Source organism: Narcine bancroftii, chromosome 13 (genome assembly GCF_036971445.1).
Source record: "Narcine bancroftii isolate sNarBan1 chromosome 13, sNarBan1.hap1, whole genome shotgun sequence".
Classification (NCBI taxonomy): Eukaryota; Metazoa; Chordata; class Chondrichthyes; order Torpediniformes; family Narcinidae; genus Narcine; species Narcine bancroftii.
The window spans coordinates 57728239-57872417 of NC_091481.1; the positions used below are offsets into that span (position 1 = coordinate 57728239).

Sequence of the window (144179 nt, forward strand, 5' to 3'; positions counted from 1 at the left end):
GTGGTAAAAACACAGAAATGCTGGAGGAGATCGACCAGTCTCACAGCGTCCAGAGGGAGTAAAGACAATATTGCTGACATTTCAGCCCTGACCCCTTCTTTAAGGGATAAGCAAAGAATAGGAAGGCATCAGAATAAAGGCTGAAGACCAGCCAGGGGAGGAGTCCAGACCCACAAAAGGTGTTAATTGGATGTGATAAGAGGAGAGGTGAGAACTGATTTTGGTTCTGTGAAAGGAGACAGAGAGGAAAGGGAAGAGAAAGAGGGAGAGGGAGAGAGAGCTGGGAAAAAGGCGATGGGGAAAGGAGGAGGGTGTTTTAATGGAAACCAGAGAAATCGATGTTAATGCCATCCGGTTGGAGGGTGCCCCAACGAAAGATGAAATGCTGTTCCTCCAATTTGTGGGTAATGTGACGGAGTATATAGAGGTGTTTGGGAGATAAATTGAGAGGTTTGTTAGAGCAGGTCACACACAAACACTGGAAAACAGAATTTTTGCAGGAGCTTTTGCAAGAGACTCATCATGGACTGTTATTTGCAAAAGGCAACAATGCAGCAATATACAGCAGCAGTTTGTCTGGAAAACAGGTTGCTGCCTGGAAGAGCATGTGATCTTTGCAGGCAAGAACAGAACAAGCTTTGCTCTCAGTGTGGGAGGGAGTGAGAGAGAGGAGAGACACAGACTCCGGTTCCAGGGGGACAAGCTGGCAAGCTTTGGAAGACGACCTGGTCAAAGGAGAGGACTGGCTGTCCGGGGTTTCCCTTGGGATAGGGGAAACAGAAAGGAACTCTATGGTGACCTGAAAGAAAGAGGTTATCATCTCCAGAACCCTGAAAGGGGGCAAGTTTCATCAGCGAGGCACTGGAGTGGCTATTCTGGAACAAGAAAACTCTCTCTCTGAAAACCAACAAGAAACTTCCTGAGTGGTAACCATTTACCTGTTAAACACCAAAGCCTGGTGAACTTTATTAATGCTAACATCTGGGCAGAGTACAAGAACTGCAACCAGTGAGATTGGACTGTGAGCCAAAGAACTTTTCTACACATTACACACACGAATCAGAGGGGGGTTAAGTAGATTAAGTAAGTCAATAGAGATAAGTTCAAGTTTGATTCTGTTTTCATCTTTAAAGATAATTAAAAACAACTTTTGTTTAAGTAACTACTTGTTGGGGTGAATATCTAGTGCTGCTGGGGTTTGGGGTTCTTTGGGCTCGTAACAGTGGTCTCAGTCTGGCTTTCTAAGGATGCTACAAAACTGGCTGAGTTCCTCCAGCATTTTTATCCAGTGTTGTGGCTCGAAATGTTCAAGTAAAGATCGTTCACTCGACTGGAAGGAATAGAGTAACTGGAAGCTCAGGAAACTACTCTTTCAAAGCGAAGGCAAGCTCGTTGAGTTGTCAGAGCACCATGTCAGATGTCAAGCAGCCAGCAGAGCGAGAGACAAGTGGAATTCCGTCAATGTTTCCTCTTGGAGATACGGCAGACTTTGTAAGCTGATGAAGAAAGGGTTCTGAAGTGCTCTGAAATAAAGCTATCCCACACCGATTATGCTGCAAAACCTCCCTTCTATTTCCATCACCTTTGACAAGGACTTAGTCATTCTTTGATGGAGAGGTATTTCCCTTCATTGTTCCCAGGCCTTCGCTCTTCAGCTTCTCCCAGAAAGCCGCACGTCTTCAGGGGCTCCAGCCAAAGTGGGCGGGCCAGGAAATGCTCATCTCTTTTGGTGTCCCATTCCCCAGTGCTTTGGACATAATATAACCCAAATTTCTGCTCCCAATTTCAGAATCAGAATTTATTGACATGAACAAGTCACAAAAAGGTGTGGTTTTGCAGCAGGATCTCACTGTGCAAACTTTCACATAACCCACCTTACAAAAATAAATAAAAATTGGTGCATGAAAAGTTAAAGTGAGGCAGTGCCTGTGGTTCATTGATCATTCAGGAATCTGATGGCAGCAGGGAAGAAGCTGTCCTTGTGCGGCTGAGTGCTCGTCTTTAAGCTCCTGTACCTCCTTCCCGATGGTAGCAGAGAGAAGAGGGCACAGCCTGGGGGAGGGGTGGGGGCCTTCAGGATAGAGGCTGCTTTCTTAAAGTTTTTTTAAAATTTAAATTTAGATCTACAGCACTGTGACAGATCAGTTCAAGTCCGTGGTCCCCCAATTTACACCCCATGAACCTACACCCCGGTACTTTTTTGAAGGGTGGGAGAAAACCGGAACCCCTGGAGAAAACCCACACAGACACAGGGAGAACGTGCAAATTCCTTATGGACAGCGCAGGATTCGAACCCAAGTCCAGTTCCGATCGCTGGTGCAGTAAAGGCGTTGCGCTAAACCGTGCTGCCATAAGAAGCCGCCTCTTGTAGATGACCTCAATGGAGTGAAGACTGGTGCCCGTGATATCACAGGCTGAGTTAATAACCCTCTAGGAATTTCTTCCTGTCCTGGGAGTTGGCACCTCTGTACCCTCCCCGCTTCCAACCATCGGAGCTCCAAATGAAGGGAGAGGGTTCCAGAATTCCAATCGATGAACTGTGTTTAATTGTACTCACAGTATGAGTGGTGAATTATTAAGGTGTGCAGGTCAGGGGACATGGCTGAATGACTGGCTTGGCAATGTCAAGTCGTCACCTTTATTTGTTGTTCATGCCATAACTACTAATGCAATGCATAGTAAAGACGAGATAGCCTTTCTCCAGGACCGTGGAGGAGATTTATATAAATGAGTTAAATATTAGTCGTAATACAATAAAAATCCTTTATATGCTACTACACATATGTTCGAGGAATTGAGAAGCCTGATGGCCTGGGGTTAAAACTGTTGCACAATCTGAACGTGTGGGACCGAACGTATTGGTGCTTCCTCCCAGATGGCAGAAGGGAGAAAAGTTTACGTGTATGGAGTTCTTCACAATATTATTTGCCTTCTGCGTACATCGAGTGTTGTAGATGTCTGTCATGATCGGAAAACACCCCGATCATCTTCTCCACTGACTCCACAGGATCTAACAGCCCAAACCATAGATGCAGGTGCCCTAGATGCTCTCGATATATCCTGAGGATGGAGAGGTGGGAGATGAACTTTCCTCAGCCTTCGCAGGCAGTGGAGATGTTGCTGGGGTTTCTTGGCTATGGAGCTGGTGTTGAGGGACCAGATGAGATTCTCCGCAAAGTGCACACCAAGTACTCTTGACGACCGTCCATGGTCAGCGGAGAGTGACCCCCCCCCCCCAACTGAACTCGACAACCATTTCTTTTGTTTTATTAACATTCAGGTCCAGGTTACATCCAGAACTGCTGCCATTAGACAGTAAAACCCTTAGTATCCAGAATTCAAATAGCTGGCAAACTCAAGCAACCAGAAAAAAATTGCAGGAAACAAAAAGGTAAAAAATACGGACGTTTAAAAATCGGCGCTCTTCGCCATTAGTTCGCCGATCACTCAGCAGGTGTCTATGCATTTACCAATCCCCATAGGTGCCAGACACCAGGGGTTTTACTGTACAAAGCTTCATCTGATCTTGCCTTGTGTTATGCCTATGTTGGTGACCCGTGAGGAGGAAGTTTTGTCGACAACCCACGCTCATTGGGGTCTTCAGTTTGGTTGCAGCAAGGAAGAACTTCATGACTCTAATCACTCATCCTCATTTCACCCTATCGTCGAAATCTCCAGATCCTGATCATCAGAGATGAGATTAGGATCAGGGAATTTCTCCAATAGGGTGAAATAATGATGAGATAAAATTCAGTTAAAGATTAGCTTGACTCCAAAATCAGAATCAAAATTTATTGTCATGAACAAGTCATGAAATTTGGTGTTTTATGGCAGTATCATATTGCAAACATTACTATATAAAAAAAAATAATAATGTATGAAAAGTAAGGCAGTGTCTTTGGTTCACTGATCATTCAGAAATCTGATGGCAGCGGGAAAGAAGCTATCCTTGTGCCGCTGAGTGCTTGACTTTCGGCTCCGGTACCTTTTCCCCAATGGTAGCAGTGAAGAGGGCCCGGCCTGGGTGATGGGGGGGGGGGGGGTCTTTGAGGATCGAGGCTGCTTTTTTAAGACACCGCCTCATTTCGATGTCCTAGATGATGTGAGGTCTGGTACCTGTGATGTCTGGAGTTTATTCTTGTCCTGAGAGTTGGCACCTCCGAATTAGGCAGAGAAGCCACCAGCCAGAATGCTCTCCGTGGTCCACCTGTAGAAGTTTACAAGAGTCTTCGGTGACGAACCGAATCTCCTCAGCCACCTCACAAAATATAGCTGTTGGTGAGCCTTCTTTGTGATTGCATCAGCGTAGAGGTTCCAGGACAGATCCTCAGAGATGTTGATACCCAGGAATTTGAAGTTCTTGACCCTCTCCACTTCTGAACCCTCGATGAGGTAGAGAGGGAGGAGGTGCATGTGTCGCACTTCTTACGGACACTGGGGCAGGTACTGAGGGGGCGATTGTAGGGAAGGGATTTGCGGAGGGAGATGTCCCTTTGGAAAGCAGAGATGGGTAAAATGTGACCTGTGTAACTGATGTGTAGTATGTGACATGGCCAGTGGGCAAGATTTATAACATTACACAGGCCATACAACTCCAGCAAGCATTCCCCACGGAAAGAAACTTAACCCCATTTTTAACTTTTCATAATTCTTTATATACTCTGGGTCCAAGGGTAAACTGCAGTATGAAACACCAGTAAGAACCAGTTGGTGATTGGGTGTAAAACCTGTCCTGGAAATGGGGACATGGAGTATATGAATTTGTTGGTGGTCCCTGAAAACAGGAGGGAGCTAGATCAGTCCGTTGAGTGGTACCACACATGCAGGGTTGCATGTGATGTCATGTATGTACTCTGCCAATAAATCTGATCTTTGAACCGGGATAGACTGGAAACATTACTCATGAACATAAGTTTCCCATTCTACTTAATGGTGAGTAGATAATCCCCAGCCAAAGCTTGGTGTATCTAACCCACCATAGGCGCGATCCACTAGGATAATGAATGTGGCCTCAACAGGGGGAAACATCGACTGCTCGGTCCTGTACAATCCTCAGCACAAAGACCCCTCAGAGATTGACCAGGGACAAAGACTCACCATTCATGGGGATGGACGGCCAATTGATTTCAAGGGCTTAGAGAATGTGACCGAAAGCATTGAGTCCATCCTGCCTGTGCTAGCCCTTTGGAAGTCATCTCCTTTTCCACCAAAGTCTCCTATTTTCTTTATTCATAAACGGAAAGATCCATTTTATTTTACAGCGACAAATTATCGACTCTAAATCCTGACCCTGGGACTCCTGGCTGATACAGAACTACCACTGAATTTTTGTAATGATGACTGGGAATTTAGCCATCAGGGAGACTTCTCCTGCGTCCTGTTAACTGGTTGCCATGGAGATGCAGACGGCTTTCTCTTGTTCTCTCCAGATCGCTCAAGCCTGAACGCAGTGGATTCCAACTGATTAATGTTGTCCCATGAGGTAGAAAACCATCCCACACTTGAGAACAGGATGAGTGATTGATTCATCGAGTAATAAAGATTGACGCAAATCCAAGGTTTTATTGCAATTCTGCATTCTATTCTCAAAAGTCCCAGTGTGTTCCCACTTTGGTCCCTCCTCTGCTCCAAAGTACCATGTCTCAGACAAGCATTCCTGCAAATGCCACATTAAAATTACCTAGGGTGTTCCAGTCATAAACCTGCCAGGCAAAGCAACGGTTCAGCACAAACCATCCAACATAGGGAATACTCTGTTTCGCTAAGTCGAGCACCTTGCCTCTGCCCGCCGCCATAGAATGGATCTCCCACTGGCCGCCCATTTCAATTTCCCGCCCCCTTCCCTTGCTGAAATGTTTCCCCGTGGTCTCATGCACTGCCGGACTGAAACCACCTGCAAATTGGAAGAAAAACGCCTCAACATCCGCTTGGGCTCACGCCAAATGGATGGCATTAACAATGACTTCTCCGGTCTCCATTGAACACTGCCCGCCTATCCCCCAGCTCTGTCTCTCTCCCTCTCTTTCTCTTCCCTTTCCCTCTGTCTCCTTTCACAGAGCCAAAATCAATTCTCACCTCTCCTCTTATCATATCCAATTAACACCTTCCCCTGCCAGTCCTCAGTCTTTATTCTGACCCCTTCTAGGTCTTCACTTATATCTTGAAGGGCTGAAGCCCAAAATGTCAGCCACATATCTTCACTCCTATGACCAGCTGAGTTCCTCCAGCATTCTGGGTGCCTTTACATATTCTGTCTATCACCTCCTTAGAGTCAGTGGCATAGCGAAAGGGGAAGCAGGGGACTCCCCCTGAACAAATTCTTCAAAAGTGGCGCCTTGCCCCTCCTCCCCCCATCCAACATTGCCAACACCAAAAGACCATTCAAAAGACGTGAATGCCAATATAAAGAGGGAACATTGTCAGATTCCAACCGGGGATGAAATTACAAGTGAGATGGTTGGTGCAAAGTTTTTCACTAAATTGGATGCATCCCTAGGCTTCTGAAAAAATAAAACTGCATGAACAAAATACTGTGCATTTAATTTTAAATTTTGACAGTGACAGGCTATCTTGGCCCACAAGTATGTGCCAGCCAATTTACACCCCATTAACCTACATCCCTGATGCATAATGGTGGGAGGAAACTGGAACCCCTGGTAAAAAAAAAAATCCCATGCAGACACAGGGAGAACATACAAACTCCTTACAGATAGTGTGGGGACTCGAACCCCGGTCCGGTCCCGATCGATGTCGCTGTAAAGGCGTTGCACTAACCGTTATGCCAAGCATGCTGCTCAGTTGAATACACTGTTTGTCCAATGACAAGTCAGCAAGAAGCTTAGGGCCACTGGCCCAACTTGACACCATGTGACTCAGAGATTCCAACACTTGGGACCAAAAGTAAATCCAAGAAGTAAATCTAAGATCCTCCACTGTCAGAACAGAGGATGGTCAAATACTGAGGAGGAATCTAAAGAGCCTGCTGAAAATGCAAAAAACACTGTGGGAACAGACAAATGTAGAAGATCCAGGCTGCACAGCAGCAGAGGAAATACCACCCATGCTTGACAGTCATGGACCAGCAGAACCGACATGAGCACCTGTGTTAAAAAGATCCACACACGTTATCAAAACACCTGACAGACTGAATCTCTAAAAGAAAAATAACTGCACACTTAAAAAGTTTGTGCTGCTGATGTTGTGTTTCCGTTTGTGTTGAAATTAGAATTGAAATAAATACTACATTACTGTGTCATTTGTTAGATGAAACATCACAAGGAAAGAGGGTGTAATGAAAGAGTGCTAGTCATAATCCTGACCACTAGAGGGAGTCAGAGATGAGTTGTTGCAGCTAAGAGTAGATTCAAAATGGATGCCTCCATGAGGTTGTGAGTACTGCAGCTAATATAGTTGTTATAAAAGAACCCGTTTCTTTATTACATTAAAATAAACATCACAGTATCCAAAAAGAATGTAATGTGATGTTGATGATCCCAAGTTCTGTTGTCCCATGCAATCGTCCTTCCATGGGAAGAGTTCTCTGAGTTTGCCAAGAGCTCCAATTTGATCAGCATTTTATGTGGTATTTTCTGCCTGATGATGCCTTCTGAATAAACCAACATATTCAGCAAAGAATAGAGTTGATGGATGAACTCAGCAGGTCAGGAAACATCCATGGAGGACATGGTCAGTCAACATTTCAGATCTGAGAGTGAAGGGGGATGATATTACTTACATGAAGGGGAAAGAAGCTGAGGGAGGGGCGCAGAGGTAATAGGGTATAGGATTGAAAGGGGTGAAAGATGGCGAGACAGGTGGCGGGAAAGATATCATGAGGATGGTGGAGGGGAATTAGAGAGAGGGGGGAAATAGGGCCAGCAGTGGGTAAAGAAGAGATGGAATCTGATGGGGGTCAGGTGGGTGGCAGGGGTTACTGAAATGGCATTCATGCTGTCAGGTTTAAGGCTGTCCAGGAGGAAGATAATGCATTGTTCCTCAAGTTTATATTTGACCTCACCCAGACAATGGATGAGGCTGGGACATGTTGTTGAAGGAGTGATTGGGGGAGTTGGCTGCAAGAAGCTCGTTTAGAGCAAACGGTGTTGCTCTCAATTGAAATATTAACACTCTCTCTCTCTCTCTCTCTCTCTCTCTCTCTCTCTCTCACCACAATGCTGTTTGACCCACAGGGATGAGGGTACAAGTTGGAAGGGTTTAAAGAGTGACAGTCTTGGGCACGTGTGAATACTGAACCATAAACTATTTACTGGCAGGAGGAATACACACCAGGAGACACATGCAAACCAGTAATGTAAAAATCATGGACACCGGATACAAATTCATGAATAATAATCGTAGCACAACACACTGGTTAATAATTCTAGCTACAATATACACCGAGCGAAATAGACAGTCTCTCCCGAGTGGATGCCACAAAATAGCCCCCAGCCTTTACCGGCGCACACCTTACAATTAGTCCTCCAGCATCACCCACGGCTCGCGTACTGGAGTGGAACTCAGGAATGGTCTCAAGGGGAGAAGAGAGTGAACGTGTCCACATGCTGGGTTTTTAACCCACAGCCAAGTAAGGGGGCCGGCCGAAGGTAGGTACAGTTGCCATAGCGGTTAGCCCAATGCTGTTCCAGCTCCAACAATTGGGGCCGGGGTTCGAATTCTGCGCTGTTTGTCAGGAATTTGTACGTTGTCCCCATTGTCTGCATGGGTTTTCCCCAGGGGCCCCAGTTTCCTCCCGCCCTTCAAAAGCGTACCGGGGTTGTAAATCAATTGGGTGTAATTGTGCGGCACAGGATCGCGGGCCAAAAGGGCCTGTTACCAGGGCTGTATGTCTAAATTTTAATTTTAATTTAAGTAACCTTAGCAGGGGACCATTTGGATGGTGACTTTACCTGTGGGTAGGCCTGACCTTGATTGACATGGGAAAATTACTTTTGACCTGCCTCCTGCCTGGGAGGTCAGATAACCAACCCTCCAGTTGCCAGCATATGGACATTCTTTGTTCCGGCCGACCTCATGTCCCACCTGTGGAATAATCTTCTGGGTTACATGGGTTAGGGAGATGGATTGGGTGCAAGGGGTAACATTAGGGGGAACTTCTTCATGCAGAGAGTGGTAGGGGTGGTGAGAGCTGCCAGTTGAAGTGGTGAACACGGGCTCAATTTTCATATTTAAGAAGAATTTGGTAAGGGTGGGAAGGGTAAGGAGGGCTATGTCAGTGGGACTAGTTTGGCACAGACTAGAAGGGCTGTGCTGTAAAGTTTTATGATTGCACCTGCTAAGAGTTTTCTGTTTTTATTTCAGATTTTCAGCATCTGCAGTTTATTTTTATTTTCCAATTTGTCCTGCTGCCTATTTATGAGCTCATTGTGTAGCAGGCCTGCTCTTTCAACTTAAAAACAATCGATTTAACTTGAAAAGAACATATGGAGGAGGGGGTAGGGAAGAATGTTGTCTCCCATTTAATCTGCTTGGTACGATTAAGAAGAGGACTAAACTCCTGATAATCGATCTCGTTCTGCTTCCAACAAATTTGGAAATCAGACTTTTGTCAGAGGCAGACCCTGCTCAGATGCGACACCTAACTCGCCTCGGCTGCACAGATTCAGCGCTTGGGTCTCTTGCGTTCTTGACGTGAAAATGTAAAACGAACCTTAGCACTGTCAGTCTGAGCAATGCTGGCAGTGTGAGGGAACGGGGGGAAATGGCACAGTTGGCAAAGGTGGCACAGTTGGAGTAGGTGGCGTAGTCGGTGTAGTGGTCAGCGCAATGTCTTAACAGCGCCAACAATTGGGACCAGGGTTCAAATCCCGCGCCGTCTGCAAGAGGTTTGTACGTTCTCCCTATGTATGCGTGGGTTTCCCCCAGTGGCTCCAGTTTCCTCCCACCATTCGAAACGTAGGTTAATGGGGTGTATATTGGGCGGCATGGGCTCATGGGCCGAAATGGCCTGTATGTCTAAATTTAAATATTTTTTTTTAAATCTCTCTCTCTCTCTCTCTCTCTCTCTCTCTGCTCTCAGTCGGGTCCTGTCAAACTGTCAGAGGCAGATTTCTTGCTCAGGCACTTTGAAGCCGGGGCTCAGGTGTTTGGTGGAATCTAACAAGCCGCAGGTACACAGCAGAGACCAAAAGGTTCCCAAAGGGTCGACGTCGAAACTGCATAAGGACACAGTAAGATTGGAGTGTCACTGACTGGAATCAAAGCTGATTTAACAACACGAGAAAAGAAAACAATTTAATTATAAAAGGAGATGATGTTATCAAGTGAATTTTGACAGTACAACAATGGTACCATACTGCTGCCAATCTACATTACTTAGACACAACGCTCCAATTTTGTGCCATTATTATGATTATTCTGTCTTTATTCCTCTCGAGAAACCTCCGTAAATATAACTAGAACCCCGGTGTGATATTGGCAGCGCTACATATGGCTCAGAAGACGTGGGTTGTTGGAAAAAGAGGAATTTTAATTGGCTGCAATTCAACACGAGTGGAACCTGAAACATGGAAGTGGGGGGGGGGGGTGGGGGTCAAGGCGCAGCAACAGTGGGGTCAAGGCTGAAATGTGTCACTGAGACAAAGGAAAGAGAGATTCATGGTTGCACTCTCCTTTAACAAGCAGTGCGGGCAGATTAAGAGGGAGAGAGACAAACAGGAGGACTGGCAATGAGCACCTCCTCTACACTACTAACTGTAGTGGAGAGCATCAAGTTTCTTAGAGTTCACTTAACTTGTGGACACTCAATTTGTCAGGAAAGAGCCCAGAATTCAGAATCAGAATTTATTGTCATGAACAGGTCATAAAATTCATTGTTTTGTGGCAGCGTCAGTGCAGAAATTCATATTATAACCATCTTGCACTTTACTATCAGTAAATTTAAAATAATCGTGCACGAAAAGTAAGGCAGGGTCTTTGGTTCATTGATCATTCAGGAATCTGATGACAGCCGCTGAGCGCTCGTCTTTAGGCTCCTGTACCTTTTTCCCGATGGTAACAGTGGTGAAGAGAGCGTGGCCTAGGTGGTGGAGGCTGCCTTCTTAAGACCCCGCCTCGTGTAGATGTCCTTGATGGAGTGAAGTCTGGTGCTTGTGATGTCACAGGCCGAGTTAACAACCCTCTGGAGTTTATTCTTGTCCTGAGAGTTGGCGCCTTCCTTCCAGGCAGTGATGCAACCAGCCTGAATACTCTCCACAGTACACCGGTAGAAATTTACGAGAGTCAATGACATAATGAACCTCCTCAGACACCTCACAAAGTATAGCCGCTGGCGAGCCTTCTTTGTGATTGCATCAACTTGGATTGAGAGCATCCTGGCCTGCTGCATCGTCACTGTGGGGTACGGTCGCTGCAGATAAATGGATCAGAGGTCAATCCACAGGACCATAAGAGTGGCAGAGATGATCAGTGGAGTTTCTCTCCCCTCCCATCGACGTGATCTACTGGGAACATTGTCTGAAGAAGGTGTGGAAAATAATGGATGACCCCTTCCACCCCGCACACAGCATCTTTCAGCTGCTGCCATCGGGGAAGAGATACAGGAGGATCAGAGCCAGCTCCACCAGACTGAGGAATAGCTTCTTCCCACTGGCAGTAAGAATGCTGAACGACCAAAGGAACTACTCACACTGACCGTCCGAGACTCTCATACTCATGAAACAAAATCTATGTATTTGTTTATTTGTATATATGAATACTTGTCCTACATATATATCCTCATCTGAATGTGTTGTGTGTCTGTGTGTTTTGCACCAAGGACCGGAGAACAGGTTGTAGTTGTGCAATCAGAAGACAATAAACTTGACTTGGCTTCATTTGTTTACAGGTAATCCCCGACTTACCACCTACTTGATTCACGTACACCCAAACTATTTTTTAAATAAAGAAAAAAATATAAAAATTCCATGTTTACGGGTGAAAGTCCAGCCTATCTATGGAAAATAACACCTCTTGCTTTGATGGCCACCATGTTGTAGTTGACGAATAACACAGGTACAGTACATTTCCGACATACGTCCATTTCAAGATACGACTGGTCGGCCAGAACTGAACATGGACGTAATTTGAGAACTACCTGTATAACCAATTCTGTTCCTACCCTGCAAACGAGACTGCCAAGGATAAAGGTACAAAACCCTCCCTTGACCACAAACTGCTATCTTGAACTATCTTAACCACAAACTGCTCTGTGACCTGCCTCCTCAATTGAGACCACTGTAACTGAATATTTATTAGAGATAGGCATTCTATGAAGAAGGAGGTAAAAGAGCATCAAAGTCAGGACTGCCAGGCCGTGAGATTAACAGGCGGCGCGGTTGGTGTTACAGTTAGAGTAACGCCTTTACAGCGCCAGCAATCGTGACCAGGATTCGAGTTGGCACTGTCTGTAAGAAGTTTGTAGGTTCTCCCCGTGTCTGTGTGGGTTTTACCCAGAGGCTCCGGTTTCCACCCGCCGTTCGAAATATACCGAGGGGGGTGTAGATTAATTGAGTGTAAATTGGGCGGCGCAGCCGAAATGGCTTATTACCGTGCTGTATGTCTAAATTTTTTTTAATTAAATTTCAAATTTAAAACTGTATCCTGTAACTGATTAAATCATCCCACGTAGTTATATTTAGTTATTTTTATATTATATGCGATGTAGAGGATCGGAGAGACTTGTCGCGGATGGGTGATCGGTTTGCTGACCAGCCGCAGACTCGGAGATCGCTTCGCTCTGCACCTCCTCTCTGTCCGCAACAACAGTGGCCTCCCGGTAGCCAACCACTTCAATTCTGAGTCGCACTCCCACACTCCCAAAGCCTGATGTACTATCCTACCCAGACCACCAGCAAACTGGAGGAACAACACATTTTCATCTGGGCCCCTTCCAGCCAGATGGCATTAACATTGACTTTTCTGCTTTCTACTAAACATTTGCTTTTTCTTTCCTCCCCTCCCTTCCCCCCCTTACTCACCCACCATTCCCCTTCCCCTCATTGCTGCTGTCCCCCTCCCTCCTTCCTCCACCTCCTGCCTTTTCCACCCCCTCCCCCATTCTCTTTTGTTCGGACGCCTGTCAACATTCTCTCATTCTGTGAAGTTGGGCTCAAGCCCATAGCATTGGTTCTGTATTTTTACCTCTGCTTTATCAAGGACACTGTTTGACCTGCTGAGTTTCTCCAACATTGTGTGTTTTTACTTCAACCACGGTGTCTACAGATTTTCTTACGAGTAATGTTCAGTGGTGTTCTGTGTATAAGCAGCTGGCCCGCCCACTGGTGACTCGATCCCCTGTAACCCCTTCCCCCTGTAATCTGGCTATAAAGATCAACCACCCTACCATTCATTCGAGCACATGGAGTCGGGCCTGCTGAAATCTAATGTGCATTAAAGCCTATCATTCCTCACTCAGCCTTTACAGTCATTGATAGTGCGGATCAATTTAATACACATTAATTTTCCCAATGGGATGGACAAGCTTCTGAGGCCTGACCGCCTCGAAATCAATCCACGGACGCCGGAGCTACTGAACGGTACAAGTAGTCATCAGTTGGTGGGCCAGTCACTTATATGCAAAAACAGCACAGAACAGTATGTACATAGCACCACAGCAGGTGCCTGAACAAGTAATCCTTTACAGAGTTTAATTCTGCATCTAACCTGTGTTCTGACCAACCTAGAGTTACTGTCGAGAAAACTTTAACTTGCATCTGGTCTTGCCTAACCTCCTTTTCTGGATAATTAGCAGGAAGTCAATGGGATCAATAGAGAAGTCTAGGATCAGGTACAACTGTCTATTGCCTTTTACCTCGATCAGTGGTTTTCAAACTTTTTCTTTCCACTCACACACCTCCTTAAGCAATCCCTTACAGAGCACTGATGGCAAAGGGATCTATGCCTTGGTTTGTCCTTCCAAAATGCAACACCTCTCACTTGTCTGCATTAAGGTGGGATGTGAGTGGAAAGGAAAAGTTTGAAGATCCCTGTTTTAATTGTCCCTTATTGACTCGTTATGTGCACGGTTTCAGAACTCCAAAGGAAATGGGCCAATGACAATTTTTCTCAGGCAAAATATTTCAGTAACAATTTGGTCTAGAGCAGTGATTCTCAACCTTCCCTTCCCACCCACATCCCACCTTAAACAATCCCTTACTAATCACAGAGCCCTGATGGCATAGAGATTACTTAAAGTAGGATGTGAGTGGAAAGAAAAAGTTTGAAAACCACTGGTCTAGATTAACAATGATTTTTATGGCCAGTTTTGTAGCTTTTTATATGTAGTTAGTATTGAAAATATTGAACACTAAAGCAAACTAATTATGTTTAATCTTAATAAATCTCTGAGCCTTGTAAGTGAGACGATGCCACAGTTCTGCATGCTACTTGGCCAGGGATTTGATTTCCTCTGGAACATTGTGTCCACACTAAGAATCATAGAACATTGCATCACAGAGTACAGGCTCTTCGGCCCATCTAGTCTATGCAGAACTATTATTTGGCCTAGTCCCACTGATTCTTGGTTCTTGGTTCACTAACCAGCACCCATAGCTCTCCCTACCTCTTCCATCCATGTACCTGACCAAATTTTTCTTAAATGTTAAAATCGAGCCCGCATTCACTACTTCAGCTGGCAGTTTGTTCCACACTCCCACCACTTTCCATGCGAAGAAGTCCTTCTTAATGTTCCCCTTTCACTCTTAGCCCACGTCCTCTGGTTTGTATCTCACACCCTCAGAGGAAAAAGTTGTCTTGCATTTATTCTGTCTATACCCCTCATAATTCTAAATCCCTCTATCAAATCTCCCTTCATTCTTCTACGCTCCAAGGAATAAAATCCTAACCAGTTTAACCTTGCCCTGTAACTCAGTTCCTGAAGTCCAGGCTCTTCTCTGCACTCTTTCTGTCTTATTGCAATCTTTCGCTTCGTAACGTCATCAAAACTGCACACAATACTCCAAATATGGCCTCATCAATGTCTTAAACATCTTTACCATAATATCTGAACTCCTGCACTCAATATTTTGATTTATGAAGACAAGATGCCAAAAGTTCTCTTGACAACCTTGTCTACCTGTGATGCCACTTTCAGGGAATTATATATCTGTATTCCCTGATTCCTCTGTTCTACCGCAATCTGCAGTGCCTGACCATTTACTGTGTATGCCCTACCTTGGTTTGTCCTTCCAAAGTGCAACACCTCATACTTGTCTGCATTAAATTCCATCTACCATTTTTCCAATTCCAAGGCTTTGGGGTGAGCGTTGAAGAGAATGAATTAAATTATCCCACGGAAATGGGATTTTTGGGGAATGGAGGCAGAAATGAATTTCAGCAAGAAACCAATGGGCTTGTATTGATAGTTTGATCCAGTCCATGGACTGAATTATAATGTCAAGGAACCAGCACGGTCGCAATGGTGATATTAAGTGTTCATAGGTTCACACAATCGTACAGCAATGAAACAGGCCATTCAGCTCATCTTGCCCGTGTTGACCTGCCGTCACCCATCATTTGATCCATTGCCCTCTTTGCCTAAGTGATTCAAGTGTCCATTTGACATATAGAGTTCTAAAGCTCAGAAAGAGGACCTTCAGCCCATCTTATCCCTGCAAACCAAGCCAGTAGCTCTATTATGTCCATAATCCTCTGCACATTTCCTACCCATGCACCTGTCTGAATGTGCTTTGAATGTTACAATTGGTCTCGCTCTTTCCACTTACTCAGGCAGTTCGCTTCATGTATTCACCATCCTCAGTATGAAGAAGGTATCTGTCAGGGCCCTTTTAAATCTGTTCCCTCTTACTTAATTCCATGGCTTCCAGCTTGAGATTCCCCTTTCTCGGGAAAGACGTGATGACTATTTACCTCATCCAAGCCCCCTCATGAATTCACGCACCTTTGTAAGATCACCCCCGAGCCTCCTACACTCCCTGGAGAAAGGTCCCGCCCTATCCAACCTCTCATAATTCCAGCCCTTCAGCCCTGGTAACGTTCTCATAAATCTTTCCTGAGTCCTTAACAATATCTTTCCAACAGCTACGTAAACAAACTGCACTAGATATTCCTAGGACCATCTCACCACCATCGTGTACAGTTGTATGATGCCCCTGTTCCCATCCTAAGTTCTCTGACCAATGAAGGCAAGCATGGCAAACGCCCTCTCCAACACCTTGTCTACCTGTGTCACCATTTTCATGGACCTCTTCACCTTTATCCCCCGCTCGCCTTGTTCTATCACATGTGTCAGGGCCCCACCAGTCACCATGCAAGTCCTACCCTGTTTTAACTTACCAAAGTGCAAAACCTCACTACTGTCCGAGTTAAGTTCCATCTGTCATTCTTAGGTCCATTGCACCAGTTCATCTTCACCATCCACTAAGCCACAAACCGGCCCCCATCCTGACCTCTTTTTACAGGAGCTCAATTATCTGGTTGCATCACTGTGTGGGACGGGAGCTCCAAAATATTGGACTGGACATCAATACAGAGGGTCATCAAAATGGCCGAGAAGATCAGTGGGGTCTCCCTTTCTCCTAATGTCAACATTCACTGGGAGTGTGGCTTAAATAGGGCTCAAAGAATTATTGAGGACCCTTTCCATCCAAGCCCACGGGATCTTTGACCCACGACCATCAGGAAGGAGGTACAGGATCATCAAAATCAGGATGGCCAGGATGGGGAATCACTTCTGAGATTGATGAATGGTATAATGTAATTGATAAATTATTCCAAAATATTTATTTATATTTAATTCAAATTAGGTCCTCATGTATATTTGTGATTATGCACTGTGTATTGTGTGTGTATGTGTTTGCACCCTGGTCTGGAGAAACGCTGTTTCATCCCATTGTACAGTCAGATTCAGATTTCAGATTTATCATCAGGTACATACATGACATCACATACATCCCAGAGATTCTTTTACTTGTGGGTAGTGCAAAAATAAACTGGTAACAGCGTAAAACATGCAAACAAAGAACTAAACAGATAATGAATGTAAAACCAACTGACTGTGAAATACAGAGAGAACAAAGAAAATCAATAAAGTTCACAATAAAGAGTACTTAAATAAATCTCCGACTGAGTTTGTGGTTGAGTTTGTCTGATGGTGGAGGGGGAGCAGCTGTTCCTGAACCTGGTGGTGAGAGTCTTGTGGCACCTGTACCTCTTTCCTGACGGCAGCAGCGAGAACAGAGTGTGTGCCGGGTGGTGTGGGTCTTTGATGATCGCTGCTGCTCTCCGACTGCAGCGTTCCCAACCTTTTTCTTTCCACTCACATACCACTTTAAGTATTCCCTGTGTCATAGGTGCTCTGTGATTAGTAAGGGATTGCTTAAGGTGGGATGTGGGTGGAAAGAGAAAATTTGAAAACCACTGTTTTAATCGTCCCTCATTGACTCGTTATGTGCACAGTTTCAGAACTCCAAAGGAAATGGGCCAATGACAATTTTTCTCAAGCAAATTATTCATTAACAATTGGGTCTAGAGCAGTGGTTCTCCACCTTCCTTTTAAGTAATCCCTATCCCATCGGTGCTCTGTGATTAGTAAGGATCGCTTAAGGTGGTATGTGAATGGAAAAAGAAAGTCTGAGAACCCCTGTGGTAGATGTACTCAATAGTGGGGAGGGTTTTGCCTATGCTGTCCTGGGCTGTGTCCACTCCCTTTTTCAGGGCTTTACGTGGAAGGGTGTCCCCATATCAGACCATGGTGCAGCCGGTCAGCACACTTTCCACCACACCTCCGGGTGGGGGAAATTTTGAACGTTTTTTAATTTCTTACCTATTTATTTTCCATGATTCTTTTGCCGATTGCTTGAATTTCACAATAAGAGGGATCTTACTGTAGTTTGCTACACCGTCCAACATGCCACACGTGCGGAGCTCAGAGACTTGGCCTGAAGGTGCCTAATTCCAAGGAGATAGCAACAGGATCGGCCATGGAGTGTTGATGAAGGATCAGATCAATATCTGCCCTCTCCAGGTGATGGGGCAGTGTCCGTTTTCTCCGTCATTCCAAAACTCTTCTGTGCTTGGAAGGATACGGTTTGTTTATATTTAGTCCCCTCTGAGAGCAACAATAAGTACCAGAGATGGGAAGTGAAAATGGAATGTCACAAGTGATCTGACTAAAGCGTCCCAGAGGGCAGGAGAGCCTGATTAAAGATGACAACCTGAGTGAACTGAGCTCCATAAAGCAGCCCACGGCTCTCCCAGTCTCAGCGATGGGAGGATTGGAGCGGGCGGCCCCAAATTAAGGTGGGGATGCGCTCAGCAATCACCAGAAGGTGCTACATACAAACCCCTCTCCACTCCTTTGTCACTGATCCACCCTCCCACCACCGCATGCTGGGTTCCTCTGTCCACCAACGCTCCCCAACGTCCTCGGCCCCAACAGTGTTCCCCTTCCTCATGAGCGGGCTCAGCCCTATCCTACCTCCTCTCAACCAATTTCCCTCTGCCATTCTCCAATCGGAGGTCCTCCTTGTCACTTTCCCTGCCCCTCACCCTTGCCAAAATTGTTGGATACCCAACCTGGGTTTTCCGCGCAGATCTGGATCATGTGGTCAGTTCAAGTCAAGTTGAGCCAAGTTTATTGTCATCTGATTGTACTAGTACAACCCGACAAAACAGCATTCTCCGGTCCTCAGTGTAACACAACCAGACATAACACACATACAAATAAATTAATAAATATTGTTTCATGAATATGAGAGGGTCAATGCGAGCAGTTCCTTAGGTCGTTCAACATTCTCCCTAACCGTAGGAAGAAGCTGTTCCTCAGCCTTGTGGTGCTGGCTCTGATCCTCCTGTATCTCTTCCCCGACGGGAGCAGCTGAAAGATGCTGTATGCTGGGTGAAAGGGGCCTTCAGTGATTCTGCGCGCCCTCTTCACACAACAATCATGGTAGATTACGTCAATGGAGGGAGGAAAAATCTAGTGATATTCTCTGCCACTCTTATGACCCTGTGGATTGACCTCTGAATCATTTTCTCTGCAGCAACCATACCCACACTGAGATGCACCCGGCCAGGTCGCCCACGATGGAGCTCCTGTAGAAGGTTGATGTAATGGTGGCCAGTAGCCTTGCCCGCTTCAGTGTTCTCAGGCGTGCAATCACGAGGAGATGTGTGTCCAATAAGACTATGAGACGATGGCTCCATCCAAGGTAGGTTCCCATCCCATCGTAGAACGAGAGCGATGCTCCCAGTACACAGCTAAGGGAGTGCGTCAATCTCAGTGGCACCATCTCTGCAATGAGGCATTAAACTGAGACCCCTCTCACTCCATGTGGATGGTGCTTCTTAGAGGTGCAGCAGGAAGTTCTCAATGAGGGGTCTCAGCCAATACTGACCCTTCAATCAACACTTCGGCAGTTCATGGCTTGGTCATGGGAGTTTAAGAACATCAGAAGTTGGCTATTCAGCCCATTGAGCCTGCTCCTCCATTCAATGAGATCATGGCTGATCTGATGATCTCCACCTACCTGCCTTTTCCCCATATCCCTTAATCCCCTGGAGTTTACAGAGGTTTGGTATGACTTTGGAAACCTTGGCCAGTTTCTACAGAGGTGTGGTGGAAAGTGGGCTGACCGGCTGCATCACGGTCTGGTTGGGGGGGGAACACCAATACACCTGAGCGTAATGCCCTGCAACAGGTAGTGGATGCAGCCCAGGTCATCACAGGCAAAACCCATCCTACCGTCGAGAACGCTGCCGTCGGAGGGCAGCAGCAATCATCAAAGACCCACACCACCTAGCACACACTCTGTTCTCGCTGCTGCCATCAGGAAAGAGGTATCGGTCCCATAAGACCCGCACCACCAGGTTCAGGAACAGCTGCTCCCCCTCCACCGTCAGACACCTCAACGACAAACTCAATCAGGGACTCATTTAAGGTCTCTTACATTTCTCATTATATATGACTGTGTTTGCACAGTCAGTTTGTTTACATTTCTTTCTTTTGAACACATTTCTTCTTCTTGAGTACAATTTACAGTTACCCACAATTAAAAATCTTGCCTTACCCACAGGAGGATGAATCTTTTGGATCTGCGTGATGTCCTGTAAATATTCTGACAAATAAATTTGAACTTGAACTTTGGACTGAAGTTGTAAAACTGGAGCAACACATAAAATAATGCTGGAGAAACTCAACGGGTCAGGGAGCTTCTGTAGAAGGCAAGAGACAGTCATTGTTTCAAGCTGAACTTCATTGGCCTTCTACAGAAGCTGCCTGAACTGTTGAGTTCCTCCAGCGTTATTTTGTGTGTTGCTCTTTAAACCCACGTTAGTACCGTGATGTTTTTGGAAGATAAATTGGTAAAATTAGCCTAGGTTACATACATACACACACTTTAAAACAGATCTTATTTGAAATACTGAGGAATTCATATTCAGTGACTTTACAGAAACTATGGAGAATGCTATGCACATTTCACAAGTAGGTGCTAATTGAAATGATGTCATGAAATGAATCAGCTATTGTCTTGGAAGAGTCAGGTTGTCTGTGTTGGACCTTTTTGCAAGGCTTTTGACCTCTCTGCAAAGTGCTCACTCAGAGGTCATTGAGAGGTTTGTTTAACTAAAACAACTGATGGGAGCAGAAGACTGACTCCTATTGTTTGCCAGAGAAGGAGGGGGGTTTTGCAAGTGGGAGAGGGAAGGACATGTGGCTCGGAGTTGGAATCTGAGAGAGAGGGAGAGACTGAACAGGGTCAGCCAGGAAAAGCTTGTTGGAACTGAAACAGAAGCTCCAGAGTGGCGGATGACTGGAAGTGCTATCTGTCTGATGTTTCTCTTGGAATAAGAAGGAACTCTGTAGTAGCCTGAAAGAAAAAGGTTATCATCTGGAGAACCCTGATGGGGCAAGTTTCATCAGCGAGACATTGAGGTGACCAATGGTGGTACCTCAGTTGTGGACACACCTCTCTCTGCAAACCCTACAAGAACCTTCCTGAGCAGTAAACATTTACCTTTCAAGCACCAAAGCCTGGTGCTTATACATGTTAAATTCTGTGCACAGTATAAGAATTGCCTGCAACCAGAGAACTTGGAAGAAGGGGAAGTGAGATTGAACTATGAACCAAAGAACTTTTCTTAAATTTACACACACATCATACACATGCGCTTAGAATTAGAAGGGGGTTAAGTTGGGTTAGTTAAGTTAATAAGTTAAAGTTTGATACTTTTTTCATGTTTAAAGATAATTAAAAACAACTTTTGTTTAAGCAACTACTTGTGGTGGTGAATATGTATTGTTGCTGAGTTTTGGGGTCCTTTGGGTTCGTAACAATACTGATGAGGGTCAGCACAGAAGCATTTAAATCTCGACCTATCACCAGAGGTGCAGGGCTGCTGGAGTTCACTGGAACGCCACCCCAGCCCCTCATGGGACCACTCCAGGCACCTCACAGGGTGGCCCCGGCACCTCCTTGTCGCCGTTTCCAGTGAGCTCTGACACATAAAAAATAAGCCCTGCGCCCCTGCCTAACACAGAAGACTCCGGAAGCTTCCTCATCGAAGCCTTGCTCCCTCGTCTTGAAGGGCAGTGGCTCCAAAGAAGCAGCAGCCACTGGGCTCTACTCTGGAGTTAACAATGCTGGGGGAGGCTGAGTCCACAACCCAGGCACCCAATGTCCAGCATGATGTCTGAGAAGGCAGGCAGGCTCCTGTCTTCTGAATCACAGTCAATGAAAAAGCAACACTCAAATTCTGCTCTTGAAGGGGAAAGGCACCATCTGCTGGTCAGAGTGAAACCTGGAAGTCTGTAGGCGCTGTGGATCATTAAAAAAAACACACAATAAATGTTGGAGGAGCTCAGGCGGAGGTGACGATATATCGCCGACGTTTTGGGCCTGAGCCCTTCTTCAAGATATTAGCCAGTGGTTCTCAACCTTTTTCTCTCCGCTCACATACCACCTTAAGTATTCCCTATACCATCGGTGCTCTGTGATTAGTAAGGGAATGAGGTATAAAAACCGGGATTCGAGTGGGCATCGAGGGCAAGAAGGGCCCAAAAGGACGTTGGGCACTGAAGGGATTCCTGATGGTATCGGAGATTTGGATCTGGAGCTCGGGTGGCCGATGAATCAAACAGGAGTCTCTGTGGCTGTGGGAGCACTGAAGGCGAATCCATGAACACTCAGTAGCCTTTTTTAAACTGCCGGATGCTCGACGAACACAAGCAAGCACTGACATCACCTGGAATAAGTGGGTCATCTATTTTAGTTTTCAAATCGCCTATGGACGCAACCTAGTTAAGTTTAACTGGGTTCCCTGACTTCCTCTGAGGTAGGTCAGGGACCCGGTTGGATTCCAACGGGGTTGACCGGGTCTGACCCTTTCTAACTGTCATGTAACTGGGTCACTAACCAGGAAAATTGCCCAGTTAACCCTGTTTTACATGGCAGTTTGAAAGGGCCTAGTGTTTCTGAAGGGATTCTCTTTTGCTTCACTTTCCCTGACAGTAAGAGTTGCTTCAGGAAATTTCTGTCTACTTTACAACAGACAAAAGGCAATTTCATGTAATATGACACTGTTTCTATTACATGGCAATAATGTGAATCTTCAATCTTGAATCTTTGACACAGTTACACTACACCCTGTAAATTTTGACACCGTAACACTGCACCCTGTAAACTTTGACACTCTAACACTACACCCTGTCAACTTTAACACAGTAACACTACACTCTGTCGTCTTTGACTCTGTAACACTACACCCTACAGATGTTTTATTATTGTCTATCTGCTCCATCAGTTGACGTGGCTGGATACCTCACAGAACAAAGATTTTCACTCTATCTCAGTAAAAGTGGCAATGAACAATTTGAGTTCCAAATTTCAGCCATTCAACTCTTTGGATGACTAATCCAGGGAAATAAACAGGGTCTGGATGTCCTCAAGCAGAGAACCAATAGGGTGAGGGTTAGACGCACCCAGAGGGGACCCACGAGCAGAACGTACAAGCTCCTTACAATTAGCGCCAGGTCTGAACCTGGGCCACTTGCACTATAACAGCACTACGCTAACCCTGCAGCTCCTTGTAAAAATAAATTCAAGTGGGGGCACAATTATATTTACATTTTTTTAAGAAAAAGTAATATCAATTTCACAAAAGAATTGATGACATATAATCAATCCAAAAGGAAACTTAATTGCACTTAGTATATTTAGCTGGAAACACCGTATCTGGATGATTGCTAAGATTAAAGTTTAAATAATTCACCAGCTAATTGACTGAGAGGTTGGGGAACAAATTAGAGATACAGTTTGAACGGGATCTTGGGTGAGTAATTAATGTGAAATCTCTAGCGACAGTGTCTAGAAATATTATTATCTTTCCCAAGCCTTGATATTTCAAGGATTCACAGTTGCTTGAGTTTTAACTCGTTCCTGGCCTTGCTTTTGCAGTCCTGTGGAGTTCAAATGAACTCGATCGACAAAAACAGAGAGCGCACAAAAACGGTTCAGTTCTCTCTACGGATGCTGCCTGACCTGCTGAGTCCCTCGTCTCTGGAGCAAGGCTCAGCACTGTATATACTTTTATGGTGTAAAATTTGAGGCCCACCCCTCTATTTTCAGCCCCGGCCGCCTACCCATCCGGCCTCCCGATGCCCTGACCCTTGATTCGCTGCCCACCCATCCACGCACCTGACACTCAAAACGCAGACTTACCACCAGGTCCCATCCAGCCAAGCTCCCAATGCCTTATATGTACCCCGGTTGAAAGAATGACCCGTGTAAAAGTCGACCCCACCCCTAAATTTCATAACATAACATAACATAACAATTACAGCACGGAAACAGGCCATTAGGCCCTTCTAGTCCGCACCGAACCAAACACCCCTTTCTAGTCCCACCTCCCTGCACAATGCCCATAACCCTCCATCTTCTTCTCATCCATATACCTGTCCAACCTTTTCTTAAATAATACAATTGACTCCGCCGCCACTATTTCTCCCGGAAGATCATTCCACACAGCTACCACTCTTTGAGTAAAGAAGTTCCCCCTCATGTTACCTCTAAACCTCTGCCCCTTAATTCTTAACTCATGTCCCCTTGTTTTAATCTTTCCTCCTCTTAACGGAAATAGTCTATCCACATCCACTCTGTCTATCCCTTTCATAATCTTAAATACTTCTATCAAATCCCCTCTCAACCTTCTACGCTCCAAAGAATAAAGACCTAATCTGTCCAATCTCTCCCTATACTCTAAATGCTTAAACCCAGGTAACATTCTGGTAAACCTTCTCTGCACTCTCTCCACTCTGTTTATATCCTTCCTATAATTAGGCGAACAGAACTGCACACAGAACTCCAAATTAGGCCACACCAACGTCTTATACAATCTCAACATCACCTCCCAACTCCTATATTCCATGCAATGATTGATAAAGGCCAGCATACTAAAAGCCTTCTTCGCCACCCTATTCACGTGAGTTTCTACCTTCAGGGAACGATGTACCGTTACTCCTAAATCTTTCTGCTCTTCTGTATTCCTCAATGCTCTCCCATTTACCACGTATGTCCTATTCTGATTCTTCTTACCAAAATGAAGCACCTCACACTTATCAGCATTAAATTCCATCTGCCATTTTTCAGCCCACTTTTCTAAGCAGCCCAAATCCCTCTGCAATCCTTGAAAACCTTCTTCATTATCCACTATTCCACCTATCTTAGTATCGTCTGCATATTTACTAATCCAATTCACCACCCCATCATCTAGATCATTAATGTATATAACGAACAACAATGGGCCCAATACAGATCCTTGAGGCACACCACTGGTCACCGGCCTCCAAACTGACAGACAATTATCCACTACCACTCTCTGGCCTCTCCCTTTCAGCCAATGTTCAATCCATTTGACTATCCTAAAATTTATACCTAAAGACTGCACCTTCCTAACTAACCTTCCATGTGGTACCTTATCGAAGGCCTTACTGAAGTCCATATAGACAACATCCACTGCGCTACCCTCATCCACATTCCTAGTCACCTCTTCAAAAAATTCAATCAGATTGGTCAAACATGACCTTCCTCCCACAAATCCATGTTGAGTGATCCTGAATTTGACTCAAAAAATTTTACTTTTGCACAAGTATATAAGTTATCCAACACAGCCATTCTCAACAGGGACCTTACGACCCTCCTGGGGGGGGGGGGGGGGGGAGGGCGCTACAGCAACATTTAAGTAATTGTCTTTTTGCGTACGGTTAGCGCACGAGTGTTACAGTGCCAGGGGTTTGAACCTGGCGCTGTCTATCAGGAGTTTGTACACTCTCCCCGTGCCCGCATTCACAAACCGCTACGCTAACCGTGCCATTCCTTTCTCACCAGTTCAAATGTAACAAATGTAAAGCTGATAGATGGAGTTAAAAATCCAGATCAGCTGCAATCTGATTGAGGTGGTAGATGGCCTCCACCTCACTAGTCACTGCCTCCACCAGTCTAATCTGCTGCAGAGTTTATCGCCACAGCTGGAAAGAAGAGATCAAATCCCATCGACATTGTGAGGACCCCTGTATTAATCGAGCATTCCAATATGTAAAATATGGATGTGCCAGATGGCTGAGAATGAATCACCAAAGTCACTGGATGTATTCTGGATGTAGCCTTCAAGTGCACAGTTGTAACCAACAAACCTGGCCCAGCATGCCACAACTCATGTCTTTTCTGCCAGCTGCTGTCTATCTGAAAAGACTGTGCACTGCTGCTCCCCTAGGTGGTGTTACTGAGGCAGGCAAAGCATTTTTTTTGGATTTTTTTTCATCTCCAAGCACCAAACCCCCAAAAATTCTCCATTGAACCCAATCCACACCGCATCAGTATCGCTCACAGGAAGGTGCACTCAACCACGCGATGCACGCAGAGACACGACTGTTCAAACTTGCCCGATAGTGTCGATGGGGCTTCAAAGCAAATCCAGAGGTGATTAATTTGATGGAGCAGCCAACCAAAGGAACAGGCTCACCAGAGAGGTGGCGCGAGCCGATGGTGTTATTTTTGCTCTCTTAATGGGGTTGGTGGAGGGGGTGGGTTTGCTCTGTTCATGGGGTTGGGAGGGGGGGAGGGGTGGGCAGACGTTACTGGCAATTTATTCTCTATTCCCAAATGTCCCTCGCCCGAGTGGGCAACTGTACATAGGACAGGGGAGTAAAACACAAAAGTCTGCAGGCCCCCCGTGATTGAACTAGAAAGTCAATGCTGGAGAAACTCAACAGGTCAAAAAGTGTACTTTATATAACATTGGTTATGAACTGTTATCGTACCTCGACTGCCTGTCTACAACTTGCTCATACATTGATGAAGGGCTCAAGCCAAAAAAAGTTGGTGATATATTGTAGGGCACTACCAGTAACCACAGAGACAAGCTGAGGAAACGATAGGCTTTAATACACAGAAGAACCTTGCTGGCCCAGATCCCAGGACAGGAATGGCGGCAAGGGAAAGGTGGCTCGACCTCTATGGTCCAGGACCACAGGGGAGGAGTCATAAGGTATGAGTCATCTGTGGGAGGGCCAGCTCCATATATACAACCAACAATGGAGGAAATATATCACCACATGTATTTTTATCTTTTGACCTCTTGAGTTTCTCCAGCATTGTGCTTCCACTAAAGAATCAGGGAATTCCTTGCCTGAAGGTCAGTAGAAATCTCCACAACATATCGGTACTTACTCCTCCCACTTTACATGATGTGAGCACATCTTGGAAGCTGGTCCTGTAACACAATACTACCGTGGACATTTTTGCTCTGTCCGCATCAGTGACAGAGATCTCCCAGTGTCCAACCATTTCAAATTCTGCACCTTACTCCCGCGCTGACCTGTCTCTCCATGGCCTCAAGTACTATCAAACCAAGACCACCCATAAATTGGAGGAGCAACACCTAATTTTCCATCTGGGCGCTCTCCAACTGGACTTCTCTGGTTTCTGCTAGCCCTTTCCCTGTCCTCCCTCTCTTCCCCATCTTTCCTCCAGCTCTCTACCCCCTTCCCTCTCCATTCACAGACCCATCCCCCTCTCCCCCTGTTTGCTGGTGTGCCCTCCCTCTCTTATCCACCTCCTGTCTGTGGGCCTGTGCTCCTCTCCCTGCCCCTTCCCCCACCACCATTTTGTTCGGGCACCTGCCAATATTTTGTTCCTACCTTGACGAAAGGCTCGAACCCGAAACGTTGGTGATATATCTTTATCTTTGCAAAATAAAGGACACAGCTTGACCTGCTGAGTTTCTCCAGCGCTGTGTTTTTACTTCAACCACGGTGTCTGCAGAATCCATTTTTTACAAAGACCACTGCTACTATGTTCACTCTTGCCTCGTCAGGCTTGGCACGGTAGGCATAGCAGTTACCACAACGCCTTTAGAGCACCAGCAACTGGGATTCGAATCCTGCACTGTCTGTAAGGAGTTTGTACGTTCTCCCCGTGTCTACATGGGTTTTCCCCAGGGGCTCCGGTTTCCTCCCACTATTCGAAACGGATCAATAATTGGGCGTAAATTGGGTGGCACGGACTCATGGGGGCGAAATGGCCTGTTACCATGTTGTATGTCTAAATTAAATTAAAAATTAAATCATCCTATGCCCTGCATCAGTCAAACTTTCACCCACTGGCCTGTGTCTCAAGCCTCCTCTCCTCCTTAAACTGCCTGTCTTCCTAGACCACTCTCAAAATGACCCTGACAATTCCTCCCCCAACACCTTCCACACACCCCTCCCCCCACACAAAACAGGTGCTTCTCAATTGAGTTCCTCAAGCAGATTATTCTTCTCCACACTCTAGCGTCTGACGTCTCTCGTGAGTCATAAAGACCAGAAGCAGAAAGAGGCCATTCAGCCCATTGAGTCTGCCCCACCATTCAATCATTAGCTGATTCATTTCCCCACTGCCCGGTCTTCTCCCTATAACCTTTGATGCCCTGGCTAATCAAGAACCTATCAATCTCTGCCTTAGACACACCCAATGATGCTGAGGGAATCCATGGCAACAAATTCCACCAATTCACCACCCTCTGGCTGAAGAAACCCCATACATCTAAGGCGAATGCCCTTCAATCCTGAAATTGTGCCCTCTTGTTCTAGACTCTCCCACCATGAGGAACAACCTCTCTACATCGACTTTTAACATTTGAAATGTTTCGATAAGATCCACCCTCATTCTCCGAAATCCCAATGAATGCAGCCGAGAGCTGTCACTAGATGACACTGCCTCTATTTTTCTCAGATAAATAACTAATAGCAGGGATGGAGGAGCATCAGATTGAGATACAGTGGGGATGGTGTGAAGCAGCCGTTCTCAATGAGGGGGTCGTGTGAGCCATAGCACATTTAAATAAAAGCCTTGATTTCTTTTCACCTTGCATAAGTCGATCAGAGGAGAAACCAAAATCTGAATCCTTCACAAGGAAGGAGGCCCATAAACTTTGAGTAGAGCCCTAAGGGGTCCATAGCCAAAAATAAATGGCTGGTGTAAAGGAGGGTTTGTGCCTTTGGATTCATTCATTCAGAAGCCTTGCTTCATCCGTCACGATCTCTGACCTTCTGAATAGCCTCACCAGTTCTGCTTCGGTGAAGGCTCCACCTTTGAGCTGAGACCATAATTGATGTTGATTATACAAGGGAAAAAAATCACTGAGATGGTTTCCCGTCGCCTCCTTCAGTTGCAGGGTCCATACTGGACGGGTCACCCTGGCAGATTCATCTGCCCGGCGTTTTTAGTTTCACAAACATGAATTCCAATTTGTAGAATCTGCTTGTAAAAACCATCCACCATCTGCAATCCATGGCTTCACGTTAGGGAAGATAAACAGGTCCTAGCCCAAAGGGTAACCTGTAGGCTATCAGACGGAAGGAGCGCCTTACACCTCCTTCCAATCAGCAATTGTGCAGATGACCACTTCGTAATCTCACCCTCAGCGGAGCTCTCCGCATCCCGTCGATCGTTTGTTTTGCCCGGGATTCAACTTCCTAAAGAAAGCCTGACCCTTATTAGCACTCTTGACCAAGGGCTCGGACCGGAACCGTTGACTGCCTGTTACTTCTTCTGGAGGCTGTAGGGCCTGCCGGGTTTCTCCATCACATGCCTGCACTGCTCTCAAAGTAACCACTTCAAGCCAGATATTTCTTTTGAGCTAATGGATATTATTTTCCAGTCACTAACAGTGATCCTTCACGTTATGGAGTGAGCCAGGTGACTTTAATAAGCAATTTCATTGAGATTTCTTCTTGTAACCTGGTGCACTCAACCTTGCAGTGGAGGATTCAGCCACAGAGTCTCTAATCGTTCCATTACCACAGAACAAACGGCACTAAAAGATCATTAATAAGGTGCAGAACCTCGTGCCACCTACCCCTGTGTCTCCCAGGTGAATAACACAAGAACGAGGCAGAGTCTCTCCATCTCAGCAATGGATGTTTCCATCATAGAATAAAGAGGGGTAAGGCGGAAAAGACAGCCAGACATCATTAGTCTCTTCAAAGTAAGGAGAGCCAAGGATCCCAATATGAATGTAAGCTTTAAAATGTTGACTGAAAGAGAAGCAGGCTGTATTCCTTTAACCATATAACCGTTTACAGCACGGAAACAGGCCATGTCGGCCCTTCAAGTCCATACTGGTTCACTTGAACAACTCCACTAGCTCCTCCGCAAACTCCTGAGGAAGTAGAGGCTTTCTTCATGATGTCATTGGTGCGCTGGTTCCAGGAAAGATCCCCGAGACAGCGACTCCCAAGAACCCACACCCGCTCATCCTCTCCACCTCTCTGTTCAGAAATCTGATGGCGGCTCTTAATATTAGCTAGATAAGGACCTCCTTATTTGGTAAGGTAGTAAAAGACTATTAAGCAGTGGTTAAGATTAACAAAATTCTAAGGAATATGTACTTATATGGAGCAGCCTTTTCAAATGTTATAGAAACCTAGGGGTCAGAATGTATAATTTTTGTTTTGGTAAGCCACGAGGCAGACTCTCTTGGGGCGAGTCTAGTTGCTTGTTAGCAGGGCTCCTTGCTATAATGGAGTTCTCACGCTTTGCAAAGTGATTAAAGGTTTGTTTTCGTGTTTGCTTCCAAGCGACCTCAGGCCTTCTGCAACATCTCACTGCAACATTTGGCACCTTCGGAAGGGCAGCGCCTCTTCAGAACTACATCCAAGAGAGCCGGCTGAGGCGTTTGCACTCCAGAATAGAAAATGACCCCAACAAAACTTTCTGGCTCCAGCCTGGTGAGCAGCAAAGGGAGGGTGTCATCGTAGCTGCGTTCTTCCCACGCAACAGGCTCCCACAGCAGACCTCACATTTGTCTTCCTCTGCTATGTGAAGAGTGGAATGATCTCAAAAAGCCAATGAATATCTATTCAAATCATACATGTTCCATAAGAATTAGAAGCAGTTGGTTCATTTAAAATACAGGATTTATTATTTTTAAGGCTGAATTACCATGCAGCGAAACCAGAACAATTTATAAATGCAAAATGGAATATTTCACTGACTGCTAAAGGATACAAAAGTAGTTTATATTGCAAACCTCTCTAAAATAGCTACTGACTCCAAGACAAGCATTGGAAATAGATTGCAGATGCTCAGGTGGTCTAAGACCAATTCATGGTGTATCTTTTAACAGGGAAAGTGAAACTCATTTTGAATTTCATTTAGATATCCAATTCAGACGTGACATTCACCTGCTTTAAGTCACTGCAGTCTCCTTTCTCCGATCAGATCAGCAGACAGTCAATGTGAAAGACATCCCATTATAAAGTCATTACTTTGGTGTCAATATTCCAAATGCTTGGCTGTTGATGGACTGCTGGAGGTAAGAGATGCTGAATATTTTAAAGGAAATATTAATACTTGATTGAAAAGAACAGGGACAGAGAAGGTGATACATGGCAGCTACTGCGGTGTGAATTCCGCCTCGGAAGATTGAACATGTAATCTAAGCTGACAGGGGAATAGCGAGGTAGTGGGGGGGGTGGTGCTGTACTGTTGAAGGGGCTTTCATTTGGTCAAGACAGTGCCCCCCCCCCAGGCAGACCCACACAGGCTGTGGGGAGTTGGCGACGTGCGGTCAAAGGACTCATGCAGGCCACTGGAGACTGGCTACACTGGGAACCGAGCATTGGAATCAGAGTTCGAGAAGGTGCTGAGTGCAAGAAGACATCCCAAAGGGCCTCGGACTCAAAAGGTCTTCCTGATCATTTGCACCTGAAGCTCAGGTTGCCGATGGTGTGACCGGAGGTGAATCCAGGGACTCAGTGACTCTGAGTGGACTCTCTTTTCCCTACTGTTATGCTCATGGCAACACTTTGTCTTGTGACAGACAGAGGTCCAAGTATGTCATGTGCATTACATTTTTATGTAACGTGTAACAATAAAAGAAATCTTGAAACATGACAAACCGACCACTTATTGACGGCCTCTTGAGAAGATTCAGCATCTGCTCTGCTCCTGATGTCGTTGATCCCTGAGTGTTGGAAATCCAGGGTTTAGTCTGAACAGCCACACTTTAAAAAGTCGGAACAATTGGAGATTTTGACATGCAGATCAGCAGATCAACGGGCAAAAAGAAAACACTGGACAACAATTTTTTTTACACCAGGTTCACTTCCTGAAAAATAAAATTGGGGACGACTTCAAGCTGAACACAAAGATAATGTCAAATTTTCTATATCACATAGGAAGCTGGAAAAACATTCAATCGACTTTTATTAAATTTAGTCTGTTTAATCGCATTACGATGTTGACACATTATGTTAGTTCAACTGACCTAAAAATGATTTGCCACTGATTTTCATTTGTACTCAGCATCTGATGCCTGTTATATCAGTGTCCAACAACAGTCGGCCGGCACTGATGGATTCCGGTTGTCGTGATACCACTTTTCCACGGTCGCAATATCCTGGTGAAACCTTTCACCTTGTTCGTCACCGATGGCACCGGGATCAGCCGGGAAGACGTCCGAGTGGAAATGCAGAAAATAAATTCTCAATGGAATGGTTTTGTCTGCTTGAAGTAGACTTAAAATATGACAGTAAATCAAAAGATAGGTTATATCTAAACAAAAAACAGAATGTGATGGGAAAATTATAAAGTTGTTTTTTGTGATCAGTTTTGTGATTCATAAAATAAAGCCAAAAGTGTTCAGGAAACAAAATTTTTGTTGTCCAGTGAAATCATAGATGCTGGAGTCAAATCAAGTTTGTTTATTATCATCTGACTGTACATACATAACCCGACCGAACAGCGTTTCTCCAGACCACATACATCATTTTAAATAAACTTTTATAAATATTTTGAGATGATTTACTCAGTTACAGGACACCGTTTATCAGTCTCACAGCTTGTAGAAAGAAGTTATTTCCCAGCCTGTCTGGGCTGATTTTGATGATCCTGTTCCTCCTCCCTGATGATCATGTGTCAAAGATCTTGTGGGGTGGATGGAAAGGGTCCTCAATAATTCTTTGAGCCCTATTTAAGCAACTCTCCAAGTGAATGTCATCAATAGAGGATAGGGAGTCCCCACTAACCTTCTCAGCTGTTTTGATGATCCTCTGTATTCCAGTCCGATGCTTTGCAGCTCCCGTCCTTATCTCTCTCTCTTACATAACATAACATAACAATTTATAAAGTATTGCCATTTTAAAAAAGGGGGGAGATATAAACAAGAGGACATGGGCTGAGAGTTGGGGGGGAAAAAGTTTAGAGGAAACATGAAGGGGGGACTTCCTCATTCAGAGAGGGGTGGGTGGGTGGAACGAGCTTCCAGACGAAGTGGCAGAGGCAGGCTCGATATTAGCACTTAAGGAGAAGTTGGATATGTATATGCATGGGAAAGGAATGGAGGGTTACGGATTGAGTGTGGAGTTAGGTGGGAGAAAGTGTTCAGCATGGACTAGAAAGGCCAAGTTGGTCTGTTTCTGTGCTGTAATTGTTATATGGTTATAAATGGTCAAGATGAGTCTGCAGCCGATCAGTAGTACGTAAGGAGGGCGGACCAGGGTTAACATTGCAAGTGGATTAGAACCAGGGGTCATAGCCTGAAGATTCCAGGGAGCAGATTTAAGACAGAAATGGTGAGGAACTGCTTCACTCAGTGAGTGGTGAATCTGTGGAATTCTCTTCCCAATGAAGCACTAACCGACTGCCTCATTAAATGTATTTAAGACTAGAAATATTTTTTAATACAGGGGCAATTGAGCATTGAGGGGAAAATTCATTTTCTGCATTCCCACTCGGACGTCTTCCCGGCTGATCCCAGTGCCATCAGTGACGAACACGGTGAAATGTTTCACCAGGACATTGCGACTGTGGAAAAGTGGTATCAGGACAACTGGAATCCATCAATTCTGGCCGACTGTTGTTGGACACTGACATGACAGGCCTCAGATGCTGAGTACAAATGAAAATTAGTGGCAAATCATTTTTAGGTCAGTTGAACTAATGTAATGTGTCAGCACCATTATGCGATTAAACACACTAAATTTTAACATTTAAGGAAAATTTGGGCACATACATGGATGGGAGGGGAATGGAGGGCTATGGACAGGATGCAGGTCAGTGGGACCAGGGCCCTAGGCAAATTAATAAAGGAACTGTTTTCTGTGCTGGTTCTATGGGGCTGTTCAAGGCCAGAACAGCTATGATCCCATTAAATGAGGATTCGACGGGCCGGAGGCAGGGGGGAGTGGGGATGGGTGGCTGACTCCTGGTACTAATTCCAATGTTCTCCTTGTCTGGAGCCATTACTGGATCTGCAGGCACCGTGGATGCGGGCATATTAGATTCCCTGAGAAAGGTGAGAACTGCAGATGCTGGAATGAAGAGTGAACGAAGAAAATTAGGAGGGACAGCATGGTAACGGGCCCTTTTGGCCCATGAATCCGTGCCGCCCAATTACACCCACTTAGCTTACAACCCTCGTAGGTTTTGAAGGGTGGGAGGAAACTGGTGCACCTGGTGGAAACCCACGCAAACGTACAAACTCCTTACAGACAGCACTAGATTTGAACCCAGGTCATGAATGCTGCAACAGTGTTGCATTGACTGCTGTGCTAACCATGCCATGTATGAACACGATCTCTAGGAACAATTCTCCCTTGGATGCTAGCATCACCTCATGTAAGAATGAAGAATGCCACTGTCAAGACTAGCGGAAACTTTCCTTTGTTCGATGACCTTTTTTTTCCAACAATGCCGCCTTTCCACAGAATGCCGCAACCAGAGACATGACAACCTGCACGGCTGACTGCACCTTACAACTAGGCTGACACCCAACCGGGACCCAGCAAGCTTGCGACTGGCAGCTCATCCCTGCCACCCAGTGGCCAACCTGCACACCATCTTATGGTGCGCAGTGAAACCTCAGCAGGCCGTCGGAAGCAGAGAATAACCAACGTTTCGGGCCTGGACATGAGATAAAGCACAGATGCCTGCAGACGCCGTGGTTGAAGCAAATGCTGGAGACACTCAGAAGGTCCAACAGTGTCCTTTATCTTTCTTTGGCTTGGCTTCGCGGACGAAGATTTATGGAGGGGGTAAAAAGTCCACGTCAGCTGCATGCTCGTTTGTGGCTGACAAGTCCGATGCGGGACAGGCAGACACGATTGCAGCGGTTGCAGGGGAAAATTGGTTGGTTGGGGTTGGGTGTTGGGGTTTTCCTCCTTTGCCTTTTGTCAGTGAGGTGGGCTCTGCGGTCTTCTTCAAAGGAGGTTGCTGCCCGCCAAACTGTGAGGCGCCAAGATGCACGGTTTGAGGCGTTATCAGCCCACTGGCGGTGGTCAATGTGGCAGGCACCAAGAGATTTCTTTAGGCAGTCCTTGTACCTTTTCTTTGGTGCACCTCTGTCACGGTGGCCAGTGGAGAGCTCGCCATATAACACGATCTTGCGAAGGCGATGGTCCTCCATTCTGGAGACGTGACCCATCCAGCGCAGCTGGATCTTCAGCAGCGTGTTCTCGATGCTGTCGACCTCTGCCATCTCGAGTACTTCGACGTTAGGGATGTAAGCGCTCCAATGGATGTTGAGGATGGAGTGGAGACAACGCTGGTGGAAGCGTTCTAGGAGCCGTAGGTGGTGCCGGTAGAGGACCCATGATTCGGAGCCGAACAGGAGTGTGGGTATGACAACGGCTCTGTATACACTTATCTTTGTGAGGTTTTTCAGTTGGTTGTTTTTCCAGACGCTTTTGTGTAGTCTTCCAAAGGCGCTATTTGCCTTGGCGAGTCTGTTGTCTATCTCATTGTCGATCCTTGCATCTGATGAAATGGTGCAGCCGAGATAGGTAAACTGGTTGACCGTTTTGAGTTTTGTGTGCCCGATGGAGATGTGGGGGGGCTGGTAGTCATGGTGGGGAGCTGGCTGATGGAGGACCTCAGTTTTCTTCAGGCTGACTTCCAGGCCAAACATTTTGGCAGTTTCCGCAAAGCAGGACGTCAAGCGCTGAAGAGCTGGCTCTGAATGGGCAACTAAAGCGGCATCGTCTGCAAAGAGTAGTTCACGGACAAGTTTCTCTTGTGTCTTGGTGTGAGCTTGCAGGCGCCTCAGATTGAAGAGACTGCCATCCGTGCGGTACCGGATGTAAACAGCTTCTTCATTGTTGGGGTCTTTCATGGCTTGGTTCAGCATCATGCTGAAGAAGATTGAAAAGAGGGTTGGTGCGAGAACACAGCCTTGCTTCACGCCATTGTTAATGGAGAAGGGTTCAGAGAGCTCATTGCTGTATCTGACCCGACCTTGTTGGTTTTCGTGCAGTTGGATAATCATGTTGAGGAACTTTGGGGGACATCCGATGCGCTCTAGTATTTGCCAAAGCCCTTTCCTGCTCACGGTGTCGAAGGCTTTGGTGAGGTCAACAAAGGTGATGTAGAGTCCTTTGTTTTGTTCTCTGCACTTTTCTTGGAGCTGTCTGAGGGCAAAGACCATGTCAGTAGTTCCTCTGTTTGCGCGAAAGCCGCACTGTGATTCTGGGAGAATATTCTCGGCGACACCAGGTATTATTCTATTTATTAGAATCCTAGCGAAGATTTTGCCTGCAATGGAGAGCAACGTGATCCCCCTGTAGTTTGAGCAGTCTGATTTCTCACCTTTGTTTTTGTACAGGGTGATGATGGTGGCATCACGAAGATCCTGAGGCAGTTTACCTTGGTCCCAACAAAGCTTGAAAAAGTCATGCAGTTTGGCATGCAGAGTTTTGCCGCCAGCCTTCCAGACTTCTGGGGGGATTCCATCCATACCTGCTGCTTTGCCACTTTTCAGTTGTTCGATTGCCTTATATGTCTCATCCAGGGTGGGAACCTTATCCAGCTCTAGCCTTAGGGGCTGTTGAGGGAGCTGGAGCAGGGCGGAATCTTGGACTGAGCGGTTGGCACTGAAAAGAGATTGGAAGTGTTCTGACCATCGGTTGAAGATGGAGATCTTGTCGCTGAGGAGGACTTTGCCCCGTCTGAGCTGCGCAGCGGGCTTTGGACTTGGGGTGAGGGGCCGTACACAGCCTTTAGAGCCTCGTAGAAACCCCTGAAGTCGCCAATGTCCGCGCTGAGCTGGGTTCGTTTGGCGAGGCTAGTCCACCACTCATTTTGGATCTCCCGGAGTTTGCGCTGAAGATGGCTGCATGCGCGACGGAAGGCTTGTTTCTTCTCTGGACTGGACGGCTTTGTAAGGTGAGCCTGGTGGGCAGCTCGCTTCTTTGCCAGCAGCTCCTGGATTTCCTGGCTGTTTTCGTCAAACCAGTCCTTGTTTTTCCTGGAGGAGAAGCCCAGTACCTCTTCAGTGGATTGCAGTATGGTAGTCTTCAACTGATCCCAGAGGGTTTCAGGGGACGGGTCCGTGAGGCGGGTTGCATCGTCGAGCTTTGCTTTGAGGTTTGCCTGGAAGTTTCCTCTCGCTTCGTCTGACTGCAGGTTTCCAACATTGAACCTCTTTCTGGGGGCTTTATTGTTCCTGGGCTTTGGCTTGAAGTGAAGGTTGAGCTTGCAGCGAACCAGCCGGTGGTCAGTGTGGCATTCCGCGCTAGGCATGACCCTGGTGTGGAGCACATCTCGTTTGTCACTTTCTCGCACCAGGATGTAGTCCAGGAGGTGCCAGTGTTTGGATCGGGGATGCATCCAGGTGGTCTTAAGGCTGTCCCTCTGCTGAAAAAGGGTGTTTGTAATGACAAGCCGCTGTTCTGCGCAGAGCTCCAACAGGAGGCGCCCATTGTCGTTGCACTTGCCGACGCCATGCTTGCCCAGGATTCCTGGCCAGGTTTCTGAGTCTTTGCCGACACGAGCGTTGAAGTCGCCCAGGATAACAACCTTGTCGGCTGTAGGGGTGCGTTGGATGAGGTTGCGCAGGTTGGTGTAGAACTTGTCCTTTTCTGCTGGTTCCGCCTGGAGGGTTGGAGCATAGACACTGATGAGGGTGATGTGACGCTTGTTTTGATGGGGAAGTCGCATGGACATGATTCGGTCCGAGAGGCCTGTCGGAAGGTTTTCGAGTTTGGAGGCAATGAAGCTCTTGACCATGAAGCCTACACCAGATAGGCGTTGTTCATCCGAAGGCTTGCCAGACCAGTAGAGTGTGTATCCCGCGCCGCGTTCTTGGAGGCTGCCTACATCTGCCAGGCGGACTTCACTGAGAGCGGCTATGTCGATGTCAAGTCTGAGGAGTTCATGTGCAATGAGGGCAGACCGACGTTCAGGTCGGTGGCTGTCAGCCTTGTCTAGCATGGTTCTGATGTTCCAGCATGCTAGCTTGAGTTTGTGAGCATCTTTTGAGGGGGAGGACGTGGAGGGGGAGGACGTGGAGGGGGAGGACGTGGACCTGTCCTCGGGCCTGCGCAAAGGAGCTTTTAGGTGGAGTGCAGTGCGCGCAGTACTGGCCCCACCCTTTACACCCATGGTTCGTGTGCCGTGGCCAAGCAAGCTGGGACGTGGCAGCGAGGTCCTTGGGTCGTAGGTTTTATATCGGAGTGGCCTTCTCCTATGCAGGTTTCTTACCCGGGCTGGAGGGGCCTGCCTCCCCTCCTAGGTCGGTCCATACTGCCCGGACCGGGGCCGAGGCCGCCGCAGCTCACCCTGTGCCTGGACTGGGGCCGCCGCCTCCCACTCTCTGCCCGGATCGGGGCCTCCGCCTGCCTCACTTGACCGAGAGTGTCCTTTATTATGCAGAGTTAAAGATACAGAATCGACTTTCCGCACTTCATTAAAGAATGGCCAAGGTGTGACCACTTTTCATGCGAGGGATGGTGTGGTGATATGTAATTACACCACTAGGTCACCAGGGGTCATCCCGGTGACCTTGTCTATAAAGCAGTCCAGAGAAACAGTGTAGCCTTCCAGGTTCGTCTTGCAGAGAGACAAGCCCTCTTAGTGCACATATTAGTTTATTAAAGCTGTCTTATACTCGCACTGCTGGTGTGGTTATTGTCAGTACAATATGATCTTAACGGGCTCAAGCCCAAAATGTTGGCTGCGTGACCTACTGAACTTCTCCAGTTATGTTCGCATCTTAGAGAACACGCCAGCGTTGTCCCTGCCGGCCTCTGCCAGCTGCAAGTTTCCCCACTGATTCAAGCAAGTCCATTATTATCACATAATCCGGTCGAAACAGCGTTCTACGTTCCTCGGTGTAAAAAAAACAGGCAGACTGTATGTTCATTTCTACTCACGGAGCGAGTCCCAGAACCAAACTCCATCGTAAGTCAGGGTCTTGTCTTTCCAAGTGATTTCGAGTCTCGGAGGGATTGTATGAGCATTTCATCAGTCATTCAGCCTTCTCACTGCCTGTGGGGGGGGGGGAAGCTGTTCCTCAGCCTGGTGGGAGAGATGATCATGAGTAGAAATGATTGTCAGCCAGGGTCTACCTATACAGGTAGGAATCTGCCTTGACCCTGCCGGGAGCCCGACGTCCCCGCTCCTCCAGCATCCCCGCTCCTGCCGGGAGCCCGAGGTGGCGCCACACAGTCTCCGTTGTGCTTTGGACCCCATGCACAAATTGCCATCGCTGCCCTTCCTCTTCAATCTCTCTCTTTCTCCTGTATCTCTTCCCCAATGGGAGCAGCTGTACTTCCTTGGAAATATATCACTGGCCCTTCTTTGTCTATGGATCGGAATCCTGGAAATCCCTCTCCACCAGCACTGTGGGTGCACCTTCACCCAGGGCTCCTTCAGCTTGGTGTCAGAGCCTCACCTCTCCAAGCGCTTACCATTTGACAGGAATGTTTCCTGCGGTTGTGAAAGCTACGTATACATGTTTCGTACGTGGGTGAAATCGAAGGGTGTTTTTTTTTCATTTACAAAGTTGGGATCAGTAGAAGTGATGCATTTTTTTGGAAACTGGCCATCCTTGCCGTGATCTGGCTCCAGCACCTCGCTTTAAAGGGGCTCTCTGATTTTTCGACATTTACAACAGGTAGAAAGGATGTGTCCATGCCAGTAAATAAATAAAGGTAAAAGTCCCTGCTATGGTCACGTAAGTGCAACATTTAGAATGTAACCTGCATGAAATTCTTTCACTTTGTCGACCCCGACACACTTCCTGGTCAGACACACATTCAAAACTCATACAAAGTTAGATGAGGGCACCTGCATTCTTCTCCGTCCATGTCCCACAGAGGTGCAGGTTACTCGGTTAATTTATAACCATATAGCCATTACAGCACGGAAGCAGGCCATCTCGGCCCTTCTAGTCCACACCGAACCAAGTCCTCTCCTCTCATCCCACCTACCTACACCCTGCCCGTAACCCTCCATTCCCCTCCCGTCCATATACCTATCCAAATTTTTCCTTCAATGACAAAATGGACCCTGCCGCCACTACTTCTATCGAAAACTCATTCCACACAGCCACCACTCTCTGAGTGGAGAAGTTCCCCTCATGTTACTTCTAAACTTTTGCCCCTTAACTAGACTAGAAGGACCGATATGGCCTGTTCCCGTTCTGAAATTGTTATATGGTTATATGACCTCTTGTTTCAATCTCTCCTACTCTCAATGGAAAAAGTCTATCCACATCAACTCTATCTATCCCCCTTATAATCTTAAATACCTCTATCAAAACCCCCCTCAACCTTCGGCACTCCAAGGAATTTGCTCAATCTTTCTTTATAATCTAAATTCTGAAACCCAGGTAACAGTTTCGTAAATTGTCTCTGCCTTCCTATAATTCGGTGACCAGAACTGCACACAGTATTCCAAATTTGGCCTCACCAATGCCTTGAACAGTCCCAACATCACCTGCCAACTCCTGTATTCTATGCTTTGATTTATAAAGGCCAGCATACCAAAAGCCTTCTTGTGTCTTGGTATGCTGTAATAATATAATTTGTGCCATTATAGTTGGTGTAACTTCTGTGGCATCTGTACATTGTTCGTATGACAATATTTTTTTTTAAATTTAGTCATACAGGCCCTTTCGACCCAATTTCACCCCAATGATCTGCAACCTGGTACATTTTTGAAGGGTGGGAGGAAACCCACGCAGACACGGGGAGGCACATACAAACTCCTTACAGACAGCGCGGGATTTGAACCCCCAAATACTGGCGCTGCCACAGCGGGGCGCTGACCGTAAACTCGCAGCTCATCCGATTGAAGGTGCCTTTTGAGTGGAGGTGAGTCGGGTGGCCAGAGAGAAGGTGATGCGAGATGAGTGACGGCCGGCAGAGATTTGGTGGGCCAAATGGCCTGTTGCTTGTCTCAATTGCCCTCTCAGGCAGGCTTGACTCACCTTCTGCATGCTCAGCTCAAATCGTCGTGCCAAGTATCTGGCCTCTGCTGAGGGAAATATATCTCTCTTCTCAACTCTGCCGAGACCTCCCAGATACTTACAGCCTCCAAAATGTTCGAACAGAATCATCGTTTACCAAGGATACAACAGCGATGAGATCAGATACTATGTATTGGTATCTAATAAAATAGAAATGTAATATTACACAAGTTTCTTTTAGTCTGCCTTCGTAAGGCATTAGCATTGCACAGCTCCTACAGTCAGAAAAAGAGATTCAAAGAGACCCCCACCCCACCCCACCCCACCCCAGAGTAATCAAGTGTCCGTGGATTTGCCCCCAGCACTCCCACAGCTCTGCAGCCGCACTGGACTCCGGCTCAGTTCGAACCATCGGCCACCCGCGTTCAGACCCAAACCTCCGACAAGATGAGAAGCCTTTAATGCCCAGGGCCCTTGGGGAACCCTCCTTGCCCTCGGCGCCCTCTCGGATTCCAGCTCCGACACTCGGCTCACACGAGCCAGTCTCCAGCGGCTCAGAGAATAATTGAGAACCCTTACTATCCAGCCCTTCGGAGACACTACCTTCAGGGAAGAGGCACAGAAGCTTAAAAACTAGGACTGCCAGGCTGGGAACCAGCTTCTTCCTGTGGGCGGTGAGACAATCCTAAAAGCCCGTAACTCATTAATATATATTTAGACATACAGCATGGTAAGAGTCTGTATTGCCCAATTTACCCCCATTAACCTACACTCTTGGACTGTTTTTGAATGGTGGGAGTTGACCCCCCCCCCCCCCCTCCCCCAGGGAAAACCCATGCAGTCACAAGGCGCTTTGCCTGGTGTTGCTTTCAGGTCCAACACGGGATTCTCCCAGCCGGAGAATATACCTGCCCAAGGAAGGTTGGGTATGTGCTCCTCCTGGCCGGGTTCTCCACCTTCAGGTGGCCACCCAACAGCCGCATTGGGGTAAAATAGACGGCTTTACAGTCGGGGATTCTGGCCACCTGAAAGCGACTCGAGCGAGAGAAGCAAAAGATAGTCCCCCACCCCTCAACGATCTTGCCAGCCCTCTTCAGGCAACGATCCGGGGGTAGATCACGCCGAGGGCAGAAGGAGGGAGACCCCAGGATCCGGGATGGAGCAGGCAAACTGCAAATTATAGACAATAGGAGCTGGAGTAGGCCCTTCGGCCCGTCGAGCCAGCACCGCCCAGATTTTAAAATTTTGGGGAGGGGGGTGGGTGACAAATGGAGAAAAGGCCTGTCAGGTTGCTTTGATCTCGGAGAGGGCGGGGAAGGAGCCCGTGGCGTCCACGGGGAGGCGGTGCCGAGCCTCTGGGCTAATATCACTTGAGGAATGCGGAAAAGAGTTGCCCCAGTCCTTTATTTCTTTGCTCCGCGCTCTACTTCCGACACTGCACCGAGCGCAAGGTGGAGGGGGTGGGCACTCCCAGAGAAGGGCGAGGGGTCCCACTGCCGGGGAGGGGGAGGGAAGGGACTGGCTCCATTCTGCAACCTGCAGCAGCAACTTCAAGGTGATGTCCGCGGAGAAGGAGAGGCTGTTCCGAGTCCTGAAGGGGGTCGTGCAGAAGCCGGGCAACGGGCTGTGCGCCGACTGCGGCTTGCCAGGTAACGTGCAACTCTCTCTACGGGCGGTGGGCGAGAGGCAAGGGCAACCCCCGCCCCCCCCTCCCCCATCCCCTCCATCCCCCAGGGCTTCGGTCCTTCGCTGTCCTGCGCGCCGTGGACCCTCCCTGCGATCTGAGGCCAGTTCAGCAGGGAACGGGGGAGGCGAGGTCCACCGCGGTGCAGAAGGGCTGAATGGCCGACAGTCATCCCCCCCCCCCCCCCCCCACACCTTCTTGCGCTGCTGTCAGTGGCGGATGAACTACCAGCCGGGCCCCTAGGCTGAGCTTTAGTGAGTTCCTCCCACCCCACCCTTCGTTGAATAGAATAAAGTGAGACGGTTACATTAAATTACATATTGGAGGGTCTCCAAAGTGGTCGAGGGTCGAAAAGTCCCGGGGGAGGGGGGAGGAGTTAAGAATTGTGGAGCGGGAGGTCTTCGCTCCCACCAAGAGCACAAGATCTCCGCTCCCGCCGGGACCCTGACCTTCCAGCTCCCTTAAGCCCACACAGCCTAATGGTTCATCCGCCACTCTTGTTGTTTATGGGAGTTTGTTGTGTGTAAATCGATTGCGGAGGGACCTTGAACGCGCAGGTATTAGCAGATAATGTTTACAGTTTCCTAAAGTTGGATGGAAAAGGTCAGGATTTCTTGTGGGATTTCCCCAGGCTCTTATCAGACATGTTTGCAGATGTGTTACCGACTGTGGGGTCCGTGACTGGCTCTTTTCATTTGTTGGTGAAGGGTTGGTGGTAACTCCAGAGTGGGCCCTTGGGGCACGTTTTAAGCAATTATATGGGTCAGTACAACATCAAGGGCTGAAGGGCCTGGACTGTGCTATATTCTAAACTGGAAAAGCTGGAAAAGGCTGCGACGTTTCCGTCTCAGTGCTACGGTGAGGGTGTCTCAAGAGGACGTCCAGACTCCTGGCACCCAAGCATCTAGGGTGGGGATTGAAACCAGGGATTTATGACTCAGAAGTCGAGGGTGGGGGTGGGAAGGGGGGCAGGTGGGGTGGAGAGGTAAGGTAAGATCCCGTTGTCCTAGGAGTTGGCGCCTCTGCAGTGATGCAACCGGCCAGAAATGCTCTCCACGGTCCCACCTGTAGGGGGAATGAAACGTGAAAGTCTATTGACGCTGTGATTGCAGTGAAAAGACAGAAATGCTGGAGGGAATCAGCCAGTCCATAGGAGGTAAAGATATGTTACCACTTTTTTGGCCCTGAGCCCTTTTTCTAGGTGTAAGTTCAAAGTAGGCAGGCACCTGAATTAGGAGGCTGGGTAAAAGGGGCAAAGGGAGGAGCACGGATCAACTGGAAAAAGGTGATCATTGGACTTGGACAGGACAGGAGAGGTAGGGTGAGAATTGATAGAGGGAGGGGGTAGCTCTGTGAATGCAGAGCTGGGGAAAATTTAAAATTTTACAATTTTAGACATCCAACACGGTAACAGGCGCCCAATTTGCACTCAATTGATGTATATCCCTGGTCAGTTTTCAACAGAAACCAGAGCCCTCCTGGGGAAAACCCATGCAGACCCGGGGAGAACGTGCAAGCTCCTTACAGACAGCGCGGGATTCAAACTCCGGTTCCAAACGCTGGTGCTGTAAAGGAGTTGCGGTGATTGCTAGACTAACCATGCCACCCCTTTTCAACACTGAGAAAACCATCTCAATTGCCATCAAAATTTCAATCAACTTATGGACAGAAGAGTCATTCGGTGAGATGCTTGTCCACTTAATTAGTGACCTATTGTGGACACACATCTCCTCACTTGTCAGGAAGGCGCAACAGCGACTGCACTTCCTGATAAGACTTGAAGCGGGCAAGGCCACCGGCCACCATTATGTCAACCTTCTACAGGAGCTCTATCGAGAGCCGAGTGCATCACAGTGGGGTATGGTTGCTGTAGAGCATCAGATCAAAAGTCAATCTACAGACCATAAGAGAGCAGCAGAGAGGAACATTGGAGTCTCCCTCCCACCTGATCAGTGTGAACTACTGGGATTGTTGTTTAAAGAGAGCTCACAAATCTTCAAGGGGCCCTTCCACCCTGCATACAGCATGTTCCAGCTACTCTGAAAGTGAGTTACAGGGAAAGGTTAAACACATTTGGACTTTATTCCCTGGACCATAGAAGAATGAGGGGAGATTTGATAGAGGTGCGCAAAATTAGGAGGGGTATAGACAGAAAAAATGCAAGTAGGTTTTTTTCCCTGAGGGTAGGTGAGATACAAACCAGAGAACATGGGTTAAGAGTGAAAGGCAAAAGGTTTAGGGGGAACATTCACACAGAGAGTGGTGGGAATGAACAACGAGCTGCCAGCTGAGGTGGTCAATGGGGGATCCATTTTCACATTTAAGAAAACTTTGGACAGGTACATGGATGGGAGGGTTATGGGGGCTTTAGGACTGGGTGAAGGTCAGTGGGACTAGGTCATCAGTGTCAGCAGGCACCGCTCCCAACAAAGTCAAGTACACGACCACGACAATCTGTCCGTGTTATGTCTGTGTGTATGTTTGCACGTTTTTGCACTGTGGGCCGGAGAACGCTGTTTCATCAGGTTGTACTGTTGCAATCAAATGAGAAATGAACGTATATCTCAGAGGTACTTAACCAAGCTGCGGTGGAACACTGTAATACCTGCATTGTACAGGTTGGCCCGCCCCCATACTGTAACTCCACCACCTCAGGATTCCTAATAAAGGCGGTGTCACCCAATCCCCTCCCTCAGTACTGCCTTGGAATCATGCCAAGAGCATGTAAGAGATGCCTTTAAGTTTATAGTGATTAAAGCCTGTTAATCTCGGCTTCTGGTCTGTCGGGTCTAACTCATAGCGGTACACAAGCATGATGTGGTTTTGTTCTAGCACTGCGCTTTTGTAGTAAAAGACAATTGTGTTCAAAATAACACCACACTCGGCTGATGGCCTCGTGGTCATATGAACGGAACAACACTGAGCTGTTAAATTTAGCTGCCATGTTTCCTGCAAGTTGAAAGGTACAAGACAGTTCAGGGCATTATTCTTGCAATAACTCCTGGTACAGACTAAAGGATCTGTTTTCTGTGCTGTAATTGTCTATGGTTCTAATTCCGTTGGGGAAAAGATACAGCAGTATTAGAACCAGGTCCATCAGGCTGAAGACTAGTTTCTTCCCACGGGCAGTTAGACAACTGAATGACTGATGAACTTTGAAAACAACTCCCTGTGACTCAACTATTTATTAATCATATGTATGTAGGACATGTTTATATAGATTTGTGTATATGTATCATTTATCTAATAATGGCACTGATTTACCACAGTTTACAAGCATGCCATGAAATCAACTTTCTTTTCATTATTCCATTACGAGGTCCCATTTTAGTAAAATGGGATTATCACTGTAAGGGATAGTATGGGCAGAAGGGACTGAATGGTCACAGTTAACATTTAACATTTCACACAAGCACAAGTCACAGCCCAGCGATAATTCGATACATTGGATGAACTGAGGGAAGGTTTCTCACAATCTGATGCAGAATTTGACTGTGATTTTGTAAAGGGGGAGCCATTCTGGCTGCTGAAGAGAAAGCAGCTTTTTGAAGCAGCTCTTGTGTCCAACCATTTTGTGGAATTCAAAGCAAAGCTAGCTCTAGGAATGACTGGGCCTTTTCGGTGGATTGACCTGTGCCGGTGGGGGGGGTCCTTTTGGGAAGCAAAATGCTTCATTTTGATTGTGTGCAAAAGTGGAGGTCACTTGGAGAGACGGCTTCATTTTAAGTGTGACTAGAGGTGAAGTCGCTCGGAGAGACAGGTGCCAGGGTCTTGAAAGCTTCGTGGAGGCCACCCAGTTCGAGTCTCGTCTACAAAAGGACCTGGAGTGTTGTGACCACAGCTCGTGTGGATGGACATTTCTTCAAAGGCAACGCAGGGAGAATTCGTGAGACTGTAGTAGCCGCAACTCCAGTCTCCCCATCAGTTCAACATTAATTCAGGGGATCAAATCTCAAAGGTCTACACTTCAACACTGAATTTAAAAGACTGAACTTTGAAGTCACTTTCTAGATTTTTGGCCTGGACTGCAGTTGGGGTATATCAATCTCTCTCTCACACACACACACACACACACACACACACACACACACACACACACACACACACACACACACACACACACACACACACACACACACACACACACACACACACACACACGTGCGCGCGACACCTGCTCATAGTTGGTGATAGGTTTAGGATAATTTAAGGATAATTTAAAAGTTAAGACTATAGCTTAAGAGAAAAAAATAAAATTAGTGTTTTAAAATTAAACACTGACTGGTTCATTGTCTATTGCTGCTTGTTATGTGCGGTTCATAACAATTCATTAGGCACAACACTGAATTCGTCCACTCCAGGAAAACCTCTCTGACTTTTTTATTGGCTCATCATCCCACGGGTGATCCTGACACTCTCACTCTCCAGCATCTGATACGTTTTTTTACGCAGCTGCTGTGTTCCGGGAAATTATCCCCAAATTCCTGGAATGCAGTCTGTGTAAAAAGATTAAAACAGAAATGAGTGATTTATCCCCATTCCGAAATGTTACCTCCGGCACCCCTGGACGTTTTTTGTGGATCGCCTCCAGTCTAAGCTGAACTACAGGCGGTCGGCAACAATGGGCTAGTGAATGGGACGATGTCGACGCTGTACGTCACCCGTAGGGTGTGCGTCAATCGACGTTGACCCCCGTCCACCCTATTTAAGTACTGCACCTACAGTAATGAGTGTAAACGGACCGATATCCGTACCCAGGTCGCCCTGTGTGAACGGCTGCACCGGAAGGTCAGTGTGAAAATTGACCGCGGAAGAATAACATTATTTATCTGTAAAAAAAAACCTGAGATTCATTACCCACAGAGTGATGATTAACACATCCATGCATGCGCACTATTACTCCCATGCGTTGTATCGCTTACGTAATCAGCGGCGGCCGGCACGCTCCAGACAGAGGTAAATAGGTGACCATGACAGTCTGTACATGTGTTATGTCTGTATGTATGTCTGCATGTTTTTGCACTGTTGTCCGGAGAAGGTTGTTTTGTCAGGTTGTACCGTTATCTTCTTTGGCTTGGCTTCGCGGACGAAGATTTATGGAGGGGGTAAAAAGTCCACGTCAGCTGCAGGCTCGTTTGTGGCTGACAAGTCCGATGCGGGACAGGCAGACACGGTTGCAGGGGAAAATTGGTTGGTTGGGGTTGGGTGTTGGGTTTTTCCTCCTTTGCCTTTTGTCAGTGAGGTGGGCTCTGCGGTCTTCTTCAAAGGAGGTTGCTGCCCGCCAAACTGTGAGGTGCCAAGATGCACGGTTTGAGGCGTTATCAGCCCACTGGCGGTGGTCAATGGGGCAGGCACCAAGAGATTTCTTTAGGCAGTCCTTGTACCTTTTCTTTGGTGCACCTCTGCCACGGTGGCCAGTGGAGAGCTCGCCATATAACACGATCTTGGGAAGGCGATGGTCCTCCATTCTGGAGACGTGACCCATCCAGCGCAGCGCTGTACCTTTATAATCGAATGGTAAATGAACGTGTATGTCTCAGAGGTACTTTAACCAAGTACTATGTTGTTTTAATTTAGCATTGCGCTTTCATAATAGAGAATTGTGTTCAAAATAACAGCACACTCGGCTGATGGCCTCGTGGTCATGTGAACGGAATGACACTGAGCTGTTAAATTTAGCTGCAATATTTCCTGCAAGTTGAAAATGCAAGACTGTTCGGGGCATTACTCGTGCAGTAATTACTGGGATCGAGATATCTCAGTCACTGCCAGTATTTAAAGCCTTAGCTGTGCCCCTCCCCTGGCCATTTCTGTGCCCAGTGTCGCGAAGAGTCCTCACGTCAGACAGCATGTTTCAGGCCTTTCTGCCCAACTCATCCATTGGCATTCTGGGCTCGTCCCATTTGCCAGCCTTTGGTTCATATCCTCCTCATCGTGAACGAACCCCATAACATCTAAAATCTTCTACCTGATTTACTAATTGAATAATGAATCCTTTCCATATTCAAACACAGCCGCTGATCATGAGTAGACATGCCAGCATCCTTTCATTGAAGCAAAATAGCTCACCTCGCCAAAAGGGATAGCAGGAATCTGAACCAGAGATAGAGAAGAATCATTCCCTCCTATTGTGCTGAGGTGGGCACAATAAATCTATGTTAAAAAGTTTTGACAAAGTTTGGAAAACCTCTCTCCGGTATTTTTCTAGATTAGGGCGGGTCCAGAACATCTGAATTAATGATGCTTCTTCAGTCTTACACTTGTCACAACAAGAGTTCATAAAGAAAGTGGTTCTCAACCCTTTTCTTTCCACTCACGCACCACCTTCAGTCAACAGAGCACATGTGAGTGGAAAGAAAAGGTTTGAACACCACTGACCTGGTGGATATTCTTGCGTAGATTCTCATTCCTACTAGCTCAATTAAGCCACCAACCAAAGATGGTGGTGGAATGAGCAACGTGCTGTTATACAGCACACAGGCTGAGACCATTCAGCCCTTCAAATTGTTCCATCACTTGGAACATGGCTGACCTGACTTCATCCCTCCAACTCAGTTCCTAATAAGTAATTCCCTTTCTTTGCAAAGATCCACTAAAGGTTGGTTTGCAGGTGCAGCCGGCTGTCAAGAGGGCAAACACAATGTTGGCCTTCATTGCTGGAGGGATTGAATTAAGGAGCAGGGAGGTTATGCTGCAACAGTACAAGGACCTGGTGAGGCCGTGTCTGGAATAAAGCATGCAGTTCTGGCCTCCTTACTTGAGGAAGGATGTATTGGCTTTAGAGGCGATGCAGAGGAGGTTCACCAGGTTGATTCCAGAGATGAAGGGATTGGCCTATGAGGAGAGAATGAGTCATCTGGAGCAGCACTCACTGGAATTTAGAAGAATGAAATAATAGACACATATAAAATTATGAAAGGCATAGATAAGACAGAGGGAGGTAAGTGGTTCCCATTGGTGGGCAAGACCAGATCTAGGGGACATGATGAGGAACTGCTTTTCCCAGAAGGTGGGAATTCGCTGCCCATTGAAGCAGTGGAGGCGACCTCAGTAAATATAATTAAGAGAAGGTTGGATAGATTTTTACATAGTCGGGGAATTCAGGATGGTGGGGGGGAGGAAAAAGGCAAAAGTAAGTAGAGATGAGCCCATCATCAAGCATCAATTAGGCAGGCATTGTGGTCAGTGCAATGACATGACAGCGCCACCGATCGGGGTTCGAATCCCGTGCTGACTGTAAGGAGTTTGCATGTTCTCCTCATGTCTGCGTGGGTTTTCCCTGGGGTCTCCGGTTTCCTCGCACCGTTCAAAATGTACCAGGAGGGGCGAGTTGTAGGTTAATTGGGTGCCAAGGCCTCATGGGGCAAAATAGCCTGTTACCGTGCTGGGCTGGTTCTCCTCTACCTACGATGAGGTTGTGTTCCCATGAACCCATCATAAGTGGAAAAATAGTGTCGAGCCATTGTAAGTAGAGGAGTAATTTTATGTATCCTTATGTCATAGATGGAGGCCATTCAGCCCCTGTGTATGCTGGCTCAAAGTACAATCCCATTTATCCCAAGCTTCCATTTATTTCCCTGCATCCTTGTCCCTCTCATGTTCCTGTTGACTCCCAGGCTAGGCATTAGGGGGAGCATTCACAAACCATGCCCCTCCCAAATGAGTTGTTGTGCCCCCCCCCCCACCACCCACAGCACTAGGGTTACTAGCGTCACGTGGTTTCATCTCCCCATGCGCGTTTTCCTTTTACGTCAGAGGGGGGGGAGTGTGATGGCAACACACAGAGGAGCTCCAAGCCTTGCTCTCCTGTCACTCCCTTGCTTGCTAGCCCACACGTCTATGGGGGAACCCCATGTTACTGAGGAGAGAATGTGCAAACACCGCACAGAACCTGGCCCTGAGGTCGGGATTGAACCTGGGTCGCTGGAGCCTTGTGGTGCTGGCTGTACAGCAGTGTGTCACTGTGCCACCCTCTGTCTTGGGAAGCTCCAGAATTTTCGCAGTTAATGACCGGAATCTACGCTGTTAGCAACCAGACTCTACACGGTTAACCACTACCTCATTAATGGCTGGACTACATAGCTAAGCTGTTTTGGCAGAGGTGAAAATTGAGGGGATTGAATGAGATGAGTAGAGACAGGGAAGTAAAAGTAGGGAGTGTCCAGCTGATGAGATTTCTAGATTCCTTTATTGTCATGTAATAAAGCAAGTGTAATATGACAGGAAATTTCTTTTAGTCTACCTAAGGCAGTCAAAGATTCGTCATCAGCAGAAATTGCCCGGCAAATCTTACATTCAGAGAAAGAGAAGCAAACGAGAATTCCCTCCAGAGTCACTGAGTGTCCGTGGATTCGTCTCCAGCGCTCCCGCCGCCGCTGAAACCACACAGTCTTCAGTCCAAGCATCAGCAGCCCGAGCGGCACATCCGAAGTTCCGAGACGATCAGGAAGCTGTGGCGCCCCCTCGCCTCCCGGTTCCCGCTGCCCGCCCTCAGTCTGCAGGCGGTTCCTCGCCTCGAGCCGCGAAGCATGCAGTGAACGCTGGAAAGTTTTGGCGGGGTGGGGGAGTTCAGTGCCACCACAGATGGATGGCCTCCCGTCAGGAGCACACAGTTCCAGCACAAATAGGAACGGCCGGTCATCTCACTCTAAATGTATTGTGGCCCAATGTAGGTTGTGTCCACAAGCCAATGCTGGGTTTTGAAGGTGTGCAGTGCTGGGATTGCCACCTTTTGACTGAAGCATTAGTGTTCAGACATAAAGATCCTGTTTCAAAGAAAAGCAGGAAGCTACTACATATCCCTGCCAGATGCTCTCACGAGCACTCTACTCTCTGAGGGAGCTTGCTGTGGGCAGAAGTGGCCAGCAGCACTTCCTTCATTGCAACAGATGCTTCGGAGATTCTACACTGGGTGTGCAGCGATGTCTGAGGTTACAGAAGTGCTAACCTTTGTTACAGTTACTTGTCTATGAATGTGTAGCCCTGAGGGATGAAATACCAGTGGTTGCTAACGTTGAATGATCTCGGCATGTGCTGGCCTGGAATGGTCCGCCTTGTCTGACTCATGGTGCCTCATGTAGCCGTCAGGCGAGGCAGTGGCGGAAGGAATCATGCCTGGACTTGGTCCTTGCACTGCTCCAAACCCTCTCCACAGACTCATCCCTCCAGAGGATTCACAGCAAATCTCACTGCAAATAAAACAAGTGTATAACAAAAGTAAAGATACATAACCAATTTTCGGGCTTGAGCCCTTCAAGGTGAGAGCAAAATGACGAACCACTGGTTATGTATCTTTATTTGTGCTGTATCAAGTACAAAGTGTCACTCATCTGAGCGCTGCTGGTACCATGTAACCCAGTATGACCTGTCGCGTGGTCGGCGGCTATACCGGCCCCCACCCCCCCCCCCCCAATCTGGGCTTGCCTGATGCGAAGGGTGGCGGTATACCCTGCAGGATGACAAACAAGACCTGTCAAAGGGCGGACGAACCCTCTCATAGGGACAATGGCCGTCTGGCGAATACGTGCCGTAAAGCGTAGAAAGGGTGCATCGAAGCTAGGTCTAGCCCAGGGTCGACAACAGAACTAATGTTACGTGGGGGCCATTAGCGTGTTATCCAGCGGGGGGAGGGGGTTGCTGGCCGGGACCCACCTATTGTTGGGGTGGGGGGGTGCTGCCTGGGGCCGACCTGTCGACAGGGGTGGGGGTTGCTACCTGGGACCTACCTGTCATTAACATAACCCGCCCCTACAGCTTAGGAGACGCCCCTTTTATTGCATCAAGCATCACTAGATGCCACTGATGCTTGGTGACGCAGACGGGGGAGTGGGTGGAGAGTCACTAGCATGCATCAACCTAGATGCTAGTGACACGGAAGGGGGTGGGGGGGGGGGGGGGTCTGACGGCTAGCAATGGCTGCGACCGTATTGGGGGAGGGGGTCACAGCACCTCGTTTGGGTCTGGCCATTCACTGCAATGGAACTTCCCGCAGCCAGCGAGGACCTCTATGAGCCGCTGGATCCGGGACGGATGTTGAGAGGTATGTCAAGAGGGTGGGTCTGGACCTGTACAACTCCCTACTCATCTAAATCTCTTTCTGAGGGGTGGGGTATCCTCATATCTAACCCCACAAACTGAGTGAAATGGACCATCATCGTCCTATGGGATGGATGGCCTAATAAAGTACACTGTTTGACCGGCTGACTTTCTCTAATATTGTGCTTTTACTACAATTGCAGTGTCTGCAAACCTTTGTGTTTTACCCCATTGCAAATGTTGGCCAGGGTCTCATGTTCCCCCTAATTTTTTGTAGTCAGTACGTGCAAAAATCTTATGTTGTGCAAATTTTTTTCCTGTGACACCAGTTTGTGCACACTGAATGCAAATAAAAAGCATAATTATTAACTATTACATTACTTTAGGTAACCAGCCTTTGAGGCACTCATCAATTACCTTCATGCACTGGTGGCAAAACATGTGCATGATGCATGCGCAGAGCTTCAAGAGAATGGTAGCCAGGGCCAAGAGATTGTTGGAGAATGAAGGGTGGATTTTGCAGTGTTCATTAAGCTGAGAATGGGGGAGTGTAAAACCAAACATTGATGGGATCACGTCAGACTTTATGAGGGCAGCTAGAGTGTGGGTTAGACACACAGTAATATTCCCTCTGCCCCGTCCCATCACACACTCCCAGGCCTGGGACTGTGTGGGTTAGACACACAGTAATATTCCCTCTGCCCCGTCCCATCACAACTCCCAGGCCAGGGACTGTGTGGGTTAGACACACAGTAATATTCCCTCTGCCCCGTCCCATCACACACTCCCAGGCCTGGGACTGTGTGGGTTAGACACACAGTAATATTCCCTCTGCCCCGTCCCATCACACACTCCCAGGCCAGGGACTGTGTGGGTTAGACACACAGTAATATTCCCTCTGCCCCGTCCCATCACACATTCCCAGGCCTGGGACTGTGTGGGTTAGACACACAGTAATATTCCCTCTGCCCCGTCCAATCACACACTCCCAGGCCAGGGACTGTGTGGGTTAGACACACAGTAATATTCCCTCTGCCCCGTCCCATCACACACTCCCAGGCCTGGGACTGTGTGGGTTAGACACACAGTAATATTCCCTCTGCCCCGTCCCATCACACACTCCCAGGCCAGGGACTGTGTGGGTTAGACACACAGTAATATTCCCTCTGCCCCGTCCCATCACACACTCCCAGGCCAGGGATTGTGTGGGTTAGATAATTTTCCCTCTGCCTTTTCTCCATAGCCCTTAATTTCTCTACTATGCAAAGATCTATCTGTGTTTGAAGTATATATAATAAGGCAGCTTCTGCTACTTCCTTGGGCCAAGATTTGCACAGATTCACTCCTCTCCGGAGAAACTGTTCTTCCTCATCTCGATTCAATCAACTCCGCCAAATTTTGAGTCTGTCATCTGGGATCGATTGCCAATGGCCTCCCTGCTTCTACCTTGCCTATTCTTTCATAATTTGATGTTTCTTTTACAATCCACCACCCACCTCCTTCTAAACTCCTGCAAGTAGAGCCTCAATCTACTCAACTCCGGAATCCACCTGGTGAACCTTCTCTGCACCACCTCCAAAGTCAGTGTATCTTCTCTCAAGGGAAACACAAAAGGCTGCAGAAGCTGTGATTGTAGTAAAAACACCGAAATCCTGGAGGAACCAGTGTTTAACAAACACGTCGCCGACTTTTCGGTCCTGAGCCCTTCTTCAAGGAAAAATCAGAAAAGGCAGAAGCCGGAGATATCAGGATTCAGGCAATGGGGGAGAATCCAGACCAACAAAAGGTGCTAATGGGATGTGATAAGGGAATAGGTCTGTGTGAAAGGAGACACGTAAAGGAGATACGATGGAGGAAGCAAGGGGTTGGGGGATTTTAACGAAAGCCAGAGAAGTCAAGAGACCAGACCTGCGCCCTGGGCAGTTGCGGCAGAACCTCCCTGCCATTCGGTTCGCTTTCGCTGGCGACGGACAATGTCCTGTTACCTTCTTGATTGCCTACTGCACCTGCAAACTAAATTGATTCACGCAGAAGAGCTCCCAGGTCTTTCTCTGCAAGCTGCAACTTTTCACTCCAAAATGGATGACCCCACATTGTGCTCCATCTTGCCCACTCGCTTAACCTATCTATATCACTCTATGGACTCTCCGCATCCTCTGTATAATTTGCAATTACACCCAATTTAATCTCATCAGCAGACTTGGAGACATTACTCTTTGAGTAAAGTCTGCAGGCGCTGTGATTGGGGAAAAAAAACACATTGCTGGAGAAACACAGTTGGTCAAACTGTATTTTATATCGCAAAGATAAATAAGGTTTTGGGCTTGGGCCCTTCATCAGGGTTTGAGCAAAAGAGGAGGGGAAGGGGCGGGGAGGAGCACCGTCCCACAGGCAGGAGGTAATGCAGGGTATGCACCACTTAATGTCCATGATATGATGTATGAAACTGGACATTATGCAATGTGGACGATGTATGAACACTATATTATGTACTAAGCAAAACTACATGGGATAATGTCGTGTACCCGTAAACTTTTTATTTGTAAGTAAGGATCAGTGTGAGGATTAACATGTGATGCAGACAGAGAGCAGGGCAGTGGGATCAGTGTAGGGGCCTCCAGGGGGCTAGGGAGAAAGCGGGGCAGTGGGATCAGTGTGGGGCCCTCCAGGGGGCTAGGGAGAGAGCAGGGCAGTGGGATCAGTATGGGGGTCTACAGGGGGCTAGGGAGAGAGCGGGGCATTGGGATCAGTGTGGGGTCCTACAGGGGGCTAGGGAGAGAGTGGGGCAGTAGGATCAGTGTGTGGGCCTACAGGGGGCTAGGGAGAGAGCGGGGCAGTGGGATCAGTGTAGGGGTCGACAGGGGGCTAGGGAGAGAGTGGGGCAATGGAGTCAGTGTGGGGGTCTAAAGGGGGCTAGGGAGAGAGCAGGGCAGTAGGATCAGTATGGGGGTCTACAGGGGGCTAGGGAGAGAGCGGGGCAGTGGGATCAGTATGGGGGTTTACAGGGGGTTAGGGAGAGAGCGGGACAGTGGGATCAGTATAGGGGTCCACAGGGGGTTAGGGAGATAGCGGGGCAGTGGGATCAGTGTAGGGGCCTCCAGGGGGCTAGGGAGAAAGCGGGGCAGTGGGATCAGTGTGGGGCCCTCCAGGGGGCTAGGGAGAGAGCAGGGCAGTGGGATCAGTATGGGGGTCTACAGGGGGCTAGGGAGAGAGCGGGGCATTGGGATCAGTGTGGAGTCCTACAGGGGGCTAGGGAGAGAGCGGGACAGTGGGATCAGTATAGGGGCCTACAGGGGGCTAGGGAGAGAGTGGGGATGTGGGATCAGTGTGTGGCCAACATAGGGCTGTGGGGAAAGAGCAGGCCCGTAGGATCTGTGTGGACACCGATAATGCTGTGGGGAGAGTGCTGGGCAGTGGGATCAGTGTGGGTATACAGTATACAGCTACCATTTGTTTTTTCTAGATTGCTGTGGACCTGGTCATGGTAAATGAATGATTATGGGATGTATATGCGGTCGGATGTTGCCTGAAGGGAGGGAACCCACACCAGTAAAAAGGGGGAGGGGTGATGGCTTTGTGAATGGAGAGGAAAGGGGCTGGAGAACTGGAGGAAAGAAGACAGCGTGATGGGGAAGGGATGGAAAACATTGTGCTTGTACCTTAATGAAGGGCTGAAGCCTGAATTGTTGTGATGTATCTTTATCTTTTCTACAGAGTGTTGTGTTTTTACTGTAATTTTGTAACCTTCAAATCATTTATGAATATTGTGTTGTAAACCCAGCACCGAACCTTGCCGCAAATAACCACTGATTGCCAGCCAGAGAGATACCCAATCATCCCATCTCCTTGCCCTCTTCGACCCTCAGACAGGTATAATAAATAAATAAATGGATAAATAGATGTGCAGTTTCCATTTGCATTTATATCAGTATGTGTGGGGTCCAGGCTCCCAGAAACAACCCAAACTTTGTTACAACACCCCATTCGCCAAGTAACAAATCTGTAAATTAACCAAGCAAGCGATTACAATATCAGTGAAAAACTAAACCTTTGCTTCTGGACTGGGGATGTCAAATGGAGCTGGGTCCAAGTCTTCAGCATCGGCTGCAGCCGAACCCAACAACTCCATTCTCAACATCGGGTGCAGTGTCGTCAGCTTCGAAGAAGTCGCCTCAGGCTCCCGGGCAAGAGTGGGGACCTCGGGCTCCCTTTGCAGTAGTGTCATGGTGCAAACTCTCAACCACATTTCAAAAATAAATGAATTGGTACAAAAATAAGAAAGAGTGAGGTAGTGTCTGTGGTTCATTGTCCTTTCAGAAATCTAACAGCAGAGGGAAAAAGCTGTCCTTGTACAAATAAGAGGGTGCTGGTTTCAAGCCAAGTTCTGTAGAAAGTTCTTACAGAGCATCACCGCTCTACACATTTGTTTATCTCCAGAGAAGCAGGAGGATCACTTAAAGTTGAGGGAGATACATTTTTGTAAGATCAGGGAGTTGAGGGGTTCTGTGGAATTGACACAAAAGAGGAGGTAAGACCTGTGGCAGATCAGCCTTAATCCTGTTGAATGGTAGGGCAGCATTGAGTGACGTCCTGTCCTTCTGTTTCCTGCAGGATTTGGGTCAGAATACGATCCCTACCATTTGCTTAATGTGGTCGATTACACTGGATGACAAATTTCTCCAAAAGGTTTGCTTCCTGAATAAAACATTGGGGATTATGATATACAACTTCAAGCTGAACACAAAGATCATTTCAGATTTGTGTATCATGTAGGAAGTTGGATAAACATTAAATTAGCTTTTATTGAATTGAGCACATTTAATCGCATAATGGTGCTGACACATTGCGTTCGTTCAACTGACCTGATTTTCGTTTGCACTCAGCATCTGATGCCTCTCATGTCAGTGCCCAACAATAGTCGGCTGGCCCTGATGGATTCCAGTTGCCCTGATGCCGCTTTTCCACAGTCGCAATGTCCCGGTGAAACCTTTCACTGTGTTCGTCACTGATGGCACCAAAATCAGGCGGGAAGACGTCCAAGTGGGAATGCAGAAAATGAATTTTCCATGACTAAGGGGATCAGGGGGTATGGGGAGAAGGGTACTGAGTAGACGATCAGCCATCAAAATGAATGGTGGTGTAGGCTTGAAGGGCCAAATGGCCTCCTCCTGCACCTATTTTCTAGTTTTCTATGTTGCACTTCATGCTTGAAGCATGTTAAAAATATGATAAGAAATCATGAAAAGAGATTATATCTCAAAAACGGTACATGATAGGAAATATTTAAGGTGGTTTTCGTGATCAGCAGCCCAAAATCCATAAAACACACCCAAAAGTATTCAGGAAGCAAAATCTTCATTGTCCAGTGCCATGTCTCAAGACTTGTTGGCCCCAGGTACATGGTCAGAGATGGCGTCACTGGGCCGGATGTAACCGAGTGCCTCGGACAGTGGGCGCGAGCAGCGAGGCAGCCAAGTGCGCCATCTCATTCTGGCTGGCTCTGTGGGAAATTACTGTGACTCCATTCCTGAGAGTTTGGCTGGTTCAGGCCCAATGGAGGGAGAGGGGTTCTCTCGATGACCCGCACCGACCTCTTGTGAGTTAATGTTGCACCTCTCTTCCAGGACCCGAATGGGCTTCGACCACTCTTGGTATCTTCATTTGCCTCAACTGCTCGGGGATCCATCGGAATATTCCAGATGTGAGCATCGTCAAATCACTCCTCCTGGACCCTTGGAACGATTCCCAAATTCAGGTGAGGGACAAGAGGATGGTTTTCACCTATTAATGACACTCTCCACGTTCTAGTATTTCCCAATTTCAAAACATGTCATCTTCTGTTCCCAGACTATTTTTAAAAAATTTTATATTGCATGCATTAAGATCCAAAGTTTGCCTGGTAAAAGTACGTCCAGGTTCAACCTCAGTGGAAGTTTTGATATCCATGATGTGGTGCAATTGACTTGCCCTTTCTGACCAGCAAGAGCAGTGTCCAAACTCTTCACAAGAGACAGGCCAGCCAGGCCACTCTTCAGGAGACAAACACAATGGCTGCAAATGCTGAAATCATGACTGGGCGGAGACTCGGCAGGTCAGGCAATATCCGTGGGTAGAAATGGTCGGTCCACGAGTTGGATCTGCACCTTGACCAAAACTAAGAAAGAACAGGTCAAGATCTGCATATAAAAGGGAGGGGGGAGAAGCAGCGGGAGGGCTCCCAGATGTGATGGGGTAGGAGTTAGAGGTAGAAACCATAAGAAATGGAGAGGGTGGAAGAAAAGTTCATGAGTGTGCGAGAGAGAGAAAGTAAGGGTAGTTAATGAAAAGATGGAATCAGTCGAGGGCGGGGTTATCTAGAGTTAGAAAAACCAGTGTTCGTGCCATTAATGGTTAGCATGACGCTATCGCTGCCCCATCCTCGAAACCGGCGCTGTCCGTAAGGAGGTTGTATGCTCTCCCCATGTCTGGGTGGGTTTCTTCTGGGGGCTCCAGTTTCCTTCAAATCGAACGAGATTTGCAGGTTCGTTAGGTGTAAAAGGGTGGCACAGATTTCACTGGTCGGAATAGAATAGTAAATAAAATTTAGTTGAAGAGCAAGGCTGTCGAGGGAGATCCTGATTTTAATATCAAGTCTCCTTTTAGCTGTGCTCTGGCAATGGATGAGGGCCAATAGACCAAGCCTCAGATCAACAAGCCCACACTTCAAGTCCTTCTAACCTCACTAATCCTGATCTCTGCCTCTCCCTCTCTCATTCGCACACTCTAAAGCACTGCTTATTTCTAACCTGCTCTCTCTTACACCGTTCTATCTATCATATCCCTCCTCTCTCTCTCACTGCTTGCTGTTTTTTACACAACCTCTCTCTCTCTTTGTCTTTTTCTCTCCTCCTCTCTTCTTTTTCTGTCTTGCTCTCTCTCCGTCTCCCTCTCTCTCTTTTGTTTCTCTTTCTGTCTTGCTCTCTCACTCTCACCCTCTCTCTTGTTCTCTCTCTCTCTCTTTCTCTCTCTCTTTCTCACTTCCTTCCCCCCCCCCCCACCCACCCATTCCATCTCCACCTGGACTCCATCGCTCTGCCTCCCTGTCAGTCCACACTCTGCCCCCCCACCAACCCCATCACGAAGATCAAACTGAGAGGGGCCTTTGAGTCATCTGGTTAAATAAACCCTGCCTTCCAATTGTAGACCCGACAACCCACAATCCATGTGAGCACAGTCCCAGAGTGGTCAAGTGTTAAAAATTCAAATAGATTTTCAGATATTTTTCCTGACTAACACCACAGCATGTCATCTGAGGCGTTTGCAGTTCTGTTCACAGTGTGATTGAGTCAGGGCTCCAAGTAATCAGCATCTTCTGAGAATGTCTAATTACACCCCTCAGCATGTTCAGTTAAAGTTTGTGATCAAACTGGATCACTGCTTCTACGATGGCCTGCGCAGACTCGACATCCTCATCCTGACACAGCAAGCTGTATTATGCATCTTTTGTTTAACAAAAGTTTATTCAAAACAATCACAACGTGACAAGACACAAACCATGCACAGAACGGGCGACACGATGAGCTGCAACTGCGCCGACGACCCAGGTCCGAATCCGGTGCTGTCCGTAAGGTGTTTGTACGTTCTCCCTGTGTCTGCGTGGGTGTCCTCCAGAGTTCCGGTTTCCTCCCATGCTTCAAAATGTACCGGGGTTGTAGATTAATTGGGCGGCACAGGTTCGTGGGCTGAAAGGGCCTGTTGCCATGCTGTATGTCAATTTTTTTAAATAAAACAACCACAACAAAATGACAAGGCTCAAAACATACCCAGAACTACATCTAAAACTACCATTAACATCGTTGGAAAGTGGTAAGAAGTGGTAAATCACTACCACCTCTCTGTAATACACTACATTTTCAAATTAAAATTCCATTATAACTGTTTAAAGCCCCTTTCACTCTTGCCAGTGATCCCAGGAATTAATGGCCAATCGGCTTTTAAAGTGCAATAAATAGCCATAGCGGACAATTTTTAAGCAGAGTGGAAAAGTTGGTAGTGCTATAGAGCACAGTTTGTAAAGACCGTGAGAAACAGATGGCAGACCTGACTTCCCAGAATGCCGTGCAGCAGAGAAGCCCCCCCCCCCCTCCATGAATGCTCTGTGCATGCAGCTGTGCATACAGCCCTTTCTCCGCTGCATGGCATTCTGGGGGGGCAGATCTGCCATCGCTTTTTCCCACGGTATTTTTAAATTGTACGCGGTAATGCTACCAACTTTCCCACGCTATATAAATTGTTTGCCATAGCGCCACAAACTTTCCCACATTGTATAAATTGTGCGACCAAATTTCCCACCCTGTTTAAAAATTTTCCGCTATTGCACTTTCCCACGGTCCCTTATAAAGGTTCATATAATTCGGCACAACAACTGAGGCTGAAGGGCTCATACTTCTTTCTTTGGCTTGGCTTCGCGGACGAAGATTTTTGGAGGGGGTAAATGTCCACGTCAGCTGCAAGCTCGTTGGTGACTGACAAGTCCGATGCGGGACAGGCAGACACGGTTGCAGTGGTTGCAAGGGAAAATTGGTGGGTTGGGGTTGGGTGTTGGGTTTTTCCTCCTTTGTCTTTTGTCAGTGAGGTGGGCTCTGCGGTCTTCTTCAAAGGAGGTTGCTGCCCGCCGAACTGTGAGGCGCCAAGATGCATGGTTGGAGGTGATATCAGCCCATTGGCGGTGGTCAATGTGGCAGGCACCAAGAGATTTCTTTAAGCAGTCTTTGTACCTCTTCTTTGGTGCACCTCTGTCATGGTGGCCAGTGGAGAGCTCGCCATAGAACACGATCTTGGGAAGGCGATGGTCCTCCATTCTGGAGACGTGACCCATCCAGCACAGTTGGGTCTTCAGCAGCATGGATTCGATGCTTGCGGACTCTGCCAGCTCGAGTACTTCGATGTTGGTGATGAAGTCATTCCAATGAATGTTGAGGATGGAGCAGAGACAGCGTTGATGGAAGCGTTCTAGGAGCCATAGGTGATGCCGGTAGAGGATCTATGATTCAGAGCCGAACAGGAGCGTGGGTATGACAACGGCTCTGTACACGCTGATCTTTGTGATTTTCTTCAGGTGGTTGTTTTTCCAGATTCTTTTGTGTAGTCTTCCAAAGGCGCTATTTGCCTTGGCGAGTCTGTTGTCTATCTATTTGTCGATCCTTGCATCAGATGAAATGGTGCAGCCGAGATAGGTAAACTGGTTGACCGTTTTGAGTTCAGTGCGCCCGATGGAGATGTTGGGGGGGCTGGTGGTCATGGTGGGGAGCTGGCTGATGGAGGACCTCAGTTTTCTTCAGGCTGACTTCCAGGCCAAACATTTTGGCAGTTTCCGCAAAACAGGACATCATGCGCTGAAGAACTGGCTCTGAATGGGCAACTAAAGTGGCATCGTCTCATGCTACATAAAGCTTAATTATGTTATAATTAGACATGATTAATTTTATTCAAATATAAGATCATAATACATTGATCAGGATTTAGGGCAGGTCCACCATCGCTCAATGAGTCATGACATCACCGGTGGAAGGTAGAACAGTCCTAGCCCCGGGGATGGCTCATTGCAAGTGTGAAAGAGTTCAGTGTCCCAGTTAGGATGGTCAAGTGTGAAAAGCTAAACCCTCATTTCTATCCTGGGTCACAGTGACCAATTTAGTGGCACTCATGTGAAAGGAGCTAAAGAAGCCCTCAATATCCTGGGAGGCCCACTGTTCCTGGAACTCGGTTCACTGATGCCTCAGATACTGTGTACTCCCACTCCAACACTACACAGTCCCAGATGTAACCCCAAAAGAGGAGAAAGCAGCCAGCTCTCCCTGAACCCTTGAGTGTCTGTTGCCTCAATCCATCAATAGCCAGATTGGCCAGGCCCAGCAACAACCCCATAAGGAGATCCTCTGAGCACCCAATTTCAACCCCCCTCCCCCCCCCCCACACCAGGCGGCCATAGATCAGGAGTGTGGGGCTGAAGTGCAGCCAGAAACTGAGGAACAGCCTCTTCAGGTGGGCAAAGAGGGGCTGCAACCTCTCACACTTCATGTACACATGGTACACTATCTCCACCTGGCCACTGAAGTGACAGGTGGCCAAGTGCTATTGTGCACCTGATACACAGTGATGCACTACTGCCTCTCAGCTGTGGGGATTCAGGTTCAGTCCTCCAATGCAGTCTGCGTGGAGTTTGCACATTCCCTCTGTGACTGCATGGGTCACTTCTTTGTCTCTAATTTTCTCCCAAATCCCAAAGCCAGGATAGTTGTGGGTCAAATAGCCACTGTGAATTATCCTTGAGTGGTAGAATCCATGGGGTGTTGATGGGGAGAATTAAATGGAGTTGGTGTAGGATTAATGTAAAAATATATAAAGGGTGCAGAGTGTATAAGTTCGAATAATGACAAACACAAGCCTTTAACGGCACCAGCAACCTGGGTTCAAGCCCGGCACAGTTTTGTAAGGACATTCTCAAGGTGCCTTGTATGGGTTTTCCCAAGGTACTCCCACCCATGCAGAATGGATTGTGGAGGGTCAAGTGACCTCTGTCTGGAACCTGGGCGGAGTATGGATTGTGGAGAGTCACGTGACTTATCCGTCTGGAACCTGGGCAGAGTGTGGATTGTGGAGGGTCATGTGACTTCTGTTTGGAACCTGGGTGGAGTGTGGATTGTAGAGGGTCACATGACTTCTCCATCTGGGACCTGGTGGGAATGTGGATTGCAGAGGTCATGTGACCTTTCCGTCTGGAAAATGGGGGGAGTGTGCATTGTGGAGGATCACGTGGCCTCTCCGACTGGGAACCTCGTTGGAAGTCACAGGACCTGCCAGGTCAAGGTTAGGCTCTGCCCACCCATTGGTGCACACCTGACCATTGACCCCTTTAAGCACCTAGTGATGACAATAAAGTCCACCTCATAGATTAGCTCTTCTTTTGCTCTTTGGCCCTGAGGTGAACCCTGCCATAGACAATGCTGGAGGAGTGGCTGGTAAGGTGCGCACTACAAAGGGGTCAGGGGTGTTGTATACTGTTGTACCATCTGAGCCGTGCTCATGTTAGATAAGGAATGGAGGGTAGCATATTGTAGTCCTTGGTTGTGATAAGTCGGTGTAATCAGTTGCTGGTATCAGTAGTATTAAGTCAGATGTGACTGGGTTGTACTGTGCTTTTGAGAGCGTAATCAGTTGCTGTTATCAGTAGTATCGCCCCATGTGACAAGTCGCACTGTGTTGTGTAATTAAGGGTCCTTACGTGTGTTATAATTTAGGCATACAGCAGGGTAACAGGCCCTTACAGCCCACAAGCCCATGCTGCCCAATTACACCCAATTGACCTACAACCCTGGTACATTTTGAATGGTGGGAGGAAACCAGAACCCCCCCCCCCCCGGGGAAAACCCATGCAGAAACGGGGACAACGTATAAACTCCTTACAGACAGCGGAAGATTTGAACCCCAGTCCCGATCGCTGGCGGGGTAACAGCCGCTATACCAATCTTGTCATATTCTTGCATGTGTCTCATTAACCATTATTCTGCATTCAGATTGTCTCCAGACCTGCTTTTCGTCGAACCCACCAATCTTTTCCCTTCCCACACAACTCTCCAAAACCTACGGGGATTGATATTTTATTTTGGACATGGAGGGGTGCTTTGGGTGGTGTGGGCTCATGGAACGGAAGGGCCTATTTACTGTGCTGGGTCTCCAAGTTAAACTGATGCTGCTGTGGTCAATGTTGCTGGCTCTCCCTGGTACTCTGGTTCCAGATGTCAGGGAGACTCTACTGATTCCCGCTTTGAGTGTACCCCTCAGAAGGTTACTGCAAGTTCTGCTTTGCACCACATCATTTTTTTTAAATTTTTTTTCCTTTTTTTATTTTCGAGCTGAGCGTTTCACCAATTCAATGCGCAGGAAGCCGCCACGCGCATGCGCCCCCCCGCTGCCTGCACCACATCATTGAAGGTGTTGAGTGTTTACTACCAGGAAGGACAGTGCCATCTGCGGCTAGTCTCTTGCCAGTGGGCTGAGCTTCAATGACTCCGTCCTGCCGTCCCAGTACTGCACGGTGTGGGAATTCTGTACCCATGGAGGTGCTGCAGTGCCACAGATGGTGTCTTTGCAATAAGAGAGGCTGAGCAAATCTAAGTGTTTTGGAGTCACTATCTCGGAGGATCTTTCCTGGGCCCAAAACACCAATGGCATTGGGGGGAAAAAACACATCAGCCCCTCTACTTCCTCAAGTGTTTGCGGAGGTTCGGTATGACAACAGAAACCCTGGGAAATGTCTACAGAGGTGTGGTGGAAAGTGGTGCTGGCCGGCTGCAACACGGTCCGGGTATGGGGGTCACCAATGCCCCTGAGTGGAATGCCTAGCAAAAGGTAGTGGACACAGCCCAGGACATGACAGGCAAAACCTTCCCTGCTATCAAGAGCATTTGCCGTGGGAGGAGCAGCAGCGATCATCAAGAATCCACTCGAGAACACTTTGTTCTCGCTGCTGCCCTCAGGAAAGAGGTATCGGGCCCACAAGATTCTCACCACCAGGTTCAGGAATAGCTGCTCCCCCTCCACCATCAGGCTCCTCAATGACAAACTCAATCAGGGGCTCATTTAAGGACTCTCACTTGTGCACTTTTTCTCGATGCATTGTAGTCAGTTTGTTTACATTTATTTATTTGTTTATATGTATACGCACCTTCTTGAGTACAGTTTCTTTGCTTGACGAATAACACTGAACAATTTTTTTCAAAATGTCTGCTTCCTGAAAAAAAAATTGGCGATTTTGAAAGACGGCTTCAGATTTTCTATATTCCAAAGGAAGTTGGTGAAACTTTATTAAATTGAGCACGTTTAATTGGATAATCATGCTGACACTGCATTTTCGTTTGTGCTGCCTCTGGTGTCAGTGTCCAACAATAGTCGGCCGGCACTGACGGATTCTAGTTGCCCTGATACCGCTTTTCCTCGGTCGCAATTTCCTGGTGAAACTTTTCACCGTGTTCGTTGCCGAGATCAGCCGGGATGAAGTCTAAGTGCGAATGCAGAAAATGAATTTTCGATGTCACGTCAAACTTCATGGTTTTGTATACTTGAAGCAGATGTAAAATATGATAGGAAATCACAAAAATAGATTATATCTAAAAAATGGGTATGCAATAGGAAAATTTTTATGATCAGAAGCCCAAAATCAATAAAGTACACCCAAAAGTATTCAGGAAGCCAAATCTTCGTTGTCCAGTGGTAATTCTGCATCACCTGCAGGGAAAAGAATCTCAAGGTTTTATGTGACGCCATGTATGTACTCTCACAATAAATCTGAAATCTGATCTAAATCTTAGCCATTGAGCTGAGCAGATGTCCCCACCCTGGTCCAAGGATGGCCAGCTCACTATCCTACTTAACAAGGATTGGCTGCCAGTTTTCAACCCGGTGATCAGTCGTGAAAGGCATTCTGGTCAGTGAACTGACTGCCGAAACTGCACAGGAGACTGCAGCGACTGGAACCTGGAGTAACAAACCATCCGCTGGAGGAACTCGGCGGGTCAGAGTGAGAGGAAGGACTCTTCGTTGACACTGAATAAAGAGCTCTGGCCACAAACATCGACCGTTCTTACTCTCCCACCAATGTTGATCAGATGGCTGAGTCCCCTCCAGCACATTTGTAATTTTTGACTGTGAGAGCCTCCCCGACCCCAGCTCCAAAGACAGGTGCCGACAGAAGATTGGGGATGGGACGGGATTGAAGTCATGGAGATTTGACCCAAAGGTGTCCCAATCCTCGACCTAGCTTCTGGGTGAGATCTGTGCCCGGAATTCTCTGACCCACCAGAGCATCAAGCAAAGGGATCGCTTTGCCCATCTGGGACCTTGTTATAAATTAAAACTTTAAAATTTAGCCATACAGCACGGTAACAGGCCCTTTCAGCACTCGAGCCCATGCCAACCAATTGCACTCATTTGACCTGCAACCCTGGTACATTTTGAAGGGTGGGAGGAAACCCATGGAGACACAGGGAGAGCATACAAACCCCTTACTGACATTGCCAGATTCAAACCCAGGTTGCTGACGCTGTGACAGCGTTGTGCCCCTGTGTCACCCACGTTGGAGCCTAACGGGTTCTCTCTCTTGCAGCACATGGCCAACCTCGGAAATGAAGCAGCCAAGAACACGTACGAGGCCTTTGTTCCCACTTATTACTACATCCCGACGTACCGGGACTGCCAGTGAGTATACAACTTCTCCTGGAGATTGGACTATCAGTAGTTTAGAGGTGGGGCTCCAATTTCAAATCCCTTCACCATTCCCACATAGACCTGTCTGCCCTCAGTCCATCACCAGGGTGAGGCCAGACCAAAAATGGCGGAACAACGTATCGTATTCTTCTTGAACAGCCTCAAATCCAAAGGCATGAACATCAGATCCACCCCCCCACCCCCCATCCAGTTCCACTGTTTCCATCTCATCTTCACCTAATCCTCATTTTCTTACTCCCCAACCCCCACTTCCTCAGTAGTCTCTCCCTCCACCTTTCCCAGAACACTACAGTACAGAAACGCGGCCCTTCAGCCCATGTCGTCTGTGCCAAACTATTATTCTGCCTCGTCCCATTGACCTATACCTGGACCGCATCCCTCCAATGCCCCTCCCATCCATGTATTCCTCAGATGTCAAAATTGAGCCCACATTTGCCACTTCAGTGGGCAGCTCTTTTCCTCCCTGTGTGAAGATGTTCTTAAATCTTTCCCCTTTCAACCTTAACCCATGTCCTCTAGTTCTTGTCTCACCTAAATGTTGTTGAAAAAGCCTCCTTGCATCTTCTGATCATCATTCAGCCTCTCCCCCTCCCTCCTTTTCCTTCCACCACCTCCCCCCATATCACTTGATATCGCCCCTTTCCAACTCAATTTTTTTTAAAATCACACCCTGACTCACCGTTTCTACCCACTGACACTGCCTGACATGTTGAGACCACCTTCACTCACAGTTCCAGCACCTGCCGGTTTTGCATTTGGCCAGTTGGATTGGGGACCAATGCGAGGCATCCTCCAGGAAAGCGTCTCTCAGGGTTTCGGGGTTAAGAGGGGCAACAATTTCTCTGTGAGCGATCTGTTTGCACCCTGGGTTTCCACCCTGGGATCGCTAATGGGATGGGTTGTGGAGGGGGGTGGAGGGATGGAGGGAAAGGGCACCAGGGCTGGGGAGATGAGCAAAATTAGAGGGCAATCATTGGGTGCCACACAGTACAGTCCCTTCAGTACATCTATGCTGACCTCTCTATATACCTACCCAAACAAAAATCCTACCCCATAACCCTCTATTTTCATCCATGTACCTGTTCTAAAAGTCTCTTAAGGGCTCCTATTGTTCCACTTTCCAACTCCACCCCTGGCAAGGCAATCCAAGCATCCACAACTCTGTGTAAAAAGAACCAATGTCTCCTCTAAACTTCTCTCCCAGTATCCCATAGGCCTTCTAAGCTCTCCTATCAACCTGCGTGGCAACTTGTTAAGCACCCCTCTGTATGCTGCCTTTAAGTTTGACCTTCCCAAATGCATCACCTCACAGTTAATCCAGATTGAACTCCACCTGCCACTTTTCCACCCAACTCTGCATCCTGTCCACATCCCATTGTAGCCTACGGCAACTTTCAGTGTTGTCCACCACTCCTCTGATCCTTCATGCCATCCATAGACTTACTGACCCATTCCCCCATCCTTTGTTTAGGTCATTTATTAAAAAATCACCAAATGCACAGGTCCGGAACAAATCCCTGTGGGGCTCACTCATCCCCGACCTCCAGGCAGAATACTTTCTGTCCACTGCTACTCTCTGCTTTCTGCGAGCAAGCCAATTCTGAATCCACACAGCCAAGAATCCCATGCTTATGACAATCTCCATGAGAGACCTTGTCAAATGCCTCACTAAAATCCATATCTACTACCCTACATTCATCATTTTCTTTTGTTGTTTCCTCAAAAACTCAATTAAGCTTGTGAGGCATGACCTTACCCTCACAAAGCCATGCTGACTGGCCCTGAGAGGACTGTACCTCTTTAAATGCTCATAAATCCTGTCCTTAACTTAGAAACATAGAAATATAGGTGCAGGAGTAGGCCATTTGGCCTACTCCACCATTCGATATGATCATGGCTGATCAGTACCCGGTTCCTGCCTTCTCCCCCTACCCCCTGATCCCCTTAGCCACAAGGGCCAAATCTAACCTACTCTTAAATATTGACAAGGAACTGACCTCAACTACTTCCTGTGGCAAAGAATTCCACAGATCCACCACCCTCTGAGAGAATAAAATTTTCTTCATCTCAGTCCTAAAAATCTTCCCCCTTATCCTTAAACTCTGACCCCTGGTTTTGGTTTTCCCAGCATTGGAACCAACCTACCTGGGTCTAGTCTGTCTAAACCCTTAAGAATTTTTTGTTTTTATAAGATCCCCCCTCAATCTTATAAATTCCAATAGTTTGCCCACCACTGCTTTAGATTTAAAGCAGATCAGTTCTTGATTAGTGTCCAAGGTTACGGGAGAAGGCAGGAGAATGGGGTTGAGAGGAAAAATACATCCATGTTGATTCGAATGGCGGAGATGCTCGATGGACCGAATGAACTGATTCTGCTGCTACATCCCATCATGGAGGCCAAAATCATGAGAAAGGTGTAGCGAAGATCAAACGGGTAGGGGTGAGGAGGGGAGTGGAAAATGAAGGGGTGTAGGCCAGTGTGTAGCAGGGAGATTGAGGGCTGGCTGGAGATTTAGGGGCCAAGGGGGGAAATGTTCTCATCTGCTTTGGTGACTGCAGGGTCCTGAGGGAGCAGTGGATCCGTGCAAAATACGAACGCAAGGACTTCAGCAAAGAGAACAAGCCACTGGCTTACAACACCGGTAAGTAGGTTCCTTCGTTACTTACTATGGCCAAAGCAACTCACTGCCAATGCAGTGAAGCTGAAGTAAAGGTTGCAAGAGCTCAGCGTGTTATGCAGCGTCCTGGAGAGTTTTGCCATGAAAGTTTGCCGCGGATACACAAGCAACAGTTTGCTTCCCTTGCTTCCTTTGGGGGCCCCCAAATGGTGGGGAGGGAGGAGGTGTGGCACTCCCTGTGGTCACAGGGGAAGGTGCTGAGGGGGCGATTAATGGGAAGGGAGGTGTGGACGAGGGAGTCACGGAGGGAGCGATCCCTATGGTAAGAGGAGAGGGAAAGACACGTCTGGTGTTGGGATTGTAACAGTGATGGAAATTACAAGGGATAATGTGTTGGATGTGGTAGGGTGGTGAGGACAAGGGGAACCCTGTTTTATTTGCATCTGGGAGCCTGGTCAGTGGGAAATGGAGGAGATGCACATCAGTGACAGGGATCTCCCAGTAGGCAATCATTTCAACTGTGCCACCCCCTCCCCCCCCCCCCCCCCCCCACTTCTCCACTCCCACGCTGACATTTCTGTCTACCTGTAACTTGGAGGAGCAACACCTCCAACTGGATCAAATTCACCGGTTTCTACTCTTCTCCCCTATCCCTCTGTCTTCCTTCCTCCAGCTCTCCAATGCTTTCCATTCACAGAGCCATCCCTTCTTCCCCCTCCTCCCCGTTTGCTGGTGTGCCCTCCCTCCCTTATCCTGCCTGTGAGACCGTACTCCTCCCTCTGCCCCTTCTCCCCACCCCCTCCCCCCCCCACTATTTTGTCCAGGCACCTGCCTACATTTTGCAAATACCGCGATGAAGGGCTCAAGCCCAAAATGTGGGTGATCTTTGCTACATAAAGTATGCGGTTCGACCTGCCGAGTTTCTCCAGGGTTGCGCTTTTAATTCCCTGGAGAGTTTGATCTTTCAGATCATTGATGTTTCACATCAGACCTGGGGAACCTCGGGAGGACCCGGGAATTAAGAAGCAGGAGGAAATGTTAGTTGTTCGTAAGGGTGGAAGGCAAGTGAATTAAAAAAGGACAATGAAAATAAGGGATAGATCAGCCTAAAGGAGGTGTTGTAGCTCGCTGCTACAAGCTATGGGTCTATGCAGCAAAAGTTATAGCTGCAAGCAGGTTAGCTCAGAAAGAACACGCTATTCCCAGAAAGATCGACGTGAACCCCAGTTGAGTGTAGTTAACACTGAGCTTTATTGGGCTTGCAGCCCTGCTTTTATTCTCAAGCTGAGGGACGTGGTCAAAACTCTCTCAGCACTGATTGGGGTTTTTGTGATCCGCTTTCCCTGATAGGCCAGTTAAGCTCTTTTGGTTGTGGCCAATTGGAGGGTAGCGCTGCGGGCCTCGTGCAGCCTGCTGGATCGTTGTGTTCGTCCTTCATTTTGTGAGGCCCTGTGGGGAGTTGCGAAGGGCGGCCATGGTGTCGCCTTAAGTGGTAGGATCATTGTTGGAAGTTAACGAAGTACTGCAGAGGCAGGAAATCTGAAATGAATATTTCTGGCATTTCTGCACTTTTTTTGACAAAAGAATTTGAAGCTCTTGAAGGTTGTTGAGCCCTGAAGTTTGATTCTCATTTAGGAATGTGGAAATGCAAAACTGGAGAGAAATCACTTCTAATCTGAGGAATAAGTATGACGTATTTATGGATATTTGGCAGCCGTACCTACGACATGTCGGGACTAATCTTGAACTGTTCTCCACCCCCCCCCCCCACCAACTTTACCCCCCTCCCCTACTGATCCAGAAAAGTCAGATAATTTTTTTTAGACCTGAGAAAGTGCCTGGCAAATCTCTTCTTATTATTTCTGTTCTTTTTCTATCCTTACTCTTACACCTGTTCTTTCTTTCGTTTGTTCTCTTTTATCAAAGGGTGAGGGGGGGTGGCTATTTACAATTATAGTCAACAAGAAAGATTGTTGTTAAATGCATTGCGTTGTTGAATTTGTTTGACATGTAAATTCTATAAATAAAATATTCAAAATGAAAAGGTTGTTGAGCCCACAAGGGTGTGACAGATCCAGTCAGAAGTTGAGGTGCTGTTCCTTCACAATGTTTTTAGACCTACAGCACAGTAACAGGCCCTTCTGGCCCACAAACCCGTGCTGCCAAATTACACTCAATTGACCACAACACCCCTCCCCCACCCCGTACGTTTTGAAGAGTGGGAGGAAACCGGAAAACCCAGAGGAAGCCCACATAGACATGGGGAGAGTGTACAAACCTCTTTCAGATTTGGACCTTAGTCACTGGCGCTGTAAGAGCTTTGCGTGAACCATGCCCCCGACCCCACCCGATGCTGATCTACATAGGATGACGTAGGAGAATAGAGAGATGGGCATGTGGCGGAGAATTAAGGCGTGGAGTTCAGCTCCTGTGGAGGCCTCCCAGGCTCTGGGGCAGTCGGTTTGAGTAGGTGTGATCCCCTGGTGATGATGGAATTTGTCAAGGTCACGTGAAGGCTTCACTCTAGTCTCTGGCAGAGGTTGGGATTCGTGCACCAGTCTCTCCGTCTTTCACATTTTCATCGGAGGATATTTCCGGGGGAAGTGGCCTCTACATTCACAGCTAATGACTTGCGACTCTTTCCCCACTGCCGCCAATGAGAGGGTCAACGCTGGCCCGCCGAATGCAGGTGGGCAGGATCCTACCCGAATTTAATTCGCCTACCATCACAATCGCTCCACAGAAGACGCAATATCACTGGCTCTCCACTCAGCTCTGGATCACCTAGAAAATGGCAACACTTATATACATACAGCTGTCCGTCATCAACTACAGCTCAGCCTTCAACACTATCATTCTCTCAGTGCTGGTCAACGAGCCTCTGTATCCCCCCCCCGCAACTGGATCCTTGACCTTTTCATCAGAAGACCACAGTCAGTACGAATTGGAAACGCAGACGATCAGCACAGGCTCGTCTCAAGGGTGCGTGCTGAGCCCCACTGCTCCACTCACTCGACACCCATGAATGTGGGACCAGGCACAGTTCCAAGGCCGATGATGCCACGGTTGTCGGCGGAATCACAGACAGCAATGCCAAGGGAGATAGTTGAATGGTGTCACCACAACAACCTTGCATTCAACCAAGAGGATTGTGGACATCAGAAGAACACAAATCAGTCCTCACTGACGGCTCAGCAGTGGGGAGGGTCCAGAACTTCAAATCCCAGGGTGTCAACATCTCCGAGGATCTGTCCTGGAGCCTCCGTGTCAATGCAATCACAAAGAAGGCTCCCCAGCGCCTATGCTTCATGAGGTGTCTGAGGAGATTCAGTACATCACTGATGACTCTCGTAAACTTCTGCAGATGTACCGTGGAGAGCATTCTGCCTGGTTGCATCACTGCCTGGTACGGAGGCACCAACTCTCAGGACAAGAATAAACTCCAGAGGTTTGTTAACTTGGCCTGCGACATCATAGAGATCAGACTTCATTCCGTCGAGGACATCGACATGAGGGGGTGCCTTAACAGAGCAGCTGCTATCCTCAAAGACCACCCAGGCCAGGCCCTCTTCACTCTGCTACCATTGAGGAAAAGGTACAGGAGGCAAAAGACGAGCAATCGGTGGCACAAGGACAGCTTCTACCCCCCTGCCATCAGATTCCTGAATGATCAGTGAACCACAGACGTGGCCTCATTTTGACTTTTTCTTTTTCTTGCACTATTTTTATTTATTTTATAAAGTGGTTTATGTAAAGTTTGGACTGTGACGCTGCCGTAAATCAACAAATTTCACGACATGTTCATGACAATAAATTCTGATTCTGACCTGGCTGCCCAGGGACGCTCCTGGAGACAGCAAGCAGAGCAATTCTGGGACTATACGTGACCCCCCCATCTCCACTGTGTTATTATGTGTGGAAATAAGAACTAAGTTCCCAACATGCAATGTGTGCAGTTCAGCAGAAACTGGAAGTGGTATATGAAGGCAGTCATGGGCATTGTGGCTGGAAGTCGCTTGAAACAGCTCAAGGAAACTAAAGTCCATTAAGTCCTAAACCCACATACAGTCGTTCTTCTTGAAAGAACAAGCATAACAGTGTCTGAGTAAGAGAAGACAATAGTTCATAAGCATCGATAGGTTAAGGCCTCCCACACTGATGCAGTTTACCAGCAATTTATCTGATATTTGGAAATGCTTCAAACAGCGATTCAGCATTTATTTAGAAGCTGGTGGAATGGGAGAGATCGATGGAAAATGGAAAGCATCTATCTATGTTTCTGCACATAATGAGTGAAGATGCCTTGGTCATATATAGCGTTTTTTCCATTTGGAGACGGTGATGATAGAATTTGATGAGTATTTTGTTCCAAGTAAAAACGTCACGTTTGAGAGATTCAAGGTTTTCTCCTGTGACCAGAAACAAGGTATGACCAATACTTAGCCAAGTTTCACACAACGAGCAGGTCCTGTCAATTTGGAGATTTGGAAAACTCACTCATTAGAGACAGGATGGTTTGCTGAATCCCAGATAATGAGCTTAGTTGCATGAAAAAGGTTTGACTCTGGAAAAGGCTGTGAATATGTGTAGGGCAGCAGAGACCACATGAGCGCAAGATAAGGCGCTGCACAGGAAAAACACAACAGTGTTACACCCAGTGATGAAAATAGAGAAGCGGGGCACCAGGAGTTTCCCAAAGCAACATCAAAGCGGTCAGCTCAAACAGCAGATGCAGCTGGTGCAGAAGTGGACATATTTCAAAGGTGTGTCCTTCCTATGGAAAGACCTGCTATAACTGTGGAAAGAAGAATCATTTTGCAAAGCAGGGGATACCGAGAAAGGACGAAGAAAGGGAGGAATTCTTCGTGGATTCACGACAAAATGTTGCTCCCAAAATGTCTCTGTGACAGTGATTCCATTTAACTGGAGCCCAGGTGAATCTGTTATCTATGGATGAGAGGATTTCCGCAGGTCTAGTGTTTTACAGAAGTGCGCCACTACTGAATGGCCACTACTGAATGGCCACTACTCCAGTCCACATGCTGATGGCTTGATGTATACGGACCAACCTTCCAATGCAGCAGTCAAGGTCATACAGGCTACAGTGCAAGAGAAGGTAAAACAGAAACAGTAGCGTGATAAGACAGCAAAAAGCTGACCAGTCCTGAAGCGTGGAGTTCCGGTGCAAATCCGAGCTCACAATTCTGTCACTTGGGCCTTGCTAGGATATGTGCAAGAGGAAAGAAATCCACATTCCTATCAGATCCAGACAGAGGGGGGACACCTCTGAGAAGGAACCACGTGGATCTACGACCACAAGCTCCAAACTTAGTCGTGATCCGTCACCTGTCAGTTCACAAAAGGGACAGGAAAAAAAGGAACGTGTGGTTCAGGGTTTAACGTAGCAAATGCAAGCTGAACACCATTGGAAACACACAGCAGACCAAAGATCAGAATCAAGTAGTCGTGAGGTAATGCTCCAATTCTACAAACTTAAACTTCTATAATTCTATACACTTAGAATATTGTGTTCAGTTCTGGTCGCCTCATTGCAGGAAGGATGTGGAGGCTATGGATCAGTATCAGAATTTATTGTCGTGAACAAGTCTTAAAATGTGGTGCTTTGCAGCAGAATCAAAGAGCAAATATTCATCTTACAAAATTATTATTAAAAAAATTAAAATAACAGTGCACAAAAAGTAAGGCAGCGTCTTTCGTTCATTGATCATTCAGGAACCCGATGGCAGCAGGGAAGAAGCTGTCCTTGTGTCGCTGAGTGCTCGTCTTTAGGCTCCTGTACCTTTTCCCCGATGGCAGCAGATAGAAGAGGGCCTGGCCTGGGTGGTGGGGGTCTTCGAGGATAAAGGCTACTTTTTTGAGACTGGTGTCTGTGATGTTGCAGGCTGAGTTAACAACCCTCTGGAGTATTTTTTTTCTTGACCTAAGCATTGGCATCTCCATACCAAGCAGTGTTGCAACTGGCCAGGATGTACACCTGCAGAGGTTTTCAAGTGTCTTCGGTGATGGACCGAATCTCCTCAAACACCTCACCAAGTATGGCCGCTGGCGAGCCTTCTTTGTGATTTCATCGACGTGGAGGCTCCAGGACAGATCCTCTGAGATGTTGACACCCAAGAATTTGAAATTCTTGATGCTCTGCACTACTGAGCCCTCGATGAGGACTGGGTCGTGTTTAAAAGGACTATTAAATCCCCTCAGAGACTGATTGAAAACTGTTGAGTGGAAAGGGACTGGCCACAGAATGTAGATACTTTTGTTAAGTAGGTATAGTAATGCGTTTGTTTCTTTTTAAAAGTGGAAAGATATGTTATTATGTGCGTAAATAAAAACTACAGTTCCCAGCATGCAATGCACATGGTTAGCTGGATACCATAAGTAATATATATCAGGAGTCGCAGATGTTGCCGCTGGACATCGGTTCCAGCAGCTCAAGGAAAATAAAACCGGTTAAGTGCTAAACCCACGTAAAGTAGTTCTTCCTGAAAGAACAATCATTACACCTAGGGAGGCCATGCTTCACCCTTCTGATGAACATCCCTCCTTTCGTTCAATGTAGAAGGCCATTCAGCCCACCAGGTCTGTGCCAGCTCTTCATGTAGTCTTGTCACCACAAATTGCAGTGCAATCCAATCTGTTTCACCTGGCCTGCCAAGTGGGTCAAGACCGTGCCTTCACCTTCCTGAGGGCAGCTCCGTGATCAATGCGTTTTTGGCTTCACCACTGAAGATGGACAAAAATAGTTTTCCTTGTCCTTTGAAGCTGGGCGAATCCTCTCGACCTACTGCTGCTTCCAGCAGCTAGAACAGAAAATTATTTCAGTCCTGAATGCCCCGAGCCTATGTGTTCTGCTTTCTCATTTTCTCTGAATTTATTCTTCTTGGCTGATTGAGCTGACACAGAGAGGATCAGTATTTTTAGTCACAGCTTTTAAAAGCAGCAAACTTACCAGAAAGTCAGGCTGCCAGCAGTGTAATTGAAATTAGCACCGGGTTTTCGTAAAGAGGAACTGGATTCCGAAGAATTTGCAAAGAAATGCTTTCTGCACTCAAGTCACCATCTCCTGGGGCTTTGCTGCCAAAGACTTTGGTCAAACCAGTACACCAAGCACTCACGAACCCTCCCTCTAGCCCCCCCCCCAACAATGCATCCCTTGAACCCCCTCTAACCTTCCCCACCTTTCCCTCTGAATTGCCCTAATCCTCCTCTCTCCCTCTGACCCCTCCCCCAACCCCCTACATTGAATAGCATGTAAGAGCAGGCTTGTGATGTTGAGGCTTTATGAGGCCTCACTTGGAGTACAGAGAACAAGTTCCTTTAATGAAGGATATGAAAGGGTTCAGAGCAGATTCATGAATAATTCCTGGGATGAAGGGGTTAGAGCTTGAGGAACAGTTGACGGCTCTTGGATTGTACTACCTGGGGTTCATAAGAATGAGGGGGGTCCTCATGGAAGCATGTTGTACATTGAAAGGTCTGGGCAACGTAGCTGTGGCAAAGTTGTTTCCCTTGGTCGGGGAGCCCAGGACAAGAGGGATTAAAGGATGGCATATTTAAAACAAAGATGTGGAGAAATTTCTTTAGCCACAGAGTGGTGAACCTCTGGAATTTGCTACCATGGGTTGTTAGGTGTATTTACAGCAGAGATTGACAGGTATCTGAATAGTCAGGGTATCAATGGTTATGGGGAGAAGGCAGGGGAGTCGGGCTGAGTGGGAGAATGGATCAGCTCACGACGAAATGGTCAAATGTACGCGGTGAGTCGAGTGGCCTTCTTCTGCTCCCATGTGGCCTTATGGTGTACATCCCCTGGCCTGCCCTCGTCTACCTATCTCCCTCTGAACCCACACCCAGCTGTCTCCCCAATCCCCTATCTCCTGTCTCCCCAACACCCCTGTCCCCCTCCAGACCCCTCCTTCCCCACATCGTTCAGTTCCCTCTCTCTTTCTCCCTCTTTCCCTCTCTCTTTCTCCACCCTCTGCAGAAGAAGGAATGCAAATGGCTTCCAGTGGCAGGTGAGATGAGAATGAGGCAGCACAGCCTTCGGTTTCCGTGGAGTAGATTTAGGACGGAGATGAGGAGGAGGAACTCTTCTCCTCAGAGACGAGTGAGTCTGTGGAATTCTCTGCCCAAGGAGGCAGTAGAGTCCGCCTCATTAATGGTATTTAAGATTTATTTTAAGAGGAGAATTAAGGGTGGTGGGGAACAGTTTGGTAATGGAGCAGAGACCACGGCCAGATCAGGCATGATCTTATTGAAGGTGAAGCAGGTTCGAAGGGCCAACTTCCTATATCCTTGTGTTCTCAATCTTCTACTAAGCTCCAGGACGAATTAGGGATAGACAATGGATGTTGGCCTTCTCGGGGACTTTGAGATCCTGTCACCAGGGACAGATGAACCATTAGGCTGAGTAGGCTTAAGCCGAGGGGCCTGGAAAGGAGGGGTGCCTGACAGGAGTTGGGGACGCGGGCTCCCAGGCAGGAGTGGGGAAGTTGGGCTCCCGGCAGGAGCGGGGAAGTCTGGCTCTACAATTCTTTTGACCCCAAAAGTTTAATTGACCTCCAGCTTTTATCGATGACCCCCCCCGCCCCCCCCAACCTTCTGGCATTTTTCAACCCCTTGGATAGTCCCAAGGGTTGATAGTGACCACTTTGAAGACTCCTAGTTATTTAATGTAATTTAACCACTTTATTCTATTCAACGAAGGGTGGGGCAGGGATGCAAGGTCAGGGGTAGCCTTACTAAAATTCAGCACAGGGACCCAGGTGCTAGTTAGTCCACCACAGTCCATCAGTTTTCCCCAGGAGACCCCAGGGTCTCATTGGTAAATGTGCAGTGACGTGACAGGTGGCTCTCTTTCTCCTGAAATAATGTCCTGGTTGTCTTGTTTTCCCTGCCCCCAGGTTACAGAGAAGGGTTTCTATGGAAACGTGGCAGGGATAACGGGCAGTTCCTCAACAGGAAATTCGTCCTGTCAGAGGCTGATGGCATCCTGAAGTACTTCACGAAGAATGACGTAGGTCGTGCCGTGTCTGGGTGTATTCAGCAGTCGGATTGGTTGTGGAGTGGGGGGGAAATTGGGGAAGAGGGAACAGTGGGTTCTAGGGGACTCCCCCCCCCCACCCCACCCCAGTAGTGTCAGGCTCCTGTGGAAACATTCGAGGTCAGACTACGTCTGGGGAGAGAGAAACAGTCTCAGGTCAAAGACCCTGTATCAGAATTTGGACCAGAAACTTTCTCATGTGCTCTCTCTCTCACATACTCTTGCTCTCTCGCTGTCTCTCTCATGCTCTTTCTCTCTCTCTCTCTCTCTCTCTCTCTCCCCTCTCTCTGCCTGTGCTCTCTTTCTCTCATTCTTTTTCCCTCCTCGCTCGCTGTCTCGCTCTCTCTTCCCCCCCCTCCCCCACCCCCACATGCTCTCTTTCACTCTCGGTCTCTCTCTCTCTGCATGCGCTCTTTCATTCTCTCTCTCTCTCTCTCTCTCTCTCATGCCCCCTTACTCTCCCTCTCTCTCTCTCCTGTGTGTTCCCATCATTTTCCGTCCTTATTTCCGATTTGAAACAGCATCACAGTGTGCTTTTATTTTCACGCACTGTTTCTTTGTTCCCTGGCCATTAGACAAGTAGCCCTCAGCACTGAGTACCAGGCAGCGGAATCCTTCATCACACTGATGAACAGCAACCCAGAGAGCCTGGGATGGCTCATCCTGCACCTCCCGAGGCAGGAGGCCACGAGTCCAGGTCCTGTTGCAGGGAGATGAGTATCTAATGCAGGCTTGAGACTCCCACTGCGTTGGCAGTCAACTGGGACTGTTTGCACACATGAGGGGGACGAACAATCCTGGAACACCCCTTCAACAAAGGGTTGGAGCATTTGTTCCCTTTCACTGCCTCACCTCTACCACAGTCTTGAGACTGGTTAGCTCTTCCCCACGGATCCTAGTATCAGGAGGCCATTTGGCCCATGTTGTTGCAATCCCACCATCCAGCACTTGGGCTGCAGCTCAGAGCTCTTCAAGAATGCATCCATACACAAAAGAGCTGGAGAAACTCAGCAGATCCCGCAGCATCCATAATCGTTTAACCCATGTTTCGGGTCTGAGATCTTCGTCAAGGTATGAGCAGGTGGGCCGAATATAAAGGTTGGGGGGGGGGGAGGAGGGAAGAAGGGGCAGAGGGAGGAGCACAGGCTCACAGGCAAGAGGCTGCAGGTGGTCAAGGTTGGGAGGTCAGGAGAGAATTGATTGGGCCTGGGTGAATGCAGAGGTATGGGGATAGGAGAAGGGGGAGGGAGAGAGAGAGAGGGACAGACAGACAGACAGAGCTGGGGGAGAGGAGATATGGGGATAGGGGAAGGGAGAGAGAGAGATGGAGATAGTGGAAGGGGGAGAGAGAGAGAGAGACAGACAGACAGCTGGGGGAGAGGAGATATAGAGAAAGGGGAAGGGGAGAGAGAGGTAGGGGAAAGGAGATATGGGGCTAAACAGATAATGATTAAATGTGATAAGGGTTCAAGTATCTTGCTTTAAAGCAGTCAGTTCTAGATTCAACACCCTCCTGGGTGGAAGGGAAATAAGTTGTCCTCCCCCCTTTGAACTTACAACAATTGGACCCCTCCATTAGGGGTAGAAGGAAGGGCAATTGAGAGGTAACTAGATCCTCATTTTCTCTTGCATCTTGTAATTTTGTACCCCACAATTAAATCTCCCTTGGCCTCGCCCCTTCTCAGGGAGACAAATCCAGCTTCCCCGCCTGCCCATCGCATCTTTCAGGAACCAGGCTGCCATGTTTCGGAAGTGAGAAGCGATGCGGGTGTATTTTAAGAATTTTATATTGGGTTGGCATAGCAGTTAGTGCAATGCTATTACAGTGACAGAAACTGGACGTTCAAATCCTGTGCTGTCTGTAGAGAGTTTGCACGTTCTTTCCATGTCTGGCCTTTCAGCCCATGTGCCCATGCGGCCCAATTGCCACTGATTGGCCTACAAACCCTGGTTCGTTTTGAAGGGTGGAGACCCTGGAGGAAACCCACGCAGAACGTAAAAGGTCCTTACAGACAGCGCCGGATTCGAACACGGGCCTCTGATCCTGTAACAGTGTTACGCAAACCATGCTGTCGCTGACAATTGGCTTGCAATTACCCGGTTGGCGGGGGGAGGAGCAGTGACCCGGCACTTGTAGAATCCTCCCTGAATGACTTCAGCTGTTCCGTCAGCCTAACTTCCCTCGGAAGAAAGGATGACTCATGGTTCCTCAAACCAATGAAAATATGCGGTTTCAATACAGGAAGTCACAGTGGAGCACTGTGAGTGAAGGCAAGAGACTTGCTCTCTCCTTTACCCCCATTCTCCTCATCACATTATTCGCCTGATGGAGTCGTGCAGGCCAGAAGCAGGTCCTACAGCCCACTGAATCCACACTGGCTTGTGTTTACACTACGTTAAATTTAGCCCACGAGCTCATGACGTCAAAATACACCAGTTAACCTCTTGCCTATTGTCCTGTGCCCCTCCCTCTGCCTCCCCACCCTCCGCCTTCCGACAGATGCCTTCCAACTGAATAGCAATTGTTCCTTCCTTCACTTTAAACCATTGGTTCTCAACCTTTTTCTTTCCACTCGCATCGCCCCTCATTCTTCTGAACTCCAAGGAGTCCAGTCCAAGAGCCGTCAATCGTTCTCATAGGCTAATCCCTTCATTCCAAGAATCGCTCTTGTTATGTGTCTCAGAACCCTCTCCAATGGCAGCACATCTTTTCTTCGATACGGAGCTCTTGAAGTACACTCAATAAAAATGTGTCACAGTTAAAATATTTAACGGACGTAAAAATGGCAAGAATCACATGAGAGAAATCGGCAATGGTTTTCAAACTTTTTCTCTCCACTCACATCCCACTTCAAGTAATCCCTATGCCATTGGGGCTCTGTGATTAGTAAGGGGTTGCTTAAGGTAGGACATGAGTGGAAAGGGAAGGTTGAGAACCACTGCTCTAGACCCAATTGTTACTGAAATATTTTGCTTGAGAAAAATTGTCATTGGCCCATTTCCTTTGGAGTTGTGAAACCATGCACATAACGAGTCAATCAGGTACGATTAAAACAGTGGTTTTCAAACTTTTTCTTTCCACCCGTATCCCATCTTAAGTCATCCCTTACTAATCACAGAGTTGGTACATTCTCCCTGTGTCTGCGTGGGTTTTCCACGGGGACTTCAGTTTCCTCCTACAGTTTGAAACATACCTGGGGGGTGTAGGTTAATTGGGTGTAAAATGGGCAGCACGGACTCATGGGATGAAATGGCAACACGGGAAGCATGTCTAAAAATTGTTTTTAAATTTTTAATTTAACAACGCCATCGACCTGAGTTCCGTTTTTTTTAACAAAAAATGACTTTGTTCACAATAAATTATTGACAAAAAGAAGACTGTTCAGTTTCTTCTCACCCTTTAGTGTCGTATCTGTACATTGTTACACTCATTTTTCTTTACACCATTGTCACCACTGTAGTTATTCTCCCCTCTATTATGTGAGGGGCTTCCCTTTGGTCTCAGCCCCTCAATGCCTGGTGATGGGAGAACTCAAGACTGTGGTCCTTCCCCACACCGCCCTCGTGTTGGCTGCACCAGGTCTCAGCGCGTCCCTCAGCATACGCCCTTGCAACCTGAATGTGCTGGTTGGTGGGGTTCCCTTCCCGACATCTCCGTGGGCTGAAAGACCGAGAGGTTTCGGCCAGACCAAAGCGCATCTTTCACTGAGTTGATGGCATATTGGCCATTCTGGCTGTCTGACCCCGGGAACAGCCCCGTGGATCTGTCACACTGCCGCTGGGGATGAACCGCAAAAAGGAACTTTGCATCGTTCTCCACACAATCTTAGCAAATCTGCATTCTGCTTATTGAAGGTGGGTGACTAGTCTCCTCTCCACCGCAGTTATCTCCAGGACAACGTGTATGGAGGGTAGTGTTCCAGTTGTACAGGAAGGACCTGACTTGGAGGGTCATATTATCCGGCACGGTAGAGTAGCGGTCAGTGCAGAGCTATTACAGCTCCAGCGACTGTGAATCAAATCCGGCGCTGTCCGTGATTTCCTCCCACCCTCCAAAAAATGTTTGAGGTTTGGTAATTTAATTTTTGTGTAGTTGGGCGGCATGGGTTTCAATGGGCAGAATCGGGCTGCAGGATCCGTTTCCGTGCGCTGACTCGGTTTCCCGTGATCTTCACTTTGCACATTGGGGCTCCGGTGGATCATCGGTGAAGGTTGTAGGTCGAGCAGCAAATCACCGCCCTTGCCTTCCTCAACAGGCAAAAGAGCCCAAGGCGATGATTAAAGTGGACAGCATCAATGCTACATTCCAGCCGACCAAAATTGGGAACCCCAATGGACTTCAACTCACCTACCTGAAGGACAACAGCACACGGAACATTTTTGTTTACCACGAAGAGGGAAAGGTAAGACGAGTGTCCAGAGTGGGAGTCCTTCATCATCCACACCAGCTGTCGGGATCCCCTTCCCGCGGATCCTGCACAAATCCCGCCATTTGGCATTTTGGTGGTGAAGAAGGTAAAGTTGGCATTCATTTCTTGGGGAATGGGATATAAGAGCAGGGGTGTAATGTTGAGGCTCTATAAGGCTCTGGTGAGAGCTCACTTGGAGAACTGTGCACAGTTTTGGGTGCCTTATTTGAGAAAAGATTGGAGTGGGTTCGGAGAAGATCTACTAGAATGATACCAGGAATGAAAGGGTTAGCACATGAGGAACGATTGTTGACTCTTGGACTGAACTCATGGGAGAACAGAAGGTTGGGGGGGGGGGAATCTCACAGAGACATTTTGAATGCTGAAAGGCCTGGACAGAGTAGATGTGCCAAGGTTGTTTCCCATGGTCGGGGAGCCTAGGACAAGAGGGGACAACTCCAGAATAAAAGGGCATCAATTTAAAATAGAGGTGGAAAAAATTCTTTAGTTGGAGGGTCTGGGGAACTTGTTGCCAAGGGGGGGCTGTGGAAGCAAGTTCATTGGGTGTATTCAAAATGTAGGCAGGCATCTGAACTATCGCGAAGATATTGCCCATACCTTGAGGAAGGCTTCAGGCCCGAAACGTTGGTGATGTATCTTTATCCTTGCTATATAAAGTACTCTGTTTGACCTGCCGAGTTTCTCCAGCATAATGTTTCCCTGCAATAATGACCGCAAACTTTCTTGATTCACTCTTAAAGGTTCAAAGTTTCCTTTTATTGTCACATAATAATACATAAAAATGTAATATTACATGATTAACTTTTGTCTGCAAAGGCGAATGAAGTGTGGCTATGAACATTGCCCGGTGCCCCTAGCCATAAGAGAAAGAGAAGCCAAAGAGAGCACCTTCAGGCACTGAGTGTCCATGGATTCGCCTCCAGCATTTCCCGCAGCCTCTGTGGCTTGCATGAACCATCCCCAGCCTGAGCTATAGGTCCAAACCTCCGATAAGATCAGTCATAAGAGGCCCTTTGGGAAGCCATCTTACCCTCAGCACCCTCTCGATTCCCAGTTCCAATACCTGGTTCCCTCGCCCTCGCCCACACACCAGGGGCAAGTTACACAATGTCCTACCGGCCCACACATCTTCAGGATGTGGATCAGAACTGGAGCACCCAGCGTGAAAGCCTGTGTGCTCGCGAGCTCCATGCGGACAGCACCTGGGGTCAGGATCGAACCGGGAACATTGGAGGCAACGGCTCTACCATCTGCACCGGTTCGTTGACTGAGGATCAGACAGGGAATTAGATGGTGTTTCAACTCATCGTGTGTGGATACATTTTGATTCCAACACATTGTTTGCTCCTGTTGTTTATCGATAGTGATGTGCAAGGGGTTTTTGGGAGGGCCATATTATGAGTGGAGTAAAAGACCAAAGTCTACAGACACAGACTGAAGTAAAAACACGACACTGGAGAAAATCAACAGGTCAACAGCAGACTTTATATAGCAAAGATAAAGATACATAACCCTTCACCAGGGAACAACCAAAATGTGGGCAGATGCCCGAACATTAATGGATCCCACCACCATTTTGCTGGACCAGGTGGATGGACCTCGCAGGGCAGCGCTGAGGCTTTGCTGTTCGTTAGCTATTACAAAGGGTGACTGGTGTATCTTGTCAACTTCTGTTTCCTATGCTGTTAGTTTTTTTTATATAGTTGCTTCATCTTTTAATAAGAGTTTCTAATATCCACGGTGGTGGGTCTTTGTTCACAGAATAGAATGTGCAATGATTACCACGGCATTAAAAGTTTAGTGAACGAAATGTCAGTACTTCTAAACTAAAAAATATTTAAAATAATTAACTCCAGGAGGAGATCTTCGTTGTGGGTGTTGACGGACTGATGGTTAACTGTGGCCAGCCTCTGTCCTGGAGGCGATTCCGTGGAGCAGCCATGTTTGGTCAGCTGCCTGGTTTTTTTTCACTTTGATGCCCTCAAGCACAGGGGTGCGTCATTTGGATTAGTGTTCCCAGCGCGGGTGGAGCAGCTTGCTGCCCTCGTTGTTTATCCAGCCCGTAACACTGCCAGTGAGAACATGCCCAATCTGCCTGATCGTTCATCAGAGATCCCAGCCTCACCCACCCACTACCGTATATACTAGTGTAAAAATGGAAATTTGCAGACCATTTTTAATGTTCAATTTATGGGGTCGGCAAGTACATGGATATTACTTTTGCAGAGTTGAAATTCCCACTAGAACCCAAAACACCATATCAGTAGCAGGAGTCCAAATGATCTCTAAACGAATAGAGAACAAAAACAATTCTGAATTAAAGTAATAAAAAAGGGGGAACAAGGGGAGTTAGAAGAGTCCAGACCAAAAGGTATTTAATTTTTTTAAAAATTTAGACATATTAACAGGTCCTTTCAGACCCCGTGTCCATGCCGCCCAATTTACCTACACTTTCAAACGGTGGGAGGAAACGAGTCCCCAGAGAAAACCCACGCAGACATGGGGAGAATGTTAAAACTCCTTATAGACAGCGAAGGATTCGAACCAAGGTCCGGTCCCAGTCGTGGCGCTGTAAAGATGTTGCATTAACTGCTACACCAACTGAGTTAATAAGAGGAAAGGTAAGAATTGATTTTGTCTCTGTGAAAGGAGACTAGGGGAAAAGAAAAGTGAGAGAAAGAGAGAGAAAAAGATTGAACTAGATCAGTGTTTTCAAATTTTTCCACTCTCCTCCCACTTTAAGTAATCCCTAGACCATCAGTGCTCTGTGATTAGTAAGGGATTGCTTAAGGTGGGATGTGGGTGGAAAGAAAAAGTTTGAAAACCACTGTTTTAATCGTACCTGATTGACTCATTATGTGCGCGGTTTCAGACTCCAAAGGAAATGGGCCAATGACAATTTTTATCAAGCAAAATATTTCAGTAACAACTGGGTCTAGAGCAGTGATTCTCAACCCTCCCTTCCCACTCACAATCCCACCTTAAGCAATCCCTCACTAATCACAGAGCACTGATGGCATAGGGATTACTTAAAGTGGGATGCGAGTGGAAAGAAAAAGGTTGAGAACCACTGAACTAGATGAAAGGAGACCCGGAAGAGGAGGATGAGGCAGGTGCTATTGCAATGTTTAAGGAAAATGTGGAAGGTACGTGGGTTTGGACGGATATGGGCCAAAGACAGACAGGTGGAACTTGTGCGAGTGGAATGATGTTTTGGTCTGCGAGGGCGAGTTGGGCCAAAGGTCCAGTTTCCATGCTCTATGACTCTAAGATGTTGACTGACCATTTTCCCACGCAACCATTTGCGTCTACCTGTTTTCATCTGTCCAATGATCTCTTGACATTCTCCTTGAATATTGTCAGGAAGAAACTTGAAAATTAAGGACTGTTTTTGGCTCCTGAGTTTACTCAGCGCCCTTGGGTTGAGAATTCCAAACATTTATTGCCCTCTGAAGAAATCCTTCCCACTAAGAGACATCCCCAATGCCCCAAGTTAAACTCGAAAGTCCGCAGATGCCGTGATTGAAGTAAAAACACGGTGCTGGAGAAACTCAGCAGGTCAAACCATGTCCTTTATGTAGCAAAGATAAAGATACATCACTGACATTTCGGGCTTCAGCCCTTCATCAAGGTTTAGAGCAAAATGCAGACAGGAGTCTGAACAAAATGGTAGGGGGAGGGACACAATCCCACAGACAGGAGGTAAGGGAGGGAGAGCACATCAGCAAATGGGGGAAGGGGGATGGATCTGTGAATGGAGAGGGAAGGGGTGGAGAGCTGGAGTAAAGAGAGAGGGGGAAGAGAGGGAGAATGGGGAGTGGGCGAGCAGAACCAGAGGAGTCGATGTCAGCGGTATCTGGTTCGAGAGTGCCCAGGTGGAGTGTTGCACCTCCAATTTACAGGTGGTCTTGGATTGACCAGATGAGGCCATAGACAGGCAGGCCATCGCAGGAAGTGGATGGTTGGCCAATGGGAGATCCCTGTCACTGATGTAAACAAAGCGAAGGTGCTCAGAGAAGCGCCCTCCCAGTCTGAGTCTGGTCTCTCCGATGTAGAGAAGGCTGCACCAGGAGCACCGGATGCAGTCAATAACTCCCACGAAATTGAAGCGTGGCTTCACTTGGAAGGACTGTTTGGGGCCCCAAATGGTGGTGAGGGAGGAGGTGCTGGTACAAGTGTGGCACCTCCGAAGGCCGGAGGGGAGGAAGCCAAGTAGGTGAGTGGTGGGAAGGGATGAGTAGACAAGGGAGTCACGGACCCCAATGCCCCAACCCTCAACTCTCCAGCCTGTTGTTGTCCCACCCAGAACCTCTCACGTGTCACTGAGTCTGACTCGTCATCCTGCCTGGCCTGAATCTCCTGCGGGTGCTGGCCAACTGACCTTATCAGATTTAATTTCCTGACATCACATACAATCCTGAGATTCTTTGATCTGAGGGCGAGACAAAATTTCAACCTATTGGTAGTGCAAAAAAACTGTACACGCATACACTAAAAAAAATAAAGAAATGTAAACAAATTGCAATAGAGAGAGAGAAAAACTGCAAGTGAGAGTCCTTAAATGAGCCCCTGATTGAGTTTGTCATTGAGGAGTCTGATGGTGAAAGGGTGGCAGCTGTTCCTGAACCTGGTGGTGCGAGTCTTATGGCATCGACACCTCTTTCCTGAGGGCAAGCAGCGAGAACAGAGCATGTGCTGGGTGGGGTGGATCCTTGATGATTGCTGCTGCTCTCCGACGGCAGCGTTCCCTGTCGATGTTCTCGAGGGCTTTGTCTGTGATGTCATGAAGTGTGACCACTGCCTTTTGCGGGGCTTGACACTCAGGGGTATTGGTATGGGGTACTCCTGACCATGACGCAGCCGGTCAGCGCACCTTCCACCACACTAGGGTTTCTGATGTCATACCAAAACTCCGCAAACTCCTGAGGAAGTAGAGGCACTGGCATGCTTTGTTCACGATGCCATTAGTGTGTTTGGTCCAGGAAAGATCCTCTGAGATAGCAACTCCCAAGAACTTAAATTTGCTCCCCCTCTCCACCTCTGATCCTGTGAAAGTGTGTTCCTGCGCTGAACCGTGAGGGCAGACTTGCCAGTACTTGGGAGCATTCATGACGCTGGGGTTTGGAGCTCTCAGCACAGTATCAGTGGGAGAGTTTGGCTGTAGGAACTGAGAAGGAGCACCCCCTGTTAACCCTCAGCCAGCCAAGATACACTGGAGACTCGGCTAACCCCAGAGTTCATGTGTTTGGACTAAATGCAATTAACCTTTTCATCGCCAATGCTGGAAAGGTACTTCTAACACATAACTCCCCCACCCCCATCTGCTTCTAATACTTCCCCAGCCATTGGCTTAACCTCTGGGTATGCTACCCTCAACAACCAATAGGAAAGAGGAACAGATTTCTAGTTACCCAATTGGATTAATCCTGATTGTTTGTCCTTCTCTAGTATTACACTGAACAACATGTTTTCCAAAAGGTTTGCTTCCCAAAAAAAATTGGGGATTATGATAGACAACTTCAACCTGCACACAAAGATAATTTCAGATTTGTTGTATCACATAGGAAGATGGAGAAAAATTCAATTAACTTTTATTGAATTGTACACATTTACCGTAAATATTTGTGTATAATGTGTTCCATGCATAATACGACCCCCCCCCCCGTCACCCGCCTGAGTCACGCTGCCGCCTCTCCAGCCGCTTGCCCACCCACCTGAGTCGTGCTGCCGTCTCTCTCGACCCCCACCCCCCCCTCACCCGCCCGATTCGTGCTGACGTCTCTCCGGCCTGAGTCACGAGTTGCAGAATTTTTTTTAAAAATTTTACTCCCATGTATAATGCAACCGCCCCCCCCTATTTTTGAGGGGGAAAAATTTTAGCATTATACTCGAATATTTACAGTAATCACATCGTGACGCCGACACATTCATTCGTTCAACTGACCTAAAAATGTTTTGCCGCTAATTTTCGTTTGTACTCAGCATCTGATGCCTCTTGTGTCAGCGTCCAACAATAGTCGGCCGGCACTGATGGATTCTGGTTACTCTGATACCGTTTTCCTATGTCTGGTGAAACTTTTCACAGTTTTCGACAATGACATGTCACACTTCATGATTTTATAGGGTTGAAGTAGACTTAAAATATGACAGGAAATCACCAAAATAAGTTGTATCTAAAAGATGGTGCATGATAGGAAAGTTTTGTGGTGATATCTGTGATCAGCATCCCAAAATTTATAAAATGAACCCAAAGGTGTTCAAGAAGCAAAATCTTTGTTGTCCAATATATTTCCTCCGATTTCTCCCTCTCACATGACCAGCAGCGTCTAATAGATCGAGATCTGGTTGCCAGAAGCCAGTTAAGGGGTGCTGGTGATCACCAATCACACCATATTCAAAGGCTACCTCCTGCATTCACTTCTCTGTTCCCCTAACAGGAGATTGTGGATTGGTTCAATGCCATCCGAGCCATTCAGTTCCGCACCTTACAAGTGGCCTTTCCAGGAGCCAGTGACGATGAGGTAGGTCCATTCCTGGAATATTGGCACAGGAAGGTGCAATGATGTATGGCCTCCTTCACAATTCCTGGAGTGAGAGTGTGTGTGCGCGTAAGAAAATATGTGGGTGGGTATGCATGCAAGAGAGAGAGAAAGAGTGTGTGTGTGAGTGTGTGTAAGAAAATATGTGGGTGGGTGTGCATGCAAGAGAGAGAGTGTGTGTGTATGAGAAAATATGTGGGTGGGTGTGCAAGAGAGAGTGTGTGTTGTCGAGAAAATATGTGGGTGGATGTGCATGCAAGAGAGAGTGCATGTAAGAAAATATGTGGGTGGGTGTGCATGCAAGAGAGTATGTGTGTGTGAGAGAGTGTGTGAGAGGGAGAGTGTATGTGAGAGTGTGAGTGCACATGTGTGTGCAAGAGAGAATTTGTGTGTGTGCGAGAGACAGTGTGTGCGAGCAAGAATCTGTGCATAAGAGAAAAGGTGTGCATGGTGTGTGCGCGAGAGTCTGTGAATGTGTGTGTGCGTGTACGTGTGTGCACAAGTGGGAGAGAGTCGATGGGTGTCCAGTGATGAAGGCCTGCCAGAGAACCACACCTGTAACATGGCTGTGCGTTAAGTGTGTATGTGGAACCACAGAGAGACAGACGCTGTTGATATTAAAACACCAAAAGGTGGTGTAAGGGTAGCAGATGTCTAGGTGGGGACGGCGAGTTGTGGAGAGAGGTGCCTGCTGAGTGAAGGTGCAGGCACTGCCCATTGGCGACAGTTTCAGGCCAGGGTGCAAGGAAGAGCAGATTTATTCCTGCCTCAGGGGCCTGGATGGATTGACCCTCCTTTTAATTTTTCAGCTGAAGCACAAACTGACCAGGAATTTCCTAAAGGAAGGTTACATGGAGAAGACAGGGCCCAAGGTAAGAGACTCACGCTGGACCGGCCAAAGTCATGGTCTCCGAGCAGTTGCACATAATCACCTGAGACCAGGGGAGGTCCGCTCCTGTCATGTGAGCGCAGTGGGCTGTTAACCTCCAGTCAGTGCACTGACAGAGACTCGACACATGAAGAGGCAGGTTGGCCAAGAGAGACTGGAGATGCTGGGGTCAAGTGCTGGTATCAGTGCCCCTTCCCTATTCTCTCACCCCCCTCATCCACTCCTCTGAGCTCCCCCTATCTTATTGACCCTCCCACTGCTCCCTCAACTCTCCACCTCTCCCCACTAATGCCTGCAACCCCCCACATCCCCTGCTGACCCTCTTAACATTAGAAAACTACAGCACAAAAAACAGGCCTTTCGCCCCTTCTGGTCTGCCGAAACACTAGTCCCACTAACCCTCCAGGCTGCTCTCATCCATGTATCTATCCAAATAACCCCTCCACCTCCCCCCTCTGACCCTCTTAAATCACCCATCCCATCTGACCCCTTAACCCTCCACGTCTCTGTCCCCCTTAACCCTCCACCTCTCCCCACTGACCCCCTTACCCCTCCACCTCCTCCTTCTGACCCTCTCAGCCCTCTACCTCTCCCACCTGACCCCGTTAACCTTCCACCTTCCCTCACTGATCCCCTGAACCCTCCACCTCCCCTCTGTATGTGCGCCCACACCTCCTCCCTCACCACCATTCGGGGCCCCAAACCATCCTTCCAAGTGAAGCAACACTCCACTGGTGAATCTGCACCCAGTGCTGCTGCCTGTGGCTACCTCGGCAGTAGGAAGACTGGACTCAGGCTGGGAAATCATTTCGTTGAGCACCTTGACTCCGTCCACTGCAACGGCAATGACGTCCCCGTAGCCAACCATGATAATTCCACAACACCATCTCCACACTGACATGTCTGTCCATGGGCTCGTGCACTGCCAAATCGAGGCTACCCACAAATTATAGAAATGACCCTTAATATTCTGTCTGAGCAAATTCCAGCCAGGAGGCCCTAACGTCAACCTCTAGTTACGTTAACCCCCTTCCCCCTAGTCTCTCTCCTTCCCTACCCCTCTATCACCTTTCATCCAGCTCCCCACACCTTCCCTCTCCATTCAGAGCTACCCCTTCCCCCAATCACCTCAGCTTTTTTTCTCCTGCCCTCCTCCACCCCCCCCCCACCCCGTTGGCCCGTGCTTCCCCACTCCCCACCCACTCCTCTTGGTTCTTGATCCTCCAAAATATTCTGTATGGAATTCGAATGGGAGGTGGGGGAGGGGTGAGATTTTTGAGGAAGAGCTTGTCTTAAATTTAATTGGGTCCGGTTGTGTGAGTATGGTCAGGTGAAGATTATTCCATACAGGGGAAGAACGCACACATCTGTGTTGGAAGCTGGCACTACAAGTTGGGCCGCGCGACCTCGTCTGCCCCTGGAAAGCTTGGGTTCAGTGTAGGATTGGTCGTCTGTATCGAGCTGGCCATTAAAAAACAGACCAGGCGCTGTACTTCACGTCCGTCTTGGACAGAGCTCCACTTTAATGAATCCAAGAGTTTTGTAACGCTCACTTCTCGTCCATCTGTATTTGTGTCAAACTGGGCTGCCCATCTCCAGACTCGTTCGATGAGAGCCGTGTTTCTTTTAGTTTGTGCCTGGGTGCATATTCCCAACCTCTCCTCGACAGAAGTTGAACAATGATGCAAGTAGCATCTCAGAAAATTTTGGACTCCTGTGGCCTTTCCCCGTGGCGTAATGCCCCCAGGCCGTTCTGGATTTGGATGCCAAGGTAGTTGGTCTGTTTGGTGACATCCAAGATTTTGTACAACATTTTGCCTGGTTTTTCTCTTCCTGGTGGGGCAATTTGGAACTGCGTGCCCCATTTCCTCCCTCCCCTCTCCACTTTCGCCTTTTCATTGAGGCACCTGCCTATTTTTGCCTACACTTGACAGAGAACTCAGGCCTGCATATTGGTTTTCTTCTTCTTTGGCTTGGCTTCGCGGACGAAGATTTATGGAGGGGGTAAAAGTCCACGTCAGCTGCAGACTCGATTGTGGCTGACAAGTCCGATGTGGGACAGGCAGACACGGTTGCAGCGGTTGCAGGGGAAAATTGGTGGGTTGGGGTTGGGTGTTGGGTTTTTCCTCCTTTGTCTTTTGTCAGTGAGGTGGGCTCTGCGGTCTTCTTCGAAGGAGGTTGCTGCCCGCCGAACTGTGAGGCGCCAAGATGCACGGTTTGAGGCGATATCAGCCCACTGGCGGTGGTCAATGTGGCAGGCACCAAGAGATTTCTTTAGGCAGTCCTTGTACCTCTTCTTTGGTGCACCTCTGTCACGGTGGCCAGTGGAGAGCTCGCGTTAGATGTGACCCACCCAGCGCAGCTGGATCTTCAGCAGCGTGGACTCGATGCTGTTGGCCTCTGCCATCTCGGTACTTCGATGTTAGGGATGAAGTCGCTCCAATGAATTTTGAGGATGGAGCGGAGACAACGCTGGTTACGGAAGAGGGAAATATCTAAGATATGATAGGTGTAGCTGCCCCTGTAGGGAGTTCAAGAATGGCAGCTACGCCTCCACCATCAGACTCTCCAACAACAAGCTCAATCAGACACCCACATAAGGACTCATTTTTGCACTTTATTGATTTTTCTCTGGTATTGCACAGTCAGGTTGTTTACATTTCTTCATTTGTTTGCAAACACTTTAAAACAGATTTTATTTGAAATACTGGAGACACAGTGGCTTCTCACACCTTTTTGCAAGAGCTTTGAAGTGTGCTCAAGAGATGTCACTAATGGATTATTGTTTATGAAAGAGCAGGCTGGAGCCGCTATTGTCTGCAGGAGAGTTTTGCTGTTGTAAGAGGGTCGTGTATTTTTGCAAGCAGAGAGAGTCCAACGGGCTTTCTCTCAGTCTCGGTCTGAGAGTGAGTGAGAGAGAGAAGCAGAGATGACTTGACTGTGTATCAGCCAGCAAGAGCAGCTGGGACTGGAACAGGACAAGCCGGCAAGAAGCCTAGTTTGGAAGATGGCCTAGTGGCCTTGTGGTTCATGCAAGAGAGGACTGGCTGTCTAATGTTTCACTTGGAATAAGAGAAACAGAAAGGCACTCTGTGATGACCTGAAAGAGAGAGGTTATCATCTGGAGAACCCTGACGGGGCAAGTTTCATCAGCAAGATGATGGAAGTACATCAGTTGTGGATGTCCTGGAACAGCACATCTCTCTCTGAAAACAGACAAGAACCTTCCTGAGCGATAACCATTTACCTTTCGAGCACCAAAGCCTGGTGAACTTTATACATGTTAAATTCTGTGCACAGTAGAAGAATTGCCTGCAACCAGTGAACTTGGAGGAATGAGAAGTGAGATTGGACTGTGAACCAAATAACTTTTCTGAACTTATACACACACACACACACACACACACACACACACACACACACACACACACACACACACACACACACACACACACACACACACAAACACACAAACACATTACATACACGAGCGCTTAGAATTAGAAGGGGATTAAGTTAGATAAAATAAGTTAATAGTGATAAGTTAAAGTGTAATTCTGTTTTCATGTTTAAAGATAATTAAAATCAACTTTTGTTTAAGTGACCATTTGTCTAGGTGAATATATATTACTGCTGGGTTTTGGGGTCCTCTGGGCTCTTAACAACATGTGCACATTGTTTACAGTTTTTTCTTGCACTTCCAATAAGTGGTAATTCTGCCTCACCTGCAGGAACTTGAGAAATAGGAGCAGGAGTCGGCCATTCGGCCCATCAAGCCTGTTCCATCATTCAATAAGATCATGGCTGATCTGATCATTGACTCAACTCCACCCACCTGCCTTTTCCCCATATCCTTTAATTCCTTTTTTATGTAAAAGATCTATCTAACTGAGCCTTAAATATGTTTAATGAAGTTGCCTCAACTCTTTCCCTGGGCAGAGAATTCCACTCTCTCTGGGTAAAACATCTCCATCTTAAATCTACTCCCCTGAATCTTGAGGCTGTGTCCCCTAGTTCTGGTCTCGCCTACCAGAACTATTTTCCCGCCTCTATCTTATCCACCCCTTTCATAATTTTATATAACATCTCCTCTCATTCTTCTGAATTTGAGCAAGTTTAATCCCAGGCGATTTAATCTCTCCTTGTGGGACAAGCCCCTGATCTCTGGGATCAACCTGAAAAAGAATCTCAGAGTTGTATGTGATGTCATGTATGTCCTCTGACAATAAAGCTGAGGGGTTAGCTCTGTGAATGGAGAGGGAATGAAGTGGGGAACTGGAGGAAATGAGACAGAAAGATAGGGGTAGAGAGAGAGAGAGATAAGGGAGGGGGCCAAACGGAAAGCAGAGGTCGATGTTAATGCACCATCATCAGAACAAAGTGGCTTTGATGGAGGGTTTCTTGAAATTATCAAGGAGTATGGAAGAAGTCTTTCAGATTTCAGATTTATTGTCAGAGAAAATCACATACAACCCTGAGATTCTTTTTCCTGCGGGCAAGGCAGAATTACCACTTAGTTTGGTAGTGCAAAAGAAAAAACTATATCGCGTAACAAGTAAACAAAAAAAGAAATGTAAACAATGACTGTGTGATAGAGAGAGAAAAAAAAATCAATAAAGTTCAAAAGTAACATTAAATTTACGGTAACAGGTCATTTCGGCCCACAAATCCGTGCCACACAATTTACATCCAATTAGTCCCTGATTGAGTTTGTCGTTGAAGAGTCTGATGGTGGAGGGGGAGCAGCTGTTCCTGAACCTGGTCGTGTGTGTCTTGTGGCACGATACCTCTTTCCCGATGGTAGCAGCGAGAACAGAGAGTGCGGTGGGTGATGTGGATCCTTGATGATTGCTGCCGCAATGTTCCCTATAGATGTTCTTGATGCTAGGAGTGTTTTTGCCTGTGATATCTTGGGCTGTGTCCACTACCTTTTGCAGGGTTCTATGCTAATGGGTATTGGTGTCCCCACACCAAACCATGATGCAGCCGGTCAGCACACTTTCCACCATAGCTCTGCAGAAATTTGCCAGGGTTTCTGGTGTCAAGCCGAATCTCCGCAAACTCCTGAGGAAGTAGAGGCGTTGACGTGCTTTCTTCACAATGTCATTAGTGTGTTGTGTCCAGGAAAGATCCTGCTAGATAGTGACTCCCAAGAACTTAAATTTGCCCACCCTCTCCACCTCTGATCCCCTCAATGATCACTGGATCGTCCACCTCTGGTTTTGGTGACATTGAGTGCGAGGTTATTGTTGATGCACAATTCAACCAAGTTTTCAGTCTTTCCCCTGACTCTTACACTTGTGGGTTCTTTTTCTTTGGCTTGGCTTCACGGACGAAGATTTATGGAGGGGGTAAAAAGTCAACGTCAGCTGCAGGTTCGTTTGTGGCTGACAAGTCCGATGCGGGACAGGCAGACACGGTTGCAGCGGCTGCAGGGGAAAATTGATGGGTTGGGGTTGGGTGTTGGGTTTTTCCTCCTTTGCCTTTTGTCAGTGAGGTGGGCTCTGCGGTCTTCTTCAAAGGAGGTTGCTGCCCGCCAAACTGTGAGGTGCCAAGATGCACGGTTTGAGGCGATATCAGCCCACTGGCGGTGGTCAATGTGGCAGGCACCAAGAGTGCTGATTTATCCACCTTATTATCTAGGTGATGCCTCGTTACCTGCCTCTGTGAGGTGGGCGGCACAGTTACAGCGCCAGCAATCGGGATCGGGGTCAAATCCCACGCCTCTGTAAGGAGTCTGCACGTTCTCCCCGTGTCTGCGTGGATTTTCCCCGGGGGGGGGGGGCTCAGGTTTCCTCCCACCAGAGGTGTAGGTTAATTGGATGTAAATTGCGTGGCACGGATTTGTGGGCCGAAATGGCCAGTTACCGTAAATTTAAAAATTACTTTGGTAATACAGCCACAGCAGATCTGGTGCAGAAGAAAGGTGTCACTCTGCACAAACAAATACCTGAAGGTACTTTTTCTCAACCAACTGGTGTATTTGAAAGGTTTAGCAATGACACTGCTACAGCATCTTTGGAGAATAATCTTTGTTTTTTGTACGAGTCGTGGATTCAACTTCGACTGCAGACCGACAGTAACAGAGGGCAGCAGGGGTGTGGTGAGAGGACAGGCTTGTTCCTGTTCTGGTTCACCCCAATGACTCATTCTGTAACCCAGTGATCTGTCTCATCGCGTTGCATTCTTGCTCTTGAACGGTTATGAGATTCGCTTCAGGGACATGTTTATTCTTGCAGTTCAACAGGAAAGTCTACAGATGCTGGGACTGTGACTCCATGCACTGAGATGCTGGAAATACTCAGCAGGCCAGGCAATCGCTTCGTTCTCCCAGTGGCCAATTTTAATTCCATGCACCAATCCCACACTGGCATGTCTGTCCATGAGCTCGTGCCTCCCAAAACCAAGGCTACCCACAAATTGGAGGAAGAGTACCTCCATTTGGGGACCCTATCAGCTTCTCCAGTTTCCATTAGGCTCCTCCTCTGTCCCTCTCTTTCCCTATCCCTCTGTCTTCTTTCCTCTATTTCCCTGCCCCTTTCCTCTCTATTCAGAGGACTAAACCTTCCCCCTATCACTCCACTTTTTTTTCTCCCCTATTCCCCCACCTCACCCCACCCCATTCTCCCTCCTCTCCTCTCTCCACATTGCCTGCTGTTTGCCCATACCTTGACACCATAGGGCTATGGACAGACATGTTTGTGTGGGAACGAGGTGGTGGACTTGAAATGAGAGGTGCCCGTTAGTGCAGTGGATGGAACAAATGTTCTCAATTATGTTTTTTTTTAACATAGAACGTGTGTGATTTTTTTTCCGTTCTGAAGTGTCTCCCGACCTTCCGGGAGTGGCCGTTCACACCAGAACAACCAAAACTCCAAATATCCATAGAGTTTAGACAGAATACGCGAAGTGCTTTTTTTTGTAGTCTGGATGCCCTATTTATTAGCCCGTCATTCACGGACCGCCTGCAGTTCAGTTTAGACCACAGGTGATCCATGAAAATTACTAGGGGACAAGAAGGTAAAATGCTGGAACAGGACTCATTCCCGTTCCGATCTTTTTACACAGACAGCGTTCCGGGAAATTAGGAATAATCTCCTGGAAGGCAGTGGCTGTGTGAAAAGTCATAAATGAAACCACCTCCCAGTCTGCGTCCAGTCTCTCCGATGTGGAGGAGACCACAATGGGAGCAGTGCATGCGGGAGATTCACGTGGAAGTGTGGTTTCACTTGGAAGGACTGTTTGGGCCCCCTGAATGAGGGAGGAGGTCCTGATAGCTTCAAGGACACATTAAGTGGGTGTACGTTGTGAGGGAGGGAGGGGAAGGTGATGGGCTGTGCCTATTCTGTGGCTGACCTGGATTTTAATGGCAGGTTGATCTAGAAAGTGAAAACCCACGGGACCCATTGAGGATGATGAATTGGACTCAGGAGCAGGAAGAAGTCGTCGTTGAGAGGGGAAACCTGTTACTGATAACGTCCCATGGGGTTCAGTGTTCCATCCCTTTAGTTAAGGATTTGGATTGAGAATGCCAAGCGGTTTTCACATTGGTTCAACGCACAAAAGTGCTGGAGAAACTCAGCTGTGTCTCTTCTGTAGAATAGATATATCACCAAAGTTTCGGGCCCGAGCCCTTCATCAAGGCATCTGAATAAAATGGTCGGGCGGGGGAAGGCAAGGGGAAGAGCACAGGGCCACAGGCAGGAGGTGGATATGGCCGAGAGGGTAGAATGTGAGTGATGGGGGTGGGGGGGGAGGGAAGCTCTCTGAATGGAGAGGGAAGGTGGAGTTGGGGAGCTCTCCTCCCTCACCTCCGACCATACAAGCATTGGTTGTGTGTTTTGATCAGTGAGGAGGAAAGCTATGGACGTTGAGAGATGTTGGTAACCTCTTCAGAAGAATGGCAGATGGAACAGTCCTGGGAAGTTTAAAGAAGTGCAACAGCACAAGGGAGAATTTCAACCCTCCCCCTCCCCCCAACTCCCACCGAGTCTGTTGAGGACCAAAGGTTCCTCAGGCTGTACAGTCACAGATCCTTAACGGTAGAGGGATAAGGTGGTTCTAATGCCTGCAGGTAGATTCCACAAGATATAGATGAATTCTGCTCTGCCATTCTGATCATGAGCTGACCCATCCACCCACTCAGCTCCACTCCCCAGCCTCTCCCTGTCAATCAAATCCCTGTCAATCTTTGCCTTAAACAGACCCAACAGCCTGACTTCCACAGCTGCCTGTGGAAACTCGGCCTTTTTATACCGCCTTGAAGACAGCTCAACGGAAAGAAAAAAAAACGTTGAATTTTCCTTTTTATGGAGAAGGCCTACAAGGCGGATCCAGTGTTGCTTTCCACTCCGCGGCATCTGGAGCTGTCTTCTGGAGCTGAGCGAGGCGGGGTGAGTAGTGCCACCCGTCGCCGTGACGTCATCCATACGTGCTGAGAAGGGAAAGCAGCCCATACTCGAAATGTCGACTGGAGAGCACTGGTAGAGATCTGTTCAAGGACCCTTAGGACTCGGGCAAATCTCCTGCACAGAGTAATTAGCTTTATTACAGCATGCGGGATCTTTAAAATCCCGCACCTGGTTCACGGGCTGATGACGTCACCGCGACGTCATCGGCCCACCCCCTTCACAGCCGCTTCCAGCAGCATTGCCTTCACAGAGAAGGTGGAGAGAGTTGCTCCACCTCTGACTCTACCCCCCTAGTCTGCCCTCTGAATCCACCCTCAGGGCTTTCAGCAAGAGCCTTTACATTCACTTTACATTCACTTTCTTTTTCACTATAAAAAGACGCACGACCTTAGCAAAAGAAATATTTTCACATCTCTCTTTTAAATTATCCTGAAGTTGTGCCCTCTTCGCCTAGACTCTGCTACCATGGGAAACAACTACGCTTCCCTTATAGATGAGACGTAGAATATAAAGAGCAAGGAAATCGTGCTCGAACTGTTAATCAGATTCAGAGTTCAGATTGATTGTATGACATCACATACAGCCCTGAGATTCCTTATCTGCAGGCAAGGCAGAATGACCTCTTATTGGCTGTGCAAAAAACAAACTGTACACTGTAGTCACGCCAGGCAGGCAGAGAGCAAAGGACCATGCGGAGACAAAAGTGAGTTGAATCAACTGACTTTCATGAAACTCTCGTGCGCGCTTAAATTCCTTGAAACCCGAATACGCCAGCAACTCCCGGGACCTTTTTGACATCACCTGCCAGGCTGTGGGCTTTCCCCGCACCCGGGGCTCTCACAGTCAGATCTGCCGTGGACTTGCCCGCGACTCTGCGAGCCGGTTCGCCTGTTGCGTGGGCGAGCCGCCACAACACAACGTAAACAAGTAAACAAATAAGGAACTGTAAATAGATAACAGATAAATAGATAAACTGTGCAATACAGAGAGAATTTTTTTTTTAATCAATAAAGTGCATGAGGGCTTAAATGAGTCCCTGATTGAGTTTGTTGTTGAGGAGTCTGATGGTGGAGGGATAGCAGCTGTTCCTGAACCTGGTGGTGTGAGCCTGGTGGCACCGATACCTCTTTCCTGATGGCAGCAGCAGGAACAAAGCTTGAGCTGGGTGGTGAGGGCTGTTGATGGTTGTTGCTGCCCTCCGACAGCAGCGTTCCCCGTAGCTGTTATCAATAGTGGGGAGGGTTTTGGTTCATTGATCATTCAGGAATCTGATAGCGGCGCAGAAGAAGCTGTCCTTGTGGCACTGGGTGCTCGTATTCAGGCTCCTGTACATCCTTCCCAGTGGTAGCAGAGTGAAGAGGGCATGGCCTGCGGGGGGGGAGGGGGGGTCCGTGTGGTGATACAACCGGGGGGAGGGGGCGATATCTATACCTGCAGGAAGACCACTTTGGGGGCTGACTCCACCTAACCGGCTGTCAATCAGCCGACCCAAATATAGACCTGAGCCAGCCCCTCCTGAGCCAGTCACACAGGGAGGCACCAAGGCATGAACTGACTTTTCCTGTTGTACAGTCTTTCGAGTTTTGTGCTTGCTTTTGATGCTTCCTCAGTGCGCCACAGTCCTTGAGGAAAGAGGTCGATTTTTTAACGGCACCGCCTCATGTAGATGTCCTCGATGCCCGCGATGGCACTGGCCGAGTTCAGACTGGTTGCATCACTGCCTGGTATGGAGACACAGACAGCAAAAGCCTCTGGTCAGAGTGCTCTCCATGTAGACCTGTTGATAACATACCAAATCTCCTCAAACTCTTTATGAAGTAGAGCTGCTGGTGAGCCTTCTTTGTGTTTGGCGGTGCAAACAAAATTTTAAAATGTAAGTCAAAAATAATGATAGTTTTTCTGGTGACAACCAAGCTTGTATTGAGCCCTGCAACAGTGCCGGAGACCTCAATGTGTGGGACGGGAAGGAGAATTCAAGTGATAAGGAGGTCACTGAGAACTTAGTTCACTGGAAAGCCTGCGTACAAAGAGGTTGGATTGGTATAGAAAGTGTCAGTGCTATTAAAAGGGGGAACTAGAAAGCATGTCAAAAGGGTGAAGAAAGCACGTCAGCATCTCGACTTCCACAGGGGCTTGTGGAGGTCAACAATGTCATCCGAAACCTTGGTAAACTTCTATAAATGTGTGGTGGGAAGTGTGATGTCTGGCTACGCCATGGTCTGGTATGGGAGTGGTGGGGGTGTGGGGAAACCAATGTCTCAGAGCCCTGCAAAAGGTAGTGGACACAGCCAACACATCACAGGCAAACTTCTCCCTACCATCGAGAAAACCTACCATCAGAGAGCAGCAGCTGCTACAGGGAAAGAGGTACAGATGCCGCACGATTCATACCTCCAGGTTCTACCCCTCAACCATCAGTCTCCTGAGCAACATATTAGTTCAGGACTCATACTTTGAACATGGAGCACAGTACAGGCCCTTCGGCCCTCAATGTTGTGCCAACCCATATATCCCTTAAGTAAAAACTAAACCCTGTCTTCCCCATTCTATTTTTCTTCCATCCATGTGCTTGAGTCTCTTAAATCCCCCCGAGTCTCTTAAATGTCCCAAAAGCTCACTATTTATGACTGTATATTTATCTATGCAGCATTTGCAGTCAATACATTTCTTCCTTTGACTACTGTCATGATAATGAATATGCATGAGATGTATGCAGATAGAGGTTGAGGTATTAACCTGACTGGAAGTGAGAGGGCATGCGAGCGTTGTATGCAGGCACGAAATGGAGGAATAATGGAAGCAGAGAAATAAAGACACGCTGATGTTCAACAGGTAAATCATGTGTTGATGGTATTGTCAATTTCACATTTCGGGCCACAAATGTGACATTGGCGACGAGGATGGGATGTTTTGGAATGTGAATCTGTGGCTTTCATCACGGCAGTCACTGGAGCTGAATGTTTAGCACTTCGCGGTGTTCCTCATTTTGACCCGACGGGCGATGCAAGCGTGAAGTGGAAGGCATGGCTTGAAGAGTTCGAAGCTTATGCCAACATTCGTGGCCTATTTCTCGATGGGAGTACGCTGGAGCAGAAAGCGCAGCGGAGGGCGTTACTTCTCTTCACCGCAGGACCTGCAGTTCGGGAAACTTTTAAGATGCTTTTGAATACTGGGAGGAAGGAGGAATACCAGAAAGCTGTAGATGTATTGAATGCACACTATGTAGTGACACCGAATGCCACATTTCAACGCCATTTGTTTCGCAAAACAAAACAGGAAGATGGGGAAATGGTCGCCCAGTACGTGACGAGATTGCGACAACTGGCTGTTGGATGCAATTATGTGGCAGCTGATTTGGACAACCAGTTATTGGATCAAGTCGTGCAGCACTGCAGATTAGACAAACTCAGAAGGCGATTGCTGGAAAAAGGGGGTGAGTTGAAACTTACCAATGCTTTAGCAATGGCTGCTGCATTAGAGGCTGTTGAGGGGCAATTTCATACCATGAAACTGAAAGACAACTCAAGCCAGCCCAGTAAAGCAAAGTTGGCCAACAAGTAAGTAGGCTCTCGCATAGCCATAACCAGCCAAGAAATATGCCGAAACGTGACTTGGAGTGTTACAGATGTGGAAACAGAGGTCATTTTGGAAAAGACCCATGCTGCCCATCAAAAGGCAAAGTTTGTAGAAAGTGTGGAGGTAAAGACCACTTTGCAAAGAAGTGCAAAAGCAAGTCAAATGCAAACCAGAATGGAAAGAGTACAGCTTCTAAGGGCAAAGCTTTGGGGAAAGGAAAGTCTCCTGGAAAGAAAGGCAATTATGGACAGAGAAAGCAAGGCACTCTTCGCCATATAGAAGGTGACCCAGAAAGTGACGATGATGACGACAACTAGGATGGGCAGAAATCCTATCAGTTTACATTGAATGATGACCATCATGAGAAAGTCCCAGTGATAATTGGTGGTGTGACAGTTCCGGTCATTGTAGACTCAGGCAGTGACAGTAATGTAATTAACCGACACTTATGGGAGAAATTGAAAAAAAAAAGATCATTTGTACATCAAAGAAGTGTTCAAAGAAACTGTATCCATACACAGCAACTAAGCCATTGCAGACCATTGGATGTTTCACTGCGACTGTTGAAGCTGGTGACAAGCACACCGAAGCAGAGTATGTTGTCATAGACGAGAGGGAAGAACCATTGCTGAGTAGACGCACGGCGCAAGATCTGGCAATTCTTCATATTGGAGCTCATGTCAATTCAGTTCAGTCATACGAGGATATGAAGCAAGAATTCCCCGCAGTTTTCCAGGGAGTAGGAAAGCTGAAAGGTCGACAACTAAAGCTAGCAGTGGACAAAACGGTCAAACCCAAGGCGCAACCAGTGCGCAGAACCCCATTTGGACTTCGTGGGAAAGTCGAGGCCAAAATCAAAGAGTTGATTGAGCAAGACATTATTGAACCTGTAGAACATTCAATACAATGGGTCAGCCCAGTTGTGATCATGCCCAAACCAAATAGTGACATGAGACTGTGTGTTGATATGAGGATGGCCAATGAAGCTATAATTCGAGAACGACACCCCATACCAACAGTAGAAGAAGTACTCCAGGAGTTAACAACCAGTCAGGTGTTCTCAAAAATTGATTTAAAATGGGGCTATCATCAACTAGAGCTGGACCCAGAATCGTTCGGCATCAATGCAGCTCCTGAGATCTACCAGTACGAAATCCATCGAGTGATTCAAGGCATTCCTGGAGTCACCAACATTTCTGATGACATCATAGTCTATGCGGCTACACAGGAAGAGCATGACAGACGGTTGAGGATTGTGCTATCCAGACTACAGGGGGCAGGCCTTACTGTGAATGGAGACAAGTGCCAGTTCGGTGTCTCAGAGATGGACTTCATGGGACACAGGCTTACATGGGAAGGATTGAACCCAGCTGATGCCAAGGTGAAAGCTGTTGCCGATACACGTGAACCCCAGAATGCAACGGAGGTGAGGAGTTTCTTGGGATTGGTCAATTATTGCGCAAAGTTCATCCCTAATTTTTGCTACACTGGCAGAACCACTGAGGAAACTAACCAGGAAAGATGTATCATTCCATTTTGGCTCTGAGCAGAAGGAAGCATTTACAGCTCTGAAACAAAGTCTGAAGAATGCCGATACTCTTGGATATTATGATCCGGAAGCAACAACCAAAGTCATGGCGGATGCTAGCCCTGTTGGTTTAGGAGCCTTGTTGGTCCAGACGCATGATGAGGGACCAAGAATCATTGCCTATGCCAGCAGATCTTTGACAGATGTTGAAAGGAGATATTCTCAGACAGAGAAAGAAGCACTCGGACTTGTATGGGCCTGTGAGAGATTCCATGCATATTTGTATGGCACTGAATTTGAACTCATCACAGACCATAAACCATTGGAGGTGATCTACGCTGCCAGGTCCAAACCATGTGCGAGGATAGAACGATGGGTGCTCAGACTCCAACCGTACAAGTACAGAGTAGTCCACATTGCTGGAAAGCGAACATTGCTGATCTGCTGTCCAGATTGTTGAAAGATGGATGCCCACAATCCAAATCAGAACTGGGGACAGAAGCAGAGAGCTTTGTACGCTTCGTAGCGATCCAGTCAACACCGGGAGCTGTGACAACGAGGGAAGTCGAGAGAGAGTCTGAACATGACCCAGAACTCATGGAAGTTAGAGAATGTATCCAAAATGGACAAGTGCACCCACAAGGCATATGTTCCCATTAGAGACGAACTTTGTTGCATCGGGCAGTGTGTGTTGAGGGGTTGTAGATTGATGATACCACAGAGGTTGAGACCAAAGATCGTATCATTAGCTCATGAAGGACACTTAGGTATTGTTGGTACCAAGCAAAACCTCAGGAGTAAAGTATGGTGGCCAGGTTGTGATAAAGACGCGGAGAAATTCGTCAAAACCTGCCATGGGTGTCAACTCACAAGTAGGAGTAATCCCCCAGAGCCGATCCAGAGTACGCAACTCCCGACAGGACCGTGGATCGACATAGCTGTTGATTTTCTCGGACCTTTACCAACTGGCGAGTCAATCATGATAGTGGTGGACTACTACAGCAGATACTATGAGTACCTTGTGATGAGGTCAATGACCACTGAAAAAATGATACAAGCGTTGGCAGAGATCTTCGCGAAACATGGATTGCCTGTTATGCTATACTCTGACAATGGTCCACAGTTCATTTCAGAGACATTTGCTGAATATGTGAGGACCACAGGTATCCACCAACACAAAGTAACTCCTAAATGGCCGCAAGCCAACAGAGAAGTAGAGAGACAAAATCAGTCCAACGAAAAACAACTACGGATCGCTCATGCAGAAGGACAGAACTGGAGAGAAGCATTGCTATCCTATGTAGCTGTCTATTGGGCAATAAAATCTGAACTTTGAAAGCAAAAGGACTGAGAAACGGTCAGAAAGTAAAATCAGAAAAACTCTAAAATATTTATGTGCTTAAAGAATGAGAGGGAATGGCAGAGAAAAGTAGGGTTTATGAGTGATCAAAGCCAGGGAGCTTTGAACTACCCCCCCCCCCCCACATTCCACCCCCGCTCGCACCCTGTGCACTGAACACAGACACGCTGCAATACATTACCAATCCTGCGTTTGAACGCGGGGCAATCCAGAGCTTCTCGGGCTGCCGGCCTCGAACTGTGCAATGGAGAAACTGAGTCCGTGAGAACAATGAGGAACTTGGGCAAAATGAATGTGTTTTTACACTCAGGGAGGGCCCACAACCATCTGCTTCTGGAACCTTCTACCAACGTCGTAGCAATCCAGAGCAGCAGCCAGCCTCACGACCCAATCCCAAGAGCCGTGAGGTCAAGGATTATTGCGCTGTTTTTAACTTTCACTCAAAGTTATAACTTTTCACCTAGAAATTCACAGTTAAGGGGAGTTTGAGTTACTTCCTCCCACCAGTGATGTCACTTCCTTTTTCAGCTGGCAACATTGTGCTTAGCGCACAAGAACCAGACCCAAGATGGAGCTTATTTTGAGAAGGTTCCTGTGGTTTCTAGAATTCCTCTTGAAATCATCTCAGACTAGAAAAACTGGACTTGTATCCATTGGAGTTTAGAAGGATGAGAGGGGACATGATTGAGGTATACAAAATCATCAGAGGGATAGACAAGGTGAAGTCTGATTACTTGTTCCCAATGATGGGGGGACGAGGACTAGAGGGCATAGTTTAAGAATACAGGGTAGGCCCTTTAGGACGGAGATGAGAAAGCATATTTTTACCCAGAGAAGTGTGAATCTGTAGAATGCTCTGCCACAGAGGGTGGTAGAGGCAGATTCGCTGACTATGTTCAAAAGAGAGTTAGATAAGACTTTTGTGGGTAATGGAGTTAAGGGTTATGGGGATAAGGCTGGAAAGGGGTACTGATGGTAATGATCAGCCATGATCTAAAATGGCGGTGCTGGCCCGACGGGCCAAATGGCCTGCTCCAGCTCCTATTGTCTATTGTCTATTGTCTATTGTCACTGAACCCACCAATACAGCTCTAAAACCTCCCTGTACTACTCAAATAAACCATATAACAATTACAGCACGGAAACAGGCCCTTCTCGGCACCAAACCAAGTCCTCTCCTTTATCCCACCTACCTGCACCCTGCCCATAACTCTCCATTCCCCTCCCGTCCATATACCTATCCAAATTTTCCTTAAATGACAAAATGGATCCTACTGCCACTACTTCTCCCAGAAGCTCTTTCCACATAGCCACCACTCTCTGAGTGAAGAAGTTCCCCTCATGTTACTTCTAAACTTTTATCCCTTAACTCTCAACTCACAATCTCTTTTTCAATCTCTCCTGCCCTCAAGGGAAAAAGCCTATTCACATCAACTCTATCTATCCCCCTCATAATCTTAAATACCTCTATCAAACCCCCACTCAACCTTCTACGCTCCAAGGAATGAAGACCTAATCTGCTGAATCTTTCTTTGTAATCTAGATTCTGAAACCCAGGTAACATTTTTGTAAAGCTTCTCTACACCCTCTTTGCCTTCTTGATATCCTTCCTATAATTCGGTGACCAGAACTGGACCAGTATTCCAAATTTGGCCTCACCAATGCTTTGAACAGTCTCAACATCACCTCCCAACTCCTGTATTCCCTGTACACTATCGGGTACTGAGGTGCTAATGCTTGGGACAGGAAAAAAAATCTCTAGAGGGTTGTTAACGGCTTCCCCACCCTATCCACATGAGATTCTACTTTCAGGGAATGATGAACCGCTATTCTTTCTGCTCCACTGCATTTCTCGATGCCCTCCCATTTACTACGTATGTCCTGTTTTGATTAATCATTCCAAAATGAAGGACTTCACACTTCTCAGCATTAAACTCCATCTGCCATCTTTCACCCTACTCTTCTAAGCAATCCAAATCCTTTTGCATTTTCACAATTCCACCTATTCCCCATATTTGCTAATCCAATTTACCACCCTATTAATCATTAATATAAATGGAAAACCACAAGGGACCCAATACAGAACCTCCAGCCTGACAAACAGTTATCCACTACAACTCTCTGGAATCTCCCTTCCAGCCACTCACTGTTGAATCCATTTGACTATCTCAAAGATAACCATAAATATTCTGGGATCATTAAAATACCTGTGTGCACTGAAGAATCAGGCTTTGTTGGCACTGACTGCAATTGTGACTGTGAATTTATTTATCCTCATTTTTTTTATATCTCTTGCCATATTGTGTGATTTATGTGGTGTATCTTCTGAACCTGTGTGTCTGCACTAAGTAAGGACTTCAGGGAATCTGTACACTGTTGCAGCATTTGTAAGACCTTGGTTAGACTCCACTTAGAGTGCCAGCGATCGGGACCAGGGATCAAAGCCTGCGCTGACTGTAAGAAGTTTGTACATTCTCCCCGTGTTTTCCCCAGTGGGGGGGGGGGAGCCCTTGGTTTCCTCCCACCCTTCAAAACGCACCGGGGGTTCTAGGCCAAATGGATGTCATTCGGCAGCACGGGGTCGTGAGCCTATTACCTTGCTGTAGGTCCAAATTTAACATTTCTTAAACAATTCAGGGACCACTCTGACACAAGAAGACTGTCCGCACTATTGCAAAGTCACTTCCTTTTCATCGTCCTCGAGGATAACTGTGAATACTGTGCTTAGTTCTGGTCATCTCACCACAGTAAGGATGTCGGTGCAGAGGAGATTCACCCCCTTGCCTGGATTGGAGAGCATGCCTTTTGAGGATAGAACTCAGTCTTTTTTTCCTTGGAGCGACGAAGGATGGCGGTGGTGACCTGATAGAGGAGTCCAAGATGACGAGAGGCATTGACCACGGGGTTGGCCAGAGGCTTTTTCCCAGGGGCTGAAATGGCTAACACGGGGAGAGTAGTTGTAAAAGGGGATGTCAGAGGTAGGTTTCTCACACAGAGAGTGGTGGGTGCATGGAATGCGCTGCCAGCAACTGTGGTGGAGGTTGGTACAATAGGATCTTTCAAGAGACTATTAGATAGGTTCAAGGAACTGAAAAAAAAATGGAGTAGGGAAATGCAGTAGGGAAATGCTAACCAATTGTTAGGGTAGGTTATTAGGTCAGCACAACACTGTGGGCTGAAGGGCCTGTACTGTACTATATGTTCTATATGACAATAAACTCTCCCACTCACTCTTCTAACTGACGTTGAACTGCCACCTCCTTGTGGACACAAGCCGTGTCGAAGAGGTAACCGAATTCCAGCCATAGACGTAGAAAGACACGGCCTTAGTTAACCAAGAGACTCATTCAACTGCTTTCTTTCTCACAGCAAACCGAGGGCTTCAAGAAACGATGGTTCAGTCTCGATCATAGGCGCCTGATGTACTACAAGGATCCACTGGTATGTACGTCAGTGGGCGGTGCGGGAAGGAGATTATCTCCCTCATTCCCACCACCCCGTTCCCCCCTCCCCCCCCACCAATACTCCCCCACTCTCTCTCTCTCTTTCTCTCTCACACATACTGTCCTGCTCAGTCTCACCCACACTTAGTTTCTGGAGGCTGCAGATGCTGGAATCTGAAGCTGCTGGATGAGCTCAGCAGGTTGAGCCATGTCAGTGGGAGAAATTGTGCAGTCGACATTTCAGGTCAAAACCTTCGTCGGGAGGGTGCTGATGGTTCCAGCCTGAAACACTAATAATTCTTCATCTCCCACAACTGATTGATGTGCTGAGTTCCTTGAGCAAATTGTGTCCCAATCGTGACTCTCTCTCTCTCTCACTCACTCACTCACTCACTCACTCACTCACTCACTCACTCACTCACTCACTCACTCACTCACTCACTCACTCACTCACTCACTCACTCACTCACTCACTCACACACACACATACACATCCTCTCTTTCTCTATCTCTCTGTCACAGACATCTGTTTTTTTCTCTCTCCTTCTCACAAACGCACGTATACATCCTTCTCTCTCACACACTCTCATTTCTTCATTCTTACTCACATTTTACATTCTCTTCTCACTTTATCTAGCTTCATCTCGTCCACACATTGCCAAGCAGTTTTGCACTCCCCTCCTTCTCTTCCCCTCTCTTGCATCCCTCTCTCCCCCTTCCTTCCCTCACTCTCCCCCTCCCCCCTCCTTTCACACTCTCTCCACCTCACTTACTTCCTCTCCTACTCCCTCCCTCCACCTCCCTGTGAAGGGCGCACGAGATACATTTGAGAACACTCTCTGCCCAATGCCGAATGACTGCAGACCTCTGACGTGAGATGCCTCACACAATCCAGGAGACAGATTGCATTGATGATGTTTTATAACAGTGGAGAACACGCCTGGGGTTATAAAGCACCGCCACGGGCCCTTTGGCCCAACTCATCCCTGCTGACCAGCTTGTCCACCTGAGCAAGTTCTGTTTGGCCCACATCCAGAATCAGAATCCAGTTTGATGATAGAGGCTGCTTTCATGAGGGACCACCTCTTAAATATGTCCTTCACGGAATGGAGACGGGTGCCCACGATGGCGCTGGCTGAGTTCACAACTCTCCCTGTTGTGGGCATTGGCATCTCCGCACCAGACAGAACCAGTCAGAACGGTAAACCGGCAGAAATTTGCAAGAGTCTTTGGTGACGTACCAAATCTCCTCAAACTCTTTTCCAAGTACAGGTGTTCCCCTACTTACGAGCTATGATGGTACAGTAGCGCGACTGTTATTTACTTTTGTTTCATACGTTAAAGTAAGGTATGAAAATCAAGCATTGTTGATTTTTCCAATAAATGTTGATAATTTCTCTAAGGTGAATTTTTTGAGGCCTCCTTGGTCAATCACTTATTTTAGTTCAGTCAAAAAGCTTGCAGGGACTGTGGGGAGAGAGCGGGGCAGTGGGATCAGTGTGGGGAGTGACAAAGTGCTGTCAGGCAGAGCGGGGAAGTGGGATCAGTATGGGGACTGATACAGCACTTTCGGGACAGAGCAGGGCAGTGGGATCAGTGTGGGGACTGATACAGGGCTGTGGGGAGAGATTGGGGCAGTGGGATCAGTATGGGGACTGATACAAGGCTGTGGGGAGAGATTGGGGCAGTGGGATCAGTGTGGGGACTGATACAAGGCTGTGGGGAGAGATTGGGGCAGTGGGATCAGTGTGGGCACTAATACAGGGGTGTGGGGAGCGATTGGGGCAGTGGGATCAGTGTGGGGACTGATACAAGGCTGTGGGGAGAGATTGGGGCAGTGGGATCAGTGTGGGCACTGATACAGGACTGTGGGGAGCGATTGGGGCAGTGGGATCAGTGTGGGGACTGATACAGGGCTATGGGGAGAGATTGGGGCAGTGGGATCAGTGTGGGGACTGATACAGGGCTATGGGGAGAGATTGGGGCAGTGGGATCAGTGTGGGGACTGATACAGGGCTATGGGGAGCGATTGGGGCAGTGGGATCAGTGTGGGGACTGATACAGGGCTATGGGGAGAGATTGGCGCAGTGGGATCAGTGTGGGGACTGATACAGTGCTGTCAGGACAGAGCAGGGCAGTGGGATCTGTGTGGGGACTGATACAGTACTGTCAGTGTTATACAAGGTATACCCGTATTCTTTTTCAACCTACAATGGTTTTGCCAGAATGTAACCCCATCTTAAGTTGAGGAGCACCTGAACAGCTGCTTGTGAGTCGTTTCATGATTGCATCAAAATAGAGTCCCCAGGATAGATCTTCAGAGATATTGACACCGAGGAATCCCTGTAAACCTTTTCAATTCATTTACGTCCAACTGTCTTTTCGATGACATTAATGTTCTTGCCCCTACCATTTCCTCTTGTAGCTAATTCCATAAACACAGCGCCTTGTGAAAATGTTGATCCTCAGATCCCCCTCCCACATGCCCTCTCATATAAGATACCCAAACCTTGGGGAAACAACTGTCACCTTTCACCTCATCGATTCCCTCTACAATGTCGAACGACTACACTCCAGGAATAAAAGTCCCAGCCTATCCAGCCTCTCCTTATAACTCAACCCTTCCAGCGCCACTAACATCTTTGTGAATCTCTTTGCTGACCCGGGAACGTTGCTCCATCAAGTTACATTTGTACAATCAGATGATAATAAATTTGAGCTCGTACTTCTTCCAGCTTATTGACATCTACAGCTGGGCGAAATCTCTACTTCGCAGAGACTGGGCGCAAAATGGGAGATCGCTTTGTTGAGCACCTCGGCCCTGTCCGCCGCAATAGCGTGGATCTCCCAATGGCCCCCCCATTTCAATATCACGTCCCATTCCCTTGCTGACGTGTCTGTCTGTGGATTCGTGCACTGCTGGACTGAGACCACCCTCAAATTGATGGAATAACACCTCATCTTCCATCTGGATACCCTCTAACCGGACGGCATTAATTGACTTCTCTGGTAAACCTCCTCCTCCTTCTTCTTCCCCCATCGTCTTCCCCGAGCGTGCTCTCTCTCTCTCTCTCTCTCTCTCTCTCTCTCTCTCTCTCTCCCTCTCTCCCTCCCTCTCTCTCTCTCCCCCCTCCCCTTTTCCTTCTGGGTCCATTCACTGAGCCAAAATCAATTCTCACCTCTCCTCATCATCTCCGATTAACACCTTTTGCTGGTCTGGACTCCTCCTCCTCCCAGACTTCAGTCTTTATTCCGACATCTTCCCATTCTTTGCTTAAACCTTGAAGGTCTCAGGCCCGAAACATCCGTAATATATTTTTTATCTACAGCTGGATGATTAACACTGGGCACAATGCTCCAAGTTTTGCTTCACCACTGCCCTGTACAGTTGTAGTGTGACCGCCCACCCCCCCAGTTACAGTGAAAATCCCCAGTATCCGTCACCTATGGGGATTGGTACGTGCAGGATAAGTGAATTTCATGGTGGCTTGAGATTGCGCAATTCGCAAACTAATCACTAGGAGGCACCAATTTTAAACTTCTGAATTTCTCACCTATTTATTTTCCCTGATTTTTCTGTCAGTCGCTTGAATTCCGGATAACGGGGATGTTACCGTGCCGTGCTTGAAGCTCATGTTCTCCCTGGGTTTACCCCTTCCCTGCATCACCTTCACATTCTGTATCCCTACCCAGGTTGTCACCTGACCTCCTGAGGGCTTCCAGCACTTCCTGTGTTAAATTTAGATGTTGCACCTATTTTGTACCCTGATTATCATCCGCTCCAGTCAGTGGAAATTTGAGTGCAGAGGAGATTTAGAAAACTTCCAGCTTAATACAGGCCCTCAAAGTTGTGCCGAACATGTCCCTACCTTAGAAATGACTAGGCTTACCCATAGCCCTCTACTTATCTAAGCCTCATGTGCCTATCCAAAAGTCTCTTAAAAGACCCTGACGTACCCGCCTCCCCTACCGTTCCACACACCCACCACTTTAGGGGGGCAACAAGGAGTAATGGGAGTGTGAAAACTGAGCACGCATTCACTGCCCGCTGAAGTGGTGAATGCGGCCTCGATTTTGACATTTTGCACCCTTAATCCATGTCCTCTGGTTTGTATCTCACCTAACCTCTGGGAAAAAAACCTGCTTGGATTTACTCTCTAAATTTGTATACCAACATCAAACCTCCCTCCCCTCATTCTCTGATGCTCCAGGGAATAAAGCCCTAACCTGTTTAACCTCCCTGAAACTAATTTCCTCCAACCTCGGCAACACCAGGTAAATCAAGATCATGTGAATAGTCAGAAGGCTCTTGTTCCCAGGGCTGAAATGATGGCCACGAGAGAAGACAGGTTTACGATGCTGGGGTGTAGGTACAGAGGAGAGGTCAGGGGCAAGTCTTTTACGCAGAGAGTGGTGGGTGTGTGGAACGGTAGGGGAGGCGGGTACGTCAGGGTCTTTTAAGAGACTTTTGGATAGGCACATGAGGCTTAGATAAGTAGAGGGCTATGGGTAAGCCTAGTCATTTCTAAGGTAGGGACATGTTCGGCACAACTTTGAGGGCCTGTATTAAGCTGGAAGTTTTCTAAATCTCCTCTGCACTCAAATTTCCACTGACTGGAGCGGATGATAATCAGGGTACAAAATAGGTGCAACATCTAAATTTAACACAGGAAGTGCTGGAAGCCCTCAGGAGGTCAGGTGACAACCTGGGTAGGGATACAGAATGTGAAGGTGATGCAGGGAAGGGGTAAACCCAGGGAGAACATGAGCTTCAAGCACGGCACAGTAACATCCCCGTTATCCGGAATTCAAGCGACTGACAGAAAAATCAGGGAAAATAAATAGGTGAGAAATTCAGAAGTTTAAAATTGGTGCCTCCTAGCGATTAGTTTGCGAATTGCGCAATCTCAAGCCACCATGAAATTCACTTATCCTGCACGTACCAATCCCCATAGGTGACGGATACTGGGGATTTTCACTGTATCTGGTCAATAGGGGGAAGTTAGAAACGGAGAAGACAGACGATAAATCACAGACAAAAGGAGTGTTGTGCAAAGATGTTGACCGTCTTTTTCTCTGACGGAGAATTTTGAATTCAGGGGGTGCTGGTGCAAGGAGGCTGCCAGAGAGCAGATTTAATCACGTGCAATACGTAAAAGTGCTGGTTTCTGGCACCTTCCGCTGTGGCTGCAGGAAGTGCTCCACTTGCACCCTTACCTCCTCCCTCACTACCATTCAGGCTTCCTACACTCTCCAACCAGATGGCATCAACATCAACTCCTCTAGTTTCTGCTCGTCTCCTCGCCCATCTCCTCTCTACCCCATCCCTCTTGTCTTCTTTCCTCCAGCTCTCCAACACCCCCCCCCCCCACTCCTTCCCTCTCAGAGCCATCCTTCCTCCCCTGTTGGTTGGTGTGCCCTCCCTCCCTTATCCACAGTGGGACTGTGCTCCTTCCCTGGCCCACCATTTTGTCCGGGTGCCTTTTCCTTTGGAGTTCTGAAACCCTGCACATAACGAGTTAATAAGGGACGACAAAAACGGGTTCTCAAACTTTTTCTTTCCACTCACGTCGCACCTTAAGCCATCCCTTACTCATCACAGAACACCCGATGGCGTGGGGATGTGAGTGGAAAGAAAAGGTTTGAGAGGGATATGGGCCAAATGCAGGCAGGTGGGAGAGGCAGTGAGGGTGGGGCATTTAGGTCGGCATGGGCAGATTGGGCTGAGGGGCCTGTTTCCTTGCTCACTTCTATGGCCCGGATGAATATTTGAAAGGAGAAACAGCAGCATTGGGACACTCAGAGAACTCGTTCAAAGGCAGCTGATGGGTCAGGGGTATTTAAGGGCCACTGCACCCATTGTCTCCACAGGATGCATTCGCCAGGGGCGAGGTCTTTATTGGCAGCAGTGATAATGGTTACCTGGTCAGAGAGGGATTTCCACCTGGCACGCAGGGCAATGGGAACTGGCAGTACGGCATTACCATTGTAACGCCCGACCGGGACTTCCTCTTCATCTGCGAGACCCAGCAAGACCGGCAGGAATGGATGGTGGCCTTCAACGGGGTGATAAGCCAACAGATGTCACCGCAGGAATACACAGGTACTGCTCCCTCGCCAACCTCAAAGCCTTTTCCTCTACCTCGCTTCCCCCTCACTCCATTCACACCTCACCCCTCCTCCTCACTGTTTGCCTCCCATTCTCTCCTCCTCACTCTCCCTGCCCCTCAAATATTCTCCTGTCTTTATTCCCCGCCCCAACCCTGCTCTCTCCAACCACCGTCGGCCCTGAACAGGCTTTCAACGGCCGACAGTGGGGGGAGACGCCATCCCCCATATGGGAAGGAGATGACCCCACGGGGTTGGTGACACAGCAGGGATCAAGCAAGGGGAGGGGTGGCTCTGCGGCTGAGGAACCCACAGCAAGGGGATGCTGTTGGTGACTCGAGTTAAGGTCACCCCTCGTAGGCTGCGGTCAAAGAATTCGCACCGACCGGGCTGAAGACGGCCAGAGTCTGGCTGAAGGGTGGGGGGATCCGGGATGCAAAGGGGGGTGCCGAGGGGGCAATGAAGGCTTCCTGGTCGTGTCTGAGGTTTGAATTTACAACTCAAAATATAAATTTAGACATACAGCACAGTAACAGGCCCCTCTGGTTTTCACAGCTGTGATCCAGACATATAGAATGGAAATGGTAGAGCACAGCAAGTCCATCACAGCTGTGGACCAGAGGTCTCAGGGGACGGGGGGTGGGGGTGGTAGAGCACAGCAGGTCCATCACAACTGTGGACACAGAGGACTCTGAGGGGTGGTAGAACACAGCAGGTCCATCGCAGCTGTGGACACAGAGGTCTCAGGGGATGGTAGAACACCAGGTCCATCACAGCTGTGGACCAGAGGTCTCGGGGGGGGGGGGGAATGGTAGAGCACACCAGGTCCATCACAGCTGTGGAAACAGAGGTCTCTGGGGGGTGGTAGACCACAGCAAATCCATCACAGTTGTGGACACAGAGGTCGGTGTGGGGGGAGATGGTAGAGCACAGCAAGTCCATCGCAGCTGTGGACACAGAGGACTCTGAGATGTGGTAGAACACAGCAGGTCCATCACAGCTGTGGACCAGAGGTCTCGGGGGATGGTAGAGCACAGCAGGTCCATCACAGCTGTGGACACAGAGGACTCTGAGGGGTGGTAGAACACAGTAGGTCCATCACAGCTGTGGGCACAGATGTCTCTGGGAGGGTAAAGCACAGCAAGTCCATCACAGCTGTGGGCACAGAGGTCTCTAGGGGTGTAGAGCACAGCAAGTCCATTGCAGCTGTGCGCACAGAGGTCTTGGGGGATGGTAGAGCACAGCAGGTCCATCACAGCTGTGGACACAGAGGTCTCGGGGGGGGGGGGGTGGTAGACCACAGCAGGTCCATCACAGCTGTGGACACAGAGGACTCTGAGGGGTGGTAGAACACAGCAGGTCCATCTCAGCTGTGGACCAGAGGTGTCGGGGGATGGTAGAGCACAGCAGGTCCATCACAGCTGTGGAAACAGAGGTCTCTGGGGGGTGGTAGACCACAGCAAGTCCATCACAGTTGTGGACACAGAGGTCGGTGTGGGGGGAGATGGTAGAGCACAGCAAGTCCATCGCAGCTGTGGACACAGTGGACTCTGAGATGTGGTAGAGCACAGCGGGTCCATCACAGCTGTGGACACAGAGGACTCTGAGGGGTGGTAGAACACAGCAGGTCCATCACAGCTGTGGGCACAGAGGTCTCTAGGGGTGTAGAGCACAGCAAGTCCATTGCAGCTGTGGGCACAGAGGTCTTGGGGGATGGTAGAGCACAGCAGGTCCATCACAGAGGACTCTGTGGGGTGGTAGAACACAGCAGGTCCATCACAGCTGTGGACACAGAGGACTCTGAGGGGTGTTAGAACACAGCAGGTCCATCTCAGCTGTGGACACAGAGGTCTCTGAGGGGTGGTAGAACACAGCAAGTCCATCACAGCTGTGGACCAGAGGTCTCGGGGGATGGTAGAACACAGCAGGTCCATCACAGCTGTGGACACAGAGGTCTCGGGGGGGGGGGGGGGTGGTAGAACACAGCAGGTCCATCACAGCTGTTGTACATATTCCGCCCCCGTCCTCTCTGTTGAGCATAGCAAGTCCATCACAGCCATAAGGCCTGTCCGCTCTTCAGTCGCAGAGCGCCCCCCCCCTTTCCCCCTTCACTGGTCCCCTCAACCCCTCGAGGTTGGGGCTCAAACCCCGTGATTGCAAGATTAAAAAAAAATAAACCACCACCGTCAGCTCCTTTAACAGTAGCAAAGCCTGTTCGGAGTCGTCGGTAGGACCCTGCGGCTCTTCCCATGAGTGAAGTGAATGCTGGGTCAGTTGTGAAGATAGAGAGAGGTGACTTCTCATCCTCACTCCGACATCCTTGGAATTCATAGAATGGGCAAGTACATCAGGAGGTCATTCAGCTCATTGGGGCCCATTCCAGCCTTCATCAGTTCCAACTTTTCTCTGTAGAAGGGGCTTCAGGAACAAAAACGTAAGGAAGCAGCTGGGATTTCCTTGGGACCTGGAAGGGGTGTCAGATGCGGATAAATTCCTTTAGCCAGAGGGTCTGTGGAACTTGTTGCCACAGGCGGCTGGGCGAGGACGTTGGGTGTCTAAGGCAGAGACTGGCAGGTGTTTGATTCGCCAGGGAGGGTTGCGGGGAGCAGACTCGATGGGCTGATTGGCCTGCTTCTGCTCTAATATCTTGTGAAACCGGAACGCCCAGGGCGATTTAAAAAAAAACACGCGGGGAAACAAACTGCACACACAGTGCCGGAGGTCGGGATCGAACCGGCGTGGCTGGGGGGTGTGAGGGCAGCAGGGGCTGGGCGCCACTTGAGGCAGTCAGGAGGGGTACAGGACATTGCAGGGAGGGGGGGAAGCGAGGGGAACTGCGATCTTCCTCGAGCGACTGAACGATTCTCTCTTGCAGTGGAAGCCTACTTCAAGCACAGACGGTAGATGCAGCCGGCCTGCCCCCTCACCCCCCACCCTCTCCGCACGCCGTGGCCGACCCACACAACACGATGTTGCAACCCCAGCGTGAAGAGGACGCAACGCCGCTGAGCTCGGGCTGAGGGTCCCTGGCGTGACTTGGGAGGGGCAACGCTGTGATGGGCTCGTGGAGACACACCCACCCCCACCCCCAGGGGGTGGGGGCAGAGCACCGGCTGCACCTTCCCGGTGAGGAGCACTCCAGAAACCGGGATTTATTTGTGAGACTTGACCCCCCCCACCCACCCACCCAGCAGAATTCTCTGCCCCATTTAATAAAGGAGCAAATGATGTCCGCAGATGCTGCGATTGTGGTTAAAAGCCGCACAGAAACGCTGGAGGAACTCAGCAGGTCATGCAGCCTCCACGAAATATATTGTCGACGTTTCGAGCCTGAGCCCTTCTTCAAGCAAAGAATAGGAAGGCGTCTGGATAAAGAGATAGAAGTGAGGGGCAGAACTCCCTTCGAAGAGAGAACTTCTTCAAGGTAGGGAGATTTTGCAGTGGATCAAATTCTCCTCTCTTCAAAGGGAGAGTCTCTCTCTCTCTCACTGCGCCCCATCTGGACTCCTCGCTGCTCTCCAGCTCTCTTTAACCTACCTGCCCTTGGTTCACACCTGGAAGAAGGGCTCAGGCCGGAAACGTCGGTAATAGACCCTTACCTCCGATGGACGCGGCGAGACCGGCCGAGCTCCCCAGCATCTCGGTGTGGTTTTACAAGGCATGGGAGAGAACGGGGGTCGGGGGGGGGGGGGGGGTGGTGGAATCTACTACAGAGAGAACGGGGGGGGGGAATCTACTACAGAGAGAACGGGGGGGGGGGGGAATCTACAACAGAGAGAACGGGGGAGATATCTACAACAGAGAGAACGGGGGGGGTATGTACAACAGAGAGAACGGGGGGGGTATGTACAACAGAGAGAACGGGGGGGGATATGTACAACAGAGAGAACAGGGGGGGATATGTACAACAGAGAGAACGGGGGGGGGGAATCTACAACAGAGAGAACGGGGGGGGGATATCTACAACAGAGAGAATGGGGGGAATATCTACAACAGAGAACGGGGGGAATATCTACAACAGAGAATACGGGGGGGGGGGATATGTACAACAGAGAGAACAGGGGGTGATATGTACAACAGAGAGAAGGGGGGAAATCTACAACAGAGAGAACGGGGGGGGGGATATCTAAAACAGAGAGAATGGGGGGAATATCTACAACAGAGAACGGGGGGAATATCTACAACAGAGAGAACGGGGGGGGGGATATGTACAACAGAGAGAACGGAGGGGGGAGAGGATATGTCTTTCTTTTCTTTGGCTTGGCTTCGCGGACGAAGATTTATGGAGGGGGTAAAAAGTCCACGTCAGCTGCAGGCTCGTTTGTGGCTGACCAGTCCGATGCGGGACAGGCAGACACGATTGCAGCGGTTGCAAGGGAAAATTGGTTGGTTGGGGTTGGGTGTTGGGTTTTTCCTCCTTTGCCTTTTGTCAGTGAGGTGGGCTCTGCGGTCTTCTTCAAAGGAGGCTGCTGCCCGCCAAACTGTGAGGCGCCAAGATGCACGGTTTGAGGCGTTATCAGCCCACTGGCGGTGGTCAATGTGGCAGGCACCAAGAGATTTCTTTAGGCAGTCCTTGTACCTTTTCTTTGGTGCACCTCTGTCACGGTGGCCAGTGGAGAGTTCGCCATATAATACGATCTTGGGAAGGCGATGGTCCTCCATTCTGGAGACGTGACCCATCCAGCGCAGTTAGATCTTCAGCAGCGTGGACTCGATGCTGTCGACCTCTGCCATCTCGAGTACCTCGACGTTAGGGGTGTGAACGCTCCAATGGATGTTGAGGATGGAGCGGAGACAACGCTGGTGGAAGCGTTCTAGGAGCCGTAGGTGGTGCCGGTAGAGGACCCATGATTCGGAGCCGAACAGGAGTGTGGGTATGACAACGGCTCTGTATACGCTTATCTTTGTGAGGTTTTTCAGTTGGTTGTTTTTCCAGACTCTTTTGTGTAGTCTTCCAAAGGCGCTATTTGCCTTGGCGAGTCTGTTGTCTATCTCATTGTCGATCCTTGCATCTGATGAAATGGTGCAGCCGAGATAGGTAAACTGGTTGACCGTTTTGAGTTTTGTGTGCCCGATGGAGATGTGGGGGGGCTGGTAGTCATGGTGGGGAGCTGGCTGATGGAGGACCTCAGTTTTCTTCAGGCTGACTTCCAGGCCAAACATTTTGGCAGTTTCCGCAAAGCAGGACGTCAAGCGCTGAAGAGCTGGCTCTGAATGGGCAACTAAAGCGGCATCATCTGCAAAGAGTAGTTCACGGACAAGTTTCTCTTGTGTCTTGGTGTGAGCTTGCAGGCGCCTCAGATTGAAGAGACTGCCATCCGTGCGGTACCGGATGTACAACAGAGAGAACGGGGGGGGGGATATCTACAACAGAGAGAATGGGGAGAATATCTACAACAGAGAAAGGGGGGAATATCTACAACAGAGAGAACGGGGTGGATATGTACAACAGAGAGAACGGGGGGATATGTACAACAGAGAGAACGGGGGGGATATGTACAACAGAGAGAACGGGGGGGGATATGTACAACAGAGAGAACGGGGGGGGATATGTACAACAGAGAGAACGGGGGGGGGGAATATGTACAACAGAGAGAACAGGGGGTGATATGTACAACAGAGAACGGGGGGAATATACAACAGAGAGAACGGGGGGGATATGTACAACAGAGAGAACAGTGGGGGGGATATCTACAACAGAGAGAATGGGGAGAATATCTACAACAGAGAGAATGGGGAGAATATCTACAACAGAGAACGGGGGGAATATCTACAACAGAGAGAACGGGGGGGGATATGTACAACAGAGAGAACGGTGTGGATATGTACAACAGAGAGAACGGGGGGGGGATATGTACAACAGAGAGAACGGGGGGGGGATATGTACAACAGAGAGAACGGGGGGGATATGTACAACAGAGAGAACGGGGGGGGGGGGAATATGTACAACAGAGAGAACAGGGGGTGATATGTACAACAGAGAACGGGGGGAATATACAACAGAGAGAACGGGGGGGATATGTACAACAGAGAGAACAGTGGGGGGGATATCTACAACAGAGAGAATGGGGAGAATATCTACAACAGAGAGAATGGGGAGAATATCTACAACAGAGAACGGGGGGAATATCTACAACAGAGAGAACGGGGGGGGATATGTACAACAGAGAGAACGGTGTGGATATGTACAACAGAGAGAACGGGGGGGGGGATATGTACAACAGAGAGAACGGGGGGGGGATATGTACAACAGAGAGAACGGGGGGGATATGTACAACAGAGAGAACGGGGGGGGGGGAATATGTACAACAGAGAGAACAGGGGGTGATATGTACAACAGAGAACGGGGGGAATATACAACAGAGAGAACGGGGGGGATATGTACAACAGAGAGAACAGTGGGGGGGATATCTACAACAGAGAGAATGGGGAGAATATCTACAACAGAGAGAATGGGGAGAATATCTACAACAGAGAACGGGGGGAATATCTACAACAGAGAGAACGGGGGGGGATATGTACAACAGAGAGAACGGTGTGGATATGTACAACAGAGAGAACGGGGGGGGGATATGTACAACAGAGAGAACGGGGGGCTATGTACAACAGAGAGAACGGGGGGGATATGTACAACAGAGAGAACGGGGGGGGGGGGATATGTACAACAGAGAGAACGGGGGGGAATATGTACAACAGAGAGAACAGGGGGTGATATGTACAACAGAGAATGGGGGGAATATACAACAGAGAGAACGGGGGGACATGTACAACAGAGAGAACGGGGGGGGATATGTACAACAGAGAGAACAGGGGGTGATATGTACAACAGAGAGAACGGGGGGGGGGGAATATACAACAGAGAGAACGGGGGATATCTACAACAGAGAGAATGGGGGGAATATCTACAACAGAGAACGGGGGGAATATCTACAACAGAGAGAACGGGGGGGGATATGTACAACAGAGAGAACAGGGGGTGATATGTACAACAGAGAGAAGGGGGGAATCTACAACAGAGAGAACGGGGGGGATATCTACAACAGAGAACGGGGGAAATATCTACAACAGAGAGAACGGGGGGGGATATGTACAACAGAGAGAACGGGGTGGATATGTACAACAGAGAGAACGGGGGGGGATATGTACAACAGAGAGAACGGGGGGGATATGTACAACAGAGAGAACGGGGGGGGGGATATGTACAACAGAGAGAACGGGGGGGATATGTACAACAGAGAGAACGGGGGGGGAATATGTACAACAGAGAGAACAGGGGGTGATATGTACAACAGAGAACGGGGGGAATATACAACAGAGAGAACGGGGGGGATATGTACAACAGAGAGAACGGGGGGTGATATGTACAACAGAGAGAACGGGGGGGGAATATACAACAGAGAGAACGGGGGGGATATCTACAACAGAGAGAACGGGGGGGATATCTACAACAGAGAGAATGGGGGGAATATCTACAACAGAGAACGGGGGGAATATCTACAACAGAGAATGGGGGGAATATCTACAGAGAGAACGGGGGGGGGATATGTACAACAGAGAGAACGGGGGGGGATATGTACAACAGAGAGAATGGGGAGAATATCTACAACAGAGTACGGGGGGAATATCTACAACAGAGAGAACGGGGGGGGGATATGTACAACAGAGAGAACGGGGGATATGTACAACAGAGAACGGGGGGAATATCTACAACAGAGAGAACGGGGGGGGGATATGTACAACAGAGAGAACAGGGGGTGATATGTACAACAGAGAACGGGGGGAATATACAACAGAGAGAACGGGGGGGATATGTACAACAGAGAGAACGGGGGGGGATATGTACAACAGAGAGAACGGGGGGGATATGTACAACAGAGAGAACGTGGGGGGGATATGTACAACAGAGAGAACAGGGGGTGATATGTACAACAGAGAGAAAGGGGGGGATATGTACAACAGAGAGAACGGGGTGGAATCTACAACAGAGAGAACGGGGGGGGATATCTACAACAGAGAGAATGGGGGGAATATCTACAACAGAGAGAAGGGGGGGAATCTACAACAGAGAGAACGGGGGGGGGGGATATCTACAACAGAGAGAATGGGGGGAATATCTACAACAGAGAACGGGGGAATATCTACAACAGAGAGAATGGGGGGAATATGTACAACAGAGAGAACGGGGGGGATATGTACAACAGAGAGAATGGGGGGAATATCTACAACAGAGAACGGGGGGGATATGTACAACAGAGAGAACGGGGGGGATATGTACAACATAGAGAACGGGGGGGGAATCTACAACAGAGAGAACGGGGGGGATATCTACAACAGAGAGAATGGGGGGAATATCTACAACAGAGAACGGGGGGAATATCTACAGAGAGAACGGGGGGGGGGATATGTACAACAGAGAGAATGGGGGGGATATGTACAACAGAGAGAATGGGGAGAATATCTACAACAGAGAACGGGGGGAATATCTACAACAGAGAGAACGGGGGGGATATGTACAACAGAGAGAACAGGGGGTGATATGTACAACAGAGTGAACGGGGGGGGGAATCTACAACAGAGAGAACGGGGGGGGATATCAACAACAGAGTGAATGGGGGGAATATCTACAACAGAGAACGGGGGGAATATCTACAGAGAGAACGGGGGGGGGATATGTACAACAGAGAGAACGGGGGGGATATGTACAACAGAGAGAACAGGGGGGATATGTACAACAGATAGATCGGGGGGGAATCTACAACAGAGAGAACGGGGGGGGATATCTACAACAGAGAGAATGGGGGGAATATCTACAACAGAGAACAGGGGGAATATCTACAACGGAGAGAACGGGGGGGGGATATGTACAACAGAGAGAACAGGGGGGTGATATGTACAACAGAGAGAAGGGGGGGAATCTAGAACAGAGAGAACGGGGGGGGATATCTACAACAGAGAAAATGGGGGGAATATCTACAACAGAGAACGGGGGGAATATCTACAACAGAGAGAACGGGGGGGATATGTACAACAGAGAGAACGGGGGGGGATATGTACAACAGAGAGAACAGGGGTGATATGTACAACAGAGAGAACGGGGGGGGAATCTACAACAGAGAGAACGGGGGGATATCTACAACAGAGAGAAAGGGAGGGAATATCTACAACAGAGAACGGGGGGAATATCTACAGAGAGAACGGGGGGGGGATATGTACAACAGAGAGAACGGGGGGGGATATGTACAACAGAGAGAATGGGGAGAATATCTACAAAAGAGAACGGGGGGAATATCTACAACAGAGAGAACGTGGGGGGGATATGTACAACAGAGAGAACGGGGGGGATATGTACAACAGAGAACGGGGGGAATATCTACAACAGAGAGAACGGGGGGGGATATGTACAACAGAGAGAACAGGGGGTGATATGTACAACAGAGAATGGGGGGAATATACAACAGAGAGAACGGGGGGGATATGTACAACAGAGAGAACGGCGGGGGATATGTACAACAGAGAGAACGGGGGGGATATGTACAACAGAGAGAACGTGGGGGGGGATATGTACAACAGAGAGAACGGCGGGGGGAATATGTACAACAGAGAGAACAGGGGGTGATATGTACAACAGAGAGAACGGGGGGGATATGTACAACAGAGAGAACGGGGGGGAATCTACAACAGAGAGAACGGGGGGGATATCTACAACAGAGAGAATGGGGGGAATATCTACAACAGAGAACGGGGGGAATATCTACAACAGAGAGAAGGGGGGGGAATCTACAACAGAGAGAACGGGGGGGATATCTACAACAGAGAGAATGGGGGGAATATCTACAACAGAGAACGGGGGGAATATCTACAACAGAGAGAATGGGGGGAATATGTACAACAGAGAGAACGGGGGGGATATGTACAACAGAGAGAATGGGGGGAATATCTACAACAGAGAACGGGGGGAATATCTACAACAGAGAGAACGGGGGGGAATCTACAACAGAGAGAACGGGGGGGGATATCTACAACAGAGAGAATGGGGGGAATATCTACAACAGAGAACGGGGGGAATATCTACAACAGAGAGAACGGGGGGGATATGTACAACAGAGAGAACGGGGGGGGGATATGTACAACAGAGAGAACAGGGGGTGATATGTACAACAGAGAGAACGGGGGGGGGATCTACAACAGAGAGAACGGGGGGGATATCTACAACAGAGAGAATGGGGGGAATATCTACAACAGAGAACGGGGGGAATATCTACAGAGAAAACGGGGGGGGGAAATGTACAACAGAGAGAACGGGGGGGGGATATGTACAACAGAGAGAACAGGGGGTGATATGTACAACAGAGAGAACGGGGGGGATATGTACAACAGAGAGAACGGGGGGGAATCTACAACAGAGAGAACGGGGGGGGATATCTACAACAGAGAGAATGGGGGGAATATCTACATCAGAGAACGGGGGGAATATCTACAACAGAGAGAAGGGGGGGGGAATCTACAACAGAGAGAACGGGGGGGGGATATCTACAACAGAGAGAATGGGGGGAATATCTACAACAGAGAACGGGGGGAATATCTACAACAGAGTGAACGGGGGGGATATGTACAACAGAGAGAACGGGGGGGTGATATGTACAACATAGAGAACGGGGGGGGAATCTACAACAGAGAGAACGGGGGGGATATCTACAACAGAGAGAATGGGGGGAATATCCACAACAGAGAACGGGGGGAATATCTACAGAGAGAACGGGGGGGGATATGTACAACAGAGAGAACGGGGGGGAGGATATGTACAACAGAGAGAACGGGGGGGAGGATATGTACAACAGAGAGAACAGGGGGGGATATCTACAACAGAGAGAATGGGGAGAATATCTACAACAGAGAACGGGGGGAATATCTACAACAGAGAGAACGGGGGGGGATATGTACAATAGTGAGAACGGGGGGGGGGATATGTACAACAGAGAGAACGGGGTGGATATGTACAACAGAGAGCACGGAGGGGGGAGAGGATATGTCTTTCTTTTCTTTGGCTTGGCTTCGCGGACGAAGATTTATGGAGGGGGTAAAAAGTCCACGTCAGCTGCAGGCTCGTTTGTGGCTGACCAGTCCGATGCGGGACAGGCAGACACGATTGCAGCGGTTGCAAGGGAAAATTGGTTGGTTGGGGTTGGGTGTTGGGTTTTTCCTCCTTTGCCTTTTGTCAGTGAGGTGGGCTCTGCGGTCTTCTTCAAAGGAGGCTGCTGCCCGCCAAACTGTGAGGCGCCAAGATGCACGGTTTGAGGCGTTATCAGCCCACTGGCGGTGGTCAATGTGGCAGTCACCAAGAGATTTCTTTAGGCAGTCCTTGTACCTTTTCTTTGGTGCACCTCTGTCACGGTGGCCAGTGGAGAGCTCGCCATATAATACGATCTTGGGAAGGCGATGGTCCTCCATTCTGGAGACGTGACCCATCCAGCGCAGCTGGATCTTCAGCAGCGTGGACTCGATGCTGTCGACCTCTGCCATCTCGAGTACCTCGACGTTAGGGGTGTGAGCACTCCAATGGATGTTGAGGATGGAGCGGAGACAACGCTGGTGGAAGCGTTCTAGGAGCCGTAGGTGGTGCCGGTAGAGGACCCATGATTCGGAGCCGAACAGGAGTGTGGGTATGACAACGGCTCTGTATACGCTTATCTTTGTGAGGTTTTTCAGTTGGTGGTTTTTCCAGACTCTTTTGTGTAGTCTTCCAAAGGCGCTATTTGCCTTGGCGAGTCTGTTGTCTATCTCATTGTCGATCCTTGCATCTGATGAAATGGTGCAGCCGAGATAGGTAAACTGGTTGACCGTTTTGAGTTTTGTGTGCCCGATGGAGATGTGGGGGGGCTGGTAGTCATGGTGGGGAGCTGGCTGATGGAGGACCTCAGTTTTCTTCAGGCTGACTTCCAGGCCAAACATTTTGGCAGTTTCCGCAAAGCAGGACGTCAAGCGCTGAAGAGCTGGCTCTGAATGGGCAACTAAAGCGGCATCATCTGCAAAGAGTAGTTCACGGACAAGTTTCTCTTGTGTCTTGGTGTGAGCTTGCAGGCGCCTCAGATTGAAGAGACTGCCATCCGTGCGGTACCGGATGTACAACAGAGAGAACGGGGGGGGGATATCTACAACAGAGAGAATGGGGAGAATATCTACAACAGAGAAAGGGGGGAATATCTACAACAGAGAGAACGGGGGGGGGGGATATGTACAACAGAGAGAACGGGGTGGATATGTACAACAGAGAGAACGGGGGGGATATGTACAACAGAGAGAACGGGGGGGATATGTACAACAGAGAGAACGGGGGGGATATGTACAACAGAGAGAACGGGGGGGGATATGTACAACAGAGAGAACGGGGGGGGAATATGTACAACAGAGAGAACAGGGGGTGATATGTACAACAGAGAACGGGGGGAATATACAACAGAGAGAACGGGGGGGATATGTACAACAGAGAGAACGGGGGGGGATATGTACAACAGAGAGAACAGTGGGGGGGATATCTACAACAGAGAGAATGGGGAGAATATCTACAACAGAGAGAATGGGGAGAATATCTACAACAGAGAACGGGGGGAATATCTACAACAGAGAGAACGGGGGGGATATGTACAATAGAGAGAACGGTGTGGATATGTACAACAGAGAGAACGGGGGGGGATATGTACAACAGAGAGAACGGGGGGGATATGTACAACAGAGAGAACGGGGGGGATATGTACAACAGAGAGAACGGGGGGGGGATATGTACAACAGAGAGAACGGGGGGGGAATATGTACAACAGAGAGAACAGGGGGTGATATGTACAACAGAGAATGGGGGGAATATACAACAGAGAGAACGGGGGGACATGTACAACAGAGAGAACGGGGGGGGATATGTACAACAGAGAGAACAGGGGGTGATATGTACAACAGAGAGAACGGGGGGGGGAATATACAACAGAGAGAACGGGGGATATCTACAACAGAGAGAATGGGGGGAATATCTACAACAGAGAACGGGGGGAATATCTACAACAGAGAGAACGGGGGGGGATATGTACAACAGAGAGAACAGGGGGTGATATGTACAACAGAGAGAAGGGGGGAATCTACAACAGAGAGAACGGGGGGGGATATCAACAACAGAGTGAATGGGGGGAATATCTACAACAGAGAACGGGGGGAATATCTACAGAGAGAACGGGGGGGGGATATGTACAACAGAGAGAACGGGGGGGATATGTACAACAGAGAGAACAGGGGGGATATGTACAACAGATAGATCGGGGGGGAATCTACAACAGAGAGAACGGGGGGGGATATCTACAACAGAGAGAATGGGGGGAATATCTACAACAGAGAACAGGGGGAATATCTACAACGGAGAGAACGGGGGGGGGATATGTACAACAGAGAGAACAGGGGGTGATATGTACAACAGAGAGAAGGGGGGGAATCTAGAACAGAGAGAACGGGGGGGGATATCTACAACAGAGAAAATGGGGGGAATATCTACAACAGAGAACGGGGGGAATATCTACAACAGAGAGAACGGGGGGGATATGTACAACAGAGAGAACGGGGGGGGATATGTACAACAGAGAGAACAGGGGTGATATGTACAACAGAGAGAACGGGGGGGGAATCTACAACAGAGAGAACGGGGGGATATCTACAACAGAGAGAAAGGGAGGGAATATCTACAACAGAGAACGGGGGGAATATCTACAGAGAGAACGGGGGGGGGGATATGTACAACAGAGAGAACGGGGGGGGATATGTACAACAGAGAGAATGGGGAGAATATCTACAAAAGAGAACGGGGGGAATATCTACAACAGAGAGAACGTGGGGGGGATATGTACAACAGAGAGAACGGGGGGGATATGTACAACAGAGAACGGGGGGAATATCTACAACAGAGAGAACGGGGGGGGATATGTACAACAGAGAGAACAGGGGGTGATATGTACAACAGAGAATGGGGGGAATATACAACAGAGAGAACGGGGGGGATATGTACAACAGAGAGAACGGCGGGGGATATGTACAACAGAGAGAACGGGGGGGATATGTACAACAGAGAGAACGTGGGGGGGGATATGTACAACAGAGAGAACGGCGGGGGGAATATGTACAACAGAGAGAACAGGGGGTGATATGTACAACAGAGAGAACGGGGGGGATATGTACAACAGAGAGAACGGGGGGGAATCTACAACAGAGAGAACGGGGGGGATATCTACAACAGAGAGAATGGGGGGAATATCTACAACAGAGAACGGGGGGAATATCTACAACAGAGAGAAGGGGGGGGAATCTACAACAGAGAGAACGGGGGGGATATCTACAACAGAGAGAATGGGGGGAATATCTACAACAGAGAACGGGGGGAATATCTACAACAGAGAGAATGGGGGGAATATGTACAACAGAGAGAACGGGGGGGATATGTACAACAGAGAGAATGGGGGGAATATCTACAACAGAGAACGGGGGGAATATCTACAACAGAGAGAACGGGGGGGAATCTACAACAGAGAGAACGGGGGGGGATATCTACAACAGAGAGAATGGGGGGAATATCTACAACAGAGAACGGGGGGAATATCTACAACAGAGAGAACGGGGGGGATATGTACAACAGAGAGAACGGGGGGGGGATATGTACAACAGAGAGAACAGGGGGTGATATGTACAACAGAGAGAACGGGGGGGGGATCTACAACAGAGAGAACGGGGGGGATATCTACAACAGAGAGAATGGGGGGAATATCTACAACAGAGAACGGGGGGAATATCTACAGAGAAAACGGGGGGGGGAAATGTACAACAGAGAGAACGGGGGGGGGATATGTACAACAGAGAGAACAGGGGGTGATATGTACAACAGAGAGAACGGGGGGGATATGTACAACAGAGAGAACGGGGGGGAATCTACAACAGAGAGAACGGGGGGGGATATCTACAACAGAGAGAATGGGGGGAATATCTACATCAGAGAACGGGGGGAATATCTACAACAGAGAGAAGGGGGGGGGAATCTACAACAGAGAGAACGGGGGGGGGATATCTACAACAGAGAGAATGGGGGGAATATCTACAACAGAGAACGGGGGGAATATCTACAACAGAGTGAACGGGGGGGATATGTACAACAGAGAGAACGGGGGGGTGATATGTACAACATAGAGAACGGGGGGGGAATCTACAACAGAGAGAACGGGGGGGATATCTACAACAGAGAGAATGGGGGGAATATCCACAACAGAGAACGGGGGGAATATCTACAGAGAGAACGGGGGGGGATATGTACAACAGAGAGAACGGGGGGGAGGATATGTACAACAGAGAGAACGGGGGGGAGGATATGTACAACAGAGAGAACAGGGGGGGATATCTACAACAGAGAGAATGGGGAGAATATCTACAACAGAGAACGGGGGGAATATCTACAACAGAGAGAACGGGGGGGGATATGTACAATAGTGAGAACGGGGGGGGGGATATGTACAACAGAGAGAACGGGGTGGATATGTACAACAGAGAGCACGGAGGGGGGAGAGGATATGTCTTTCTTTTCTTTGGCTTGGCTTCGCGGACGAAGATTTATGGAGGGGGTAAAAAGTCCACGTCAGCTGCAGGCTCGTTTGTGGCTGACCAGTCCGATGCGGGACAGGCAGACACGATTGCAGCGGTTGCAAGGGAAAATTGGTTGGTTGGGGTTGGGTGTTGGGTTTTTCCTCCTTTGCCTTTTGTCAGTGAGGTGGGCTCTGCGGTCTTCTTCAAAGGAGGCTGCTGCCCGCCAAACTGTGAGGCGCCAAGATGCACGGTTTGAGGCGTTATCAGCCCACTGGCGGTGGTCAATGTGGCAGTCACCAAGAGATTTCTTTAGGCAGTCCTTGTACCTTTTCTTTGGTGCACCTCTGTCACGGTGGCCAGTGGAGAGCTCGCCATATAATACGATCTTGGGAAGGCGATGGTCCTCCATTCTGGAGACGTGACCCATCCAGCGCAGCTGGATCTTCAGCAGCGTGGACTCGATGCTGTCGACCTCTGCCATCTCGAGTACCTCGACGTTAGGGGTGTGAGCACTCCAATGGATGTTGAGGATGGAGCGGAGACAACGCTGGTGGAAGCGTTCTAGGAGCCGTAGGTGGTGCCGGTAGAGGACCCATGATTCGGAGCCGAACAGGAGTGTGGGTATGACAACGGCTCTGTATACGCTTATCTTTGTGAGGTTTTTCAGTTGGTGGTTTTTCCAGACTCTTTTGTGTAGTCTTCCAAAGGCGCTATTTGCCTTGGCGAGTCTGTTGTCTATCTCATTGTCGATCCTTGCATCTGATGAAATGGTGCAGCCGAGATAGGTAAACTGGTTGACCGTTTTGAGTTTTGTGTGCCCGATGGAGATGTGGGGGGGCTGGTAGTCATGGTGGGGAGCTGGCTGATGGAGGACCTCAGTTTTCTTCAGGCTGACTTCCAGGCCAAACATTTTGGCAGTTTCCGCAAAGCAGGACGTCAAGCGCTGAAGAGCTGGCTCTGAATGGGCAACTAAAGCGGCATCATCTGCAAAGAGTAGTTCACGGACAAGTTTCTCTTGTGTCTTGGTGTGAGCTTGCAGGCGCCTCAGATTGAAGAGACTGCCATCCGTGCGGTACCGGATGTACAACAGAGAGAACGGGGGGGGGATATCTACAACAGAGAGAATGGGGAGAATATCTACAACAGAGAAAGGGGGGAATATCTACAACAGAGAGAACGGGGGGGGGGGATATGTACAACAGAGAGAACGGGGTGGATATGTACAACAGAGAGAACGGGGGGATATGTACAACAGAGAGAACGGGGGGGATATGTACAACAGAGAGAACGGGGGGGATATGTACAACAGAGAGAACGGGGGGGGATATGTACAACAGAGAGAACGGGGGGGGAATATGTACAACAGAGAGAACAGGGGGTGATATGTACAACAGAGAACGGGGGGAATATACAACAGAGAGAACGGGGGGGATATGTACAACAGAGAGAACGGGGGGGGATATGTACAACAGAGAGAACAGTGGGGGGGATATCTACAACAGAGAGAATGGGGAGAATATCTACAACAGAGAGAATGGGGAGAATATCTACAACAGAGAACGGGGGGAATATCTACAACAGAGAGAACGGGGGGGATATGTACAATAGAGAGAACGGTGTGGATATGTACAACAGAGAGAACGGGGGGGGATATGTACAACAGAGAGAACGGGGGGGATATGTACAACAGAGAGAACGGGGGGGATATGTACAACAGAGAGAACGGGGGGGGGATATGTACAACAGAGAGAACGGGGGGGGAATATGTACAACAGAGAGAACAGGGGGTGATATGTACAACAGAGAATGGGGGGAATATACAACAGAGAGAACGGGGGGACATGTACAACAGAGAGAACGGGGGGGGATATGTACAACAGAGAGAACAGGGGGTGATATGTACAACAGAGAGAACGGGGGGGGGAATATACAACAGAGAGAACGGGGGATATCTACAACAGAGAGAATGGGGGGAATATCTACAACAGAGAACGGGGGGAATATCTACAACAGAGAGAACGGGGGGGGATATGTACAACAGAGAGAACAGGGGGTGATATGTACAACAGAGAGAAGGGGGGAATCTACAACAGAGAGAACGGGGGGGATGTCTACAACAGAGAGAATGGGGGGAATATCTACAACAGAGAACGGGGGGAATATCTACAACAGAGAGAACGGGGGGGGATATGTACAACAGAGAGAACGGGGGGGAGGATATGTAGAACAGAGAGAACAGGGGGGTTGGGGATATCTACAACAGAGAGAATGGGGAGAATATCTACAACAGAGAACGGGGGAAATATCTACAACAGAGAGAACGGGGGGGGGGGATATGTACAACAGAGAGAACGGGGTGGATATGTACAACAGAGAGAACGGGGGGGGATATGTACAACAGAGAGAACGGGGGGGATATGTACAACAGAGAGAACGGGGGGATATCTACAACAGAGTGAATGGGGGGAATATCTACAACAGAGAACGGGGGGAATATCTACAGAGAGAACGGGGGGGGGATATGTACAACAGAGAGAACGGGGGGGATATCTACAACAGAGTGAATGGGGGGAATATCTACAACAGAGAACGGGGGGAATATCTACAGAGAGAACGGGGGGGGATATGTACAACAGAGAGAACGGGGGGGGATATGTACAACAGAGAGAACAGGGGGGATATGTACAACAGAGAGAACGGGGGGGAATCTACAACAGAGAGAACGGGGGGGGATATCTACAACAGAGAGAATGGGGGGAATATCTACAACAGAGAACGGGGGGAATATCTACAACGGAGAGAACGGGGGGGGGATATGTACAACAGAGAGAACAGGGGGTGATATGTACAACAGAGAGAAGGGGGGGGAATCTAGAACAGAGAGAACGGGGGGGATATCTACAACAGAGAGAATGGGGGGAATATCTACAACAGAGAACGGGGGGAATATCTACAACAGAGAGAACGGGGGGGATATGTACAACAGAGAGAACGGGGGGGGGATATGTACAACAGAGAGAACAGGGGTGATATGTACAACAGAGAGAACGGGGGGGGGAATCTACAACAGAGAGAACGGGGGGATATCTACAACAGAGAGAATGGGGGGAATAACTACAACAGAGAACGGGGGGAATATCTACAGAGAGAACGGGGGGGGGGATATGTACAACAGAGAGAACGGGGGGGATATGTACAACAGAGAGAATGGGGAGAATATCTACAACAGAGAACGGGGGGAATATCTACAACAGAGAGAACGGGGGGGGGATATGTACAACAGAGAGAACGGGGGGATATGTACAACAGAGAACGGGGGGAATATCTACAACAGAGAGAACGGGGGGGGATATGTACAACAGAGAGAACAGGGGGTGATATGTACAACAGAGAACGGGGGGAATATACAACAGAGAGAACGGGGGGGATATGTACAACAGAGAGAACGGGGGGGGATATGTACAACAGAGAGAACGGGGGGAATATGTACAACAGAGAGAACGTGGGGGGGATATGTACAACAGAGAGAACAGGGGGTGATATGTACAACAGAGAGAAAGGGGGGGATATGTACAACAGAGAGAACGGGGGGGAATCTACAACAGAGAGAACGGGGGGGGGGATATCTACAACAGAGAGAATGGGGGGAATATCTACAACAGAGAACGGGGGGGAATATCTACAACAGAGAGAAGGGGGGGAATCTACAACAGAGAGAACGGGGGGGGGGGATATCTACAACAGAGAGAATGGGGGGAATATCTACAACAGAGAACGGGGGAATATCTACAACAGAGAGAATGGGGGGAATATGTACAACAGAGAGAACGGGGGGGATATGTACAACAGAGAGAATGGGGGGAATATCTACAACAGAGAACGGGGGGGATATGTACAACAGAGAGAACGGGGGGGATATGTACAACATAGAGAACGGGGAGGGGAATCTACAACAGAGAGAACGGGGGGATATCTACAACAGAGAGAATGGGGGGAATATCTACAACAGAGAACGGGGGGAATATCTACAGAGAGAACGGGGGGGATATGTACAACAGAGAGAATGGGGGGGGATATGTACAACAGAGAGAATGGGGAGAATATCTACAACAGAGAACGGGGGGAATATCTACAACAGAGAGAACGGGGGGATATGTACAACAGAGAGAACAGGGGGTGATATGTACAACAGAGTGAACGGGGGGGGGGAATCTACAACAGAGAGAACGGGGGGGGATATCTACAACAGAGTGAATGGGGGGAATATCTACAACAGAGAACGGGGGGAATATCTACAGAGAGAACGGGGGGGGATATGTACAACAGAGAGAACAGGGGGGATATGTACAACAGATAGATCGGGGGGGAATCTACAACAGAGAGAACGGGGGGGATATCTACAACAGAGAGAATGGGGGGAATATCTACAACAGAGAACAGGGGGAATATCTACAACGGAGAGAACGGGGGGGGGGGAATATGTACAACAGAGAGAACAGGGGGTGATATGTACAACAGAGAGAAGGGGGGGAATCTAGAACAGAGAGAACGGGGGGGGGATATCTACAACAGAGAGAATGGGGGGAATATCTACAACAGAGAACGGGGGGAATATCTACAACAGAGAGAACGGGGGGGATATGTACAACAGAGAGAACGGGGGGGGGATATGTACAACAGAGAGAACAGGGGTGATATGTACAACAGAGAGAACGGGGGGGGAATCTACAACAGAGAGAACGGGGGGATATCTACAACAGAGAGAATGGGGGGAATATCTACAACAGAGAACGGGGGGAATATCTACAGAGAGAACGGGGGGGGGGATATGTACAACAGAGAGAACGGGGGGGGATATGTACAACAGAGAGAATGGGGAGAATATCTACAACAGAGAACGGGGGGAATATCTACAACAGAGAGAACGGGGGGGGGGGATATGTACAACAGAGAGAACGGGGGGGATATGTACAACAGAGAACGGGGGGAATATCTACAACAGAGAGAACGGGGGGGGATATGTACAACAGAGAGAACAGGGGGTGATATGTACAACAGAGAATGGGGGGAATATACAACAGAGAGAACGGGGGGGGATATGTACAACAGAGAGAACGGCGGGGGATATGTACAACAGAGAGAACGGGGGGGATATGTACAACAGAGAGAACGTGGGGGGGGATATGTACAACAGAGAGAACGGGGGGGGGAATATGTACAACAGAGAGAACAGGGGTTGATATGTACAACAGAGAGAACGGGGGGGATATGTACAACAGAGAGAACGGGGGGGAATCTACAACAGAGAGAACGGGGGGGGATATCTACAACAGAGAGAATGGGGGGAATATCTACAACAGAGAACGGGGGGAATATCTACAACAGAGAGAAGGGGGGGGAATCTACAACAGAGAGAACGGGGGGGGGATATCTACAACAGAGAGAATGGGGGGAATATCTACAACAGAGAACGGGGGGAATATCTACAACAGAGAGAATGGGGGGAATATGTACAACAGAGAGAACGGGGGGGATATGTACAACAGAGAGAATGGGGGGAATATCTACAACAGAGAATGGGGGGAATATCTACAACAGAGAGAACGGGGGGGAATCTACAACAGAGAGAACGGGGGGGGGGATATCTACAACAGAGAGAATGGGGGGAATATCTACAACAGAGAACGGGGGGAATATCTACAACAGAGAGAACGGGGGGGATATGTACAACAGAGAGAACGGGGGGGGATATGTACAACAGAGAGAACAGGGGGTGATATGTACAACAGAGAGAACGGGGGGGGAATCTACAACAGAGAGAACGGGGGGGATATCTACAACAGAGAGAATGGGGGGAATATCTACAACAGAGAACGGGGGGAATATCTACAGAGAGAACGGGGGGGGGATATGTACAACAGAGAGAACGGGGGGGATATGTACAACAGAGAGAACAGGGGGTGATATGTACAACAGAGAGAACGGGGGGGATATGTACAACAGAGAGAACGGGGGGGAATCTACAACAGAGAGAACGGGGGGGGATATCTACAACAGAGAGAATGGGGGGAATATCTACATCAGAGAACGGGGGGAATATCTACAACAGAGAGAAGGGGGGGGAATCTACAACAGAGAGAACGGGGGGGGGGATATCTACAACAGAGAGAATGGGGGGAATATCTACAACAGAGAACGGGGGGGAATATCTACAACAGAGAGAAGGGGGGAATCTACAACAGAGAGAACGGGGGGGGATATCTACAACAGAGAGAATGGGGGGAATATCTACAACAGAGAACGGGGGAATATCTACAACAGAGAGAATGGGGGGAATATGTACAACAGAGAGAACGGGGGGGATATGTACAACAGAGAGCATGGGGGGAATATCTACAACAGAGAACGGGGGGGATATGTACAACAGAGAGAACGGGGGGGATATGTACAACATAGAGAACGGGGGGGGAATCTACAACAGAGAGAACGGGGGGATATCTACAACAGAGAGAATGGGGGGAATATCTACAACAGAGAACGGGGGGAATATCTACAGAGAGAACGGGGGGGGGGATATGTACAACAGAGAGAATGGGGGGGGATATGTACAACAGAGAGAATGGGGAGAATATCTACAACAGAGAACGGGGGGAATATCTACAACAGAGAGAACGGGGGGGATATGTACAACAGAGAGAACAGGGGGTGATATGTACAACAGAGTGAACGGGGGGGGGGAATCTACAACAGAGAGAACGGGGGGGGATATATACAACAGAGTGAATGGGGGGAATATCTACAACAGAGAACGGGGGGAATATCTACAGAGAGAACGGGGGGGGATATGTACAACAGAGAGAACGGGGGGGGATATGTACAACAGAGAGAACAGGGGGGATATGTACAACAGATAGATCGGGGGGGAATCTACAACAGAGAGAACGGGGGGGATATCTACAACAGAGAGAATGGGGGGAATATCTACAACAGAGAACAGGGGGAATATCTACAACGGAGAGAACGGGGGGGGGGATATGTACAACAGAGAGAACAGGGGGTGATATGTACAACAGAGAGAAGGGGGGGAATCTAGAACAGAGAGAACGGGGGGGGATATCTACAACAGAGAGAATGGGGGGAATATCTACAACCGAGAACGGGGGGAATATCTACAACAGAGAGAACGGGGGGGATATGTACAACAGAGAGAACGGGGGGGGGATATGTACAACAGAGAGAACAGGGGTGATATGTACAACAGATAGAACGGGGGGGAATCTACAACAGAGAGAACGGGGGGATATCTACAACAGAGAGAATGGGGGGAATATCTACAACAGAGAACGGGGGGAATATCTACAGAGAGAACGGGGGGGGGATATGTACAACAGAGAGAACGGGGGGGGATATGTACAACAGAGAGAATGGGGAGAATATCTACAACAGAGAACGGGGGGAATATCTACAACAGAGAGAACGGGGGGGGGATATGTACAACAGAGAGAACGGGGGGGATATGTACAACAGAGAACGGGGGGAATATCTACAACAGAGAGAACGGGGGGGGATATGTACAACAGAGAGAACAGGGGATGATATGTACAACAGAGAATGGGGGGAATATACAACAGAGAGAACGGGGGGGGATATGTACAACAGAGAGAACGGCGGGGGATATGTACAACAGAGAGAACGGGGGGGATATGTACAACAGAGAGAACGTGGGGGGGGATATGTACAACAGAGAGAACGGGGGGGGAATATGTACAACAGAGAGAACAGGGGGTGATATGTACAACAGAGAGAACGGGGGGGATATGTACAACAGAGAGAACGGGGGGGAATCTACAACAGAGAGAACGGGGGGGGATATCTACAACAGAGAGAATGGGGGGAATATCTACAACAGAGAACGGGGGGAATATCTACAACAGAGAGAAGGGGGGGGGAATCTACAACAGAGAGAACGGGGGGGGGATATCTACAACAGAGAGAATGGGGGGAATATCTACAACAGAGAACGGGGGGAATATCTACAACAGAGAGAATGGGGGGAATATGTACAACAGAGAGAACGGGGGGGATATGTACAACAGAGAGAATGGGGGGAATATCTACAACAGAGAACGGGGGGAATATCTACAACAGAGAGAACGGGGGGGAATCTACAACAGAGAGAACGGGGGGGGGATATCTACAACAGAGAGAATGGGGGGAATATCTACAACAGAGAACGGGGGGAATATCTACAACAGAGAGAACGGGGGGGATATGTACAACAGAGAGAACGGGGGGGGATATGTACAACAGAGAGAACAGGGGGTGATATGTACAACAGAGAGAACGGGGGGGGAATCTACAACAGAGAGAACGGGGGGATATCTACAACAGAGAGAATGGGGGGAATATCTACAACAGAGAACGGGGGGAATATCTACAGAGAGAACGGGGGGGGATATGTACAACAGAGAGAACGGGGGGGGGGATATGTACAACATAGAGAACAGGGGGTGATATGTACAACAGAGAGAACGGGGGGGATATGTACAACAGAGAGAACGGGGGGGAATCTACAACAGAGAGAACGGGGGGGGATATCTACAACAGAGAGAATGGGGGGAATATCTACATCAGAGAACGGGGGGAATATCTACAACAGAGAGAAGGGGGGGGAATCTACAACAGAGAGAACGGGGGGGGGATATCTACAACAGAGAGAATGGGGGGAATATCTACAACAGAGAACGGGGGGAATATCTACAACAGAGAGAACGGGGGGGATATGTACAACAGAGAGAACGGGGGGGTGATATGTACAACATAGAGAACGGGGGGGAAATCTACAACAGAGAGAACGGGGGGGATATCTACAACAGAGAGAATGGGGGGAATATCCACAACAGAGAACGGGGGGAATATCTACAGAGAGAACGGGGGGGAATATGTACAACAGAGAGAACGGGGGGGGGAGGATATGTACAACAGAGAGAACGGGGGGGGAGGATATGTACAACAGAGAGAACAGGGGGGGGATATCTACAACAGAGAGAATGGGGAGAATATCTACAACAGAGAACGGGGGGAATATCTACAACAGAGAGAACGGGGGGGGATATGTACAATAGTGAGAACGGGGGGGGGATATGTACAACAGAGAGAACGGGGTGGATATGTACAACAGAGAGCACGGAGGGGGGAGAGGATATGTCTTTCTTTTCTTTGGCTTGGCTTCGCGGACGAAGATTTATGGAGGGGGTAAAAAGTCCACGTCAGCTGCAGGCTCGTTTGTGGCTGACCAGTCCGATGCGGGACAGGCAGACACGATTGCAGCGGTTGCAAGGGAAAATTGGTTGGTTGGGGTTGGGTGTTGGGTTTTTCCTCCCTTGCCTTTTGTCAGTGAGGTGGGCTCTGCGGTCTTCTTCAAAGGAGGCTGCTGCCCGCCAAACTGTGAGGCGCCAAGATGCACGGTTTGAGGCGTTATCAGCCCACTGGCGGTGGTCAATGTGGCAGGCACCAAGAGATTTCTTTAGGCAGTCCTTGTACCTTTTCTTTGGTGCACCTCTGTCACGGTGGCCAGTGGAGAGCTCGCCATATAATACGATCTTGGGAAGGCGATGGTCCTCCATTCTGGAGACGTGACCCATCCAGCGCAGCTGGATCTTCAGCAGCGTGGACTCGATGCTGTCGACCTCTGCCATCTCGAGTACCTTGACGTTAGGGGTGCGAGCGCTCCAATGGATGTTGAGGATGGAGCGGAGACAATGCTGGTGGAAGCGTTCTAGGAGCCGTAGGTGGTGCCGGTAGAGGACCCATGATTCGGAGCCGAACAGGAGTGTGGGTATGACAACGGCTCTGTATACGCTTATCTTTGTGAGGTTTTTCAGTTGGTTGTTTTTCCAGACTCTTTTGTGTAGTCTTCCAAAGGCGCTATTTGCCTTGGCGAGTCTGTTGTCTATCTCATTGTCGATCCTTGCATCTGATGAAATGGTGCAGCCGAGATAGGTAAACTGGTTGACCGTTTTGAGTTTTGTGTGCCCGATGGAGATGTGGGGGGGCTGGTAGTCATGGTGGGGAGCTGGCTGATGGAGGACCTCAGTTTTCTTCAGGCTGACTTCCAGGCCAAACATTTTGGCAGTTTCCGCAAAGCAGGACGTCAAGCGCTGAAGAGCTGGCTCTGAATGGGCAACTAAAGCGGCATCATCTGCAAAGAGTAGTTCACGGACAAGTTTCTCTTGTGTCTTGGTGTGAGCTTGCAGGCGCCTCAGATTGAAGAGACTGCCATCCGTGCGGTACCGGATGTACAACAGAGAGAACGGGGGGGGGATATCTACAACAGAGAGAATGGGGAGAATATCTACAACAGAGAAAGGGGGGAATATCTACAACAGAGAGAACGGGGGGGGGATATGTACAACAGAGAGAACGGGGTGGATATGTACAACAGAGAGAACGGGGGGATATGTACAACAGAGAGAACGGGGGGGATATGTACAACAGAGAGAACGGGGGGGGATATGTACAACAGAGAGAACGGGGGGGGATATGTACAACAGAGAGAACGGGGGGGGAATATGTACAACAGAGAGAACAGGGGGTGATATGTACAACAGAGAACGGGGGGAATATACAACAGAGAGAACGGGGGGGATATGTACAACAGAGAGAACGGGGGGGGATATGTACAACAGAGAGAACAGTGGGGGGGATATCTACAACAGAGAGAATGGGGAGAATATCTACAACAGAGAGAATGGGGAGAATATCTACAACAGAGAACGGGGGGAATATCTACAACAGAGAGAACGGGGGGGATATGTACAACAGAGAGAACGGTGTGGATATGTACAACAGAGAGAACGGGGGGGTATATGTACAACAGAGAGAACGGGGGGGATATGTACAACAGAGAGAACGGGGGGGATATGTACAACAGAGAGAACGGGGGGGGGATATGTACAACAGAGAGAACGGGGGGGGGAATATGTACAACAGAGAGAACAGGGGGTGATATGTACAACAGAGAATGGGGGGAATATACAACAGAGAGAACGGGGGGACATGTACAACAGAGAGAACGGGGGGGGATATGTACAACAGAGAGAACAGGGGGTGATATGTACAACAGAGAGAACGGGGGGGGAATATACAACAGAGAGAACGGGGGATATCTACAACAGAGAGAATGGGGGGAATATCTACAACAGAGAACGGGGGGAATATCTACAACACAGAGAACGGGGGGGATATGTACAACAGAGAGAACAGGGGGTGATATGTACAACAGAGAGAAGGGGGGAATCTACAACAGAGAGAACGGGGGGGATATCTACAACAGAGAGAATGGGGGGAATATCTACAACAGAGAACGGGGGGAATATCTACAACGGAGAGAACGGGGGGGGGGATATGTACAACAGAGAGAACGGGGGGGAGGATATGTAGAACAGAGAGAACAGGGGGGGTGGGGATATCTACAACAGAGAGAATGGGGAGAATATCTACAACAGAGAACGGGGGAAATATCTACAACAGAGAGAACGGGGGGGGGGATAAGTACAACAGAGAGAACGGGGTGGATATGTACAACAGAGAGAACGGGGGGGGGATATGTACAACAGAGAGAACGGGGGGGATATGTACAACAGAGAGAACGGGGGGGGGGGATATGTACAACAGAGAGAACGGGGGGGATATGTACAACAGAGAGAACGGGGGGGGAATATGTACAACAGAGAGAACAGGGGGTGATATGTACAACAGAGATCGGGGGGAATATACAACAGAGAGAACGGGGGGGGATATGTACAACAGAGAGAACGGGGGGGATATGTACAACAGAGAGAACGGGGGGTGATATGTACAACAGAGAGAACGGGGGGGGAATATACAACAGAGAGAACGGGGGGGATATCTACAACAGAGAGAATGGGGAGAATATCTACAACAGAGAACGGGGGGAATATCTACAACAGAGAGAACGGGGGGGGATATGTACAACAGAGAGAACGGTGTGGATATGTACAACAGAGAGAACGGGGGGGGATATGTACAACAGAGAGAACGGGGGGGATATGTACAACAGAGAGAACGGGGGGGGATATGCACAACAGAGAGAACGGGGGGGGATATGTACAACAGAGAGAACGGGGGGGGAATATGTACAACAGAGAGAACAGGGGGTGATATGTACAACAGAGAATGGGGGAATATACAACAGAGAGAACGGGGGGACATGTACAACAGAGAGAACGGGGGGGGGGATATGTACAACAGAGAGAACGGGGGGGGGTGATATGTACAACAGAGAGAACGGGGGGGGAATATGTACAACAGAGAGAACAGGGGGTGATATGTACAACAGAGAACGGGGGAATATACAACAGAGAGAACGGGGGGGATATGTACAACAGAGATAACGGGGGGGGATATGTACAACAGAGAGAACAGGGGGTGATATGTACAACAGAGAGAACGGGGGGGGGAATATACAACAGAGAGAACGGGGGGAATCTACAACAGAGAGAACGGGGGGGATATCTACAACAGAGAGAATGGGGGGAATATCTACAACAGAGAACGGGGGGAATATCTACAACAGAGAGAACGGGGGGGGATATGTACAACAGAGAGAACAGGGGGTGATATGTACAACAGAGAGAAGGGGGGAATCTACAACAGAGAGAACAGGGGGGATATCTACAACAGAGAGAATGGGGGGAATATCTACAACAGAGAACGGGGGGGATATCTACAACAGAGAGAATGGGGGGAATATCTACAACAGAGAACGGGGGGAATATCTACAACAGAGAGAACGGGGGGGGGATATGTACAACAGAGAGAACGGGGGGGGAGGATATGTACAACAGAGAGAACAGGGGGGGGATATCTACAACAGAGAGAATGGGGAGAATATCTATAACAGAGAACGGGGGGAATATCTACAACAGAGAGAACGGGGGTGGGGGGATATGTACAACAGAGAGAACGGGGTGGATATGTACAACAGAGAGAACGGGGGGGGATATGTACAACAGAGAGAACGGGGGGGGATATGTACAACAGAGAGAAAGGGGGGGGATATGTAAAACAGAGAGAACGGGGGGGGTGATATGTACAACAGAGAGAACGGGGGGGGAATATACAACAGAGAGAACGGGGGGAATCTACAACAGAGAGAAAGGGGGGGATATCTACAACAGAGAGAATGGGGGGGATATGTACAACAGAGAGAACGGGGGGATATGTACAACAGAGAGAACGGGGGGGAATCTACAACAGAGAGAACGGGGGGGGATATCTACAACAGAGAGAATGGGGGCAATATCTACAACAGAGAACGGGGGGAATATCTACAACAGAGAGAACGGGGGTGATATGTACAACAGAGAGAAGGGGGGGGGAATCTAGAACAGAGAGAACGGGGGGGATATCTACAACAGAGAGAATGGGGGGAATATCTACAACAGAGAACGGGGGGAATATCTACAACAGAGAGAACGGTGGGGATATGTACAACAGAGAGAACGGGGGGGGATATGTACAACAGAGAGAACAGGGGTGATATGTACAACAGAGAGAACGGGGGGGGAATCTACAACAGAGAGAACGGGGGGGATATCTACAACAGAGAGAATGGGGGGAATATCTACAACAGAGAACGGGGGGAATATCTACAGAGAGAACGGGGGGGATATGTACAACAGAGTAAACGGGGGGGGATATGTACAACAGAGAGAATGGGGAGAATATCTACAACAGAGAACGGGGGGAATATCTACAACAGAGAGAACGGGGGGGGGGATATGTACAACAGAGAGAACGGGGGGGATATGTACAACAGAGAACGGGGGGAATATCTACAACAGAGAGAACGGGGGGGATATGTACAACAGAGAGAACGGGGGGGGATATGTACAACAGAGAGAACGGGGGGGATATGTACAACAGAG

At 48.4% G+C, this 144179-nt stretch overlaps 1 protein-coding gene across 1 annotated transcript; it reads left to right on the top strand.

Moving 5' to 3' along the window:
• Positions 1 to 42170: 42170 nt before the first annotated feature.
• On the top strand, positions 42171 to 117866 carry LOC138748722 (arf-GAP with dual PH domain-containing protein 1). The gene is made up of 11 exons (XM_069909374.1): positions 42171 to 42332; positions 58027 to 58157; positions 66546 to 66637; positions 69227 to 69309; positions 78207 to 78319; positions 82603 to 82749; positions 89214 to 89297; positions 90125 to 90187; positions 108449 to 108520; positions 114394 to 114625; positions 117506 to 117866. Exons 1-11 carry the CDS (start codon positions 42242 to 42244, stop codon positions 117532 to 117534), a joined length of 1137 nt encoding a protein of 378 aa, XP_069765475.1. The 5' UTR covers positions 42171 to 42241; the 3' UTR covers positions 117535 to 117866.
• The last annotated feature ends 26313 nt before the right edge of the window (positions 117867 to 144179 follow it).

Bases quoted from the DNA above. Each gene is read 5' to 3' on its own strand.
- LOC138748722 (XM_069909374.1), top strand. From the start codon at position 42,242: ATGTCCGCGGAGAAGGAGAGGCTGTTCCGAGTCCTGAAGGGGGTCGTG. The intron at 58,158-66,545 runs GTGAGGGACAAG...TCTCTCTTGCAG, and splicing joins GGAACGATTCCCAAATTCAG to CACATGGCCAACCTCGGAAA. The intron at 89,298-90,124 runs GTAGGTCCATTC...TTAATTTTTCAG, and splicing joins CAGGAGCCAGTGACGATGAG to CTGAAGCACAAACTGACCAG.